At 39.7% G+C, this 144,179-nt stretch overlaps 1 long non-coding RNA gene across 1 annotated transcript; it reads left to right on the top strand.

The window, feature by feature from the left end:
* The first annotated feature begins 12,571 nt into the window (after positions 1-12,571).
* Positions 12,572-75,517, top strand: LOC117870910. The gene is made up of 4 exons (XR_004644067.1): positions 12,572-12,618; positions 12,909-12,994; positions 73,148-73,223; positions 74,618-75,517. It is a non-coding gene; the product is annotated as an uncharacterized LOC117870910 (long non-coding RNA).
* The last annotated feature ends 68,662 nt before the right edge of the window (positions 75,518-144,179 follow it).

Genomic DNA, 144,179 nt, shown 5'->3' on the forward strand with positions numbered 1-144,179 from the left:
AAGACTGGGACTATTCAGCTTGGAAAAGAGGTGACTATGGGGGAATATGATAGAGGTCTATAAAATCATGAATGGTGTGGAGAAAGTGAATAAGGAAGTGTTATGTACTCCTTCATATAACACAGGAACCAGGGTCACTCAATGAAATTAATAGGAAGCAGGTTTACCACAAACAAAAGGAATTACATCTTCAAACAATGCACAGTTAACCTGTAGAACTCATTACCATGGGATGTTGTGAAGGCCAAAACTATAACTGGATTCAAAATAGAACTAGATAAGTTTGTGGAGGATAGGTCCATCAATGGCTATTAGCCAAGTGGTCAGAAGTGCAACCCCGTGCTCTGGGTGTCTTTAAACCCCTGACTGCCAGATGGTGGGAGTGGATGATAGGGGATGGATCACTTGCTGATTGCCCTGTTCTGTTCTTTCCCTTTGAAGCATCTTACATTTGCCACTCTCAGAAGGCAGAATGCTGGGCTAGATGGACCATTTGGTCTGACCCAGTATGGCCGTTCTTATGTTCTTACTTAGTCAAGAACTCAGTAACCTTCCCTTGCTGAGAGTGATGAGGATCTAGGAACTTGATGTATCATTTTAAAATTTGAAGCCCAGCAACAAAAATGTGCTGTCAGTTCATCTTTCTGAAAGCTGCAGTGCAGCCACTCTATGATTCAAAGATAGGAAACATGAGGCAAGATTCTGTCTGTTTCTTCTATGTATAATTTACTATGCAACTTAAACTCTGGACCTATTTATTGGTCTTAACAGCAGAGTTTCTAAGCTAACAGCTAAATCAGCTGTAGTGCTCTGCATTTGCAGACAAGCCTTATGATTTACAAAATTTAATAAGCTGGCCGCTTATGACTTTTTTTCAAAGATAATAGCTGCCAAAAAGGTTGTCAGAGGCACATATACCCATTGGTATAATGAAACTTTACTTTTTTGTGTGCAAAAGCATATAAATACTCTCCAACTATTGCTAATTCATTAACAATGATTAAATTCTAGAAAGGTCTGCTGGTTGGATATGGTAATACATTAGTGACTTTTTTAGCATCATTATATGGCAGTGATATTTCCTGGGTAACAGTGCAGTGAGCTGCAGACAAAGACCAGAGGATTTACAGTATCTCATCTGTACTCTACTTCATTTAAATCAAGGTAGCAAGAAGTCAAAGTTCCTGTCTCATCCAGAAGTTACCTTTCAGTATTTAGCGCCCACTTGCATTAGTTGAGTTGAAAAGCTGTAGCCACTATAATACTTTCTGCTTAATAGATCTTTAAAAATAATGTTTTAATAAAAAGATAAATGCACATCAAACACTCAGACACATGTTGCTATGTTTAGATGTACCTGTGGGTGTACATCTATAATATCAGAGTTCGTTGGAAAAAGGAAAAAATTGCAGTGTTTGGGGGTTTTTTTGAGGCATTTCATTTCTGTTTCTCATTGAAATGTCATCAACTCTACTGATGGCAACTTCAAGATAATCACATAATATCTTTAAGGAACTGCATGAGTTTCTGGCCACAAGTCTGCAAACACAAAATATCATGTGAGAAAATTTAATTGTATGAATAGTCCTATTGACTTCAATAGGTCATAAAGTAACACACACATAAGTACTTACAGAATCAAGACCTATATTTGTAGTCCTTATCCTTACCTTCCTCCTTTCTCCACAGATGTTTTCCCTTTCAGTTGTTTTCTTGCCTAATATTTAGGGCCTGATCTCCAAACCTTTGCTATTCAGTGCCATATTTACTGCCTTGACTAGTCCCTTTGTCAACCAGAGGCCTTTTAATTATAATAATTGCTACAAGTGTTTGAAATACCAGGCCTGTATATTGGAAGCAGTTGGGAAGGGGTGGGCAAACAGAGCAACCTCCATTGGTGCCAGCTTTCAAGAGGTGCTGTACCACTGTGACACTTGGTTTTCTTTTCTTTTCTTTTCTTTTCTTTTCTTTTTGCTTGGCCTCTGGAGGGGGCGGGGGAAGGCAGGAAAGACAGGAGAAGTGGGGGTGCTGAAATGTTTTTTGCTATGTCTGGCAAAACGGCTAGGGCTACTCCTGAATGCAAGAGATTCTTCAACAAACTCACCTTGTCCAATTCATTTATTCATAAAGCAGCTAGCATATTTTGGGGCACTGAAGAAATAATACATAGAAGTAGTCATTTCTAGCTGGATTACAAACTGGAAAATATTAAGAAAAAGTAATGCCTTTCAAATGAAAATATTTTTCAAACAATATAATGAAGACATTTTTTCACTGTTTTTTTTTTTTAATTTATTGAACCTTTGTGATCAAAATTGCTTCTCTTTTGACAATAATACTTGGGATGATTCTACTTTTTCATGTATGCATCGCTCCCTTATTTTTATTTTTATACCCACCTATAACTATTACACTAGTCTGTACTTCTGGGTGTGCCAGTATATCATGTTTCCTGGAGGAATGTGAACAAAATCACTTCCTTCTGATCTCCTTTTAATATGTGGAAGGGTCTGATAGTTCCTTTGGGCTTGACAAAATACAGCATACAACATAGCACCTGCTATTAAATAAGACTTGTTTCTTCAACCATTCTGAGATTTGAAATTCCTCATGGAGATAACCCGGAGGCACTGTCTTCCTTTGTAGGATGCTGTTCCTGTTTAGACTACATTTTTTTTTTTGGGTAGCTGTCATTGTTGCTGGCTTAATCACTCTTCCTCCTTAAGATCATTTTCCTCGTATAAAAATAGCCAGTCATTCCAAATCTTTAAATTGGTTTGTTTTCTGTGTCCTGTTTCCTGTCTTCCATTGTTCTTGTCCCTTCTCTTCCCCACACCCACTGCCTTCAGCTTTCTTGATTACACGATTCACATTCATGTAAATTATTCCTATGATTTTTCTCTCAACTTAGTCCTGTGGGAATATATCCCTATTACAAATGTATATGTTTTACAGAGCTGTTTGGGAAGGTTGACTTAAATATGATGATAAATGTGGGAAAAATAGATATGTTTTGTTATCATAACCTTCCTGCTATATTTTCTTTCCACTACAGGGAGTTTCAGGGATGTATGGCAAAACAAACTGCAATCACCTGGGTGTTTTCCACTCTAGTTCTTTCATTTTAAATGATATGTGATTTTTTTTCTGATAAATATCTTTAAGTTTTTTTTCTGTGTGTACTTTGGTCAACATCCTGTAAATATTTAGTCTCTATACCAGAGGAATTCTTATTTTTTGCTTTTTAGCATTGTAATATAAAGGCTGTGTGTGGGACAGCTTTTAAGGTCAAGCAGAAAGGAAGATTTTCTCTCACAAACATCTGTCAACAACCACATGGAAGAGCAGACAGTACTAGCATAATTTAATGTGCTTCCACTGGGTGAAAAATTCTTTTTTGACACTATGTCATGACTTGTACTTTAAGTGAAGCCTTTTCAGGTGGTATATCTTACACTGCATTGCTTTTCTTTTCTTAGACTAATATTTTCCAGTCTTCTTTTTATTGGTTGATGCTACAAACATGTCAAAAAAGGCTCATAAATATTATTTATTCCTTTGGTATTCGCTATCCACTGTGATAAGAATGAACAGTTGCTAGTCTGCAGATGGTAGGAAAACTAGTTTCAAGATTCCATGAACCTGCAGGTCACCCATGGCTATGCTGCAATACAACTAGCCAGTGATTAAGCAGTAGGTTTGATAGGCATAATTGTGAAGAGACCTGTTGGTCTGACAGCTGTCCTTTACCAGCAGGGGCTGCTGCAGAGCAGTAATAATCACAGATCCGTCCTAGGGGAGTTTTGAAATGTGTTTTTTTTAAAGTAACTATATATAATAGTTTTTACATTCCATGATGCTGTTAGTTCTGTTAGGGGCAAGAATTAGTGAGAAACGTAAAAGTCACTGAAGAATATAAAAGTTGGACAGGAGAAAAATAAGTGTTCTTGAAACTTTGTATAAAATACAGAATATGCATAAGATGTATTGAAGTAACTTCCTTAGATGAGAAAGTTATGCTAATATGAGTTATATAATAGCCTAAAATCCTATTCACTACAAAACAAAATCTTTGAAAAGAAAGGAAAAGGAAAAAGATGGATTGTAAGTGAAGTTAAAACTTAATAGAAAAATCCCCTTAGTAATAGTAACCTCTGTTTTTTTAGGGTTCATTATCTTAAACACATCACTGAGAATGTGCAACTATGAACACAGGGCTCAGGCTGGGAAAATTGATATTATTCTGAAGATGGAAGAGAAAGCATAATGATGTAAGTATTTGGTGGCATAACTATTTTTTTCGCGTAAGGGATTTGTTCTCCAATAGCTATGCATCCCTTTGTTTATACTGCAGGATTTCCACAGGCCAGAATGGCTGCCCTGGCTGTGCTCTATTTATTGAAAAGACTATCTCACTATATTGCTTCATATTGCCAGGTCCCTTTTAGAAGAAGAAAATCAATATCAGTGTCAAAGAAACCGATCTACTGGTTCAGATCATGATATGGTACCATTTGCTTGGTGGTATGATAAGTTCGAACGTGAAATCATAAATATATAAGCCGGGACTGGAGTACAGAACCTTTGGATTTTGTAGGAGAATTTGCAGGTAAATCTGACCAACTCAGGGAATAGAACTTTTCTTGCATTGGTCTTAACGTGTTTCCCTAATCTTCTTCCCCTCTTTTTTAGATGGCTCCTGAATTGACTGAGGAGGCAAGTAACTGGCCAACTCTAATGTGGCAGCATAAGTTGCCTACACCTCAGCCAGCAGGAATATCACATGCACTGAGCAGATGAAAGAGTGCTCTTTGGACTCTGAAAGGACTTTGTATGTATCTGACTTTTGCTGTTTTAGCGATTGAAAGCTTTAACCTGTTCCCAAACTCAAGATACCGAGAACTGAGATTGTTTTTGTTGGGCTGTGCAATGCCATTACCTTACTACCTACCTCTACGTGATTAAAAAAAAGAAAGGAAAGAAACCAACATTTCTGATATTTTATGTTTTGGCATATGAGGATGTGTGGGGAGATTTAAAGAGCTCATCTTCCAAAAAGAACTAGATAAGTTCATGGAGGATAGGTCCATCTGGCTATTAGCCAGAATGGACAGGGATGGTGTCCCTAGCCTCAGTTTGCCAGAAGCTGGGAATGGGCGACAGGGGACAGATCACTTGGTGATTACCTGTTCTGTTCACTCCCTCTGGGGCACCTGGCATTGGCCACTGTCAGAAGACAGAATACTGGGCTAGATGGACCTTTGGTCTGACCCAGTATGGCTGTTCTTATGTTCTTATCTTCCGTTTAGGCACCAAAATTATTAGCCAGATTTTCAAAAGAGTGTGTGGTTATGGCCAATAAGTGTCACAATGGGAGCTACTTGGTACTGAATACTTGAAAATATGTTCTTCAGCTGTTTTGAAAATCTGATCTGTGGAATCTCACATCCATGTGCTGGAGTGCCTTACAATATCCATTTAAAAGCCTTGATTGAAATCCTGGTCCTACTGAAGTTGATGGGAGTTTTGCAGCTGACTGCAGTGGGTCCAGGCTTTCACCCATACTCTTTTGTTATGACTAATATCGGAATCAAGGGCATTTTCCTTGAAAGTTTGGCGACTTAGAACTTAAGAGAGTTGGGCATGGGTATCCTTATTCTAGCACTGTGCTTGCAGATCTTGAATTGAAGTATTTGGCTGGCTTTCTAGACTCTCTTATTACAATAGACACATGTACACTTAACCCATTTAGACATCATCTTCCTCAAAGGAGGTTCCTGAAAAAAAATATTGATGCAAAAGTTGCGTTAGAAAAGATCAATGACAAAATGTCACTGACAATCGAACTTGTGTAAAGATCCTTAGAGTGTTAGAATATAAAGTGAAAGCAATGCAATCACATTGCTTTTATGTCTTTGATCCCATGTTCAAGTCTAGCATAGGCCTGCAGCAGTGCTTAAACTGTAACACTATTACAAAAGCAGCTATTGACTTTGGCATTATTGAGAACCTAATACCAGTTATTGAAGTCAGGTTTTACTGATTTTTAACACTGACAAAATTTCTGTAAGGGCAGAACTGGTAAATATTTCTTTTATATTTCTTCGGAACTCCTGATTGTCAAAACTACTATATAGACAGTGTATACAGTAGTAAACTCCATAATTTATATAATACATAATCAAGGACAAAGTGCTATGAGAAATATTTTCACACATTAGGAATAACTTCTCATGATTTGAGTTGTAGAGAGAAACAGAGCCATGAATGGGTTATTATAGGTCATCCTTAATGAGTGGGACTCTTTCTAATATCATACTGCCTGCAGTCATCTGTTTGCTTTATAAAACATATTTATTTATTTTTTCTAATATGACTTTTACAAAGTTTTAGAAAGCAATTTATTGGTTCCTAAGTTTTATGGATTGAAGTTGATTGGTTGGAGGATTGAACTATATATTGTCACTCATAGTGTCAGTTTTAAGGAACACAAAAGGGATCCTTTATGCCAGACTCTCTAAATCTCCCTGGGTCTTAGTTCCTAGTTTGAGGAACACAGCCTATGCAGCACAGAGTTGGTTTAAATTACACCCTCATGAAATGAATTGCTGAGCAGACTAACCTTGAGAGGTAATTGTGGTTTGTGTTGTGTTCATTTGTTAGTGGGTGGATGGAATGAGGGGTCTGTGCAGGTGGAGTTGGGTTTCAATGTGTGAGGTGCTGCTACACCAAACCAGTCAAGTGTCACTTCTTTTGCATGGCATGCACACATTAGGCCCCTTGTCATGCATTGCTGCATTGCCACTGGATTTTTCCACAGCTAATATAGCTGCAGGAAGGCAGCAGAGCTTAGCTGCCTCCCAGAACAACCTCTCTCAGGCTTCCCCATGCAATAATATCCCTAGCAATCTTGGCTCACCCAGCAAGCTCCTAATACCCCCTCCTCCAAAAACACATAAATAAACAAAACAAAAAACTTGACTGCTCAGTGTTCCCAACAAACCTCATCATCTTTCTGATTTCTTTCTGGAGTAACTGCCCAGGCCTTCCATGGACAATTCCACGTTACCCTCCTTATCTGTCCATGCTTTTTCTCTGTATTGGCCTCTTCTCATTCTGCTGGAGTGATCACCTCACATCACCTGTTTGTAAGCAACTTCCCCAGTGAGTGAAAATTAGGCTACAAATCCCATTAATGTATATCTTGTGTTGTATATGAGCCTTTGGAAACCCATATGACCTTTCCTGTTGTGCTGAGATACTCCTGGACCCCTCATCAGGCTAAGATCATGGAATCATAGAATCATAGAAATGCAAGGCTGGAAGGGACCTTGAGAGGGCATCTAATCCATCTCTCCATGCTGAGGCAAGGCCAAGTATACCTAAATCATCCCTGCAGGTTTTTGTCTAACATGGTCTAAAAACCCTCCAGTAACAGGGATTCCACAACCACCTTTGGAAACATATCCCAGTGCTTAACTATCCTTATAGTTAGAAAGTTTTTCCTAATATCTAACTTTTAATTTCCCTTGCTGCTGATTAAGTTGATTACTTCTTGTCCTATTTTCCATAGACATGGAGAACAATTGATTACCATCCTCTTTGTAATCACCTTTTACATATTTGTTCTCAGGTCGCCATCAGTCTTTTCTCAAGACTAAACATGCACAATTTTTTAACATTTCCTCATAGGTCAGGTTTTCTAATCTTTTTGTTACATGTTTTTTTTTTTTTTTTGCTCTCCTCTCTCCAATCTGTCCACATTTTTAATGTGTGGGGCCCATGTCATGATTGCAATCTGATTGTGGTTTAGGGAGAGGAAAGTGAAGAGAACTAAGAGGAAAGCACAACAGGCCTCTAGTGCTAATAGTGGCTTCATCCTCAGGCCCTGTGACTTGCACCTGCGCTATTTGTGGCAAGGACTGTTACTCATGAATTGGACTTTTTAGCCATTTGCAATGCTGCAATGTGACACAGTCACTCTACTATTTTAGTATTTACACCATTATCTTTTGAGATGGATGGTTGACAATGGGCACCAACAGTGGACACAATACTCCAGCTAAACCCTCACAAGTGCCAAGTAGTAGGCGACAACTACCTCCTGTGTCTTACATACGACAGTCTTGTTAATACACCCCGGAGTGATATTAGCCCTTTTCACAACTGCATCGCATTGTTGGTTAATATACAATTTGTGGTCCATTATAATTCCTAGATCCTTTTCTGCAGTACTATGGCTTATCAATTATTCACCATTTTGTATTAGTACATTTGATTTTTTTATTCCTAAGTGTAGTACTTTGCACCTGTCTTTATTTCAGCGTGTTGATTTCAGACCAATTCTCCAATTTATCAATATCATTCTGAATTCTAACACTGTCCTCCAAAAGTGCTAGAAAGCCCTGCCAGCTTGGCATCATCCACGAATTTTATAAGCATACTCTCCATGCCATTATTCAAGTCTTTAATGAAAATGTTGAATAGTACTGGATCCCGGACAGATCCTTCCAAGACACCATTACATACATCTTCCCAGTTTGACAGTGAACCATTGATCACTACTATTTGAGTACAGGTTTTCAACTAGTTATGGACACACCTTATAGTAATTTAATCTATACCACATTTTCCTAGTTTGCTTGTGAGAATGTCATGTAGGACTGTGTCAAAAGCCTTACTAAAATACAGATATATCATTGCTACAGCTTATGCCCATCTACTAGGACAGTAAGCTTGTCAAAGAAGGAAATTGGGATGGTCTGGCATGTTTTGTTCTTGACAAATTCATTTTGGCTATTCCTTATAACTCTATATCCTCTAGGTGCTTGCAAACTGATTGTTTAATAATTTGTTCCAGTATCTCCCCAGGTATCAAAGTTAAGCTGACTGGTCTATAATTCCCCATGTCCTCTTTGTTCCATTTTTAAAGATAGGAACTATGTTTGCCCTTCGCTAGTCCTGTGGGATGTCACCTGTCCTCCAGGAGTTCTCAGAGATAATCACTAATGTTTCCAAGGTTGTTTGGAGGACATTGGTTGCAATCGTTTATTGCCACTGCTGTAACACAACAGCTACTGTAACAATATAACATCGAAACTCAGCTACTAGAACACAGTCTAAAACCCAGGCCCCCTAAATAATCCTTGTTGCCAACTCCTCAAGTTAATGTTGGTCCTCCCTAAACTGCAGTTGTCCCAAATACTCCAGCCCCACTGTTCCAACTCCCACTGCACCATCATATCTTCCCAATGCCAAACACTGCTCTCCCTAATTTATGGTAATCTGTACAACCAGATCCCTGGCATTCCTACTCTCCTCTTTCACTCTGAAGAGGCAGGACCAACCAGCGGAATGAACACTACTAGTGCCAGATTCGATGATGAGGGGAAGAGCAAAGGTTGGCTTCTTTACCTATCCCCTGGAGAAGAAATTCCCAAATATATATCTGTGCGCTTTTGTGTGTGTGTGTGTGTGTGTGTGTGTGTGTGTGAGAGAGAGAGAGAGAACCCTCTTGCCACAAACCTCCTTCTGGGAGTGGTGAGGGATTGGCTCCTAACTCCATCCATGCCACTTATTCCTCCTCCCACTGCTTGAGAAGAGGCCCAAGAGGAATCCCTTCTCCCTCCCAGCTTTCTGTCTATTTATATACCTGCTTGCATACCTTTGCAGGGGAAAATTAGTAACTTGCTTTTATCTGTAAGATGTGCCACACATGGAACTGCTTAAAACATGGCAGCTATGCCAGCTCCTGTGATAAATGATTCTTTTCAAAAATGTCTGTTGTTTGAGTAATTTTATGATCAAAAGTTATCATTCCTATTTATTTCTTGTAGTTCATTTTTTAAGAACATTATAAAACATAGTAACTGGGAAATGGGAGAGGAGCACCTTGATGCAAAGAGTTAAAAACTTTGGACAGGCCAGGAATATTTTAGGCATCTCCTCTTTTTGATTAAATTTAGCACACTATTATACATACTGTATATTTCAAGAACAGAATATATTTTAAAGAGCTCACAGTGGTTCAAACTCTGAAATATAACAGCAGAAGTAAAAGCATCAGGTTGTGTGTACATATGTATCTGTTATATTCTGTAGTTAATGTATGTATACTGTAGAAGGTACACTGGAAAATCACAAGTCACTTAAAATGTCACAGACTGGAGTATGTCTGAATTGTGCTGTCAGTGTGGAGAATGAATTCAAATAATAGGTGCCATTACTGTAGCATGAAACTATTAGTTAAAGTTCACAGTGCTTGGCTAGACCATTTAGACCTTTATTAGGGAAAAAATGAAATTTTGAATGTTTGAATGTTCTTATATTCTTCCTTAATTTGAGCAAAGGCTCAAAGTTTAACCAAAAGTATTTGGAAATAAGTTCCACTGCTGTACTTTTAGTCCAAGTTCCACTGAGCAGAGGACACAGCTGCTTGTGCATGGTGCTCACTAGTATCATGAGAATGTTAAGCTTGACTCAAGGTGGACTGACAAGTTGTTATTCCTCTCATTCTTACTTCTTTTTAATGATCTGCACCTGAGCTCCACTGTATTGTGTGACACTTATTAGCAATCTACAGCTCTGAGACAACTGTTGTTTATCCATATCTCACCTGTGATTACATTAACAAGAGATGATGTGCAGCAGTGTCTGGTGCCAGCTGAAGGTCAGGGGGAGAGCAAAGGATGTATCAGGCATTTGTCTGTCACTGTGGGTATTGCAGACTCAGTTTCACTGAAAGCAGCAGGCTGAGTGATCTCACACCATTAATATCAATGGGACATAAGTGCATGCTACCTGCATTAGTTCCTCGGTTCCAGGAATGGAAACATGGAGCTATTAGCGCATCTCATTCACATCCTAGATAAGAATGTTGAAATAGTTCCACATGGCAGATGAACAAAAGAAGTCATTAGGCTTATGCTTGTCCACATGTACTCAGCTGGCTGACAGAAAGTGCCCCTGCTATTTTAAATCAAGACTGAGAGACTCAAGGCTACTGATTTACTGAATTTCACTCAACTCTGAATCATTTTTTTTATTTTTCTCGTGAGGAGCTGCTTCAAAGCAACTAAATCTCATTGACTAAAACAGTTACTTTGATTGTCAGCCATGCACAGTCTAATAATATTATTGTGTGGAAGAGAATGATCATATTCTTTTTAATTAGAAATTCTCTGGGAGCCTATGATAGAATATAAGCTTTCAGATATAGTGCAATTTTAAATAAGCATCTCTCTCTCTCTCTCTCTCTCTCTATATATATATATATACACATACATACACTTGCATATATATCTGCATATTATAGATAGATAGATATGTCTGTGTGCATATTAAAGAAAGGAAATAGTTTTTTCTCACTCCTTATTGAAATTCACAGAGTGCTGTTCTGCAGGCATTGTGTGCTTGCATAAGTGGTAACTGACTTCTTCCTTTTGTTTCCTTTCTTTCCTGCATTGTATGCCTTGTTTTTTTCTAGCAACATTTTTTTCCTTTTGCAAATCATGCAGACGCTTGGGCCCCTGCTGGGCTGGCGCAGCCACCAGCAACTTCACAGCAAAACCCTCCAATCTCCTGTAAAGTGCATAAAATGACACCGTTTTGCAGACAGGAAGAGACTGAAAGGTGGTGAGCCCCTTCAACGCCTATTGACTCAATTGGGGAGTTCTGGGGGCTCAGCACTTGCAAGAAGTGCTCAGGATTGGGGGGGCGGGAGGGGGCAAATTTGCCTAAATTGTCTCTGAATGACAAACTAACTGTCCCCGGAGTGAAAACAGATCACTAGATCTCCCTGCTTCAATCTCAATTAAACAGACATTAAAGTGTGAGTGTATACCTCTCCTCTCCATCTCATTGGTATAAGGGCCTGATCCAAACCCCACTGTATGTCAACAGAAAGACACCCAGTGACTTCAGTGGCTTTTGGTTTTGGCCCTACTTTTTGGATGTTTCAGGCTTTTATAAACGATACAAATGAAGCATAATTTTAACCAGTTCTATCACAGAAAAATGCTACTTGTTTTTGTAACTTTCTCTGAGCTGTTTCCATTGAAGCTGGCTTTCTAGAGTATGACATTCTTTTTTTGGCTTGTTCCTCTTGAACCAAACATAAAATCATTATTTTGTTTTGGGGACTCATTGGTATTTAAAACCAACTCCCAACATCTCACAAGATGCAATTGTACTTGTAAGTACAATAATGGGCAACAAATAAGAAAAATTAGGAACACTATAGCCAGGTTGTAGTGAAACAACAAAAAAGGCTGCTGCATTCTTTTTAAACAAACAAAAAGCATAATTGGAAAAAATCATTTTTATGTTCTCTTACATTAGATGGGACCACTGAGTGAAACATTCACTGATGAATTACTCCCCTAATCTGCGGAGGAAAAACAGCTACTGGCAAATTAAAGAGACTTGGAACAGAGCCATGAGAACTAAATGGCTAAAAATGAAAACAGGCAAACATTTGAAGAGTATTCTACAGAACACAGATCTTCCAACACCTCCCCCTTTTCCATGGTTAATTCATTGTCATGGAAACTGAATTTATCAAAATGTTCTCGTTCACTCCTAGTGACCCAGTGAGTCGACTTACAGAGCTGGTGAAAGGTAACTCAGGCTGAAGCAATTTTTACAAATGATACGTAGCAGTTCATAAATTGGTGAATTTTGAATGGTGCCATTGTGCCTCCCAAACAGTTTTCCACAGTCTCAAAAGACTCTTTTAATCTGCAAACCAGAGGGTCTGAAACCCCTCACTAACAAGTTAGCAAGGAAAGTGTGTATAGATTTAGCTCCCCTTTTCTCCCCCTTAATTTGTTTTTCTTCTCACCCTGTTAGAATTTATGTTTTAAATCCTGTTATTTGTGTCTTTTATTTACTACATGCATTCTCCACAGCATTTTCCTTTGCTGATCTCTAGCCCAAGGATACAAAAATCCTTCAGCTCTTCATCACAATCATCTCTCCTTATCTCTTGTTAAAGGTAGGTGTTGACTATCAAGTGTGACACACAATGACTACTTTATGCTGTCACCTTAGCCAAATCTGAATTAACCGTGGAAGTCTGGGTGCCTTCATCCAGAAGGTGGGCTTGGGTGTGTTTTTTTTTCATCAAACAGAAATAATGTCATTTATTATTATTATTATTTTAAGGATTTTACAGCTTCCACGTAGCTGCCAAATTCAGTCAAGGTTGATTTTTACTTTATTTTATGTTAGCAATTAGTGACTTGTTGTCATGGAAACCACACTTCACACGATTCTGGAACTTAAACGGCTGAATGTGATCATGCAACAGCCCTTCCTTCTTTTAGCCTCAGTAGTTAGTCTTTCTTTGTGTCATCTTGATTACAGATTCACATAAAATATCTATAAACATGCAAAATAATAGCAGAAGGCTACATCAATTAAAATTGAGTATTCAATAATTTATTCTTTAATTAAAGCTCTTTCCTTTTCTTATTCCTGTAACCTTTCAAGTGTTAAAGCAGACATAAGAGTTAATCATTTGGTAAGAAATATCTTTTCTCATTAAGAGTTTGTGAGACAATAATGAAGAAAAATAAAAATTAGGATTTCAAATTATTTTTTGGCTTTTCATGTTTAATGTAAAGGGTGAAAATTAGGAGACTTTACTGATGAATCTTTTCTAGGTGAAATATTTGCAGTGAAGGTTATAATCTTTGTGTGTGTGTGTGTGTGTGTGTGTGTGTGTGTGTGTGCAGGGAGGAGGGTGAATGCTACTTATCCTTGCTTGCTGTCAGATGAGGTGAGTCAGGATATAAAAGTCAAAAGGAGGTGACACAGTATGTGAGAGTTGCGTGCATGTTTGCATATGTGGCATCCTGTAAATATGTTGGGATTAGGAATCAAAATTCACTGTGACTTCACATAAAATCTGCATTGTAAAACAGGAAAAACGTGGAAGGAGTGGTAGATTTTATTTGTTGACTTGTGAATGATCCCACAACCCGTTAGAAATACCACAGTGTAAAATATATTGTAAAGGCTTGTCTACATGGGAGATTTTTCCAAGTATACCCATATAATTATATGGGTATATTTAAACTGATATAATTATAGTGGTATAAACACTCCATGTGGACACTCTTATACTGGAATAAAAGTGTCCAGACGAGGAGTTATACTGTTATAACTCTATCTGTTTAAATTCACACCCTACTTTATACTGGTACAACTTTCCTGTGAAGACAAGCCCTTTTACATGTACATATGGGGGCTGTTTTCCTGTCTGTGAGCCTAATCCTGAAAGGTACTGAATAACTCCAAGTCAATGAGTATTCAGGGAATTTATACCTTTCAGGAGTCTCTCAGCACCTTACATGATTGTCTTTTTTATCAAGGAGGAAAAAGCAATGATAACATGGTCAATGCCCCCACATATTTCTTTTACTCATAGTGGAAAACTGATGTACCAAAAATGAATCTAATTACCAAACATGACATACTTCTTAGAGATTTTTTTTTTGTTACTATTGGTCCAATTGTCTCCTTTCCCCCATGCTTTTGTGAAATCAAAGCAGTCTTATTGAAATCAACCTGTTTAAAATCAATGTGATTGCATAGATGTACAGGTCAGAATTTGGCCCACTGTACTACATAGGGATGCACTTTGTTTTGTTGACACGTGTAAGACATGATGCCTCGTAGTAGTGACTCAGTGAATATCAATTTTTTAAAACCTCTTTTCCAACTATTACACCTGCTATCATTTCAGGTAACTGTCCCTTGATTCCAATTTCTTTGGAATAATTTTCAGAACAACATGCCGATGTGACAGCATTTTCTCATGACCTTTTGGAACAGTAGATTCTACAAGGGCAGGATGTAAATAAAGCCTTTACAAATATATTATAAATCATTATACTAGCTGTATAGTACCCACAATTTAATAGAATCTTTCTTGAACAATTCCAGTGCATTTTGGTTTATTACATGTATTTTAGAGGCTCGTATTATATTAACGCCTCTTATTCGTTGTGCTGTTCTAATTTAATTGTTTTTGTGAACTTATCAAATTTTATCTTTGAGTTCATTAAAAACCTGCTGGGTGAAGAAGATCAATTTACTAATTCAAGTTTAGAAAGGAGCAAAGCATTTGCCCTTGAATTTATATCATGGTTCTGTGCAGTAGCTTTGGAGGAAAATAAACCTTACAGTACAGCAGAGTGCTATTTTTCAATATACAAAATTCAGCAAACAAAAGTCCTTTGAAAATCAGATGGAAATGAAATTTGAAAAAAGAGGCTATTAAACCTGGTGATTTTCTTCAAAGTCAGTGGGGTTTTTTTTATTTAACTCTTGTAATCTGTTTAACATTTTTGTACTAGGAAAGACAATAGGATATGACAGGTTCTTTGACAGTTTGCTAACACAAATTAACCTCATTTATGGTAAGACTGGCTGTGTGTGAACATCTACTTTTGCTGTGCTATGTAAAACGTCTCTGAATTGCTATCTGTACTGGGAGGTTTGCTTCCTAAAGCTTAGATGTTTTGTAAAATCGTGTCACTTATGCTATGCTGTATCAAATGATTTACTTATATGAATGACCAGATAGTACCTTATGATAATGGGGAAAAATAAGAAAGAAGGAATACACCTTTTTCCAGGCTGGAGTTTTAATTTTCCACTGTTACTCTTTTACAACCCCATTGATTTCTATGGGATTGCACCAGTGTAACTAGAGAGAAGCATTTGGCCCCAGAGCAGTCTTTAATTAATAAAGAAACCAGTTAGTCCAACTTCAGTGGGAGAAATTTGACAAAACAAATTGTCTCACAAAGAAATAATAGCCCATTTAAGGAACATTGCTTTTGACCCAGGTTTATATTTGTTTCTTATATTTTTGTTCAGTTTGACAAATGAATAAATCACCGCCATCTAGAAAAAAGAAGAAGACTATAGGAGAGTACATGATACTAAAGTTATTCCTTAAGAGGTTGGTGTTAACCAGGATAACTATAAGGGACTTTTTTGTCTACATCTAAAGGTGACTATTCAGTTTTTTAAGAGGTGGTACATTGGCAGAAAGAACTGGTTGAAGACATTGAAAAAATGCATCAAATAAAATAAACATATGCCAGTGAATTTTCTGGGTTGGATATTTACAAATAGAAGGATCTTGGAGATTCTGTCTTCTCCCACCTCCTGAAAGAATGAGTTATGTTTTCCTTCGCACGTTAAGGGACACTACTGGGTACTGAGAGGATGTTGTGAAGGCTGAGAGGATGTTGAGAAGGCCAAGACTATAACAGGGTTCAAAAAAGAACTAGATAAATTCATGGAGGATAGATAGGTTCATCAATGGATATTAGCCAAAATGCGCAGGGATGGTGTCCCTAGCTTGTGTTTGCCAGAAGCTGGGAATGGGCAACAGGGGACGGATCACTTGATTATCTGTTCTGTTCATTCCCTCTGGAGCACCTGGCATTGGCCATTGTTAGAAGACAGGATACTGGGCTGGATGGACCTTTGTTCTAACCCAGTTTGGCGCTCTTATGTTCTTATTTTACTGAGATAAGCAACACATAAAAGATCAAAAGGTCAGGTAAAACATTTCACCCTAGACTGTGATAGTGCCAGATCCCATATATCAACCAAGTTTTGGCTTGGTCAGCTCTTGAAGGGGAGAGCATACTGGAAAACTGATGGTGCTACACGAAGTGGTGTTTAAGGTTTTAGTAGGGGGCACTTTCCATTTTGAATTTACTGCTGAAACAAAGCAGTGAATTTAATAGGATTTTCTTGGTGCTCAGCACTTTTCAAAATCAGGTCTGTTCTTTAGCATGGATTTTAGCACCTAGCTTTAAGCGCCTGTTTTTGAAAATCTTGGCCTTTAATGGCACTGAGTTTATGCTGATAAAGCCTTCAAGGTATAATCATATCGTCATATTTCTTGTACATGACACATATGTTACATATAAACTATTTCAGGGGTATTTTGAAGTGTCTAAAATATGTTTATGGTCTATTTCCTGTACAGTTAATGGTTAAGTTAGATGCACTGGTTTCCTTAGGTCCAACTGTGTGCAGGTCTCACATGGAGCCTTAAAAAGCTCTAAAAATAGCCTAAAAGAGTTTTTCTATACCCCAAAATGTCAAGACATTAACATCCAATATCTTCCCAATTCCCAAGCTTAGAAGGTGGGAAACTGATCCTTTCCAATGGTATAAAGCTCTCATTTCTAGACTTACAGGGATGCACGGAATTGACTTAAAAGTTATGAAAATTTTATATATAGAAAAGCTGTCCTGAATATTACTCATCCCACACTTCAGGTAGGTGTAATTTTGAGGAGGATTTCCTTATTTGGAGGGAGAAGGGACCTTTTTTCTAAATATGTTCATTTTTTAAATGCTCAGGGGTTTGAAGTAGTTCAGGGAGAGATGGAGTAGATAGAGGTCAGGTGACACAGTTAAAGGTGTATGGTAAATTAATTTATCACAGGGCTCTGCAATTTATCATATAGATATCTCCACATATGTGGAGCATGCGTATGCTTACGTAGCTCTATCTGAAAGTAAAGTTTGAACACTCAGTTTTGTACAAATTATGTACGAGCAGAGAAGGGCAATTTTAATTGCTGCTTATTAAAAAGGCAGTTCAATCAGGGGGAAAAATATAGATTTATATTATGCTGAATTCTTTTTTGACCTGGTGTTCATCAGTGGCGATTGTCTGATCTTGGCTTTTTTGATGGTGAGACTGAAATTGTAATTAATTGTAGGTTTGGGAATGAATAAAAATTCACTAGCTCAATTCACTGCAGTACAGCAGTTTAGTGAGTTGAATGATGGGTCACTATCTGAAAGTGTATGTCACAATCAAGCTACTTTTCTATTTAGGCCCTTCTGTAAAGTGGTCGAATGATGGCAGAGCAATTCATTTCCATTTGCTGGTTAACCATGGAAGAAAAGGGAAAAAAAAAATCTGTTTGTGTCTTAGGGACTTAACAGAATTCATGATGAGCAAGAAGGATATTCTTCTTACTTGCATTACCTTGTGTTAAGCCTATTTTGGAGTAGTGTGATGTGGATGGGAGACATCTCTCTGGAGCAGACATGCTAAACCTGTGAAAAAAATGCAGAAATTGCGCTTGTTTTTGGCTTAATTGGCTTGTGAGTTGCTTGTTGGCTAGTTTTTGGCTTGTAGCTTGTTGCTTGTTTGGCTTGTAGCTTGTTGCTTCTTTTTTTTTATCTGCTTCCAGCAAGCAGGGATAAGGGGGGCAAGCAGGACAAGCAGGGGGAGAGAGTCAGGGGTGCACAGCAGGACCACCACAGTCCCAGACTGCACGCCGGGGGATCTAGTCACATAGAGCTTTGGGGTTCTTAGGGATTGTCTTGTTTTGGCCTTGTTTTGAAATGGGATTAGCTTGATTTTTGGTTTATTGTGAAAGTTGGGGTGCTTATTTACTGTGTGAAAGTTGGCAACTGTGCTCCGGAGCAACATTTCATAATAAATAATCCTACCATATATAAAAATATTCAGTTATCTATTTATTTGGGCAGAAAATTACTTACACATTTCTGACCTGATTTAGAAGAACAACGTTGCTTGGTACTGGACATGTCATAAAAAAATTACAATAGTAGATGTGGAATTTTTTTAGCTTGAAATCCAAGATTTTCAAAGGTGGCAAGTGATTTAACACCTTATTTTGTGGATGCCTTGAGACACCTTAAAGGGGTCTGAATTTTAGAACAGTGGTGCTCAGTGCACTCTGAAAATCATGCCCTTTTAAGATGCCTCAAATTGGGCACCCAGGAATTGAGACAATCAAAATTGCTAGTTGTTTGAAAATCCTGGCCGAAAATATTAAGATTTTTACTGATCAGATAGCATTATGTTTGAAATCACCTTAAGTCAAATATGCTGCGTGCTCACTGGAGCTTGGTGAAAAGTGACAAAACTGGTATGTAGATTTCACCGGTTAATATTTTGTCATTTATTTCCAGGCCATGTTGTGACCCTGATATATTGTTTCTTATTATATTTATTCAAAATGGGCATTTTTTGCCTTGAAAGCACAGAAGATATTAAAATATATCCCATGCTTTTTTAGTAGATTGATTTTCATATAAAAGAAATTATGAATTATTGTTTGACATTTTGTCTTTTTTTTGTTTTAAATTTAAAACTAGGACAATTTGGGGGGTATGTCTACACTGCAGATGGAACTGTGCTTTCCAGCCTGGGTAGACAGACCCATGTTATTTCTGCTCGAGAGCTAAAAATAGCAGTGTAGCAGGGAGTAGCATGGGTGGCAACTCAGGCTAGCTGAACTGAACTGGGGTGAGGTCCTTTAGTAGTGGGTGGGCAGAGCCCACCTCCCGGATCCCAACAGACTAGCTGAACTGAGTGCAAACCTTCCCAGATGCTCTGGGTATGTACTTGTGTGGCTAGCCTGAATCGCTGCTTGTGCTACCTCCGACTACACTGCTCTTTTTAGTGTTCTAGCTTGAGCATAATTAGCATATCTGTCTACCCTTGCTGGTGGTCCCAGCTGCAGTGTAGATGAACCCTTTGAGAGAAAAATGCAAAGTTCATGTTTTGTGTGTAAAACCTAAACACATTTGAAGAACTGAAATGAGTCACAAAGCCCTTGATTTCTGGGATTGTGGAAGTTTGTTTTACATTTTTGTGGGCAGCTCTCTCACAGGGATACTATAATGGAACAATAGGTAATAATATGAGAGTTTTTATCCTGGTACTGAATATTTATTAGCTTATTAAAAAGGATTACAAAACGTTACAGATAAGTGTCATAGTTTGAGGATACTAGCCATATTACCACAGGTAGCCATAGACTTGATAGGGCCTCTTGGCAACTCAGGCAGTCTTGTGTAACTGTGCAGCATAAGTGGGAAGGAGATGATTGCAGCACCTCAGTGACTGATGGGAGAGCTCGCCATTAGGAGTGGCGTGGGGAGGGTTTCAGCAGCTGGTAGAAGGGTTGGATAGGGTACCAATCCCTGCAGAAGCATGAAGGGTTGGTTCCTCTCAAGATGGGGAGTCACAACTGGGAAGTCAGCAGAATTGTTCTATTTCCCTTTTGTACTTGTTCCCCTTTTCTTTGTTTTCCCATTTGCTGCTTCCTAATTGTGAAGCTGAGAGCGCGACTCTCTCCTGACGTTAGTGCTACTCCTCCGTGTGTCCAGTAGAATGTTTCATATCAGTTTTCCCTCCAACTTCCCCATCTGTGATGTGCTCAGGGTCTTGGAGGCTGAACCCTGTACTCATTCCCGAATGGGCACGGCAGTGTGTTGCAGCTTCTCTTTTGCTATAAATAATACGTCTTTAACAGGTGTTGACCTTCATCCATGCTGAACTTACCCCCAGAAATAGCTGTATGCAGTGATTCTGAGATAATCTGAAGGTAGGGAGTTCATTGATAATAATGATCAAGCTTACATTTCTAATATATAGCACTATTCATCATGAAGAATCCCCATTGTTCTTTTTCTAACCATCTCAGCAGCCCGGACAGGGTTGCAGCAGTACTGATGTGTGCGTGTATGTAATTGGGGCCTGGCAGCCCCTTACTGATATTTCCTGTCCCTGGAAGGTGTAGTGTATGCAGGATTGATCAAATGGACTCTTGGAAGGGTGCAGCTGCTCCAGGCTGCTCATTTAGGGTGGCCAACCAAACACAAAATAAAGGCAAATAAAATAAAACAGAGCACCCAATGGTAGCTAGAGGCAAAGAAAACTGTTGGTCCAGTCTTTTGTTATAGCTGTGCTTCAAGCATCAGTGCATGTAAGAAGTTCTGAACTGGCCCTAGGATGAAGTGGTGTAATTTGAGGCATGTAAAGCACAGATGCTGGCTTTTATTAAATATCTGCAGGACTTAGCAGGTCCACCAGCTCCTGGGGAGAGCGTGGCGACCCTTCCCAAGATCAGGGCCGGCTCCAGGCACCAGCTTCTCAAGCAGGTGCTTGGGGCGGCCGCTCCGGAGAGGGGCGGCACGGCCAGGTATTCAGCGGCAATTCGGCGGACGGTCCCTCACTCCGCCTGGGAGTGAAGGACCTCCCGCCGAATTGCCGCCGCAGATCGCGATCGCGGCTTTTTGTTTTGTTTTGTTTTGGCTGCTTGGGGCGGCCAAAACCCTGGAGCCGGCCCTGCCCAAGATAGGTTTCATGTTCCAACTGTCCTTCAGACCTAGCTGTCTAATAGGACCATGTGTTGTACACATGTGGCAGAGTGAGGCTCACTGCAATGCGCGGGTAGCTCTGTGCACATGTGCCATATTTAAACAAACATCTGATCATGGAGACACAAATACTAAATGATATCTATAAATGGATCATTTCGCGTAACAGGGCTATAGCTCACAGCGACAGTTTAGGCATATGTTCCTTCTGTACTATTTTAATTATAAGAGTTCTTGGCAGTGGTAATGATAAAAACTTTTGGCCATATTCTCAGGCCTACTCTGGGCCCTGCAGTCTCTGGTGTAGCGGCATGTTTGGTCTGGGGTCATGGTAGCCAGAGCACAGGCCACTCTTATCTCCTGTTGGTGAGAGCCATTATCAGTTGGATGAATTGAGAACGTCCCCTTAGATTGTTCTACATTCCATCAAGGCTACTGCAACAGGTTAGAAATTCAGGAGCTGCACTGTTTTTCTCCTGTCCCACTCCTGGGCAGCACCCAGTGGAAACTAAGCAGAGTAGGGCAGACCCATTTAACAGTAACAGGGCTAGTCTATTTTTTTTCTCCCGCAGACTGTTTGGATATTTCTGTTTAGGTTGCTGTTTAAGATGTAACATGTCAATATTTACTGTTTTAAAATAGCTACAAAAATAAACACAAAATGCGACATTAAAAACCATAGACTTGGTTCTTCTCTTTCACAAGATTTTCATCAGGATCACTCCAACTTCCAGAGAGATACTGCTGATTTACACTGGTGTAAGTGAGAAGAAATCAGGCCCATCTGAAGGACCTGACTTAGAGACAAATGCAGAGGATTTCAGAGATGCTATCCTCAGTTCCCCGCTGTGCCTATGTACTACACTTAAAACAGAATAGCATGGGATATAATGTTAAACTGTTTGGATACCACTGCAATATAAGATCAGCTAAGGACACTGTCTAAGTAACTTTGAATTTCCCTGCTTTCATTGGTTTGTGAGTCTGTATGTGAGATTTGAACAAACTCTGTATGTGCTAGTAAATAATGAAATCACTAGATTAAGATGACAGTTCTTTTACCTCCACCTTGTACTGCACTGTTACTATCAGCACAGTCTTTATTGAACAATAAATGATAGGTTAGCCTGGAATAGCTGCAACAAATTTTATTTAATTTTATTAGTAATATAATAATTTTATTTCCCAATGCAGTATGTTTCTCACACATTTTATATTCTGTGCTTTGTTTTATTTAGCCATTTCCCCTTCCTAATTAAAGCTCCATTAATTCACTTCACTACAGCAATAATCAGTGGCTGGGGAGGAGGAGGGAAGGAGAGAGAGAGAGCTGTTGAAGTAAATGAAGCATTACCCATGACTGCTGCACACACCAGCGTCTGTTCTTGTACTAGCACCGTATATCTGCTTCTGAGCATTACAAAGATAACTCATTTCCTGGTGCTTTCTATGCTCAAGGGCAACAGTTACCTTCACCACAGAGAGAATAAGTACTGGCTGGTGTAATTTTGGAAATATGTAGCAATTACTTGCTGCAGAAACTCAGATCCCAGCTCTCCTTAATGAAGAATGACAAAGACCTGGGTTCAAAGAGGGTGGCCCAGAGCTGCAAAGGTTCACTATTCTGTACCATTAGTTTGCAGAGCCCCCACATGGATTAACTATCATTTCCTTTTTTCCTCCCTTCTTTCCAACTTGTTTTCATGATCTGGTCAGCTTCTTAGTGTCTCATCTGTTCCTCTCTTCTTTTCCTTTGCATGGTGTGCTTACTAATGATCAGATTAGGCTCATTTGATTATTCTCTCTTTATATTACCTCCATTTTTGACTTACTGTATCTTAAAATTTAAGAATATTTATGCTTTCTTGACATGACCTCCTCACTTACTGTATTTAATCAAATCAAATGTTTCCTTATTTTCATTCTTCTTTTAACCATACAGTCTTTGTAGTTTTCCATCCTCAGGTGATACTTCCTTGGTTTCTTTTATTGTTCTATATATATGTATGCATCCAGGCAGAAATATGCTTAAAGTGCTGGCTTAAAATAACAAAAATCAAGAAGTTCAGAATTAAAGCTCATTTCAGTGTGATATGCCTAAGAATACATCACAGCTGTATATAGCTATACTCTGCTGTATCAAACAATATGTGTTTGATTCCTTCATGTATAGCAATAATTACCATCTCTTCTCTGGTCATTCTTCATTTATGATCATATCATCTGAAATGGACACAATCAGATAGGTAGAGCTGGAACACATTGCTTAATACTTGAATTCCAGGTTTTATTCAGTTTAAAACACTCTTGGCAATTTTTAAAATGGGGGTGAAGGGTTAGCTTGTTTGTTTGCTTATTTATTTGTTTTGTTTCATTTTTACAATTACTTTGTGAAGATACTTTTGGGTGAAAATAAACAAATATATCTCAAGAGAGGGTCTGAGAGATATCTGAAGAGCTGACCTCCCTGCTTTGAATTGGAAGTTGTTTGGAGCAATAGTTGTCCTTTCTGAATTTTACCTGCTGAGCGTTGGTTTTGGAACAATAGATTTTTCAAAAGCACCTAAGTGATTTAGGAGCACAAGTCCCATTTATTTTGCATGGCACCTAGGCACCTAAACCCCATTTGTGGATATAGCGCTAGGTGACTTAGGAGCCCAACTGCCACTTTAGGCACCCAAGTCAAATTTAGATTCTCAAACCCGCCCACTTAGTTGCCACCCAACTCCGTAGGTGCCTACAGTCCCGAGGCATCTAGGGCTCTGTCAACAAAGTCTGGTAAGTGACTACAAATCTGCCAGTGAACATGTGAACTGATGCCTAAGTCTCAATCTCCTGCACCTATCTCATGCATAAGACTCAGAGGGATCCTCAAACTAATCTTTCCCCTGTGCAATCTGGTGAGCATTTTCAGAGGCTAACTGATCAGTTCCCACACAAAACACACCTGCTGAAAGAGTTGGTAGTGGTGCCCCCATAATCTTTAGCCCAGAGCTCTCACCCTGGATAAGGGAGACCTGGGTTCAAACCCCCACTTGGCCTAATATAGAGCAGGGATTTGAACCTCTGTTGCCCATTTTTTAGGATAGTGCTGCAACTACTTGGCTAGGAAGCGCTCCTATTGGAACCGTTCCACTTTGTATAAATAATCATTGGAGCAGGGACTTGAATTTGGGTTCCTGAGTGCTCTAATCACTTGGCTATAGAGTAATTCTCACTCTGTCTCAAAGAGTATTTAATTATCTATACAAAGTGGAATAACTTCAAAAGGAGAGCCATCTATCCCAGGGTATGCCATAGGCTACTGGTTAGGGCACTGTTCAAGCTTTGAGGTAGGCTAGGGTAGGGCTGGTCAACTCCCTATAACATGCTGCAAATTATATAGTTGAACATTATTTCTCCAGATAATTGTCTGTCACCATATTACTTCACTGGGCTTTGAAGGAACTCAGCACCTTGCAGGAGCTGCTGACACCTTCCAGGACTGGACCTTAAATCTATACAACTGGCCAGAATAACTAAAAAATCTTATACTCCTATTGCTTGGCTAAAGTTGATTATAAAAAAGAAAAATAAAGTGTATACTGTTGGGAAACTGCTGATATCCACATGTGATGGGGAAAAAAAGTCAGAGAGAGAGAAAACAAGGTTGATCATTAACAAATACTGTTCACGGGGCTCTTGTTAGCAATGAGCTAGTTGCTTTTGCAAAGCCAGTCAAAGGAGGTTAAACCCTGGGGTAATACACTAATATTCTCAGTGGTGGTAGCTTTTGCTTTAATTTTGAGCACTTCATATCTCTTTATTCTCTAACCTTAATTGTGTTAGACTATAATAACCTTCCAAAATCATTTATAAAAATTGGGTTGATTTTGAATGCTGTTAAATAATACTAATTTGTTGCTCTCTCTTTCACTCATGCTCTGCCAGTGTTTTAATGTTTGTAGAGCAAATAAGGAATTTCTAAACAGTCCCAGAGGGGCATTGTACTAATTCATTGTGTGAGAAAAGCCTAATAATTTGAGCATGCCTTAAGCACTACTCGTTTATGATAAGGTCTTTATAAAAGTGCAATGGCTCTTTAACTGATGGCTCAGTTAAAATATTATGAATATAATTGGCTAGGAAAGGAAAATTCTCTTCTCCCATGGATTGTATATAAGTGAATGAATCTTCCTATTCTCCCCACAAATGCACTTCAAAGTGTAAGTGGGATTCCTTTACAAAGATCTTATTGTTTAGGGTCACTATGTTTTAAGGTGTGAATACTGTTGGCAATAAGAGCTTTTCCTCTTTAAAAAAAGTCCTCTCCTGAGAGGATGTATTACTTTAAAAAGAGAGAGAAAAAGAAATGCTGTGGGATGAGCAAATCTCATCTTCGCATGTCTATTGCAAATCCACACAAATTCATATACTGGGTGTTACTAATATAAAAAGGATATTTTACTAAATAACTCTTTCTATGGTGCTAAGGACCAGCAACATGAAGACAAGTGGCATCATTTCCACTTCACAAATAACTAACTATACAATCAAGATAAGAGTGATTTATGAACCTCTTGCTAGATTCTGTGACTAGTCACACAAGTGCACTGCTTTTAGAATTCAGTGAAAAGCAGGGGCATTGTCAGCTATTGCTATTATTAACATATGACATTAATGTATCACTGTATGGGAAGGTACATAGTTTAATATTCAATGGAGAACTCTAATTGTAGAAGACTGTTTGGAACATGCACATCCACTATTCACAGGTGCAAGATGTGGATTTGTATTGATTTCTTTTGATGATGCATAAAAGAGCAATTAAAACATCTTATTGTTGATCACTTCTTACACCTGTGTGAAGTAACCTGGTCAAAGCTGCAAAGAGAAGACTGTAACAGGAGATGCAGATATAGCAGTCTGTTATGCTATATCATTTTAGGTTTTCCACCACTGAAAGCCTAATGGAACAGCATTACTTTGTATTCCTGTGAATAAGGACTTACACACATTCTGCATGATAATGTGCTCTTTGGGCTAAAATGTGCGCTTCTGGGCTAAACTAACATTTTTTTCCACAGGCAGACATAGCTGCAATTTCAGTGTGCACTGTTTTTAAAAGCTTCTCTTATGATAGCATTTCTTCAGGAATCAGGGGCACGTGTGTAGAAAGAGACTAAATATGGTAGTGCGTTTTTCTTTCACCTCCAGTCACCTCTGTTTATTATATTTCAGCTTTGTTGACCTTCAGTGGGACTTGTGGACCCAAGCCTGTTAGATGCTTTTAAAAATGTCACCCTGAAGGTACTTTAACAAATATGATAGGGAAACTTAAAAGAAATCATAGCCATCTTCAACAATGTTTAGAGTCACTTAACTAGTCACATAGTTTGAATTGTCTACATATGATGCCGTTTTCCTCATATGATATTGACTAACACTACTCTTAAAAGAATGGTTATTTTGAGTCTTCTGTATGGTTTTGGACTTAGATATTGTGTTTGTAAGATTTCCATTGGCTCCTATAAATGTAAGTTGTCATTATTTCCCTGACTTCTCTGGCATCGTACCTTTGATCTTCAATTTGCATAGTGTGTGGTAGCTGACCTACTATGATGAGGTAACAGCTATAGTTGGCTTCCTGCTATTTTCAAGTACAGCTATCAGTCTGGACAACGGTTTTCTTAGCCATAGTAATAGCTTCGTTTCTTCTGTTGTTGTTCGAGTTTTATCTGTAAGTCCAGGCTACAAAGCTTAGGTCTGAGTTGCTGGGCTTGTTTTTGACTGATGTCCCATTAGTACTTGTGATAGTAATGTTAAGTCTATATTGGCAAATTCCAAAGATTCAGTTAGATTAAGCAGAGTTCTTTATTATAATATTAAAATAATACTTAACTTTTATATAATGCCTTTCATCCATAGCTGTAAAAGTGCTTTACAAAAGAAGACTAGTACCACTATTCCCATTTTACAGATACAGAAACTGAGGCACAGAAAAATAAAGTGACTTGTTGACAATCACATGGCCAGTTGGTAACATAGCAAGTCCAGCACTCTATACACGACATCATACTGTTTAAATGTCTTTCGCTGTTTAAATGATATTCGCTGAACTCTCAGCTATCTCATCTTTTGGTGAAGCTGAAGTGATTTTTCTCAAGCTCTGCTATGTTTTAGGAAATACTTGAAATCCCACACTTAAGTACTGCAGTTCACTGTCAGTGACATATTTTATGTCACCCATCATATTGTAGATTGATATGGCTAATCTCAGTACTACTGCTTCTCTTGGTCATTTTGGAAATCTCAATGAATGCAGAATAGTAATCAATTAAAAGTAAATAGGTTTCTCTGACAGTTTGAAAGGGTCCCTATGAAGATAACAGGGAAATGGAACAAGGTAATAAATAATTTATAACTGGAGAAAATTAATCAAGAACCCCCAATTCCCACTGTCCCCACACACAGGTGCTCAATTACACTACTTCTTAGAAGAGGCAAGAGACCAATAACTAGGTGTCTGTGACATAAATGAATTTTATTATTAGGGAAGAAGGTATTCAAACATATAAATACAGTAAAGTAACCGATTCAAATTACACTATGATATGTTTATTGTGTAGAGTGCTTTTTATTAAGCTATATCCCAAAACTCTTTACAAAATTAAATAATATATTTAACTGTATAGTATAAATGACAGGTGGCAGCAATAGTGTAGAGACTTTTTATGGTGAATGGATGAGATCATAAAACTATTCAGAGGAGGGAAGGAGGAAGACATTAGGAGGCATAAATGGGGGAGAAAAGATTATATTTCAAGTAAAATGTAAAGAGAGATGGAGAGCTGATGAGCTTGATCCCACATCATTAAAAGTGATGGAAGTTATTCCATTGGCTTCAATGGGAACAGGATCAAGTACTAAGAGAGTAACAAGGAGGCATAGGGAGTGAAAGAGGAAGGCTTTTGTCAACAGAGGTGAAACTGTATGAAGCGATAAGGAAATTGCAGAGATAGGTGAAAGGAGGGACCAGGAAGGAAAGTAAAGAGGGACGTGAAGTCCCTAGAGAGATTTAATAATATGTAGCATGATCCATCACACTTCATTCCATTTTGACACCAGCATAGCTCCACTGAAATTGGCTAACTGAAATCAGTGGAGCTACATCAGCATAAAAGTAGAGGAGTGTTGCTTTGGTGACTCAAGACCACGGAACAGCATTTTGAAATGTTTTCTGAGACGAATGCAGAGCTAGTGGAGTTGTTTGAGAAGGGGGAAGATGTTGTCACGTTTCTGGGTGGGTGGGTGGGTGAAAGACAGAAAGCAGAGGTGAACAAATGCTGGTGTCTAGAAGTCTAGGATTTGGGGAGGCCATAAATAAGTGAATTGCAATAGATCAGGTGAGCTGAGACGAAGGCATGGATATAGATTCTTTACATTAATGAGAACAAACTTCTCTATTCTGTTGCTAATTTTGCCATCCTTCTATATACAGGTGTGTGGTGAGCTTACTTAGAACTTTAGTTGTGGCACTTGACACCGATGGGGTTGAAACGCCTTGTGCTAATTCAATGCGATGGTCATGTGGCTCTTCCAGTGCGAGAACCTAGGGTTGCTGCTGCCATATTTTATTGGGCCATCTATTTGGGCGATTTGTATTTGGATTTTTTTTAATTAGCTGAGATGCCAGGAAACTTTGGCAGCAGTACCCTAGTATAAACAACTACATTAATAGCATTACATTCAAAAATCCCTTCCGAGCTTTCTCATGGCCTCCTGTTGGGTATTTCACGACCCTTCCCCAGCTCTGTTATGTGGGGGACTCTTCTGAATCCACATGTGACCCAGTGACCTATCATGGCTGCTATCTTTCCATTCATCACAATACAGAATACATTCCTATCCTTTTCTTACATTACTCAGCACCTAGATGGTGGCTGGCAGCTTATTAATGACTATCCCATTTTTTAACCTTGGGAAAATGTTACCCACTTAGTGCCTTCATCTCTTTCCTAACTGACCAGGATGATCTCAGATTGAGGGATAAAACTCTGTACTCTCTCTCTCTGCCACCTCATTAAACTACCATTTTCAATTTATTCAAAACGGTGTGTCTGTTTTTCTTATTGAAACCCTGATAGTTTAGTTGTACTGATCAACATATTCTGTGTTGTATAGACACCATATTCAATTCATGAATCTCACTGGTGGATTTTGTTGAGCTGTTTATAGCCCTGCTAATGGGTATCATGGTCCTTAGTTGATTGTGAAGATAAAGGGCCTGATTTTTCATTGCCTTGCACCTTGTATAGTCATTTACACTGAGGAAAAATGAGTGTACGTTGTTACCAAATCAGATTGGTTTAGAACAGCATTTCTCAAACGGGGGTCGCGGACCCCTAGGGGTCCGTTAGGGAACTCCAGGGGGTCCGCAAGCCCAGATGATCAACTCCTCCCTCTCCCTTCCTCAAATCCTCCTCCTCCCTCCCAGTGCCTCCTGCATACCAGGGAACAGCTGTTCAGCATTGTGCAGGAGGCGCTGAGAGGGAGGGAGAGGAGCGGGGATGGGGTGTGCTTGGGGAGGGGGCGGATAGAGGCAGGGAAGAGGAGGGGCGGGGTGGGAATAGGTGGGGGAGGGGGGGGGGCCTGGGGGGAGGGGGTGGAATGGGGACAGAGCCTGGGGCTGAATAGTGGGTTTGGGTGTCTGTGAACATTTTTACATCAAAATGGGGGTCCTCAGGTGGTTAAAGTTTGAGAATCACTGGTTTAGAATGATGTCATTCTGATTCAGTAGCATTTTACAGCCGTTTTGCACTTTCTTTGCACAGGAGTAAATGACTGCACAAAGTACAAGTCAGTAGAAAATCAGACCCTGTATCTTAACGGCTTTGATATCCTAAGATGGAGGCTAGGTGGTTATCAAAGGTATATCACTCCAGTTTTCACTAGCTTTGTAATCAAGGATGGCCCAGTGGCTAGGATACTAGAAGAAGAGTTGGGAGACCTAGGTTGAAGTTCTTACTCCACCACAAAACTTTCTCTGTTATGACCTTGAGCAAGCTTCTCTATGCCTCCCATCTACATCTGTAAAGTGAGAGTAATAATCCTTCACTCTCACTTTACAGATGTAAAGTAGTGTTAGGTTAACTATCTTAGAGATGGTGAAGTACTTTGAGATCTACAGATATAAAAGTCAGGTATTATTTGAACAGGGAGTCAGCTTTTTGTTTCTTTTATTTATAGATAATGTTGGAACTTAACCAATCAATTGTCTGAGCCTTCATTTCTTCCTCAGCATTTATTTGTGTGTCTGTGTATGTGTGTGTGTGTGTGTGTGTGTGTGTGTAACATTTATGAAAACACACATGGTGGCCCTTTCTGCATAAGTCATGCACCAAATCCTGCAGAAGATGCATCTACTTATACTGCATCTAGTTCAATTAACTCTTATTTTTAAACATGTGGATTGGTGGCCAGTGTTTTAACTAGGTTTATGGTATATCCAGCTTTTCAGTGCCAAGAGATGTGAAACTTTGAAATAATTTTGCAAAATTGTGCATCATCCCCATAAGTCTCCGTACATTGGCTTTGTGTTGCAGAGAGGTGTTTTAACAATCTGGATTATTCATTTGAGCAATTAAATATTTTTGCTCATTTCATTGTATGACTAATATAAAAAGCTTCTTTTAATTTTACCTTTTTAGGATTAATTTTTTAGTGCCCAATTGCATGTGCAATTTCCTATCTATATTTGCACACATAGTATGATTTCCTGTGCAATTCCCATGATTGCACATACAAACAGGTTTTAGATGCAGCCGACAAAATGGTATTCACCCACGAAAGCTTATGCTCCAGTACATCTGTTAGTCTATAAGGTGCCACAGGACTCTTTGTTGCTTTTTACAGATCCAGACTAACACGACTACCCCTCTGAAAGAGACCGAAGTGTTTCAACACCTTGAAAATCACTGGAATCCACAAAGGCACCTACAGTCTATATGCATTACATGGGGGGAGATAGGCACCTAAGAATAGTGTGCAATGCCCAGAAAAATAGGTGCTTATGGAACTTTTACAGCAAAAATACAGGCACAGGGTCAATTCAGGTTAGGTACAGCTGAGCAAGGATTTTGTGGATCACACTAGTGCAGGGGTTGGTAACGTTTGGCACGCGGTTCGCCAGGATAAGCACCCTAGCGGGCTGGGCCACTTTATTTACCTGCTGACGTGGCAGGTCCGGCCGATCGCGGCCCCCACTGGCTGTGGTTCGCCGTCCTGGGCCAATGGGGGCGGTGAGAAGCGGCGTGGGCTGAGGGATGTGCTGGCGATGGCTTCCCGCTGCCCCCATTGGCCCGGGGCGGCGAACCGTGGCCAGTGGGGGCCGCGATTGGCCAAACCTGCCGCGTCAGCAGGTAAATAAACTGGCCCAGCCTGCTAGGGTGCTTACTCTGGCGAGCCGCGTGCCGAACGTTGCCGACCCCTGCACTAGTTCCTGAAACTAGCTCTTAGGTATCTAAACCTAAGTCCCTTTGTGGATTTGGCCCTAAACCTCAGATTTTAAATATATTTAGATGTTGCTGTGCTCTGCATCACAATGCCTAATATATTTAGGATCCTAAATCTTATTTTCAAAAGGGATTTAGGGGTTCGGGAGTCTAAATCTCATTGACAATTTATGGGATTTAGGCTCCTAAGTGTCTAAGTCCTTTTTTTAAAATGAGATTTAATCTCCTAAATCAGTTAGGCTTTGCAATGGTAATGCAGCAATGCCAAAATATCTTTAAAAATCTGGGCCTAAGTGACTTGCCTTATCAGATATAGCAAGTCAGTGCCAGAGCTAGGCGTAGACCGGGGTTCCCCAACTTGGTTCGCAGTTTGTTCAGGGTAAGCCCCTGGCGAGCCACGAGATGCTTTGTGTCTGCAGGTACAACCGCTCGCAGCTCCCTGTGGCTGCGGTTCGCCGTTCCTGGCCAATGGGAGCTGGGGGAAGCGGTGCAGGAACGGCGAACCGCGGCCACTGGGAGCTGCGAGCGGCTGTACCTGCGGATGCTCAGATAAAAAAAGCATCTTGCAGCCCGCCAGGGGCTTACCCTGAACAAGCTGTGAATCAAGTTTGGGAACCCCTGGCGTAGACTGAGGTCTTCTAATTCTTAGTCTCTTACACTAATCATTCAATTATGTTGCCACATCCAAGTGTTATTCATTATAACTTCAGGACCTTGTGAATTTTGTGAAAACTTCACAATTTTGTGAAATGACTGAAGAAAACACTTCAGAAGTAGACCAAATACCACATTAGACATTAGCTTAAACTCAAAACATTTGCAAAGAAGGACTTAGTCTTTATATGTGCAAATTCCTGTGTTTGCAGGCTGAATCAGGTAATGACCCATGCAAATTCATCTTGCAGTTGGGTTCACAGTCATCTGTGAATGTAAATCTACATTTTTGTGCACATAAATGCCAGTGTTTGCTGGCATACAGGATACATATGAATTTCTCTGGGTATGCACATTGTGCCCTGCTTTGATGATTTGGTTCACAACATCCAGTTTGTGTATTAGAAGTTATTAAATTAGAGATTGACTCATCTAATTTTATTTGCTAGAATACATGTCTTTGATCTGATTAAGAGAACAGTTTTGATTCTGAGAGCTTTTCTGACGCCTCTTCAACATTTTTAATCAGCTAATATATTTAATTGCATGATTTAAATGACATGAACCAACAATACATATCCATATTTATGATTTTCCAATCACTGATCTAGAATTAATCCAATCCATAGATTGTTCCATTCTATGAATACCGTTTAGATTTCCCATATTATCAAGTTTAGTTTTTACATCTTTTTAGGGGAATAGAGATTGCTGCTTTGAGTAGATCATTTCTGTATTCATTTTGTAGTCTCCATCCAGACATCCTAATTTTACCAGCATGTCCTCTTTGCTTGCAGTAGGAAATTCTATAGCATTATCAGGTAGAGCTGGGTAAATGGAAAAAAAATCTACAAATTAGAAACTGATTTTTTATTTGCTGTGGTTGCATCACTTTTGTATTTGCATTTTGTGAATGTTTGTGGAAAATATATTTCAGTTGCACAGCTGAATCTATTTTATGACAACACAAACTTGTTTTGTGAGAAGTAGCAAGGTGGCCATACAGTTTAATTTGTGCAGGAGCATGGTATGTAGGGTTACATAAAGGGGGAGGAAGGAGGAACAAAGAGATGGGGAGGTGTTGAGGTGTGGAGGAGACAGGGCTGGGAGGACGTTCCACTCACCTGTGAGCCCACTTCACAGAAGTTCAGGTGAGTGAGTCAAGGTGCTCAGGCGAATTCTTGCCCTTCAGTGGTATGGGCTCACCTGAGACCTCTCCACACGGTGAGCAGAAGACTCTGATGGGAGAATCTGGTCTGGCTCATATATTTTAGCAGATGTGTCTAGAGAAAGGGGAATGGCAGCAGAAGAGAGAAAATGCTGCCAGGGCCATTCTAAATATATAGGATGGGACTGGCTGCTTGTTTTCTTGGAAGCCTCCAGAATGACTCCTCTGCCCGGAGATCCTGGCTGTAGATGAAGAGAGGGACCCTAGATGAAGATAGAGGTATTTGAAGGAGAAATTACCTGAGAGAGAGACAGGCCTATTTTAACTGGATGAGAGAGGTGAAGGTCATCCTCTCTCAGACGGCCACCTGAGCTCCAGGAACCTCTCTCCCTTGCTGGTGGTCTTCATCTCCTTCCTTCTGGTAGCTCCCTACCACCCTAGTCATGAGTCTCAACCTTATCCAACGTATTTTCTGGACATGGATTGTTTGAGTGATTGGAAGCGAGGCCTGATCCTCAAAACTTTCAGGAACTGCCAAAATAATAAATAGCAATAGTAAATGAAGTTATTAAAGCTCCTATTCATTCTGGTGGGAGCAGGATCAGATCCAGTGAGAATGCTGATATGTAAAGTTCCTTGTGATTTCAGTAATTTGTGATTGCCTTGTGATGTCGCATCGGTAACTCAGTTTTTGGTTGCCCAACACTGAAAAGGGGCCTGATTTTCCAAGGATGGGTGCCGAGTGGTTATACAATTCCTTGCCCTCCACAATTACCAGAGAGGACCAGGATATGTTGCAGTGGGGACCATAATAAATGTAGGAATTTCCTGGTCAGGAAGTTCTCTAGTTGCTGCTAAAAGCATGGCTCTTTGTGTTTGTCCTCACACTATAATGGGTGCTTAAGACTTCCTGCAAATCAGGCTACTTTAAGATGTTTCAATTTGGGCATCCAAAGGCAAGCAGCATCACTAGTCACTTTTTAAAGTCTTGACCATGATGACCAATATATCATACCAAACTAAGCGATATAAATTGCAGTATTCTGTGGCTGCACCTTCCTCCTTCTTTTCACTTGTACAAGTTGTTTGCCACACAAACAGCATTGCACAGATGTGCTGGTGCTGCTCAAAAATAAGTGTTCTATCAGATGAGACTTACAATTTACATAAATCTCTAGCACAGGGGTTGGCAACCTCTGGTATGCGGCTCGCCAGGGTAAGGACCTTGGTGGGCCGGGCCAGTTTGTTTACCTGCCACGTCCGCAGGTTCGTCCGATTGCGGCTCCCACTGGGGGCGGCGGGAAGCCACGACCAGCACATCCCTCAGCCCGCACCGCTTTCCGCTGCCCCCAGCCCCCATTGGCCTGGAGTGGCAAACCGCGGCCAGTGGGAGTCGCGATCGGCCGAACCTGTGGACACGTCAGGTAAACAAACTGGCCTGGCCTGCCAGGGTGCTTACCCTGGTGAGCCGCGTGCCAGAGGTTGCCGGCCCCTGCTCTAGCAGCAGCCGCTGCAGCAGTGGGATGTTATAAGTTTTCTCAGCCCTTTTTTCTCCCAGATCGCCATCCTCCTTACACAACCATAAATGTGGCCTGGAATATTCATAATCTAGACAAATATGCTACCCTTCTCACAGATTGCAGCTATTCAAGGGAATACATTTCCTACTACAGATCAAACCAGCAACTTTCTCACATGCAGCACACACAAATTGATCCTGCAATAAAAAAATACAGCATTCTTATTGAAATTTTGGAGCTGGATTAATCTTTCCCACCTTGAAATAAAATATACCTCTCCTGGGAACTCATTATTTTTTAGGGTCCTGCCCTGAAAATTAGTGTTATAATAGATCTCACCTTTCTTGCCTGTTCTACCTCTCCATCATCAGAGTGCAGTTTTGTCCCCCAATGATATGATTACAATTAATATTTTTGTAATGTTTGTTTTAAAAGAGTAAAAACAAACTCTTTGAGAAAGAACCCAGGAGCTCAGGATAATTTTTGTATCTTGGAAAATGTTAGATACTGAAATGATAGGATGTGGAATTTTAATGATTTTTTTTTTAAGTAGGGCTAGGCAAAAAGCAAAATCCTAGACCTGACCTTCCCGAATTTGTGTGGGTGTGTGAGTCAGGGGTAGGTTGCCTCACAATATGAATACTAAACTAAAGAGATCCAACTTTTGCAGGTGGCCATTAAACTCTAATGGGACTGAAACAAATCCTAGATTGTAACTTGTCTGAATTTTGGGGATATCAAAATCCAGATGTGAATTTTTATAACTGGAGCCCATCTGTAGTTTGAAATTGCATTTTTTTTAAAAAAAGGAATGTTTAGGGGCTGATAGTGAAATGCTTGACAAATGTTGCAAGCACCCTGAAAGCAAATACATTTCAAAATCCTGTGTGCTTGGGTAAAAATGTAACAGGTGGCACCCTAATGGGAGTTTGAACCTGCACAAATTTGCCACCTCTAACTTTCACCCTGTTTGCAAAAAGAAACTGACAGACTTGGCTGGCTTTTCTTGACACAGCTTTAAAGCTGCACATTGTTTCAAAGCCCATTAGCGCACACATGCAATGGCAAGACTCATTTGGTTTTGAGATTTTTTTTCCTTCTTGTCACTGATGGTGCAGAACCTGCTCCTGTTCATCATTCTTTTTTAATCTGGCCCAATGATGAAACGGACCACTGGGGCAAGCTTGGCAGTTGAAGGATCCAGATGCTAAACTCCAGGATTAATTTCTCTAGCAGTGTCACCTGGGAGTTGGCTTCTTTTTCCTGGCTTTCCTGGCAGGCTGCATTAACCCCCAGCAATCCAAAAGGCACATTTTTTGTGTGTCAAATTGGGAGTTCAACTATCCTGACAGGTAGGGACTGCCAGATTGACATTCTCAAAATGAAAGAATTTGTATTTAAACACCAGTGCCTTGATTTTTCCCAGGTTTGAGAGCTTAGTCACTGAAGACTTTTGTACTGGATAATGATGCTTTCCTTTGGCATGCACAGCAAGATGCAAGTCAAGGAGGAAGTTAACTGTAGCAAGTGAGAACAGTGAAGACTTCAAAGGAAAAGAAATTAACCAGAGATGGTGTCTCAAAATAGGGATACAAAGGACCTGATTCTGATCCTGAAGCAATATAGCTCAAGAGTAACATCACTAAAATCAAAAGAGCTGTAAAATCAGTGCAGATGAGATTAGTATCAGGCTTAGATTATCTGTATAATTTGTTCTTGTGTACAATTCACCTTTTCCTAAGTAATTTTTTTTTTGAGAAACATCTACCTTTTGTACTCGTTTGTTGAGGAAATAATTTACAGTCAGTCGAAGTACAATGAAATCTTGCATTCTTCCAGTAACATACCTCTCTGCCAAAACTCCCAAGTTTACAACTGAGTGTCTGCAAGTACTTTGGTGAAAAGGGCCCTAAATATTAAACTCCTTTCAAGTGTGACTAGACATTCAGGCATAGTAGCAGTAATGCCAATGTATTACTCACCAGAAGCCCCAAAGCAGTGTAAATACAATATGGATACCCAGTGATAATATGAAAATAACAGATATTTATTTGTATTTGTATTGCACAATAGAGACACAAGGCATACTATATAGTGGTAGAGAGACATGATATCATAGCAATAAGAATTACATAGGTTTAAGGTAAAGCAGTTAGATAATTGCATCAAAGAGTTATCATAGGAGCAACATAGTCTCCTAGAAATTTCTAACAACAATGATATGTAATATGATGAGCACTCACAATTTAAAGTTTGAAACCAGTTAGCTTTATGACAGCTTAAATAAACGGATCATGACCACCCCTGTAATATCTCATTAACTATTGGTTAAAACAAGGAAGAAAAGAGAAGAGGAAATAATATAGTAAATCTTGTGTACATCCAGCATAAAGGGGGATTGTCTGCAGGTCATTTTGAGCATCTTGGGCCCTCTTGTAAAGGGTCATTCAGGCCCACTGCACAGTTACTACGTAAGAACACCAGGTATTATAAAATTGTTCAGTGGGTTTTGTGAAAGGTGGGTAAGATGAAGGTTAAAGATAGACTTTTAACTCCAAAATTCATATTCCCACTATAGAGATAATAGATGCCCTTAAAAAGTTCCATTTGTTTTAAAGATTCTACTGGCTCTAACAGAATTCTCCGCTTTAAAGGTAGGGAATATTTCTTAAATAGAAGAATCTTTCAAATCAGTTTTTGTGATGCTGACAGACCAGCTCAGACCAGAGCCGTAGGCCAATTCACTTTTGTGTGAATATATAATACACATATATATATGTATGTTAGTATATGTTCAGGACAATTCACTTGTGTGTTAATAGAGATCAAAGGAGATGTTAATTGTATTGTTTTTGCCTATCTGTATCTTGATGCTTACTATTACTTACATTTACATTATGTATGCTCGATAAATAATCCTAGATCAAGGTGTGTGTTAATGTAAGAATGTATTCAGATGTTAGAACTTCATGAAAACTAATGGAATGTTACTTGTATTGTTTTCATGTATCTATTTCTATTATAATGTAATGGCAGGAATTTACATTATATATATCCCTGTGACTAAATAACTCATTGAATGCAAATGAAGAAAAGGGCTAAATTTAAAGCAATTGGCCATTGTGTGGGTACAGACACTTGTCAGATTGTTGTCTGTGAATAGAAGCTATAAGTACTGATTCAAGGTGAGATTCTACTGTGTTTGGATTCTAAAAGGGTAGAATAACTGAACAAGAAGACAGAGATCCCCAGTGTTATTCTGGGTAGCCCTGAAAAGACTTTGGAGAAATGGGCAGATTATTATAACTCTATCATTATGGTTTTAAAAACTTTGACTCATCTGTTAATGTATTTTACCTGCTTTAACATCTCAATAACTCTCATTTCTTTCTCTTTGTTAATAATCCTATAGTTAGTTTACTATAAAATTGGCTATCAGCATTGTCTTTGGTGTAAGATCTGGAGTACCAATTGATTTGGAGTGAGTGACTGGGTCTCTTGGCACTGGGAAAAACCTGATGTGATGTGATTTTAGGTTTATGTAACCTTTTATCTCAAAGTCCAATTTGGGTGTCAAGATAGACTGGAGTGTGTAAGGGGACTGTCTGTGACTCCATGGTGAGATGGGTATAGTGATCCAGAAGCTCACATTCGTTACTGGCTTGGTAAAATCTAATAATAGAATATAAGAGGGATCGGCAACCTTTGGCACGTGGCTTGCCAGGGTAAGCACTCTGGTGGACCGGGCCAGTTTGTTTACCTGCCGCGTCTGCAGGTTCGGCCGATTGCGGCTGCCATTGGCTGCGGTTTGCTGCTCCAGGCCAATGGGGGCGGCGGGAAGTGGCGGCCAGCACATCCCTTGGCCTGCGCCGCTTCCCGCCACCCCCATTGGCCTGGAGCAGCGAACCGCGGCCAGTGGGAGCCGCGATCGGCCAAACCTGCGGAAATGGCAGGTAAACAAACTGGTCTGGCCTGCCAGAGTGCTTACCCTGGTGGGCTGTGTGCCAAAGGTTGCCAATCCCTGGAATATAACACCAGTTTGGGGTGTCTGCCCTTGATTTCTGACAGTCTGACCTGAGATAGGCACTCACAGTTTTGAGCCACTCCAGACAGCGTGACAGCACTAAATGCAGTTGCTGTGTTGCAGAAGTAATATGTAGGTTCATAATCGGGTTCTTATTGAGAAGGGATATTGTATTCTGCACAAATAATGTTTTGTGGGAGAATTCACACTGAGAATTTACCCTTAATGGGTAGAGAAGTTGGTAGAGGTTGGTATTTAAGAGCACTTTGGTGCTTATGAAGCAATGCTCATGTATCCAGCATCTAAAAATGCCTCTGTGATCCACAGAGGGAGGCTGTTCCGTATCCACACTTCAGAAAGCGTGTACTTAAAATTGGTCAGATTTTATTTAATATATATAGAAGGAATGATATGGTCCATGTAATATACCGCACTATATCTATTTATGTGTTGCAAACCTATTCTGAAAAGTGATACCTGAGAGCCTCTTGGCAGCAGTCAGGATTTAATATGATGCCAAGATCCTGGACCTGTGGTTTACTGCTGGAAGCATAGATCCGAAAGTTGTTGGTGCGAAACACAATATATGCTCTTGATCAGAGATTTTTAGTGTCTTACCATTAGTCGAGGACCTTAACAAGTGTTATGGTCCCAAAAATGGTGGTCAGCAGGTAGAGAATGAAGAAACATATTGAAGTCTTTCTGGGGATGATTAGAATTACGCAAAAGTAGCCAGTATTTTATTTATGAAAAGCATATTAATAATCTTTGACCCAAATTCATGCCACCTCATAAAATGAGAGGTGAATCCAGGGGATTGTCCAGGGGAGAATCCTAGCAGGCCTTGAAATATAAAGGGGCAAATATACTGCAAGGAGGTGTAAAGGCACTTGGTAGCCTTTTTCCAATCCTCCCAGAAGAGTCTTTAGCAGGGAAATCCCGACCACATTGAAATCAGTGGCAACGCTCCCATTTACTTCAGTGACACCAGGTTTTCACCTTATAATCAGATTTTATTTGACTTCTTGTGGTAGATGTAAATTCTCTCCATCTATTAGGTTGGATAACAAAGTTGACTGGGAGCAAAAAGCTTCAATGCTTGTCAGGGTGAAAAAGGGAAAAAGGCATAGTGAAAAAGGGGTACCTAAAATTAGTATAGTGGGGCCAATCGCCATGAATTTTTACTTATTTGAAACTAATTTTTTTTATTCCTTACAAAACCACTACAATTCCTGTTGATTTCCATTTTAGAGCATGCTGGGAATAGTACAGGAGAATTTGTAGAGAATACAAAGTCAGAGGTAGAATGGTGATCTTGAGATCAGTTCTCTTAAGTAAAGGCAAGAGAAGGCTTTGTCACCTTTGCAGATCCATGCTTGAGTTTGTAACGAGGGGCATACATTTAAAGTGAACAGCTTGAGTTTCACAGATGACCATTTGGCTGTGAGGTCCATAGAAGAGAACATGAATGCTGATAGCCAAGTGGAATTTTGTCTGACTTATACACATTGATTTGAAAACCAGAACTTGAGGAATGTTCTCCAATCATGTCACTAATTACACTGCTCTACAGCCAAAATTCTTCTGAAATAAATGTAGTCAAACTTGACTAATTCTGGGTCACTGAGAACGAAAATGATGTTGATTGGCTCTAGTTTTCAATATATGCTATTGGGTCAGTATATACGACCCTTGACTTGGGAATGGCGAAGGATAAGTGACTTATAAAGGGATGGGATCTCAATTTAAACCAGAAATGACTAAAATACATCTTTGACTGGAACTATGAATAAATCTATGACTGGGTTTGGACAGTACTTGCTTTTTAGGCAAACAATGAATGATGCAATCTGAAGCTGGTATTGCGTCATACATGAATTGCATCATGTTATTCCTAGAAGTCATGGATGATGCAATCATAACGAAGCTTACATCACTCTGCTGAACAAATTGCCCTATATCAGCTCTAGAAATCATCCAGTGTCGTGCTCTCTTATTTGTCAGTGTTTGATTTTGCAAAGGGACACATTTCTGTTTAGCCAAAGTGACCAGAGATGCCTCGTACTTGTGTGAACAGTGCAGATAACTTCTGCTATGTTTGTGGTGAAGTGACTTTTGCATCACAAAAGCGCAGTATAACCACTATGGTTAAGAAAGCCTATCACCTTTATTTTGGCTGCAAAATTGGAGATCAGGACAAGAGGTGGGCCCCACACATATTCTGCAACACTTGTGCAACAAATCTTTGCCAGTGGTTGAACAGGAAAAGGAAATCTATGCCTTTTGCAGTGCCAATGATTTGGAGAGAGCCAACAGATCATACCAGCAATTGTTACTTCTGCATGGTGCCTCCAGTTGGGAAAGGTGTGTCAAAGAAGAAAAAGTGGACTGTGCATTATCCAAACATTCCATCAGCTATACGCCCAGTACCCCACGGAGAAGGACTGCCGGTTCCTGATGCACCAGAATCATTCTCACTTGAATCAGATGAGGAAGAGGATGAAACTTCTGGTCCTGAACCATCAATGTCACAGGACCCACATTTTGTCCCATACTTCTCCTCTGAACCACACCTCATAACACAAGGTGAACTGAATGACCTTGTCAGGGATTTGGAACTACCCAAGAGTAAGGCAGAGCTGTTGGGCTCCAGACTATAGCAGTGGAATCTTCTGGCAGGTGATGTTAGGGTTTCCATGTTCCGAGACTGTCAAAAGGATCTTGTCTCATTCTTCTTCATGGAAGGTGATCCTGTAGCCTGCAACAACATCAATGGTGTGATGGCAGCCCTCAACATCGTTCACGATCCAGATGAGTGGAGACTGTTCATTGATTCATCGAAGAAGATTCTTAAAGCTGTTTTACTGCATAATGGCAATGTTTTGCCATCAATTCCAGTTGGTCATGCAGTCCATATGAAGGAAACCTATGACAACATGAAACAACTTTTGAGGTGCGTAAACTATGACCAACATCAGTGGCAGCTTTGTGGCGATTTGAAGGTTGTTGCTCTCTTGCTTGGTCTGCAGACTGGATACACAAAGTACTGCTGTTTTCTCTGCGAATGGGATAGTCGTGCAAGAGATTCCCACTACATCAAGAAAGATTGGCCACTCCAACAGTCATTGGAGCCTGGGAGGAAAAGTGTTCAGCATCCACCAAGGATGATTTTGAATCAAGAATCAAGGAAGATTTTGTTACCACCCTTACACATCAAGCTGGGTCTGATGAAGAACTTTGTCAAGGCCTTTGACAAAACACAAGCAGCTTTCAAGTACCTCCGTAGAAAATTTCCAAGGTTAAGTGAAGCTAAGATAAAGGAAGGTGTCTTTGTTGGTCCTCAGATTCGTGAACTTCTTCAAGATGAAGCATTTGACCATGCACTGCGTGGCAAGGAAAAGACAGCATGGAAAGCCTTCCAGTTAGTGGCAATAAAGTTTCTCGGAAACAACAAGGCAGACAACTACAGGTTGTTGGTGGAAAACCTCCTCAAGGCATACAAAAGCCTTGGTTGCAACATGTCACTAAAGATACATTTTTTGCATTCTCATCTAGATTTTTTCCCACCAAACTGCGGAGCAGTGAGCGACGAGCACGGCGAGCGATTTCACCAGGACATTGCAACAATGGAGAAACGCTATCAGGGCAAATGGAGCCCATCAATGCTTGCAGACTATTGCTGGATAGTGACAAGAGATGCTCCATTTAATGAATACAAGAAACAAGCCAAGAAGTGCTGAGTAGACACTGAATAGGATTAAACTATGTACATAATAGTTTTTTGCCTTTTGTTTCATAATACATTTTATTTATATAACCATTTGCTGATTTTTAAAGTGTTACATAAACAGGACAGGTGAAATATTATCATGTAAAGCAACCATAAACACATGAAAAGACCTAGGTTTACAATTTATGATTAAAACTCTACTATCTACACAATATACATAGACATAAAATGTAAAAACTTAAATATCTTAGAAACAGTAGCCAATCAGATCTTTTAATTGTCATATTTGAATTCAGCACATCAAAATACATAATAAATAGCACATTTTATCTCTGAAGCAGACGACTTCTCAAAAATTGTCGACCAGTGTTAATCAAGTCTTTGTTTAATTTAAGTTAGAGAGAGTACATTGTCTGCAAACAATCTGATTTTATGCTTTTATTCATATACATGGATACCAGTGATATCCCTGACTTGGCACATTGCTACCGCAAGAAATTCTGTGAGTCCAGAAATTGAAAAAGCCTTTGTATGCACAGGGTCAGGGGTGGCCCGAGACTAGCTGCCAGCAACTGGCGCCGTAGGTGAACAATGCAATTGGCACCTCTACCCCCAAACCTCAAGGGCAGATCTAGGCTGAGGTTTTTGGTAAACTGGGAAACATTTTGCCCCTTTTCTCCTTTTAATGTTTAAGTGTTTTTATTTTTTAAACAGAGGTTTAATTATTCAGTTTGTCCGTCCGTCTTTCCAACCGATGTTTCTGAGATCAGATAAAATAGAGACACGAAATTTTCAGAATAGATTTGTACAGGACAGCTAGATGATATTTCAGTCTGATTTCAAATAAAAATGCATTAAATTTTAATTATAATTTTTATTATTGCAAATCCAAAAACATCCATTATGCTATCCTCCTTTAACTGCCATTACCACCACATCCAATATAGATAGAAATAAGAAAACTCTTCAATGAACTTCAACCTGTATTTACAAAACACTCAGAATAAAAAACACTCTGTGCTCTTAAAACATGACTTTTCTTGCTTTAAGTTTTGAAAGTTCAGTCACTAGTTCTTTTAGATCCAGTTTTCCAGCTATTTCATTCTCTATTGACATTGTGGCAAGTCCAACAAGTCTCTCTTGCACTATTGTTGAACGCAGATATGTTTTTATCAATTTTAACTTTGAGAGGCTACGTTCCCCACTAGCTATGGAAACTGGCAAAGTTAAAAGAATGCGTAGAACTATAAAAATGTTTGGAAAACTATCTGAGAGTTTATTTTCACAAACAAACTTCAGTACTTCTTCAGGAGTAGAATGTTTCTTAAGTTGTCTTGAAAAAGCCTGAAGCTCACTACACAAATCTGTAGCATCAATGTCTTTTGAATTTTCATGAGTCAATGCTGACTCCAGTTTTATAAAAATTCTCTTATCTGTTTTGCTGTTTTCTTTTGCAAGCTGTAGATATCATATAGAAAGCCAAATACTAACTCTAGCCGCTGCATCTGTTGAAATCTTTCATCAACCGAGTGAATAGCAGCATCGACTGCAAAGTAGAAATTCACTTTGAACCTTTGTTTTGGGTTCTGAATGGGTGTGTCTCGTCCTTCATACGAAAACTGCTGTTCCTTTTGCCGAATGCAAACTGGCTCTGGTTCAAATTCTGTCAGAAAGTCTATTTCTCCAGCAAGCTCGAGAAAATCTATCAGTGTGCTTTTGAACCCTTCATCACTTCTGAATTTCTCCAGAATATTTTTAGTTTGCTGCTGTTTTTGAATAGCAGAATGTATGTTCAAGTTCTTTTCCTTACTAGTGATGTTAATCTCGAAAAGGATATTATACCACAAAATGAGTGAAGTCACAAATTTGAACTTGGAAAGTCCATTTGCAAGAGCTTCTGCATCTGAATGTGCCGTATTGCCAGATGATCCAGTAAAGGTAGTATCGGAAATTTCAATTAGGGCATCATAAATGTTTCCAAGTTCATAGTGAAGAGGCTTCAAAGCATAGTGCCACTCTCCCATCTTGTCTGACTAAGTGGTTTCACAGTTAGAGAATTCACATGGTGAGTCAGAATCTCCCAATGGCATGTTGAGCCTGAGAAAAACACATAAACACATTGCACCAGGTCAAAGAAACTATTTGCCTCCAAACAGCATCTAGCAGCATTACTGACAACCAAATTCAGAGAATGTGCACTGCAAGGAACAAAAAAGGCCCTAGGATGGATTTCCATCATCCTTCTTGACCCTTCATATTACTCCCATTATCATAGCCTTGGCCATGTAAGTTTTCAACAGATAATGAAATTGTTTCAAGCTTTTGTAGAATAGTTTCAGTCATAAATGCTCCAGTCGTCTCCTTCGGTGGTACGAAACCCAAAAAATGTTCCTTTATTAGCACTTCAACATTATCTTAGTCTGCAGACTTTTCCCTATCCACAAAATGAATGATCATCCTAATTTGTTCAACATGACTCACATCTGGTGTACAGTATCAGAGGGGTAGCCGTGTTAGTCTGAATCTGTAAAATCTGGTGTACAGTCCAGTATTATTTAAATGTATTTTGCAGAATGGGCAGCTTCTATAATTTTCTTTTTAATGGCATTTGCTAGGATTTGAATCAGTTCATTCTGCATATTTTTTCCTAAGTAATGAACCTATGTTTCATGATCAGTTATTTTATGTAGATGCTCCTTCATGACTGGATCAAACAAAGCTAGGTAGTCAACAAATTTTAAAAAGTTTCCATTACTTGAGGTGTATAATTTTTCATTTCTACCACGGCCGCGGAATGCTAAATTTTGCCCACCGAAAACTTTCACTAAAGCAATCCGATGCTCTAATATTTGTTGCCGATATTATTCTTTTTCCTTGGTCACACATAAATTTTCTTCATCGATAGTTTTTCCTTTTTTTCAATCATAATTCAAATTCTTTCCAATTTTGAAAACATTCCAAATGTTCTGTACTTCTTTCACATGAAGAGAGAATTGAAGATATGTTTTTCCAATCCTTCGAACCATTTTCAGTAAGTGATGTACCAATTGCTTGATTTCTAAACAACTTGCAGCAAAAGCAAAACAGAGTCCTTCGACACTGAATATTGTAACCAGTTTCAATGAATTTCTTCCCCATTAATGAGTTTCCTCTTGTAATGCCGAGCAGAGAATTTTCTTTTATTTCCATCCTTAGGGAAGGGAAATTCATAAATTTGTTCGGGTCCATGTTCCACGAGAATTTGCTGCACACTGTCATCATTCTGGGCCATGAAGCTGGGCCCCCTACTGTAACTTGTTTGTAACTTCCTCATCCTTTCTTTGTTCTACTTCAATTTCTGCATGTGTCTCGGAAGGTGAATAAATTGCCTCCACTTCCATATCAGTCTGATGCTGTGAGCTGCCTTCATCTAGAAGTAAGTTTCCATCAGTTTCCAAACTGCTTTTTTGTGGATGTGAGCTACCCTCATCTTGAAGTAAAATTCCTTCATCTGGATGCTGTAAACTGCTTCCATCTTTATTTGGATTAAAGAGATGATATTTCAGGAAGAATCCCTGCTGTTTTGCTTGGTCCTTTTCATTCTCAGCCTTTTATTTATGATACTCAGCTCCTGAGGGTTTTCTTTTTCCTCTTTCTGCCATGGGGCATTTGAATATTGTTATGTACTGTGCTCCCGACTGCAAGCATTATAGTGTTAAGGATGGCTGACACACCCACCCACATGGTTGGTGATTTAAACCTCATTGCAGCCATCCCAACATATCTTTTCACTGCTTAAAGGTTCATTGATTAGTAACATACACTCACTTATTAAAACAGTTAATTACTGTGTTTACATGGAAACAAAATTACCTTTTTCATTATAACCCATCACCAGTTGTTTGGAAAATAATCCCTTTCCTCATGGTTACCCGCTTGGAGTGTGACATCATCACTTTTGTAGTCTATTAAGCGTTAACGCTGTTACTTTTCTTTTATGGACCTTATTTATTACATGTGAACCAGTTATAACAAAGAAAAGTTCATAATTATACAGTCCGATAATCACGCTAAGGTTTAATAATGCTTAAAGATACTCACATTTTGGATTTATAATGCTGAAGATGTTATTCTTTATTCTTTGGCACCAAGAATTTTCCACAGTATTTGCTCGATTCTTAACCATCTACTTGTGACATGTGTTAAAATGACTGTTTGACAGGTATCAACTCATGATATCTCCACTCTACATGAATTTCTGGCTATACGACATTGATGTATATTCAAGTTAGGTGTCACTAGCATTGCAGCTCTTGCCGCTGGCTGATGTGTTTCATTGTGGCTGAGTTATTGCTTATCAAAGTTGCAGAGTGGGTCATCTTGACCCTCTGTCACAAATTAAAAAAAAAATTCTCTACAATATTATTTATTTTTGCAGTACATAAAAGATTTGGCATATTAATAAATTCTCAGAAATGTAGAGAAATGAATTATAATTAATATTCCCTCTGTACTCGCACAGGGATTGAAATAATGACATATTTGTTATTTTATTTGTATTTTTTTCATCTTTTTCAATTTTTTTCATTTTATTTTTTTTAAATTGATTTTTCCCTCGAATTTGGCACCCCATTTAACTTGACACCCAAGTGACCGCCTAGTTCGGCTATATGGACGGGCCACCCCTGTACAGGGTGGGGGTGAAAAGAAACAGAATGCTCTTGCCTATTTTTTTACATTAAAAACAATATGTTAAGATAGAGACTGCTCCGTGGAGGAGATTTAACTTTAGAAAAAGCTTTCCAAATATGCAGGGCAACAGAAACTGTGAAAGTACAAGCCAAATAGCTGAATTCACCAGAAAGAGTTATCCAGGTACTAAGTACTAAAGAATAGAACCAGAATAGGTCAAATCAGAAAGTTGAACCACTTACGATGAAAACCACTGCTAGGGGGAAGACTGGGTATAGATGGTTATGTGGAAGGTATGGATCATAGCATGACCCCAAATAACATGTTGCCTTTGGGAAACTCTGTCATAAATGTGGGAAAAATGATCATTTTGCAAAGTGCTGCAGATCCCAAATGCAGAAAAGTCAATCTGGTTGAGGAGTTTTTCATAGACATACAGGATCTAGCAAGCCTGATGAGAGGGATTGGATACTGCCTATGACAATGAATGGAATAATTATTCCACGGAAGCTGGGCAAAGAAAGATGTCCAGTGGTTCTGGGAATGGTTAATTATCTTGCAAAATTGATACCTAATCTATCTACCGAAGGAGTAGCTTTGAGAAAACTCCTAGAGATAAAAATGAATGGTATTGGGGTGCAGAACAGGAGGAATCATGGGAAGATTGAAAACAACAACTGATACAAGGATCCAATGTTGAAGTTTTATGCACCAGGAAGGCCTGTTAAAATTTCAACACATGCTTCACAGTCTGGGTTAGGTGCAGTGATTTTACAATAGCATGAGGATTGTTAACAACTAATGGCATGTGCATTTAAATCACTGACTGAGGCAGAAGCCAGATACACACAGATTGAAAAGGAGCTTTTAGGAATACCGTTTGCCTGTGAGAGATTCAATCAATGTATTTATGAACAGAGAATGGAAGTTGAAACAGACCACAAGCCCCTGATAGTATTATTTAGCAAGCTGCTAAATGACTGTACCTAAAGAATTCAAAGAATGCTAATAATGTTGCAAAAGTATGATTTTCCTTGTGCCCTACGTGCCTGGTAAATGCATGTTCACTGAGTATGCACTTTCCATAGCCGGGGCTCCCATGAAACCAGAGGAGACTTTAGAGACAGAGAAGCAAGCCCATGTAGATATGATTGTAAGATCAATTCCCATAGCTAACAAGAAACTGCAACAAATAAAAGAGGAAATGGAGAAAGATTAATCAGTGGGAATCCTTAAAGAAGTGATAATTGAAGGATTATTAAAGGATAATTAAAGAAATAAGCAGTTGCTATCCAAGTATAAGAGACTATTGGAACTTCAGACATGAACTTGTGGTGATTTTTAAGGCCAGTAAGGTAATTCCAATGAGCCTCTGAAAAGACATGCTACAGAAGAGCCACTAGGGTTATTTAGGAATTGAGAAGTGCAAACAATGAGCATGAGAGGTACTGTATTGGCCATGGACCAATCATAACCTCACTAATGTGGCAGGAAACTGCTTTTCATGCTTGAAATAAAAGACATGCCAACAGGCAGAGCTAGTGAGACCTCATCCAGTTCCACAAAGGCCTCATGAGAAGGTTGGCATTGACTTCTTTACCTAGCAATCAAAGGATTATTTAATAGTCACAGATTATTATTCTCTGTATCTGGAAATTTTCACACTGCACAGTACTAATAGTAAGTCAGTGATAGCCAGCATGAAGGAAATCTTCTACAGACATGGATGAAGTCTTTAGCGATAATGGATCACAATTTTCCAATGCAGATTTTAGGCAGTTTGCCATAGATTGGGATTTTCATCACAAACATCAAGTCCAAATTACACCCAATCAAATGGACTTGTGGAAAGGTCTATACAGACAGTAAAGAACTTTCTGAAGAAGACTTTTGACAGTGGGTGCGATTTGTGTAAAGCGTTACTGGTTTACCAAAGTGCACCACTGGAGAATGGCTTTTTTTCCAGCTCAGCTATTAACGGGAAGAAGGCTCAGATCTAATTTACCAATTACTGATAACCTGCTGAAATCTCATAACAATGAAACCAAACAATGAAAGAAAATCGGAAGTGGAAGCAGATATCTATCTTGACAAAAGGGCCCGTGATCTCCCATCTCTTAATCCAGGTGATAGAGTGTGCCTGAGGATCACATCTCTAATATTTGGGGCCAAAGGGGTACCGTTAAAGAACAACTGCATCCAAAGTCTTATGTCATCCAGAAAGACCCGGAGGACATGTTCAACATAGTCAATGAGATCTATGAGTAATCCCAGAAAGTTCCAATACATTGACAGCTGATCTGAACCCTGGCATTTCCAATCTGACTGATCTTTTATCATCGATGCACAAAGGAGAAACTGTCAAGAAACGAGAGAACAACTCAGACTCTAATGTAAGGCTGATACTGAAGAGATCAGAGCGGGAGATTAAACATTCTGAAAGACTCATAGAGACTCCCTAACCTGCCTGGAAAAGGACTATTTGAGGAAAGTGAGTGGTAAAGATTCACTCCAGAGTGATGTGCTGATAATCTCTCCTCTCTAGGTAGTTGACACATTGGATCTATTGAAATGTACTATGTGGGTTGAGAATTTAATGCATTTGTTATTAGATAGTTGTTAACTATATATGAGTTAATTTTGTTTTCTTTAAGAGGGAAGATGTACAGATATTTTTATGAAAGATTATTATTTGGAGATGCTCCCTCATAAGGGACTGTGTTGTGAGTGGGAATTTGGAGATTTGCCCTAAAGGTGGGGGTTGGGAACACCAGATGGCTGTGTACAGCAGTTCACCAGAGATGCTCTCCGGTTTGTTTTATTAAAGTTTTATTCCTTTCTCATTCAGGGGCTTGTTATTTAATGAACATAAAGATCATTACATATCTAGTCAAATCTATTTATCAGAAGGTGTTTCTATGACTTCCATCACCATAGAGGCTGAGCTCCCTTCAATCCATTAATAACTGAGGATGGTGTTAGACAACATCGACTAGGGATAAACATTGTTAATTCAGAACGCCTGGATAATTTGTACCCGTGAGTCCCAAAAGAGTTAGCTGAGGAGGTCTTTAGTCCAGTGATGTTAATTTTTAATATGGAATACCGGGGAAATTCCATCAGACAGGAACAGTGCTAATGTTGTTCCTGTATTCAGAAAGGGCAAGCAGATGACTTGGATAACTGTAGGCTAGTTAGTTTGACATCAATCCTAGCCAAAATAATTGATAAACTGATAAAGTTGAAAAGGGTAGGAATATAATAATTCCAGACAACATGGTTGTGACGGGTTGGATCACAGAAACCCCCTGGGGGTTGCCATCTGATGTGCCAAGACTACTTCTGCCCCTGCTTTCCTGCCCCATCAGCTTAGGACTTCAGTGCCCTGCCTGGTTTGAGCCAGATCCGCTAGCCTGCTGCAAACCCAGACCCAGGTCTGAATCACGTCCCCTAACAGCTGTAGGCTTACCTGAAAGCAGCTAACAGAAATGTTCTTGTCTTTAACACTCAGATGCCCAACTCCCAATGGGGTCTAAACCCAAATAAATCCGTTTTACCCTGTATAAAGCTTATGCAGGGTAAACTGATAAATTGTTTGCCCTTTATAACACTGATAGAGAGATATGCACAGCTGTTTGCCCACCCAGGTATTAACACATACTCTGAGTTAATTAATAAATAAAAAGTGATTTTATTAAATACGGAAAGTGGGATTTAAGTGGTTCCAAGTAGTGACAGACAGCACAAAGTGAATTACCAAGTAAAATAAAATAAAACACGCCAGTCTATGTCTTATACAGTAAGAAACTGAATACAGATAAGATCCTCACCAGTTCCAGAATGCTTCCTTTTACAGACTAATCTCCTTTTAGTCTGGGTCCAGCAATCACTCACACCCCTTGCAGTCACTGTCCTTTATTCCAATTTCTTTCAGGTATCTTCGGGGATGGAGAGGCTCTCTCTTTAGCCTGCTGAAGACAAAATGGAGGGGTCTCCTACGGGCTTAAATAGACCTTCTCTTGTGGGTGGATACCCCTTCCTCTCTCCTATGCAAAGTCCAGCTCCAAGATTGAGTTCTGGAGTCACCTGGGCAAGTCACATGTCCATGCATGACTCACAGTTTTTACAGGCAGAAGCCATTGCCCACATGGTATCTTGAATGTCTCCAGGAAGACTTCTTATGTGGATTGGAGCATTCCAAGATGCATTGTTCCTTAAGTGCTTCATGATTGGTCACTTAACTTTGCGAATTCCTTTCTCCAGGAACTGACCAAATGCTCTACTAAGGTTATTTAGAAATCAAGCCAGTACACGGCCAATATTCATACTTTGAGTACAAAAATGATACATGCATACAAATAGGATTAATAGATTCAGTAGATCATAACCTTTACAGAGATATGTAGGATACAACACATTCTAGTTATGTTATACATATATATATATGTATATGTGTATGTATATATATACACATACATAAGCATATTTCCATAAAGCCTAATGGGGGGCACCAACCGTTACAATGGTTTTATGGAAAATAGGTTTTGTCAAAGAAACCTGATGTCATTCTTTGAGGAGATTACAAGTTTGGTTGATAAAGGTAACTGCATAAGTGTAACAGACTTTTGTAAAGTAATTGACTTAGTACTACACAACATTCTGATTGAAAAAAAAAGCACTTTACAATATCAATAGAGCACACATTAAATGGATGAAGAACAGGCTCCCTGGCAGATCTCCAAAAGCATCCTTTACCTTTGAAAATATTACTAGGGCATCTGCATTCAGTGATGTAACTTAGAAATATTGAGAGATAAGTGATTGTAAACATCTTTCTTACTTTGACCCTTTCTTCCCTATTTGGCCATGATTAAAATGGATCCTACCACAGGGCATACCTGTATCTTTTCTAGGGCCATTTACCAGACAGGCTGTAAATCTTTCAGCATTTGAAGCACCTGGGCCCAGTTGGTATTTGGGAGATGGAGTAGCAGGGTGGCCATCTGCCTGAACTGGGAAAGCGGGGCCTGAGAGGAGGAAGTTGTTGTTCAAGGAGGATAATATTCAAACACAAAACTCTAACTACTGTAGTATCATATCCCATTACAATGAAGCATTGAACACTAGTTTTCCGATCAGATGTTCGGGCTGTGTGTTAATTAATTTCATGCCTGTATTTCTTTAAATTTCTGACAAAAGGTACTAATCAGAAAGGAAGCGTAGCCTCATATAGTTCTTCTCAACTTTTTCCATATTGGGACGTCCTTTACCTTATCAATAACCCCCACCCCTCAAGTCAGAGTCTAGCAACAAACAACCGCCCACTCTCCCCATTTAGTAATATGGGAAGGGCAGGATGGTGTGAGCCCCAGCCTGAGCAGTCCCGTCTAGGGGTTAGAGTATCGCTCTGTGTCAGAATTCCATTCCTCGCTCTGCTACTACGTTACAATAATTATATTATGACTGCTCTTGGAAATGGAAGAGGAAACCTGCCTGAGCAGAAGCCTCTGGAGTTGACATGGCTGCACTGTGTTGGGAATAAATACACTTAGGAACCATCTCTCCCCTCTAAGTGCGAGCTGTAGCCCGATAAATGATGACACAACTGATTTGTCCCACTTACAATGTTTATTATGAATAATCAGTCACAGGTTCTTTCCCAAAATGGACTACACCCAAGTTTCTCTCAGAATTCCTCTCTTTCTCTCTGGGATTGATCTGGTGGCTACAGAGCAATTCAGATTCAATTATAACTTACAAAGAAACCAAACAATTGTACTACATATAATTACTAAACAATATAAATCTATCCAAATAAGTAGCCTGTGCACCTAATATGGCAGGGCTAATAAAAGCATTTCATACTTACATTCTAAAGGAGGAGACGATGAATACAGGGATGAAGAATCACTTAATGGAGCACTTCAGAGGGCCACAGATGCAGTTAACACCAATTCCAGAGTGCGAGAGAACCCAAGAAAAGGGAACTGGTAGTGGCATCTTATACCCCACGTTATGTAGATGTCACGGATATATATCTTTATTTGTTCTGTTAACCCAATTATCATAAGATCAATTCCTGCCCCTATCCCATCTGTGGCATTCTACACATCCATAATTAACCATAAACATTAATATTAATAACTTGCATAAATAATTTCCTAATAATTCCTGTGAGTCAATATGGTTTAACTGCCTAGATACGGCATAACAACCTATTTGCAAAAATCCCCTCACTCCCATCTGGCAGCATTTTGTGGTGTACTGTACCCTTTGTGGTCACTTGTTTACCTCCTCAGAATGTGGAGAGTTCAGAATGATGACCTAGTGTTATATCTTCAGGCCTACACTATCTTAGCTAAGTTCCAGCCTTTAGCATAACTACTCCCACAAGGCCTTACGCTAATATAACAGGCAGTGACTCTTAGCAAGTTAAATAATCCCAATTACTCATGTTTATTTATGTTCATCTACTTGCCCCTATGCATGTTGAAAATAAGCAAACCATAGCTGTCAATCAGATATTCCTGTGGTGGTGTTAAACTTACAGCAACAACAAATACTGGGAGAGCAGGAGAACAGTCATAGTCATAGCAGAGGGGCCATGATTTAGCCCTCAACTTCTCTGTGTTTCAGGGAGATAATATTTCTCTGCTTCACATGGCTGTTGTAAGGCTTAGTTCATTAATGCTTGTAAAGTGCTTTGAGATCATCTGATGCAAGGCACTCTACAGTTACACGGGATCCTTATTGTAAGTACTTTGATTTCCAAATCAATCTTCCAGATCTAGTGGGAGCTGCCCAGTGCTAATTATATATCTACCCACATGTGAGAACACTCCCTCTTAATAATGCTTACAATTGTTGACTCCCTCAGACAGGGACATGATGAAGCTGGCATGCATTATGCTATATATTTGAATTTTAAGGAGTACCACTGTGGGATTTTCTAGCCTGTGCTCACCTTCTGGACATGCACACAGTAGACCTCTTCATTCTTAGACAAATATGTAAATAACAAGTCAAGCAAAAGATCCTTCGTCAGGCTCCTGTTATTTGATACCAGGTGCATCGAAGACTCTTGTCTCCATCTGCCTATTTCATCTTAGATATGAAAACATATTAATTGTGACAATCATATTAATTACATCTAATTGTTTAGGACATGAGTTACTGAATGTATCTCGCAGTGCAGGTGACATGGTTTCCAATGCAATGAACTATAATAATCATGGCGAAAAAGACAATTTATTTATAATTTACTCTGAAAGAGTGAAATTTGGTTCTTACAGAAAATAGGTATATCTTTCAATCATTAAAGAAATTACAGTCACTTTTGTTGTAGTAATTTTTCTGTTATAATTTTGCTTAAGGAAGAAAAATGACTTGGATGTAATTGGTTTCTACTATATTTTATTCTTTTATGTGTACACCTGTCATCTCATCCACTTGTCTCTCAGATTTAAGTCTGCAGAACTGGCTCTAGCTCAGGGTGGTATTTGTGATGCACTATGGATTGTATTGAAATATTTTTGAACTCATTTAGAGTACGGCATTTTATGGAAGAATAATTAAAATGATTCGCAGTTACTTCAGCATGGGATGGAGGGTGGAGCAAATTTTAGATGTGAAGTGCACTCATCAGGTTCACTCATTGCCTGATTATTTTTGCATCTATCACATTTGCTTTGCAGTTAGTTAATGTCAACATTTTAGTTGCTAAAAATGTGGCGGATAAAAGCATTTGTGGAAAGAAGGGAAACTCCGTTCTCACTGGCAACACAAATACACTTGCAATATTCGCCTGTAACCTACAGAGGAGAACTGAACAATGGAAAATACTTCCCTATTTCAAATACTATATCAAAAGCTCTGTGTGATTCACCTCTGTGACCTGCTTGAGCTTCACTCGACAGGGAAGTAGGAAACTTGAGGTTGACTTGCTCCACCACACCATGTCTTTCACACTACAGTGCTGCTGCCCAGATACAAAGCTGGTCATAAACTGCTGGAGATGATGACAATCATTTGTTTTTCTGTACACTCAAAATTCACAGTAGGCGACATGTAATTGTTTAACTGTGTTATCTCAGATTGTTGTTTCCTCCATAAAATATCGGAATTAGGGAATGACAATCCGCTGCCTCCCCATCATCAATCATCATTGTGGCTTAAATTGCAAGAGTTTTGGGGGAATTTTGTCTGTTATGGGCAACAAGGAATTCAAAACTCATCTGATAAAACTGCCCCCTATGTCTCAATTTCAAGAAAGAAAGGTTTTCTCCACACTTAAAATTAAGTCATATAACTCAGCTAGGACTTCACATTTTCCTCAATTGATCTTTGTGCTACTTCTCTCATTTTTCAGTTGAAATTCAGTTAGGACTGGGACATGTTGTTATCACTATGTTTACATTCACACTATTTTCTGCTTTTCTTCTGTGGATCCCTGATGATATGTCTTCATCCTTTCATTTCCAGCTTATTTTGTCACATTATCAGAATTAGAATGTGTTTGCATGCATTTCAGACCCTTGAATGTGCCAATGACCTTAGGGTCTATGAAGGGCAACAAGATGTCAGAAACAGGACTCGCTGTTCTACTTTCACAGTCGTTGATTCATAGGTACAACTGTGAGAGTTTGGGAAACAAACTGCCTCATTTTTAAACTTCAAAAATGTTCTCTGAGTCTTCTGAGCTTGTGAGCCTAGGATATGTTTGTTTAAAATCATGGGAGAAAGGCAATGTAACTACAGGTCAGGTTCTGCCCTATATTGCACCCTGTGCAGCTTCAGAGGAGCAATGGGTGTAAGGCACATCAGAAATTGACCGTGAAGCCATATCCAGCCTTCCCTCTGTGTTTTTTATAACTGTTTATTTTTTCTTTAACTTATTGCAGGTGAATTTGGTTCTCTTCATAAGACTAATTTACACAAGCGCATAGCACTGTACATCACCATAGCACTGTACATCACCATAGAGCTCTATGGATGTGAATTAATCCAAATGATTCCTTGTGAATTGCGTAGGCAAGTGTCTGAGAGAGGAAACTCCCATTTCTCAGGGGAGTGCCCTAGCCACTGGGCTATAGAATCAGTCTCACTTGTTCTTTAGCGCAGTGCTGCTGCTGCTTTTTCCTTTATGTTGCTTTTCCTGGTGAAGGTTGTGGCGGCAGCATGGACAGTAGGGAGGACCAGACCTCCTTTTCCTCTGCAACAGGTTCTAGCTCCTCCTGAGGGATTCCCCAGTGTTTCCGGGCCAGCTGGGAGATATAATCCCTTCAGCATGTCCTGGGTCAGCCTCGGGGCCTCCGCTCAGCAATGTTCCTTCTGATTTTTTACATCCATGTGCAGAATGAATTTTTATTATGTGCACCTTTCTCATTCACGGGTTTGTTATTTAATGAACATGAAGATCATTATATATCTAGTCAAAGCTACTTATCAAAGGTGTTTCTATGACTTCCATCACCATAGAGTCTGAGCTGCCTCAACAATTGAGGCCCTGAACATAATCCACTCAGCATATTGAATTAGTTATATAAAGTGGAACAGCTTCAATAGGACAGTCTGAGATAGCCCCACACCAGATTTCAGAGTAGCAGCCGTGTTAGTCTGTATCCGCAAAAAGAAGAACAGGAGTACTTGTGGCACCTTAGAGACTAACAAATTTATTAGAGCATAAGCTTTCGTGGACTACAGCCCACTTCTTCGGGCTGTAGTCCACGAAAGCTTATGCTCTAATAAATTTGTTAGTCTCTAAGGTGCCACAAGTACTCCTGTTCTTCTTTTTGNATCCATTGAAACAACTCAATCAGTGTGGTGAATTCTCCATTACTTGAAGTCTTTTAGAAAGACATCTAACCTTGATTTAAAGATATGCTCTAACCTAACCATGAGTTATGGACTTGACACAGAAACCGCTTAGTGAAATTCAATAGCTTATGACAGGTTTCAGAGTAACAGCCGTGTTAGTCTGTATCCGCAAAAAGAAGAACAGGAGTACTTGTGGCACCTTAGAGACTAACAAATTTATTAGAGCATAAGCTTTCGTGGACTACAGCCCGAAGAAGTGGGCTGTAGTCCATGAAAGCTTATGCTCTAATAAATTTGTTAGTTTCTAAGGTGCCACAAGTACTCCTGTTCTTCTTTTTCCCCACACCAGAGTGTCCCATAGCCCAGTGTTTAGGATATTCACTTAGGGTTTGAACAGGAGTCTTCTACCTCTTTTCTCATCAGACAGAGAGGGTATTTAAACAGTGGTTCCAGGTGAGTTCCCTAATCACAGGGCAAAAGGTTATAAGGTAGCACCTCCCCGACCTCAGCTGTTTTTTGTAGAGTTAGGCATGTGCTGCTGCCATTTCTTACAAGAAAAGGCTGAGTTGCCAAACTTCAGGAGAAGGTTTCCAGATGTGGATCCCAAATGGAGATAGTCCAGCCTAACTCTGAGAGGGACAGGGTTTAGCATGGACCCCTCTTCTTGTCATCTCCCGTTGGCTAGCTTAGGAGGCTCCCACCTAGCATGCTGGTTTTTGTGAATCCCATTCTTAGGAGCCTATATCTCCCCATGCAATATGTATTGATCCTAGGTGCCCAACTCAGAATTTGTAGACTCAACTGGGTGCCTAAAAGTTAGGCCTTGCAACATTGACTATTGTAGTACCTAAATCCTTTTATGGATTTGGGCCTTAAGCTTAATGAGATTACCTACAATGCCATGTAGCTGATTTGCAACTGCTAGAAGCAAATATCTCCAATGGTTAATGATTGGACACTAGATGGGGAGGGCTCTGAGCTACTACAGAGAATTGTTTCCCAATTGTGTCTGGCTGCTGGATGTCGCCCACATGCTCAAGGTCTAACTGATCACCATATTTGAGGATGGGAAGGAATTTCACACTGGGTCATATTGGCCGAGACCTTGAAGGTTTTTTGCCTTTTTCTGCAGCATAGGGCATGAGTCACTTGCAGGTTTAAACTAGTGTAAATGGTGGATTCTCTGTAACTTGAAGTTTTTAAATCATTATTTGATTTTAAATCAGTCAGAGGTTAGGGGTCTATTACAAGAGTGGTCAGGCAAGGTTCTGTGGCCTGAAATGTGCAGGAGGTCAGACAAGATGATCATGATTGCCCCTTCTGGCCTTAAAGTCTATGAGTTTAGTTTTAAGAATGTGAGGCTAGGTCTACACTACCCGCCTGAATCAGCGGGTAGAAATCGACCTCTCGGGGATTGATTTATCGCGTCCCGTTGGGACGCGACAATCGATCCCCGAATCGGCGCTCTTACTCCACCAGCGGAGGTGGGAGTAAGCGCCGTCGACAGAAAGCTGCAGAAGTCGATTTTGCCGCCGTCCTCACAGCGGGGTAAGTCGGCTGCGATACGTCGAATTCAGCTACGCTATTCATGTAGCTGAATTTGCGTATCTTAAATCGACTCCCCCCTGTAGTGTAGATGTACCCTGAGTAATCCGATCCCTTTTAAGCAAAGCACTGATGTGCTGATTAACTTTAAGCACAGGTTTAACTGCTTTCCATGAATTGGGACCTTAATCTTTATTACTTCTTGGACACTTTTTTCTGGTTAGTAAGTAATTATTTTATTAGGAAAATTCAAATGGACACTGTTATTATTAAATACCTAACAGACTTTAATTACCATTCTAATGAAAGAATATGGAGTTTTCCTCCACTTGTAGCCTCCTCTCACTCGTTTTCCATGGGAAGAGACATTTTGGTTCTAATAGTTTGTGTCTGAATTATATTGTCTATTTATAGCAGCCTTTAAGTACCTTAGAGCAGACACTATGTCTCCTGTAGGTTCAGTTACAGTGCCAAGCACACCATTGGTACTCAACAAATAAATAATGAATAGTTTGTATGTCCCTGTTAATTATAATATTTTTTCTGAATAACAAAATGAAGACACTATTCCTGAAAACAAATTAGGAGATGGATTTGTGTTGTGACTCTTTACACCGGCCTTAATGGGCTGCAAATCCGCTGTAAGGCTTCCTGCAGAAAATATCCCAGTGTAGGGCCACCCTCTGGCTGGAGCACAACTGCTGTTGCAATACAGGAGGCGGTTCTGGAGAGAGAGGTGGGTGTAACTGGAGTGTCTTTGTGCCTCTGCTATTCTCTAGCTGTCACATAGCTTTGTGGGGACTGCTGTATCCAGGGAGCAAATTAGGGTAGCTAACTTGCAATGGGTTCTGTAATTAGGCCTCTGGCAGTTCCAGGATAGGAGAAGTGCATTGCTTCCCCTGAGTCCCTGTGCCAGGCTCTGCACCAGTGTAAGAATGAATTCAGTCCCCCATAGGAAAGAGGTGCTCTGATGCCACGGTTATGACCATAATATAGGAACACTGCTAGATATAGCGGGCCTGATTCCAATTTCACGAACACGAGTGTAACCCTGTTGACTTCAGATGAGCTAGTTCACATTTATACTGATGTAACTGAGACCAGAATTAGGCCTGATGAATCTAATGAATTCATGTATAAAGAAATGCAAACCTTTTCTTTATCCTGACTTCACATCCCCCTGGCACAAAAGCAAAGTGAAGAGCCCTGCTCCTTCTCAAGAAAAACAAATCACTGCCACCGTCCTTTCCCTTGCAAAGCCACAAATGAAACAGAGAGAGGAGAAAAACTGTTTGCAGAGAACATTAAATCAGCTAAGAACATACTGTTACGGAAAATGACATTCCTCTTCCAAACATCCATTGGTTTCTGATAATCAGGAATTCTCGGATGCTTGAACATTCCATTAGTAAGACGCAGCGAGTTAATTGTAATAATTATCAACAGTTTTAATTGCTTTGTTATAACGTATTTTGCAGTTTGACAGTGTGAAATCAATATGCACCTCTAGGAAAGTCCTTAGTGTGATTAAAAACAGGCTCCCCTATGCCCTCTCCTAACCTTAGATGGGAACATAGATTTTTTTTTCAGTACTTGCGCTTAGAAGGATTAAACTGAGTGGCTATTGTCCAACTTGGACCTTGTTGTTAAAGGGGAAGTGGACTCTTCCCTTAAAATTCATTTCAATCCTACCAGATTTAACTTTTGGCTGGAGGTAGAAAAGATCATCTGGTTAGTTTTCTTTAACTTGTTTGTTTCAACTACTATTCAGAACTTACTGTTTTATTTCCCTATAATGCTTTAAGCTTACAAAGAAATATTTTGTTGCATGCAATTGTGCATTCTATAGAGTCTTTATAGTTGTCATATTAACAAAAAATAGGGTGAGATATACTATAATGTATAAGTCCTGAAAATGATTTCCATTCTGGAATGTCAAAACACTTAAACTATAAATTATTTCAGCCTCACAGCATCCTTGTGAAGTAAATAAGTGCTAATAATATTCTTGTAGACATGGGTAACCAAGGCAGAGAAATGCGGAAATACATTTCCACCACTGACTTGCTGTATAACTTTGGGACACATGAGTGGAACCCAGGAGTTCTGAATCCTATTCCTTGCTCCAACTGTAAAGCCATATTAGGTCTCTTCAGTTAAGTAGTGTAATAATATCTGTGGTGGTTCAATAAATCTGATTCTCTTCTTTATTTGCAATGATTTATCTGACTATAAAAAAATTATCAACCTAGTCTCTGTGCAGCCTCCACTTGGATTCCCTCTTCAAGGGGAGTAAATCCCTGTAGCTGCCTCAGGGGCTTTAAAAGCTTTGTTATTTTTTTTCCTGTGAAAAAGCTTTATTATGTGCACACAATGCTTAAAGCGGCTTTGCCAAACACAAGCTTTTAAAGCAGCTGTGTGGGATTCCTTTTTCAGAGAAAGGAGTCATTGTGGCAAGTCCCACAAGATACTGTAGACTCCAGCAGTTTGCCCTGCAATTCTGGCACACTTGGCAGCTGATGTTATGCTACATTTCAGGCCCTATCTTACAGGCAGACTGCCAGTTGTGCCAAACGGTGAGGTAATTTTGCTATCTAGGTCAATGGGAGTCTTTCAAAGGGGTTCTTTCAATTGGGAATAATATCTACTAGGCAGTAGATGAGACTTCCAAACTGATTCTCTATTGTCTAGCCTTATGTTAGACTTGAACTGAGGTGAAAGGCCAGTGCACTTAACACACTGTGCCAAGGAGCTATGTGAAAGCGCCCACTGCTAATGTAACTCTAGTCCCAACTCTTGTTTAAAAAATCACCTTCAGAACAAGATTAGTCAGCATTTTACCTTATTCTGAATAAAAACATGTTCAATTTTACCAGCTTTTGGGGATGGTGCTAAATTTTACATATCTTGCAGGGATGTAGGCTGAGATATTAGGTCCAGATCCTCAGTTGGTGTAAATGGATGCAGTTCCATTGCTTTCAAAGGCTTTTCAGTGCATTTTATTATGTGCTTAACATGAACAGGTATGTTTCCTCTCCCATCTGCAAGAAAGAGGCTGCTAACTCATAACTTTTCTCAGCTAATACATCAGAGCAGCCCTTTGGACTAGATGTTGATTTGAATGGAGCTGAATCTGTTTATACCAGTTGAGGATTAGATCCTTAATGTTTCTTTTCAGGTCCACCATAATGCACGAGTCCCACCAGGATCCAGGATTAAAAGTCCAGCAGCTTTTTAGGGCTATCGCTCCAAAAAGCTCTGGGTGGGCAGTATGGTTTCTTGTTGCTACTCTGCTCTTATGATCTGTAAGTAAACAGAACTTTAACCTTTTGTACGTTCAGTGATACGTTATTTGCTGGAGCAGCTGATGTGTCAGACCCTAGCTGATTCACAAATGACATCTCAGGAGCAAGCAGACTGTGCTTCATGTAAAATCCAATTGTAGCACTGTCATAGTGGTTGGAGTGCTGTGTTGTCTTTTCAATAGCTGTCATTCCCCGTCAAGGGCTTCAAGTGTATTCAGAACTTATTCCTTTATTTCCTTATAATGACTAATGATGATTCACAATCTTCCTTTCTCCTTCCTTAGTTCTAATAACACATGTTTTTATCCCTTCTGTCTTAAATCCCTCTCCTCACTCTTAAGGGAAGCTTCTGAAGCAAGCAGACTCTGGCCTCATACTCTGAGTCTTTCAGAGAGTCCTCAATAGTTCCTGGGGATGTTTCCTTTTTTAATACTGTCCCTTGCTACTTCAGCTATTCCACTATTTTCAAGATTGTAATTATTGTTGTCATTATTCTAGCTAGATATCTACTTGGAGACTGCTGGGGAGTGTTCCAGAGAGACATGAGATGCACCCTACCTTCCCCTGAGCCCAAAAGGTCAGCAACACTTCCAATCCCTGCTGGTCCTAAAGGCAACAGTCTTGTGGCTATTCTTTAACCCTGACCTCTTGCACAGCAGTAGCTAAAACTGATGCCAAGTCACTGAGTTGACAGAATATATATAAACTTTTAGTTTCTAATACTCACAAATTTTCAATACCCTGGAGCAACTTTCTGATTTTTAACAGTGTTATTATTTTTTGATGGTACTTGACTTTTTTTTTTTTGAACTGCAACTATTGGTGGTTATTACAAGTGACTTAACACATTTCTTTGTATAAAGGCAACTGATTTCTCTGTCTCTCTCTCTCTTTCAGGAACTAGAGTTAGTGTTTGCTTTCAATTCAGTTGGCTTTTGCTTCAGTTATTGAAGAGCCCTTTTTATTATTTGGAGAAGTCTTTTGATTTCCTTAATTTCTATTTCAGAAGCTGGCATCCTTTAGTCTGTGGCTCTGGCTTTGATAGCTTGATATTATTTCTGAATATCTTTGCCTTTCCTCTGATGAAAAAAGTCTATGCCAAGATGCCACAGACTGTTTGGAGAAATAGGCAAAAATGCCCATGGAAGGCTGTTCAGAGTGACAAAAGCCATTTCAATAACATGTCAGTGATTGTGTTCAGAGGCTGGTTAATGCACATGTGCTCTGGCTGCTAATCAGAAACAAAAGGGAAGATTTTTGTGGAAGTAAAGGTTTTTTATTGAATGATTTTTGCTCAGTTGATTTGTAGAATACTGATTACACATCTATATTTTTTCAGAATCCAGGTCTTAGCAACAGCTCATCGTGGCACCATGCTATGTCAGAACTGCTGCAGACTTGAAAGGCTTTTCAATGCATTTTATTATGTGCTTAACATGAACAGACATGTTCCCTCTCCCATCTGCAAGAAAGAGGCCGCTACTTCAAAACCTTTCTCGGCTAATACACCAGAGCAGCCCGGTGGACTAGATGTTCTGAACTAGTGTAACTCACTGAGGAGCAAGAATCATCACCACAGGGGTATAACAGTCTCACTAGGCTGCAGTATCTCCATTTATTTTTAGACTTCTGCACCACAGCTGGAGCTGACTACTCCAGGAATCGTAATTTCTGCCTTTGGAAAGTAGAGAGAGCTGTGTTCACAACTTATCCTCAGAAAGGTATTAATAATGAAAAATAGGGCAATGTATAAAATATATTATTTAAGGATAGTTTTAAAGATGGCCTGTGTAGCAGTAGTTAACATTCAGTGGAGTAAAAACTATGACAAATTTCACTAATAAGATGTTAGGTATTCAGGAGGTCATACAAGCCATCTCTAAGCTACTACTTGTAAAGGTGGCCTAAACAAAAGCAAAACAAAGTGTAGACACACCATTTTTATTTCTTTCTACTGGATTAAGTAGCTCGATATATATAGATATATATAAAGATTGTATTCTACATGCTTTTTACATTTTAAATATTAGGTTGTCACTTCCTTGCATGTGCTGGAAGACAGGCAAACTAGCGGGACATACTGAGGGACTAAAACTTGAGCAAGTATGATTGCTTTTGTAAATAACTATTTAGCTCTAACTTCTGAAAAACATTTGAGAGAAAAGCTTTCTCTGTGCAATAAAGGGCTGAGGAACCTATCACTTATCTAGTCCTCAAAAGAGTTCTTAAATAAAAACAGGAAAGACATAACTGAGATGGGGAAAAAAGCCAAAAACAGAATTTTATTTTATGTGGGAAAGAATTTCAGGGTTTCTTTATATATCACAAAGAAGAAAAATAGGGTGCAAACATTATGGTTTTTTCCTTTGTGGTTCTTGTCATAACTATAAAGGGAAGGGTAACAGCTCTCCTATGTACAGTATTATAAAATCCCTCCTGGCCACAGACTCCAAAATCCTTTTACCTGTAAAGGGTTAAGAAGCTCAGGTAACCTGGCTGACACCTGACCCAAAGGACCAATAAGGGGACAAGATACTTTCAAATCTTGGGGGGGGGGGGGGGAAGGCTTTTGTTTGTGCTCTTTGTTTGGGAAGTTGTTCACTCTTGGGACTGAGAGGGACCAGACATCAATCCAGGTTCTCCAAATCTTTCTGAACAAGTCTCTCATATTTCAAACTTGTAAGTAAACAGCCAGGCAAGGCGTCTTAGTTTATCTTTGTTTTCTCAACTTGTAAATGTACCTTTTGCTAGAGTGTTTATCTCTGTTTGCTGTACTTTGAACCTAAGGCTAGAGGGGGATCCTCTGAGCTCTTTAAGTTTGATTACCATGTAAAGTTATTTTCCATCCTGACTTTACAGAGATGAGTTTTACCTTTTCTTTAATTAAAAGCCTTCTTTTTAAGAACCTGATTAATTTTTCCTTGTTTTAAGATCCAAGGGGTTGGATCTTGATCCACCAGGAGTTGGTGGGAGGAAGGAGGGGGGATGGTTAATTTCTCCTTGTTTTAAGATCCAAGGGGTTTGGATCTTAATCCACCAGGAGTTGGTGGGAGAAAGGAGGGGGGATGGTTAATTTCTCCTTGTTTTAAGATCCAAGGGGGTTGGATCTGTATTCACCAGGGAATTGGTGAAGGTCTCTCAAGGCTACCCAGGGAAGGGAATTAGCTTTGGGATGGTGGCAGCGGACCAGATCTAAGCTGGTAGTTAAGCTTAGAAGTTTTCATGCAGGCCCCCACATTTGTACCCTAAAGTCTAAAGTGGGGAAGCAGCCTTGACAGTTCTCATGTAAAATTTACTTTGGTTTGAAAGAGAGTGGCCAGATTTGTATCCATACAATTTTAAAAGCATGCTTCTAGTATATTATGAGACCAAGTTTGAATTCTACCACAATAAGTACTCTGAAACCCTGTTTTGACTAACACGGTACCCAAATGGGGTAGTTTCAATATGCTAACCTGGATTAAAGTATTTTCTTTTACATCACAGTGAAACATACTGAAAAACATACTCTAGCGTTATTGTGATAATATGAAAAAACATATACTCCCAAGTCTGCAGTCTATACATCCTAGACCAGATTCTCCCCTATATTTTATTAATTTTTTGGTGGTGTAAGGCCATTGATTTCAGTAGAATTATACTGGCACAAAAGTGGTGTAACAGATTAGAAAATCAGAACTACTGACTTCAGCATTTCTGGATGGTGAGAAATGAAGATTTAGTATCCTGGAGCTGTCAAAACTCACTAGGGTATAGTGGTCAAAGAGTAAAACAACAAACATAGCAGAGAAGAGACTTAAAATTTTGTTTCTTCCTCTGATAACATATGTGCACTGTTACTAAAATAATCTTAAATGCCATTAGAAAATTAGGCTTTCATTCACCGATGAATATATCTGTGAACACATATTGCAAGGAACAATCTTCCAGGATTTGTAATGCAATATTAAAGAAAATGTAAAACACTTAATATATTCCCAAATGCACATGAATCTAGTTAAAGATGGGTAATCTATTTGTTTGCTTAAAAAAACAACAACCCAAAGCTTCCACCACTGATAATTTGAAAAGGAAATTTGCCGGGGGGTGGAATATTGTCAGAAAAGAGAGAGTCTGTTAAAGCAAATGCATATGTTTAATCTCAAGATAAATATACATATAATATACAAAATATGGTTAAAGGTGGGAAATATTTTTTGTTTTCATATATTTGGAATAACCTAAAAGAATCCACAGCTGACTCTGACTTGTACTCTGTACTGAACCAAAATCATGATAAAAGATATTTCCCTTTTCAGTATGGCGTATTCTCTCTCTGATCAAAAAAGTTTCCCGCTCTGTTTTATTTAGTTTCTTATACCATGCCCATCACCATGGTGTCTGAGTATTTTTCAGAGTTAAAAATCATACAAGGTGACTTACCATCAGTAAAGTTTCCTCTTCAAACTCCCCCTGGAGTGAATAAGTTATGTTAGATTTTTTGTGAGTGTCCCAGAAATGCTAATAGATTTGGAGTTTCTGTGTGGGAAGGCAAGGTCAAAGACAGTGGGATTTACATTTGGACCTGAAGGTGATGAGGTTGGTGATTATTTTTAGTTGCTACAGGAGTGAATTCCGAAACCTCCATCAGCTTTACACAGGAGCTTCACCCTTGAGGGTAGATAGAATTTGTATGTGCACAAAAGGCAAATGAGAAAAATAATTATTCACAATACAGAGATATCTAGAAAATAAATCACGTGAAAGGAGCAAACTACTGAGATGCTCAAGTTAAACAAGACACAATGGATCAAATGTCAGCCCTAGTGAGGAGAATTTGACACAGTGATGGCTAACTTGGCCCACTTCTAGTGTTCATGAACTTACGTGTATTTGGGATATGGAATAAAATAGGGTTAGCCTGCATTCCTCCTAACACAGAATGAAAGAGGAATAGTGTGGAGAACTTATTGAGAAAAGCCTTTAGTATAGATGATTGAGTTTTGAACTGTGTTAATTTCTTAGAATCTAGGAGAGTTGTGAATATTGCGTGTAAGGCACCTCTGCCAGTTACACAACTATGGATCAAAGACTTGCTGTGCAAAGCAGGGAAATGTTTCTGTCTACTCTTTATAGTGTATCCTGTCTGTAATCCCTCATCTCTTCCCCTACAGATCTTGCTGTCTTATCCTTTTTCATTATCCACGGGTCTTGGCTTGACAAAGCATATATTTCACTCAAGTATGTGTGCAACTATACTGTTGACATAACATTATGTATCTACTGTAGAATTGGTGGTTGACTATATTATTGAAGTGGAAGGTGGAAAGAGGGAGTTCAGAATTTTATTAGAAGAAGCAAGGCTCTACTGATCATATAATTTCCTTTCCTTTCCTATCCATGTTATGGTCTGGATTCTCTCTTGCTTAGCTATGACAATTTATTTTTATTTTCATGGCCTACTGATTTACCTCGATAGGTAGAGTTTGAATTGTTATAAAAAGGGATAGGCACATACTCGCTGGGATTTTTGAACAAAGAAACAAAGGAACATTACAATTTTATAAATCTGTTTTAGAACACCTCTTCTGTTCCTTTCTCACTTATCATTCCAGATGTTTGCTAACAAAGGATTACTCTGAGTTCAATCATTTGCAAGATACAAACCTAAGTGTTAACATTCTGTAATGGGTGATTCATGTAAAATTATCTCACTAGACATTAGGGTATGAACATCCCTGTAAAATGAAAGAGTTCTTATCTAAAAAGAACCTAAAGGCTTATTTTCCCTCCTTCAAGAATCTCCTTTCATCAAACACTGAGCATGAAAATTTGAAGCGTGGAGGGGTGTTTCTACTCTTCATAGTATAAGAGCTAGGGATGAGAAGATTTTTGTGTGTGCATAAATATGTTCCGTTCATCTGACTGCAACAATACTATGAGAGGAGGGTAGAGAAACTGGGAATAAAATGTATATGCTGGCTCTAGTCTGATTATTTTTAATTACATATTCAAGATTTGCATACACATGGAACATTGGTAATAGGGAGTGGTAGGACTCATTGTCACTACTAGAGTTATAGAGTTTAAGGTCTAAAGTCTGACCTCCTGTATGTCACAGACCACTAAACACCCCCCCAGCCACCACCACACCAAACCCAACAACCACAATTAGCCCAAAGTATTACAGCCCCCAGGAGACTAATCTCAGGAGGGACTGAGGTGACCAATGCCTGAGGCCCTGCAATAGCAGGGAATTGATTACATGATCTATATCCAGATGAGCCTAGCTAGTGGCCCACTCCCCATGTCATAAAGGATTATGAAAACCCTAGGGTCCATGCCAATCTGCCTTGGGGAAAAAAAAGCCTTCCTCATCCTGAATATAATGATCAGTGATTGGCTGAGGCTGTGAGCAAGATAGCATGGTCTACTGCAGGACGCACTATTCTGTAACTCAGCAGATGGGGGTTTTCTTTTCAGCTTTGCCACTGAGCTGCTGTGTGGGCTTCAAGAAAGTCAGTTTCCCTTTTGTTTCCCTTTCCTCCATTGGGTGGTCTTGTCCAATTAGATTGTTAGCTCTTCAAGGTAGGAACTGCCTCTTACTCAAGGACAGACAAGATTTCCCACAATACACCACCAATAAATTCCTAGTCTGGCTCAAGGTAGTCAGGTTCTAAGAACCTGGGGATATACCCACATAAATCCTAGTGCTAAGCTCCGGTAACTGCAGTGTGGACATTGGTATGAGTTGCATGTGACTCTGCAGTGTGGACATTTACAGGCGGGCTTAGCAAGCCAGAGTACCTGTACCCTGGTAGCTTTTGCTGTGAAGCCATATCATATCTGTTTGTAGAACACCTGGCACAATGGGGCCCTGCTCTAGGTGTCACCGTTTTATATACATACTTTCTAAAATTGCTCAAGTCCCACTAACTCTCTGAACTTGAAAGTGAAAAAATTAGGAAAACTTTTAGGAGACAAAAACATGTAAGATGCCATCTGCAGCCTCTGAAAGGAGATTGCACTTTTTTTCACTGAGATTAGATTACTCTTTTCTTTATATTCATCTGGTTGCCAGAGAAATTGTTTCTCAGCTTTGGCTCAATTAGCATTTCAGGATCACGCTCCGCTGGTAATAATGTTAATAGTAAAGGAAACTAAAGGGTGGATGGCACTGGTCAATGGATAAACTTGAAATGTAGTGTATTGATACCACAGATAACTATATAGCTAACCATTACACCCCTGAGATTTCCTGTCCCTTTCTGTGGTGGGGACCAGCAAGTGAGAAGGGGCAGGGCTATCTCAATAGTGTCAGGAAGGAAGCAGTCTCAGGAGTTGCATGTCAAAAGTTTCTTCCAGTTTGAGAGAGATTGCTGGTGATACTTGCATCCCCCATTCAGGGCCGGCTTTAGGAAGTGCGGGGCCCGATTCGAACAGGTTCGACGGGGCCCCCACAGAGATGACTAAAAAAAAACACGTAAAAAAAAACCACATGGGGCTTGTACTCACCAGGCCATGCTCCTAGTCTTTGGCAGTGGGTCCTTCACTCGCTTTGGGTCTTCGGCGGCACTGAAGGACCCGCCGCCAAAGTGCTGCCAAAGACCCGGAGCGAGTGAAGGATCCGCCGCCAAAGACCCGGAGCGCCGCCAGGTGAGTAAAAATTAAAAAGGCGCCTCTAGCCAGGGAAGGGATACTCTGCCACTTGCCCCCCACTCTGGCCGGCCCTGCCACTGGGTGCGGGGCCCCCTTGGGCACGGGGCCCAATTCGGGGGAATTGGTGGAATTGGCCTAAAGCCGGCCCTGCCCCCATTTTAAATACAGGGAATCTTTCTCAAGAGTGTTAGAATCTTGCAAACGTGGAGAAACTTTTGAAGTGTGACTGCTTTGGTAAACCAACAACTTCTGGCATTTCAGGATCAGTTAAGCCCAAATGGAAAAATTACAGAATAGTGATTTAGTAACACTTTGAAATAAATGATCAAGACTATTGGAGAAATAAGTGTAATTGATATTACGCAATTAGAGCGCCTAAAAGATTTTGTTATGAGAAAGCCAACAAATCTGACAAACCTCTACCTTGGCTTTTTCAAGAAAATCATTTTAACTGTATTGGAATCTTGGAAACCTTGCCTGGCTGTGAAATACATTCTTTAGCAATTTTTTTTTTCAATTCTAGCACTTTGCCTGTAACCCCACCAATGAGAGCGTGAGAATCAAACTGCCAAATGAAATGGAAAACAGAGTCCTTGGTTCTGGCTACTGTTAGAGCCAGGATTCTGGACTAACTGGCTCATTGGTCTCATGTAGTATGGTTGCTCCTGTGTTCCCTGCTGTGTGTAAGGTAGTTATAGCTGCAGTATATTCTACCCCCCAACACACTATTGTTGCCGGCACAGAGTGCCCGAGGAAAGCAACAGCGGGGTTCGTTGCCCAGTGTGCTTCGCGCCAATGAACACACTAGGGTGGAGAAGCAATCAAAGTTTATTTGAGATCTCAAAGCGGTGCAAGGAGACTGGCATGACTCAGATCAAGCACACTGAGACAAGCAGTTTTCCCTTTTTATTCTTTTTGCAGCCAGGCTTTTCCCTTCACCCCTCCCTTCCACCTCCCTCCTCCTGTAATAGTTTACATTAAGCAAGTAGTAAGCAATTACATTTAAGCAGTTAAGTCATCTTGGCGGCTATAAGTCCAGCTTTTAGTAACATCTCCTTGAATTATTATCTTGTCCCTTTCCTTTGATTTGTTATCTTGCCTTTCAGCCAGAAGTATGCAGGCCTCATTATTACAGCTTGGTATCGATATGAGCGGTGCTGCACCTGATAAATTGTTACACATTCCAATTTCTACATCTGGCTTTTGAGGTCAATTAGAGTTTAAACATGGAAGGAGTTTGGTTCATTTAGGCCTAGTGCAGGAAGGCTTCATCGACACTTGTGGTCTTCCACCCTCCCGAGTTACCTAGGGTTATGCCTAATGACACCAACACTATTTTTAACACTAAGGCCTTATCTACAGTGGCGGCGGCATGCAGCTACATGTTGCAGTGGAGTAGGGTGCATCCACACTGCGGTGTGTAGCTATGCGTGGAAATGAAAGGCTCTGGCACAGGGGAGGCAGGAGAAAAGGCTCTGGAAGTGGGGGCGCTGTTAGAGCTTTTTCCCACTGCTTTCCCCTTCCAGATCTCTTTCCAGCTGCTGGAGCCTTCCCTGTGGTGGGGAAAGGCTTCTGCATTGGAGAGGCAGCAGGATGCTACACTGCTAAAAATAGCAGTATAGCCATGGGAGCTACTGCTTTTGTGTGTAGAGAGCCAGGTAGGGTACATACTCTAAGGTTCTGATGTGTCTATTCACCTAAGCAGTGCCTCACCATCTACACTGCTAGTTATAGCTGTGTTACGGGGGCATGCCGTGTATGCACTCTACACGGTGTCGTAAGTGCAGGCATAGTCTAAGTTAAACTATATTTAAATATGAGAAGCAGACATGAGGAGGCAGTTTATCTAGACAGGCAAATAAATCATCTGAGCTGTTGGCTTAAGTGTGCCGTATCCCAGTCAAATAGAATCAGAATAGTAACTGTAATGTATTTAACCTCTTCCAGGTTAAATGCAATAAATTACTGTTATGCTTCCGAGTGGCAGAAGAACTGTGATTTACTGGTGGCTGTGCTCTCAAATAATTTCTCTTTGGGATGTGTGTGTGTGTGTGTGTGTCTGTGTGAAATTAACAGATATTTAAAATAAGAAAGGTTGACCTCCCTTTAGAACCTGCCAATTACTTACAGAGTTTATTGCCACGTACACCAGGGGTAAGATTACATACAGGGCTGCCTGGAAACAAGAATTCAATTTCACAAAAACATTTGGTATGGGAGAGATCCCTGGGATAGCCAGATGGTTAGCATACACTGCTGGGATGTGGAAGACCCAGGCTCAAGTCAGTAGTTTGAATCTAGCAGACTGAACACTGGGTCTCCTACATGAGTCCCGCAACTGCTTGGCTATTCTGGGCTGGATCTCTCTCTCTCTCTCTCTCTGTTACAGGAAATTTCCTCCTGGACTTGAAAAACAATCCTGACAAAAGTTTATTCATAACCAATATGTTTCCATCAAAAGCTCTGGTTTCAACAAATTGAAAAATGTTTAGCTGAAAAGTTCCTGACCAAATTACATAGAGAATTGTACTTCCAACTTCAGACTGAGGCCCAAATCCCCTCATTCCTAAAGTTTCTGAATGAGTCTAATGATCAGAAGGTCTAGTGTGGTACTGTAAATATATTCATTATTCTGAAAATAACATCATAATCCGAGAATGTATTTGGCAACTCAACTCCCTTCTTCTTCGAGGAGCGTCCCTGTTGGGTGCTCCACTTTAGGTATCTGTACACCCTGCACCTGAAATCGGAGATTTGTGGTAGCAGTTCCTAGCTGGGTCACACATGCGCCGTCACTGTCTTGCACCACTCCAGGTGGTTATATAGCACTGCACAACCAACCATCCCTCGGTTCCTTCTCTACCACAGAGAATCTGTATGAAACTCCAAAGTAGAGGGGAGGTGGAGGGTAGTGACAACCATCTCGAAACACCTTAGTTACTGCACAAGGTGAGTAACCTTCTTCTTCTTCATGGAGTGTCTCTGTGGGTGCTCCACTTTAGGTCACTGTTGAGCAGTGCTCCTCAGTGGAAGGGAGGGGCTTCAAAGTTGTGTTGTAGATGTTGGATAATGCCGTGAGTCCAAAGCAAGCATCTGATGTTGATCGTTGTTCTATAGCATAGCGTTCTGTGAATGTGTGAGCTAATGCCCAGGTTGCTGCTCTGCAAATGTTGGGAATGGGGACATTGTTGAGAAAGGCCACAGAAGCTGCCTGTGCTCTGGTAGAGTGCGGACTCCCACTGGGGCTTGTAGGTTGCTCTTTTGGTAGCAAAGATGGATGCATCCTGATATCCATTTGGATAGTCTCTGTTTTGAAATGGTTTGTCCTATGGAGTATTCTGTTATGGAGATAGAGAGTCTCAGTGATTTTCTAAATGTTTTTGTTCTTTCAATGTAGAAAGCTAATGCTCTGCAAATGTCTGTGTGGAGTGAGGCCTCCCTTCCATCTGCATGTGGTTTTGGAAAAAACACAGGTAAGTTAATGGGTTGGTTCAAATGAAAGGGTGTATGTGACTTTGGGTAGGGCTTGGGGTATGGTCTTAAAGTAACTTTATCTTTAAAGAACGTTGTGTAAGGGGGATGTGCCATTAGGGCACCTCACTCTCCCACTCGTCTGGAGAAGGCCACTTTCATAGATAAGTGTAGTAATGAGCCAATTGTGAGGGGTTCAAATGGCTTTCCCATCAGTCCGCATAAGACGAGGTTGGGCAGCGGGTTCCATATTGTGGGGCATGTGTTCTCAGTGCCTGTAGCGGGGTGGTTACCCCGCTCCTGCCCTGAAGGGCTTAAAACAGCTGTGGCAGGGGAAAGGCTGGGCTGATTGAGAAAACAGCCACAGCTGCAGCCAGCTTAATCAGGACCCAGCTGGCCCTTATAAGAGGCCTTGGGCCAGAAGCAAAGACACTCTCTCTCTAGCCTTTTGAGAGGGAGGGACCTGGCTGCCTGGGAAACTAAGGAGGGTACTGGGGTGCAGCAGTGCTGGGGAAGGGTCAGGGAGCTGGGGAGCTCTAGCCCAGCAAAGCCCCAGGCTGCAGGCCGAAGTAAGGGACCACTAAAGGGTACTGGGGCTGCAGGGGCAGCCCAGATATAGGAAGAGGCAGCTGGTCCAAACCCCGCTTGCTGATGATGAGTGATTTATAAATATAAATAAAATAAATAAAAATAAAGATATGGAGATATACCTATCTCATAGAACTGGAAGGGACCCTGAAAGGTCATCGAGTCCAGCCCCCTGCCTTCACTCGCAGGACCAAGTACTGATTTTTGCCCCAGATCCCTAAGTGGCCCCCTCAAGGATATAGACTGCAGTCTGCCCCAGGGAGCGGGGGCTGGATGATGACTGGCATAGCCACTGAGGCAAGGTGGGAATAAGGGGTTGGGGGTTCCCCTGGGTGGGGAGACCCAGATTGTGGGTTGCTGCTAGAGGGAAGAACCCCGAAGTAAAGGGCACCGGGGTCCAGGAGGGACACGGGGGCCAGTGGCAGGTGAGACACTGGCCTGCAGAGGGCGCTCCAGAGGCTGAAAGAGCTAATTCCCGAGATGACCAGCAGGAGGTGCCACGCCAGTGAGTCGTTGCCCCGCCACAATGCCCTTAAGAAAGCAGTTAGTCATTGGGTGGGCATGTATAGTGATTCCATCCACCTTCTCTTGGAAAGCTGTGATAGCCACCAAGTGTACCTCCGTGGAGCTAGTGGAGAGTCCCAATTTTTTAAGTTCTAACATGTAGTCCCTTGTTAGAAGGGAAGATGTTGGTAAGATCTGTTTATGTTGGCACCAAGTGCTGAATTGTTTCCACTTATGGATATATGTCTTTCTCGTATTCTTTCTATGACTGTTCAGTAATATGTCTTTTACTTTCTCCAAACAGGCCGTCTCGACAACCATCTCGAAGAACCTGCACAAGGTAAGTAACCTCTTCCTCACTCAAGTTGGGGAAGACAAACCCTTATACCAAAACCCAAATTCTATTAACATTTTGATTACATTGGAGACGTTAATAACTCAAAGCATGTTATTAGGTATCAGGATTTTGAATTGTGGGCATGGGCCAATTTAGTGTTATCTTTGTCACCGGGGAGATTTTCAAAGGCCCAAATGGCAATTAGGAACCCAACTTCCACTAAAAGTCAATAGAATTAGATGCTTCAACTGCCCTTTGTGTCTTTGAAAATCTTCCCCTAAATTTGTAAGTATGGTCACAATAGTCCCTTCTGGGTTTATAATGTATGAAGCTGAAACCTTCCCACCATGGGAGTTAAGCTCATTTTAGGCTCATAGATTGGTTATGCTGAGATCCACTTCATTTACTTACTGATGGGATTTATTTTCCTTGTTTCATGCTGAAAGAAAAGTTAAAACATGCTGTGCTAGTTCATGGGTAACTGTTGTTGGTTTGACTTGCTTGGTTTTTTGGGGTTTGCTTTTTGTGTATATTAGTTATGACAAGTCACATAGTTTGAGAAGTCAAATTGTTGTAATATTATTTTAAAAGCAAAGACAGCATCTTTGCTTTTAAAGGACTTTGAAGAGAAAGCTCGGTCCGATTTTTTCCTGTAGAGTGTCACATCCATGTGGAACACTGTGAGAGGCCATTATGGATCAGTATGCAATCTGTATATCCCAGAAGGGTTGCAGAATGACCTTTTTCCTACACTGTTCAACCTCCTCATGAAACAACAAGCAGAGACAAAGATGGGAGTGCATAGTGCTTCCAGAGTACTGCAAATGACTCCAAAATCTCTTTCTTGATGGGTAACAGTTAATTTAGATCCCATTATTTTGTATGTATAGTTGGGATTATGTTCTGCCATGTGCATTACTTTACACTTCACATTGAATTTCATCTGCCATTTTGTTGCCAAGTCACCCAGTTTTGTGAGATCCCTTTGTAACTCTTCACAGTCAGTTTTGGACTTAACTATCTTGAGTAATTTTGTATCATCTGTAAATTTTGCCACCTCACTGTTTTACCCCTTTTCCCAGATCATTTATGAATATGTTTGGTACATTGCACCCCATAATGCTTTCTGGAAATATGCTTATGAATGTATATATGACATAACTGGAATATATTTTATGCTACATATGCCATGTAACATATCTCTGCAAAAATTATGATCTACTGAATATATCCATCCTATTTGTAGGCATGTATCATTTTTGTATTCAAAGTTATGAATATTGGCTGTGTACTTGTTTGATTTTTAAGTAGCCTTAATGAGGCATTTGGTCAGCTTCTGAAAAAAAGGAATTTGCAAGTTAAGTGCCCAATCAAGAAACACTTAACAGACAAAGGAACCTTGGAAGACTCCAATCAACATAAGAAGTCTATCTGGGGACATTCAAGGTAACATGTGAGCAATGACTGCCACTTGTAAGGAACTGAGTCATGCATGGACATGTGACTTGCCCATGTGACTCCAAAACTCCATCTTGGATCTGGATTCTGCATAAGGGAGAGAAGGGGGTCTCCACCCACAAAATAAAGTCTATTTAAGCCCCTGGGAGACCCCTCGATTTTGTCTTCAGCTGGCTCAAGAAATAGCCTCTCTTCCCCCAAAGGATACCTGAAAGAAATTGGAACAAAGGACAGTAACCACAGGGCTGTGAGTGATTGCTGGACCCAGACTAGAAGGAGGCTAGTTTGTAAAAGAAGCTTACTGGAACATCTCTGAGGGTGAGATTTCATCTGTAATCACTTGCTTACTGTATTAGGTTTAGACTTGCGTGCTTTATTTTATTTTGCTGGGTAATTCACTTTGTTCTGTCTGTTATTACTTGGAACCACTTAAATCCTACTTTTTGTATTTAATAAAATCACTTTACTTATTAATTAACCCATATGTGCATATCTCTCTACTAGTGTTATAGAGTCTGAGTTTATCCTGTACAAGCTTTATACAGGATAAAACAGATTTATTTGGGGTTTGGACTCCATAGGGAGCTGGGTACCTGTGTTGGAGACAGGAACACTTCTTAAGCTGTTTTCAGTTAAGTCTGCAGCTTTTAGGGGATGTGTTCAGACCTGGGTCTGTGTTTGCAGCAGGAAAGCATGTCTGGCTCAAACAAGGCAAGGTTCTGGAGTCCCAAGCTGGCAGGGAAAATGGGCTCAGAGGTAGTCTCAGCACATCAGATGGCAGTTCCAAGGGGGTCTCTGTGATCCAACCTATCACAATGTTGAACAGCAGTGGTCCCAGTACAGACCGCTGGAGGACACCACTATTTATCTCCCTCCATTCTGAAAACTGACCATTTATTCCTACCCTTTGTTTCTTATCTTTTAACTGGAGTGCCTGGCAATGCTTTCAGGATCATCTAACGATCCTTAATTTAATTTAATGACAAGCCTTTTGTTATCTTAATCACCCTGCCTGTGTTTATAAACAAACTGCCTGCCCCAAGGGCAGAAGCTGTTAGCAGCACAGAATTTATCATATTCCACACTCAAACTCTATCTGGGGCTAGGGCAGGCCTGATGATCAGACTTCAGTAACAAAACTCAGGGGGGCCAGGAACCACTATCGTTCATGTGTACTGAGCACCACCTATTTTTTCTGTGGGTGGTTGAGCCCTGGAGCATCCACGGAGTCAGTGACTATGTGCATAAATGACCTATTTATTCATAGTGGATTTTGATTGTAAACTCCTTAGGGCAGAGACTGTCTTTTTGTTACCTGTTTGTACAATGCCTAGCACAATGGGGCCCTGGCCAAACACTTGTGCAATACAAGTGATAAATAATAAGACAACCAGAACCTAGCATGCTGTGGTGTCTCTATTAAAGCTCAGTTCTCTTAATGAGTTAAATATTCTGGCCAGACTGAATATTTAGAAGTTTGAAATATTTCCAGACCACACCTTTCAGGAAGGAATTCTTTACAGTGATGAATAAGCATCAATTCTGGAGGGTGGTACATGATAGCCCAGGAAAGCTCTGGTACCTTCTCCTAAAAGAAGAGAGAAAAAAAGAAGGATCAGGGATGCAAAATATCATACCACTGTCTCTGTTATGGAAAATTGCTGTAGTATTTAGAATGAATGGTGACCTCTCTATAAAAAGTTGAATCCCACCTGTACAAATCAATAGAAGGGATATAATTCTCCAATAAAAAATCTACCAGCAGTACAAAATTCCATAGAAAGGCTATAACTTTCTATTAAATTATGGTTTTAGAATACTTTCTATTGTTTCATCCCTGTTGAAATCCATGGGGCTATTCCATAAGAATCCTATAACTTTTCAGAAAAGGAAGGAGAAAAAATCTGATTATTCATGCAAATTATAACCTGCAATGCTAATTGAAAAGTTTCTAGAAAATAAATAACTAGAGTGAAAGATGACTTTTGATGTTACATGAATGCATTTATAGTCAGATCAGATCTTCAAATTTGTTTGGAAAAACTGGATACTGGCAGAATCTCGGAGAAATCAAGAAATAGAACCACAATGACTTTGTTGTGATGGACCAAATGGGGAAAGATTGTGGCAACATCAGGAGTAACTGATGGAAATGAAGGACTAATCTCTCTGTTCATTCTGTATAGAGATTCTATAACAGTTGACTTTGCAATTCTAGCTGAAGGCATTTGTACATGTGATAGACTGACTGTTCTATTGAAATCAACTGTGTTGCCTTATGATAGAAAACAAAAAAGACTGGAGTTTTCTTACTGTTTTATATTAATGAAAAGTTAAGTTTCAGGTCAGTTCTAGAAGGAAGTAGATGAAGCAGCGTTAATTAGGAGAAAATAGTAAGATAAAATGAGCGCACTCAGAGCCCGGTAAATACAATTTAAAAACATGTAGTTGCTATGTCAGAGTCAGAGAAGGTGGATTAGGTAAGCCCAGGCACTGTTGCAAGTAGGTTGATCAAACCCATTCCTATATACAGAGAAAAAAAATCCATTTAGAACCAAAATTGAGTGCAGCTAGGCTCTCCTCTTTCATATTCTGCCTCAAGGCCTGCCTTTGCCACAATCCTGGTAAGCTAACTAAAGAGGGCTAGGGTGAGAGACAGGATACTAAATAACTTAAAATATTTACTTATTACAAAGTGCACTCCACAACTGAATGCAGTAGGTCTTTGTCTGGGCAGCAAGAAGAAAGGGATTGTGGACCCCATAAGGGTTCCTGCTTCCTTGAGTTATGAGGGAAAGGCAAAAGGGGTAAGTAGAGTAATAGGGAGCCAGAAGCCCAGCTCAGGGGTGGGCACTGACCTGTCAGGCATGCAGTCGGGGCAGGATATCTATACCCTCCAGATGTAATCCTCTTTGATCATGTGGGTAAAGTCAATGGCAAAACTTCCACTAACTTCCATGGGGCCAGGGTTTCATACCATGTCTTAATTTATGTTTGTGCAGCATTTAACACAACATCCCAACTGGGGCCTTTGAGTGCTTCTGCAATATGAGCCTCATCCAACTGCCAAGGAAGTCATTAGAAGTCATTCCATTGACTTTAATGGGAGCTGGATCAGGGCCCATACATATTTAATAAGAAGAAAATAACTTTCTTATTATTAAATAACCAGGGCCTAACCTTGTGATAATATAGAAAAAACACATTTTCTGGGGTTTATTAAAACTCTTGCATAGTCTCCCGAGGGATGTGCAGTAAACACAATTAGCTTGATTTTTTTTTTTAAATAAACTGAACCAAGTACTATAGTGAACAATCTGTACTGGCTATGGATTGCCTGGATCACATAGATGTTTTCTACTTTTTTGATTTTTAGAGTTGTTGTGGCAACCGTGGGGTTGTTGTTGTTTTTTAAATCTAGTCATGATTTAAACAGGCATGTCTTTTTGACCATATAAAAACTAATCACAGTCACAGCTTGAATTATTTATAAAAGCTTCTTAATTAGAGATACAATGAAGAGTGATTGTCCTGAATGTTTTGTCTTTCTGAACTGGACAAGTTTTGTACTCTGACTGTTCATGGGAAAAGAAAATTACATTAGTATGTCACAATTAATTTGTCTGCAACATAACAGGAACTTCAGAATGGTCATCACTGGTACAAAGTGACATCAGTTAAAATCTGTGCTAACATGCTTCAAGAGTGTTCTAGCCTTAAGGCTAAGATTTGTCATCATTTCTCATGGAATTAATGATTCCCAGTTACTAAAAACTGGTATGATACTAATGTAAATTCCAATCCTTTGGAAGGAAAGATTGCACCAATCCTGTTTGCTGCATTCTCAAAGCAAAATCAGACAAGTGGCAGACAAGAGTTGCCTATTAAAAATGTGTATACTATAGACTAATAAAAATAGCATGCTGATCTGGGAATTATTTTTGGCATAGTATTCTGTATTTTCAGGAGAGAATATAAAAAGAGAAACACCAGAAATAATCTGCCAACTTCCTTCTCAGAGAAGCCGACTCATTGTGGAAAACATTTCAGGAAAATAACTCAAGAAATGGTGGATGAATTTTGTAAATATTGATACAGATTGCACTACTATGAATAGAAGTTGGACAGAGGAAAAAATTCTAAGAAATATTGTTTCCAAAGTATATCAGGATCTTATTATGAATCATGTTAGTTTGTTATTTTTTAAATAAATAAATGAAACTTTGACATTATTATTAGTATTCTTCCCATCTGAACTGTGAACAGAAATAGCAACTTATTAAGCAACACTTTAGCCTTCTCCTATGGTCACTCTACTTCTTTCGTTTGTTTCAAACCCATATTTAACTGTGAAATTAACTTTTTCAAATTTTAAAGAAAGTTAGTACAGGCTTTAAAAATTATATTAAATATGCCCAGTATTTAGAGATGAAAAGTACCTGTTAGATACTTGAATTCATCCCTCTGATTGGCAGAATACATTCCTTCATGTAGCAATCCCACAAGGAATGATCATGTATTAAATTGATACTACCCTGGCTAGTAGCTTAACAGGCAGTACATATAACACATCCTTAAATAATGATGGAATAACTAATAAAAACTGGGCGCAAATGCTAAGCGACCATTAGAAGTTATTCTGGAGATTGGAGGAGTCAATTATTGTAACCAGTTGAGTCTCATCAGTAGCAGAAACAACATGCTAATATGGTATGTGCCCTCTAGATTTTCTTGACTACATTATGTCCTATCTGAAGAAGCTCAATACCTGTCATAACTCGAAAGCTTTTCAATTAATCCTCTCCAATTTGCTTGCCTTTATTCAGTCTGTCATGTCTTTGCTGGACCATGGTATCACTTGTATCCTCATGTGCTTGAAGTTGCCATCATATTGGCTACTTGGGCCTCCAGGCAGAATTAAATGTTTCAGAATTAATGTGTGATACTTCAGTCATCCAGCCAAAGCAAAGTGTAAACATTATCAGCATTTGTGAGCTGGTGTGGATGTGACAGGGATCACAGGGCAGGTTATTGAAGAGGGGAGGGATAGCTCAGTGGTTTGAGCATTGGCCTTGCAAAATCCACGGTTGTAAATTCAATCCTTGAGGGGGCCATTTAGGGATCTGGGGTAAAAATCTGTCTGGGGATTAGTCCTGCTGTGAGCAGGGGGTTGGACTAGATGAGGTCCCTTCTAGCCCTGATATTCTATGAAAGAAGTCAGAATGGAAAGAAAACTTTTACAATATTTTTTGTATGATAGCTCTGAACAGCATTAGCAATGACAGCAGTTGGGGAATGTAAGTAACTCATGAGTATGGGTTATAGTGACCCCTCTCTTTGTCAAAATCCACATATAAGATATGAGCTGTTATACTCCTTAGCTGCAGTGCGTTGACTCTTTAGCTTCAGCTGTAGCAGCTCATATTTGCTGCTCCGGATACTCCCAGTTCAATCTCCAATGTGTCAACCAAGAGGACAGCTATCATGGTGGCACCTGGAAGTATATACATGCCTAGCTTATAAGAACCATATCATTTGGCTCTTCCTGTTTCCTATTTGGTTATTGATTGATGAGACCATGAAGTGGGTTGGCAAACTACAGCTTATTTGAATGTTTAAGATGTTTGGGAATCAGGAGAATTGACTTACAGTCCTGACTGCCAGTTTGTCACTTTGAGCAAATTTCTCTTAGCTCAGTGTCCTTATTTGTTAAATGGAGCTAATGATATTTTCCCACCTTTGTACAGTGTTTATAGATCCTTGAGACAAGATTATTAATATTTATGCAATTTATTTTATCATTGTTAAAACCTGACAAAATGTTAGGTTACACTTTCACACCAGATGGCAATATTGTTCATTACTCTCTTTTCCTGAACACGTTTCGCCTGTCATTGTTAGAAACATTTCTGCTAGCGCAGTGGGCAGGTCACTCCCAATGCTGTTATACACTGTTTGTTTAATCAGTGATTTCCCTATGCAGTTAGGAACATGGTGCATGTGTAGATGCTGTCATTTGTGTCAGGAACAGAGAAGAAGCTATATCTGACTGCTTTAGTATAGGTTTATGTTAGCACTTTATCCAGACAGAGTTATGCACGCTATATAGATTTCATACTTCCAGTATATTAGAAAACTTGTTTGTCAACTGTAGTAAGTTTCATGGTGATGGAGGAGTAACAAGACAAAGTGCCAAACCATATGAAAATCAAATTGCCATACCTTTCACAGCGGGCCTGTAAGCCATGAGTGCTCAAGGTCCTTTCATGAACTTAATCCAACTGTCCTCAAACTGTGGAATTTGAATGCCAGAGGCTCTATTCAGGATGAATGAACATGTCTGTGCTTTATTTCCATTAACACACGGAACTCCTTTTAAGTAACAGTAAGGTTGTGACAAACGTTTCCACACTTTTTTTTAAAAAAGACAACTGTCAAGGTATTTCTCATAATTCTTAAAGCATTTTTTTTTATTTCTTTGTTGCTTATAAAAGCCCGTGGGGTATTTGAAATTCTTTTTCTTTGGAAAAGAAAACTGCAGTATAATAAAAGTGATTCTAACTCCTGCAAACGATTCGTATATATTTAAATATAATAAAGAATAATTAACCACCAGACATGAAGATGTTGTCTGGACAATCTGATGACCTAGTTTTAGACAAGTTAATGCAACTCAGCATTTGACTACAAGTGAACAGCAGAAACTTTCTAAACTGTTGCAAGGTGAATTCTGTTATCTTTGTCAACTTGGAGTGTTATATAATGTTTTAACAAGTCTGTATCTGTTGTATTTGTCAGCATGCTGGGGCCATGGCTGTTCAGATCTTCACATTGACAGCAGGACTCTACATTTCTAGACCCTGTGATTTTGGATCTATCCCTGAATTAATCATGAGATCAGAGTGGTTGTTGTGTGCGGTATTGCAACAACCATCTTGTCCTAGGCAAACATTTGCTACAATATTATCTTATATATTCCCTTTGGGATATAAAATAGTATTTTTTTCAAAATCATGTACAGTAAAAACCATTTACCCACCGCCCTCAGTGTGGTCTAGGGGAATTCTTTGGTAGCTATGATGTCAGTATATGATAGGGGTCAGTATATGATCATACAGTCATAGGGATTGCGTGGTCATACAGAGTCTATCAAGACTGTTAGTCTGGATTTCAAGGGACATGTACTGAATACAAGCAAGGTAAGTTAAATAATTTATGTGCAGAGTGTTCACATTACCCTTGCTATTTGGCACATTCAGTTCATAAAGCCACATTTAGTTGTTTAAAAATAAAGTGCAGGTCACCTTTGTTTCACTTGTAAGAAATGAGATGCTTTTTTTTTCATTTTGACATGGTTAGTATTGAGAAACAAAGACAGATATCTATATGGTTTACTCATAGCCCCTAGAACAGACAGAATAATAATATAACATATGTCATATAAAATGAATGTGGGGCTTCTAATTGCAGCTCTATATCAAAAGGACAAAAATATGATGACTTGTTCTCCTTGGAATAGTGTCTCTAAGTACTTGTTGTGCTCTCTACATCTGTTACATGACAGGTTGTTAATGATGTGTGTGTTCATTAGAGGTAAAGTGCCTCCTGTGTGTTGTACTTCTCAAATGTGCCTTCTGAAATCCCTACTGATATATTAGTGGTATATTTCCCCAGACTGGGTCCACTTCAAGGTCCAAATACTGATTAGTTGCTGTGTTTCTCTGAATCATCTTTCTGCCATTGGAGACCATTATCCATTTCTCCGGGAGTCATGTAAGAATGTTCTTTCAACTATTTGATCCTTTGTGTTATCTAAGCCAGTGATGGTCAAACCAAGTCATTTCTGGAATAGGTTATTAAATGTTGCCAAATACCACTTTTCTTAGTTAAGGATATCAGTCTACTAGAGTTGCCCTGACAAAATGGTCCTTACGCATGTGAAATATTTAAGTGGTACATTTGTATTTGTAGCTCAGCTCAATCTCTGTCCATTTTTATAGGATCCTGATTCAACTGCAATGGGATGAATTTGCATCTTCTTTGGAAATTAATTGGATGTAAAATCTTAGTGTGCTATCTACACTTGTGCTTCAACTCTGACATTCTTTACAATCTAGCTTCAGCCCTTTCTACTTCATTGAAATAGCCCTCTCCAAAGCCATAGATGATCTATTCTTAGCTAAATCAAGGGAGCACTTCAATTATTTAATTCTTTTTGATTTGCCTGCTGCCTTTGATCATCATGATCACGATTATTTCTACCTTGTGCCTGGACTCTACTAGTTTTCCTCACGATTTGCTGGCCATTTCTTCAAAGTCTGCCGTGGCAGCTGCTTATTATTTCCTCTCTCACTATCCTGCAACTACTCAGTGATTCTGCGATTATTGTCTCATAAGTTTAACTTCTGTCCCTAATAAAACAGTGGAACAAATATTGAGAGGAAAAAATTAGCTAAACATCTCTAGGATAGTGAGTAATAAACAACACTGGTTTGCAAAGAATGTGTTTTGCTAGAAAATGAAGGATTTTGACAATTACAAAATTAATGGAGAAATAATTCATATAATTGAATTTGACTAAAACATAGAACAAAAGATATCATGAAATCATACTCGAAACATTAATTCAGATCAATAGGAACACTCAAGCTGAAAACTGGCTGAAGGATTGTAAACTAATAGTAATAATGTTAAACAGCAATGTATCAAGATGGGGAAAGGTATCTTGGGATCTGTGTTGTTTCAGTCATAGTTAAAATCTTCATCAAGAGTTCACAGAAGAACTACAGGGATTGATTTTATGATGCAAGAGCAAGAGTTTACAAGAGCAAGATAAATTTGCTTGACTAAGCAAAAAGAAAGGGGTATATAATAACTGTAATTGTCTGCTGCTTGTAAAGACCAATGGTGAAATCCTGAAGTTTTGTCATAGATTTCATTTGGGCCGGGATTTCATCCAAGGAGAGAGAAGAGGTTTTTGTGTTAGTATAGGGGATTTAACTAAGCCTAATTAAAGAGAAAATGTAGGCTAAATATTAAGGAAAGTTCCAGTTGGGTTATGCAATAGCCTCCCTAGGGAAATAGTCATAAACCTGTCACCTGAAACATTAAAATGTAGTCTGGACAGAATACTAGAAAAATGTATGTTTTGGGATGGTCCTGCACTGGGAGATCAGGAGGCTGATTAGAGATCTAATAGGTCTAGTCCTTCTCTATCAGTGTTTCAATAGGATCTTGGTGTCAAAATACCAGGCTTTTGGTTTGTCACAGGCCCTTGAAAATCCAGCCACTCCAGCATGTTTATTATTGTATTACAAGTTGTACCATGTATGGTATACACCAAGAAACAAATGATACATTTCTACTTGCTTAAGTAAAAAGACAAATACACTTTTCACTCTCATAAGAAATTAATGACTACCACTAGGGTTGCTTAAAAGGAATCGCTGAAGTGTGGTTGTCCCTGTTGTGGCACTGTCACTGTTCATGCAATGTCACAGATTAAAATAGACATTGAGCAAGGCTTATCCTATAGTTGGCTACAAACTGTTATTTGGCCTGCTGAACTGGAAGCCCAGGTTTCCCTGATAATCCTGCTGGCTCTCTTGCCTCCATTATGTCTCTCAATAAAGAGTAATGCAGAGGAGCAAGTTACATGCTTTGGCTGCCTGCTGGTCCTTAGGAGGCGGTTACAGGGGGCAATCAATCTAAGCTGAGCAAACTGGAGAGACAGGTAGGAGACTGGATCTTTGGATGGGAGAAGACAAGTGGAAATTGGTCGTGGTGGAGGAGACAGGAAGGACCAGGTGGTGGACAACAAGACAGACAATGGAAATGGAAAAAGCTAGATGGGAGAGAGAGCAGGACTGAGAAGGGAGAAAAGAAAACAATGTAGGTTAAAATAAGGGAAGAATGGCCTTGTTTGCTCAGGAGTTAGGAGACCTGCATTCTGTTCTCAGCTGACAGATTTGCTATGTGACTTTAGGCAAATCACATAATCTTTTTCTGCACCGATTTCCATATCTGAAAATAGGGATTTTAAATTTTCCCTGTCTCACATGTAAGTGAATGTCCCTTAAGTACTTTGGGTAGAAGGTGTTTGTGATGCTTCGTGGGGCACCTAGGGCTGTGAGTCACCTTGTTACTACCTGCCTCTAGCATGAGGGAGACTTGCATGTGCTTAACTGGGTATTAGCTTGCGAACACAACTAGCCTGTCATACACTCAAGCACTCTTCTTTGGGGCTGTTTTTGCTGTGCAGATTGACAATAGTGGCACCTCTGCCCATGAGTTTTTTTTTTTTTAAAGAATCCCCCATGTGGTATCCAGCCCCTGATCACTGGCTCCTAGAGAAATTCCAGATCCTCTATTCTCAAAGGAACAGAGCATCACAGTTCATCAGCTCTACCTTAGACCACCGCTCCTCTGTTACCTGAGTTCAATTACAGCACTTGAGTTCAATTACAAACAAGAGGAAATGTATTTAAGAAAGAATAAAAATATTCAAATAAAAAGCAGTGTAAGAGATGGGAACAAATAGTTACATCTAAAACAAAATCATAACATGCATTCTAGAGCCTAAACTTAAATAACATATAATCTTCCTGCCTAAAGAAGTTTATCGCACCCAACATTCTTTCCAGCATTTTCAACCAAGCCTGGCTGAAATTCCTTTTTCATGAAGCAAATGTGCTATCAGTTTACTTCCTACGTGAAGGCAGAAGGTGTACTTCTGTACCCCTTAGTTATACCCCAAAAATGTCATTGTCCTTACATGTAAACAGGGCACGTCCCTGCTGAGTCACTTCTTCCTGTAAATTTTTTCTCTTGAAGATTTCACAATCCTTTTTTAACATTTGGCTCAGACTGTATATGGATGCCCATTGTGAACCATACAATACATAATTTACATATAAACAGACAAATGGATAATTATTTCTTGCATGAAAGAAAACCTGCTTTTCACTTTTCTGATGACCAGTCTGTGGTCACAGACCTTAAGAACATATTTTTCAATGTATACATGTAACTCCTTACACAATGTCTGTACATACATTTTGAAATAATTATGATGACCAGTGTGACACAGCCTTTCATTAGAGACCTTACATGACGTCCTTTGGGTGAACCCAGGGGATCCCCATACCCTTCACCCTCTGCTAATTGGCATCCAGAGGATCCTTGGTGTCAGTGTTATGTAACTCAAAAGTATTATAACTAACTAATTAGTTATTATTAGATAGGGGGAGAAATACTGAACCAGAGGGTGCTTGCTCTCTTGATTCAATCCTGCACAAAATATCACTTAAGAAGCTGCAAAAGTATCTAGTTAAATAGATATATAACATGCTCAGATGCCAAGTTCTAGGTAAGTCCTACACCACGGAAGTCAATGAGAGTATTGCAGGATTGGACCCCGCATCTTCAGAGATCTGCTTTAGGAAGAAAGACAATATATTTTAAATTAGTCCAATGGACTGTTCTGTAGGCTAAGAAAAGGGTTGAAAAGGGTTTCCACATAAAAATCAAATACTTCTGTAAAATGAGTAGCAAGAAAATAAAAGTTAAAGTGAGGCAAAGCAAAACCTCCTTTTTCTTTTCTTCGCTGAAGCCAAATAATACCAGCTTGTGAATAACTATTATTCCATGCAAATTTTTGTCAGAATTTAAAAAAAGGAAAGTGGTATCATTATAGGCAAAACCTCTAATAAATAATTGAATCTTGCTAGAACATTCATTTCAATAACATTTGTTCTGTCTCCCCATGAAAGGCATAGTGATTTCCAATGAGCTAATTCTTCTGAAACTTTCTTCAGAAGTGGACTATAATTCAAAGAGAATAAGTCTGCATGGTTCTTTGATATTTTAACCCTTATGTAACTAACTGTATTAGAAGTCTGTTTGAAATCAAAGCTAACTTTAAGAGAACTCCAGGGAGAGCATAGGGAACAGTGTTTCTGCTTTTTCAAACTTGGTTTTGAACCCAGAAATTCCTTACACATTTTGAAAATATTATTGGATTAGAAACAACTAATACATATTGTCATCATATTGTGCAATCATATACAACATGCAACCAATTCTTAAACTTATGACAGCCGTAGTCGCTCTACTAAATTGTGTTAAAGGTTCCAGTCATATACTATATTGCTCAGTGCTAAAGGGCAACTCCTTTACCTAAAAAAAAAAAAAAAAAAAAAAAATAGATTCCAGGATGTTAAACTAATTTTAGCTTTGGGATATAAATATACCTCACTTAATTATGGCCAAAGACCATTCTTTAAGCATGGACAAACAAAAATAACCACTCCACTCCTTCAGATGCTTTTTCTTCATTAAGGAACCAAACAACTAAGGAGGACTCGTTTAACCCAGCAGGATGGATAATATTAACATACTTGAGTAAATTATCAGCCATTACATTTTTTTTCTTAAAAAGATTTATTTAGACTATACAATTAAATTTTTGCTTGATACCAAGTATATAAGCAAGTGTACATGGATTTAGGAGAACCCACAAAGTTCCTCATATATATTTTTCTTGAGAATAAGCAAGATTGTCTCATTCATATATCAGGTGATTTCCAATTGACTAATTAAAGATTTTAGTCAAGAAGAGGGCTTTAACTGAGGTAAAAATTTTATAGTATTATGTTACTTATGGAGATTGTTTTGATTTTCCAGGATCAGAGAATGATAAAACAGGAGAGAGTTGCAGAATTTTTTTAATATTCATGTCACTTAAGGAACTTTGAAATACATAACTCCGATAAAAAGAGGAGTGAAGCAGTAGACATGATTAAGGGTACAATTTAGTCACAGAGGTCATGGAAGTCATGGAATCTGTGACTTCAGCTTGTGGTGATTGGGAGCTGCAGGGTCCCCCGCCGCCTGCAGGGGCAGGGAGCTGCCAGGTACTCTGGCCTCTGATGGCCCCTGGAGCTCCAAGCTGCCATGGGTGGTGGGGCACCTTGCAGCTCCCAGGTGGCAGGGTACCCCTGAGCTCCTGGCTGCCGTGGGCAGTGGGGAGCCCCATAGCTGCCAGTGGGGGGCGGGGGAATCCCCGCAGCTCCCGGCTGCCGCAGGTGGGGGGGAACCCCTAAGCTTGCAGGTGGTGGCGGCAGGCACCCCCAGGCTCCCAGCCACTGCAGGCCCCCGAAGCTGTGGGTGGCAGGGGTATCCCACAACTCCTGGTCCCTGCAGGCCTTGGGGAAACCTCCGAGCTCCTGGCTGCCATGGGCCCCTGAAGCTGCAGGTGGTGGGGGTACCCACATCCCCCAGCAACTATAGGTGGTTCCTAGCAGCCGCCCAGCTTCCCCGCTTTAGGTAGTGTGGGGACCTGCATCTGCAGGTCCCCACTTTGTCATGGATAGTTTTAGTAAAAGTCAGGGACAAGTCATGGCTTCTGTGAATTTTTCTTTTTTGCCCGTTACCTGTCTGTGACTTTTACGAGAAATATCCATGACAAAGTTTAACCTTAGTCATGATTTATCTTTGTTTTAGCAAAGCTTTTGACTCAGTCCCATTTGACACTCTCATAAGCAAACTAACAAAATGTGCTCCAGATGAAATTATTATAAAATAGATGTACAACTGGTTGAAAAACCATACTCAAAAAGTAGTTACCAATGGTTTATTGTCAAACTGGGATGAAGTATTTAGTGGTGGTTCTTCAGGGGTCTATCCTGAGTCCATTACTATTCAATATTTTCATTATCAACTTGGATAATGGAGTGGAGAGTATGATTATATACTTTGCAGATGATGCTAAACTGGGATGGTAAGGATTAGAATTTAGAATGACCTTGACAAATTGGCAAATAGGTCTGAAATCAACAAGATGAAATTCAATAAATACATATGCAAAGTACTACACTTAGGAAGGAAAAATCAAATTCAGAACTACAAAATGGGTATAACTGACTAGGGACAAGTACTGCAGAAAAGGATCTGGGATTATAGTGGATCACAAACTGAATGTGATGCAGTTGTAGAAAAGGCTAATATCATTCTGACTTGTATAAACTGGAGTGTTGTATGCAAGACATAGGAAGTAATTGTCCCATTCTTCTTGGCACTAGTAATGCTTCAAATGTGTCCAAAGTCAGGCACCACTCTTTAAGAAAGATGTGGACAAACTGGAGAGAATACAGAGGACAGCAAAAAAAATGATGAAAGATTTAGAAAATCTGACCTATAAGGAAAGATTTTAAACAGAGTATGTTTAGTCTTGAGAAAAGAAGACTGAGGGGGGAACCTGATACTAGTTTTAAAATATGTTAAGGGCTGTTACAAAGAAGATGGTGCTCAGTTGTTCTCCATGTTCTTTGAAGGTAGGACAAGAAGTAATCAGCTTAATCTACAGCAAGAGAAATTTAGGTTAGATATTAAGAAAAACTTTCTAACTATAAGTATAGTTAAGTACTGGAATAGCCTACCAAGGATCTATGAAAACTGATTCTATGAAAACTGTTCTATTGACTTTATTCTCTTGGGCTTGCTTTACATTCTGACAAACAAGGAGCTCGTCAATCTTTTTTTTCTTTACATAGCATCTTTCTTTAATTCAGTTTACCCTCTCCTTTCAGCCCCCACCCAGTTTGATCACCATAGGAAGATCATTACATTTTCTTCTGGCCATTGCTAACTTTTTGAATAAGCAGTTAGATGCAATCCTTTTTGTGAATATTTTTTCCAATGTGTTTGTTTAAATATAAGATTTTGTTCTTTGCAATTCACATCTTTTCAACATAGCTGTCCATTTAATTTCATATAGATTTCTAGTGTGTCATCTCATGCCAAGTAGTATTCAGTTTCTTTTGCAATATTATCGGATTGTAGGACTGTTGTACTACATTTAGTGTTATATTTTCATCTTGTTTGTTGAAACAAGCCAGAAAAAGATCATCATTACAGTATTAGATTGTATAACTTAAGTTGGAAGAGATTTTTATCTCAGCAAAAAAAAAAATTTTTTTGGAGGGGGGCTGCATAATAAAATAATCACTGGCATTACCAGATAAATCTCTCCATACAGCCACTAAAACAAGATCTCCCATTACTTTGTTTGCATTAAAGTAATTAATTAAATTTTATGGCACTATAATGCTGCTTAGCACCACCAAAAATCAGACCACTGATTGAGGTGCCCAAGTATGGTACTTAAGGCATTCCCTTTGAAAATGTTGGCCATGTTGCTTTTGGCAGAATTTAAAGAAAAACAACAACAACAACAAAACTCCCCCTGTACAAAACAGCAAATCCAGCAGCACATATTCACCAGCATTAACCAGCCAAAAGAATAAATTTAACAAAGAAATAATCCCCCCTCCCCAATAATACCAACCCTTATCCATCTCCTCCCTGTGCTGATTTGGAGAATTTGTCTCTGTATGATTTAGGAATTCTGTTTGATATTGGGGGCTCTTGATGTGTATTTACGTCAGACTGCAGACTCCACTCTGAATGTGGGGTTTGCTGTCTTCTCTGTTGTTCCCTTACTTCCATGCTGCTCTGCAATTCTGAGGGGTAGTGGCATAGGACTAACAATAGTGGGTGATTAAATCTGGATGGTCTTCTATTGAAAGAGAAATACCCTGTACAAAAGGCTTGCTTTTCCCAGGGGAGAGGTTGCCTGGCAATTAAGTCACATTGGTCTGCTCATCCTTTTGAGGCTGATCAGGAGGTCATATGACAGGAGAATGGAAGGTTATAATTTAAGGGCAGGAAATGCTCTCCTCGGAGTCCTCAGTTCAAGCCAATGGGAGTGCTGCAGGAGCCTGATCTTGGGGGAACCCTGCCTACTTGAACACAGACAGACCTTAAGAATTCCCAAGGGAAAGGTCAGCTACATTCTGGATTATTTGTTGTTTTCTAACTATCTGTGCTTGCCTTATCTCCTACGTACAGAGTAATAATGTTAGAAACTTTTTGCTAAGCCTGTGTGCTACCATGTGTCTCTGAAGAGGTAAACTGTAAACCAAAAGGCCCACCCCTTCAATGGGATACTGGGGAATGTGCAACAGCTGATGGGGAGGTTTACACTAATTTCAGGGCCTAGGGAATTGGACCATGGTGTTCATATTTCCAAAAGGGGTATGAGACACATTGTCAGCATCTGGAGTGCATGCCTATAGACCCAAAGACCTATAGACCTAAAATCTGCCCAGCCCCCATAAGCTAAGGGCACGTGGGATTCATTGTTTGGTTTACCCCAAAGCAGTCTGGTAAGTGTCCAGCATGGGGAACTTGGCTTCCTCAAATTCTGAGCAAAGAGAGCATTATTAATACAACCTGAATACCAGAAGATTAAGGTTATTTAGAACCAAGGTTGAGAATGATTTCCAAAGTTTAGGGGATCTCATAGAAAACACACTGTCAGGAGTTCCCTTCCTTTTACACCAAAGACATGACAGCTCAAGCTCCTTTTTTGATTTCAGCTATGGCAGAATTATGCAGGGAGAAAGGTGCAATTCTTGTAGGCCGGACCTCAGCCATTTAGGATGGCATTTTTAAAAAATGCCTACATGACATAAGAGCACAAATCCCACTGGCTTTCAATTTAACTTATGATTCTAAGTCACTTCTGAAAATCCCACCTGATCAAAATTGTCACATTAAATTCCATTCAGAATCAAAGGGTAGCTAATGCAGATCATGAAGTGCAGGTGTGATCATAGAATCATAAAATATCAGGGTTGGAAAGGACCTCAGGAGGTCATCTAGTCCAACCCCAAGAGTCTGGGACTACTGTGGAGGCAGATGCTGGTACAGAAGTCTTCCCCAATAAAACAAGTATAAAAGCAGGTGAATCTAACGTTAGCAGTGGGTGTGTAGGCATAACTGAGGGCAGAATTTGACAATAATCTTATTCATTCTGTTATAAATGTTCATTTCTTCTAAATAAAATGTTTACAGTCATGCTGTTTCCGCTTCAAACTGGAAGAGGAAAATTCTTATCTCAAGGTTCTTTTTTATTCATCTACTTTGCCTGTTTCTCCAAACTCCTCTTCAGAGCATCTATTTTCTTTCTTCAAAAAATCTTACTGAAGATTCTACTTTTCAGATAATTTCTTCAACCAGATGGCTCAGTCTTTTTTTTGCCTCCATCTGGGACGTTTTAACCCTTCTTTTATATGTTTGCACAATTCAAAGAGAAATTTGTCAGTTAACAAAATAGTTCAATCATTATTAGAAGATCTTATTTCTTGTGGGTTGAAAAATAATCTCTTCTATATTTGCCATGCTGAGCTAACATGCCTGGACTTACATGTATGCATGCCAATTGATTTCAGTGGAATTAAACCAGGAATGAATTAGAGCTATTATATCCAATATTCTCAGGGCTATTTTGGTTTAAACTATAGGTAAGTGAACTGTTTCACTTGAATAAAGTTTTTTTTTTTTTTTTTAAATGAAACTTTTATTCAATCTGCAGCCAGGGTTTACGGGCCCTGTGACATGCCATATAAATTTTTGAAGCACCTAGCACATGTTGGATGCTATAAAATAAATAATTATAAATATAACATGTCCTTGTCGGATGCGAAGATCTCATGCAACATCCAAACAGACTTATGTGTAGCACTAGGAAGGAAAGGGAAGGTAGAAGTGCATAGGAGGAAAGGGAAGGTAGGAGAAAAATCCTAGAGGCCAAATTTAGGCAGCTATGTAAGGGACTAAAGGCCAGGATCTCTATGATAGCATTCTCTGAAATGTTTCTAGTTTTTTTTGTGCAGGGCCAGAAATATAGGCAGAACTGCAGGGTCTCAATGCATGGATGAGATGATGGTGGAGGGATGAGGGTTTTAGATTGATTAGGAACTGGGGAACCTTTTGAGAAAGGAGGAGCCTACATGAAGGATGGGCTCCATCTAAACTAAAATGGAACCAGACTGCAGGCATGTACAATTGAAAGGGTGGAGGATTTTTTAAACTAAGGGTTGGGGGAAAACAGACATGTGGGGGGGGGAGCACATGGTTCAGGAGGAGACATCAATTTATTAAAGGAGGAATTTTGTATCCTAGTAAAGAGGATAGAAAAGAAGTTGGTAAAGTAAAGGTAGAAGCTAGTGAGGAACAGTCAAACATAAAAGAGTCCCATTTAAATATAATATATGAAGGTAAGCAACTAAATATTGACAAAATATACAAATGCTAGAAGTCAAAATACTAAGATGAGTGAATTTGAGTGCCTAGAGAATATTAATATAATATATATGTTGCAGAAACTTGGTGGAATGAGGCTAATCAATGGGACACAGTAATACCAGGATACAAAATATATACGAATGACAGAGTAAGTTGTGCTGGTGGGGGAGTGGTACTATGTGTGAAAGAAAGCATGGAATCAAATAAAGTAAAAATCTGAAATGAATCAAACTGTACCATGAAACCTCTATGGATAGAAATGCCATGCTTTAACAGTAACAGTATACCAGTCGGAATATACTGCTGACCACCTGACCAGGGTGATGACAGTGATTGGGAAATGCTTGGGAAGATTAGAGAGGCTAGAAAGGCAGCAAATGCTATGATGGGGGATTTAAACTATCCTTATATTGACTGGATATATGACACCTGAGAAAGGAATGCAAAGATGAAATTTCTAGATGTCATAAATGACTGCTTCATAGATCAGCTAGTCCTGGAACAACAGGAGAGAAGCAGTTCTTGATTTAGTCTAAGTGGAGCAGAGGATCTGTTCCCAGAGATGAGTATAGCTGAACTGTTCAGTAATAGTGACCATAATGTAATTAAATGTAACATCCTTGATGGGGTAAAATGCCAAAGAAATCTACCACAGTAGCATTTAACTTCAAAAGAGGACTACAGAAAAATGAGAAAGCTGAAATAGAAATTAAAAGGAACAGTCACAAGAGTGAAACGCCTACAAAGTGCATGGCGACTATTTAAAAACACCATAATAGAGGCTCAAACTAAATGTATACCCCAAATTAAAAAAAAATTAAGAGTAACAAAAAAATGCCACCATGGGAAACAGCAAAGTTGTGGGTTCCAGGAAAAGCTGCTTCAAGAAGCAGTCATTTGTAATGTCTTGACATTTTATCTCTGCATCCCTACCTGAGGTGACATATACCCAGTCTATATCAGGATAGTTGAAATCCCCCATTATTATTGTATTTTCTGCCTTTGTAGCCTCTCTAATCTCCTTGAGCATTTCACATTCACAGTTACCATCCTGGTCAGATGACTGGTAGCATATTCCTACTACTGTACTCTTATTGTTCATGTATGGAAATTCCATTCATAGAGATTCTGTGGTACAGTTTGAGTCTGTGTCCGGAGTCCTAGGTGGGACCATCCTGAACTTGTTCAATTAGGGCAAACTGCAAAGGATGGGGCAGACAATAACTGGTGATTATTCTAATACTTAGATTCACCAAGCCAGCAACAAAACAGCTTTTACAATACCTTACTGGTTACCCAGAAACCAGAAATACAGTTCCCTTAAAGCAACCAAGCCTTGAGCTTCCACCCAGACAGCCAAGTTAAATATGACGAGGATTACTAAAAATCTTGTTTATCATATAAAAACTTCTACCAATCCCAAAGGATCGGACACATTACCAACCAGCTTAATGAATATTTTAGATCTTACCCAAATACACGCTTACTGGCAATTCTTATTAACTAAACTAAAATGTATTTAAAAAATAAAAGGGAGAGAGTATTGGTTAAAAGATCATTATACATAGAGATATGAATAAAGTTCTTAGTTTCATAGTAGAGATGATGAACTTTAGAGTTGCAAAGAGTCCTTTCCAGAATCAGTTCATTATAGTCCAGTGTCCAATGTCAGGGTGATCCACAATGGAACTGGAGACCTCAGTCTTGCGATTCAAACTTCCCCTGATGAAGCTTAAGCAAATATGAGATGAAAGTATCAGGGCCCTAGAGTTCTTTTCATAGTTGTTTAGGAGCTTCTTGACAGTGTGCAGTCCTTGGGTGAACAATAGGCAATTATATTAGCTTTTTGAAGTAGAACTCCTATGTCCCAAGCATCACTGGTAATTAGCTACATGGATTAACATAAAGCAACTGCCCATCTTCAGCTATTTACAGATAGTTTACTGCAAACTTCAAAGAGAAATAAGAACAATGATATTACTACATTCACAGTTCATCTAAATGTTAAAATCTCCTTTTGATTTCTGAATTAACAGAATACAGAGATAAACAGGAACCATTTGGCTATATTGTCAACCTCTAACAATATATACACCTCTACTCCAATATAACACGATCTGATATAACATGAATTCGGATATAATGCGGTAAAGCAGTGCTCCAGAGGGGTGGGGCTGCGCACTCCGGCGGATCAAAGCAAGTTCGATATAACGTGATTTCACCTATAATGCGGTAAGATTTTTTGGCTCCTGAGGACAGCGTTATATCAGGGTAGAGGTGTATGTAAACCCACAAAACCCACAATCATTATCTTCTATTATGTCTCTAAAGGTTGAATCTGAGTCAGTTAGTCTGCTAGTTGTGTAACCCTTTCTGGCCCTGTGTCACAGAGTGATTTAACATATTTACTTTATTTGAATCCATTCTGATGATAACTCTCTTTCCATTCCACTGGTATCTTTGGAGGATGTTAAACAGAAGCTACTAAAGTTTGACATATTAAACTTAGAATATCCAAATAACTTGCACCCAAGAATTTTAAAAGAAGTGGCTGAGGAGCCAACTGGACCATTAATGTTGAATTTCAATAAATCTTGGAGCACGGGGAAAGTTCCAGAAGACTGGAAGAAAGTTATTGTTCTCACGATTTTCAAAAAGGATAAAGGGGGTTACCTGGGCCTGCCAGCCTACATCAATATGGGCAAGATAATGGAGTGGCTTATACAGGCCTTGATTAATGAAGAATTAAAGGAGCCTAATGTAATTAATGCAAATCAAGATGGATTTATGGAAAATGGGTCCTGTCAAACTAAGCCGATATCTTTTTGTGATGAGATTACAAGTTTGTTTGATAAATGTAATAGACTTGAACTTCTGTAAGGTGTTTGACTTGGTGCTGCACCACAGTTTGATTACAAAATTAGAATTATATAAAATGAACATAGCACACATTAAATGGATTAAAAACTGGCTAACTGATAGGTCTCACTATGTAACTGTAAATGGGGAATTGTCATTGAGCAGGTGTGTTCTAATGGGGTCTCGCGGGAATTGGTTCTTTAATGTTTTAATCAATGACCTAGAAGAAAATATAAAATCATCACTGATAAATTTTGCAGATAACACAAAAATCGGGGAAGTGGTAAATAATGAAGAGGACAGGTCACTGATTCAGAGTGATCTGGATTGCTTGCTAAACTGGGTGTAAGCAAACAATACACATTTTAATGTGGCTAAATGTAAATATATACATCTGGGAACAAAGAATGTAGGCCATACTAACAGGATGGAGGACTCTACCTGGGAAGCAGTGACTCTGAAAAAGATTTGGGGACTGTGGTAGATAATCAGTTGAACATGAGCTCCCATGACCTGTGGCCAGTAGAGCTAATGTGATCCTGGCATGCATAAATGGGGGTCTCCAGTAGGAGTGGTGAGGTTCTTTTACCTTTGTTTGGCACTGATGCATTTGCTACTGGAATACTGTGTTCAGTTCTGGTGGCCACAATTCAAGAAGGATGTTGAAAATTGGAGAGGGTTCATCGAAGAGAATGATCAAAGGATTAGAAAATGTGCCTTGTAATGATAGACTCAAGGAGCTCAATCAATTTAGCATAACAAAGAGAAGATTAACAGGTGACTTTATTACAATGTATAAGTATCTACATAGGGCACAAAAATGTAATAATGGGCTCTTTAACCTAGCAGAGAAACATGATCCAATGGCAGAAGCTGAACCTAGACAAATTTAGACTGGAAATGAGGCATACATTTTTAATAGTGAGAGTAATTAACAATTTAGCATGGGTGATGGTGGATTCTTTATCACTGAGAATTTTGAAATCAAGATTGGATGTTTTTCTAAAAGATATACTCTAGGAATTATTTTGGTGAAGTTCTGTGGTATGTGTTATACAGGAGCTGAGACTAGAATCATCACAGTGTTCCCTTCCGACCTTGGAATCTATGAATGTGCCCAAGTGATTTAGGAGCATACGTCCTATTGCCTTTCAATGGGCTTTACACTCCAAAGTCACTTTGTCACTTTTGAAACTTCCAGCCATTTTAAAAACAGGATCTGGGGTATGGATACATTGATTTAGTTGGCTCTTCTGAAGTGCTAACAGCCTATTTTTCAGTTTGCCTCTGTCCTAATTGAAATGCAGGTCACTGTGGGCACAGTGGAAAAGAAATCTGTTACGTATTGGGAAAAAGACACACGTACACACACATTGCATGTGCTCATTTTTTGATCTCTTCTTCAAAACCCTTTTAGACGCATGTGAATGTGTTTATAGCTGAATAGCCCTGAAATGTTATGTCGCTGATGCAGATTGACCTCCATAAACAGCATGTCTTCTATACCAAGATCCATTTTTTCCACTTGTTTACTGCTCCTTTGAGATGATTTTTACTGTGGTTCCCAACTCTGGGGATTTCTGTTGAGAGCCTGTTTGTAGAATGCATACCACATTTTATCTTTCAAGACTTTCTGGCTCTGATTACCAATATTACTTTTAAAGATGATTTACTGAAGGTTACAGCTGTGCTAACTGGTTTGACAAAAAATGCCAAGAAGCCTCTGAATAGGGGTTACCCAACTGCTGAATTGTGAGTCAGTGCCTCTTTGGTTTACAATGGTTAATGTTAAATACATATCAGCTAAAGAGAAATGTTATTTGCTGCAATAAAACAGAGAGAAAGCACATTTTCTGACAGAAAAGTAATTCATGAATCACTGCTGTACATTTTGTTACAAGATGTTCACTTGGATACACCTTAGCTCTACTAGGTCTAAGTAAAAATACACAATCACCTTTCCCACAATATTTTAATTTCAGATCCCTCCTCAGTGGTCATGACTGCTGTCTTCTCCCCCAGGAATAACACCTCTTTCAAATGCAGAGTCTCGGGTGTCAAAGGCCTGACCTGAAATATTTGGACGCTTTCAAGCTCCTTTAATATTTTTAAAGGCAGATTAAATCATATATTTAAAAACTAGTTTGGAAAAGATAATTAGTTTAAAAAACACCTATTGTAATGGCACAGGCATGATTCAGTCCCACTGACACTGCATTCCTGTGATGTAGCAAAGTAGCAAAAATAAGGGATTGGTGTTACATCTTTCCTTGGATTGTTCTCTGCCCAATAGCAGGTCTCTTAATGTTTCCATTACAGACCCCTATTTTTAGAAGTTAATAGCTCGGCTATCACAATTTGCTTCAGGCTGAAGCTGGCATACAAAGTCTCAGTCGGGGAGCACATTTAGAGGAATAGAAGATTACCCATTTCAGATCCTTTTTTGGCTGTCATAAAGTCTACAAATATTCTCTATTTCAAAAATTACATTTGCCACCTGATTGATCTATATAACATGATCTATTCTCTTGTTACTGCACTTGACCAATAAAAAGCCCTGTAAAAGAGCACAAATATTTTTCAGTCATGTAAAATAATTTTGTTTATGGTCATGTGTGTGCATGTGCATATGAATAATTGTACATATCTGTTTTAGGATTTATGCCAGACTCTACGTAGCAAGGATTAGATGGAGATCTTCATTGGTCAAAATATACCACAGTATTGCCAACCCCAAATGTTCAAAAATCATGTGATTAGCTTTAAAATCATGAGGTTATGTAAAAATTATAGATTGGGTGTTCTTTTTATTTGTCTTCTGCGTATTGAGCCTTTAGGGTGCCCTGGGTCACATTTTGAAGCTTTCTCCACAGCCACAAGGGCTAGAAACCTACTTTTTAAAAGAAAATGAAGGCTGAAATCATCACATATCAACTGGAGTCCAGGAGCTAGGGATTTAAGGAAAACAATAATTATCATGAGACCCATGACAAAATCATGAGCATTGGCAACACTGACATCTGCCTACTCTCAGCTCTTGTCCCTTCCTTAAGCATCTAGTGCTGTCCACTGTTGGAGACTGAACTAGAGGGTGTAACGCTTTCTCAAGGTGCCCAGGACTGGGCATCATCTTGCTATCCCCCCATCTCCAGCGAGAGGAAGACTTACTTGTGCTTAACTGGGTATCAGTTCCCTGAGCTCACCAGTCTGTTAGCCACCCAAACAAACTCTCAGAGCTCTGCCAGCCCTTATTTTGCCTTGCAGGTTAACAATAGATGCACCTTACCACTGGAACCCCCTTGAAGTGTTCCCCTGCAGTGTCTAACCCTTAACCACTGAGCACTCATAGAAATTCCCAAGTTTCTTATCCACAAGGGCACAGTATATACACAGGTTGGCTAGTACAACTCAGGGTCAGGACCTTTATAACATTACAGCACTGAAAAATAGTTATAGTGAAAACAATCATAAATTTATTATCAAATGATTTAAAAGATTGAGTAAGAATAATGAAAAGAAATGGTTACATATAAAACAAACAGTATAACACACTTCTTAAAATCAAAACTTAACTTTAACAGGCTAACATCCTCATCTCAAGTAGAATCTCACCTAAACCAATCCCCCAGCATTACCAACCAACAGGGGTCGGATCCACGTTTCATGAATGCAAAAAGTGCTGTCCTTTTTGCTCCCTCAGTGATGGGTAACAAAATGTCATTTTGTGTCTCCTTAGATTTACCAAAACTCATTGTTTTGCCCCAAGAGTCAGGATGATCCCAGTGGTTCCTTTGCTAGTGTGCTTCAGGTTGTCTTCACATACTCATGTTGACTCTTTTCAGAGTAGCAGCCGTGTTAGTCTGTATCCGCAAAAAGAACAGGAGTACTTGTGGCACCTTAGAGACTATCAAATGTATTAGAGCATAAGCTTTCGTGGGCTAGAGCCCACTTCTTCGGATGCATAGAATGGAACATGATGATGATCCCTCACTCTCACAGATCTTGGGAGACAGACCTGTCTTCGCTTACAGACAACGCCCCAACCTTAAGCAAATACTCACCAGCAACCACACTGAACAAAAACACTGCCCCAGGAACCTATCCTTGCAACAAAGCCCGATGCCAACTCTGTCCACATATCTATTCAAGTGACATCATCATAGACCTAATCACATCAGCCATACCATCAGGGGCTCATTCACCTGCACATCTACCAATGTGATATATGCCATCATGTGCCAGCAATGCCCCTCTGCCATGTACATTGGCCAAACCAGACAGTCTCTACGCAAAAGAATTAATGGACACAAATCTGACATCAGGAATCATAATACTGAAAAACCAGTGGGAGAACACTTTAACCTGTCTGGTCATTCAATGACAGACATGCGGGTGGCTATTTTACAACAGAAAAGCTTCAAAAACAGATTCCAACGAGAGACTGCTGAGCTGGAATTGATATGCAAACTAGATACAATCAATTTAGGCTTGAATAAGGACTGGGAATGGCTGAGCCATTACAAACATTGAATCTATCTCCCCTTGTAAGTATTCTCACACTTCTTATCAAACTGTCTGAACTGGGCTATCTTGATTATCACTTCAAAAGTTTTTTTCTCTTACTTAATTGTCCTCTCAGAGTTGGTAAGACAACTCCCACCTGTTCATGCTCTCTGTATGTGTGTATATATATCTCCTCAATATATGTTCCATTCTATGCATCTGCAGAAGCGGGCTGTAGCCCACGAAAGCTTATGCTCTAATAAATTTGTTAGTCTCTAAGGTGCCACAAGTACTCCTGTTCTTCATGTTGATTCTGTATGCAGAACAGGCTTCCATTGTGTTGATTTACAATGCATAATCTATTTGTGAACCTAGGCAGCCAGGTGAGTATATACCCCTTTGCTTGGCAAAACTTGTTTGTCAACCCTGCCTGGGACTAGGGTGACCAGACAGCAAATGTGAAAAATCGGGACAAGGGGTGGGGGGTAATAGGAGCCTATATAAGAAAAAGACCCAAAAATCGGGACTGTCCCTATAAAATCGGGACATCTGGTTACCCTACCTGGGACATGGACTCTAAAATGTATTTTCAGTATACACAACTCCTTAAATATCATCTGTACATATATCTTGCAATGATTATGATGATCAGCGTGACACAAGCTTTTATTAGACATTTCACGCAAGCCTTTTTGGATAAATACTATGACTGCAATGTCATAGGAGTAGTGAATTTGTCACTCCTGATAGAAGTTGTTGTTACAGAACAGTAAACCCTTTGTCAGTTGGCACAGAGAGGTTCTTAGGGTCACAGAGGGACCATGGGTCTGATCCACTCTGGTGGTTGCTATGTTTCATAGGGCTTAATCCTGCAGTACTTACTCATGCAATGGCCAGTTAATGGGTGTTTTACAAGAGTGAGGGGAGAAGGATTGCACCACTGTGGCCCCTGTTAGTCTCATCTCAATCTATTTGGATTTACTGGAATTTTATTAAATATGCAGGAATAGAGGGAGGAGGCTGGTGGATGAGAGAGAGAGAGAGGAGGCAGCCAGAGAAGGACAACACAGCATTTGAGAAGAGCAGAGGAGGGTAAAACTAATGGAAAGGCTGAGGAGAAAAGAATGGGGTCTTCTAGAGAAAATGTGAAATTCAACATTTATTAGTTACAGGAACCAGATATTTTTGATTTCTTTAAAACGACCTAAAATATTGTAAAAATCAGTAGAAATTCTATATTTGACTAACAAATATTCCTTTTTATGGAGGTATGTTAATACTATAATTAATGTTGTTGGGGGTTCAGTAAACAGCAAAAGTCTTGACCCATGGTGTTGTGATGTTTTCTAATCCTTAGTGATCATGTTTTAAATATCACTTTTATATTAAATCTATATTTAGTTCCTCTTTCACTCATTTGATTTCATTTTACCTGGATGTGCTTTAGAGTTTTACATTTTTCATTAAGATTGACACATAATGCAGCAGTATAATGAAATATACCCAATTTAAAAACAGAGAGAAAAAGGAAAAGAAAAATCACTATTCATATTGAGGCTTTGTCCTGTCGAGATCTGCACAGTCAGCCCCTTGCTCCCTGGCATGCTGTTTAGTGGGACTCTGCCCTGACATGATGGACTATCGCTGTGAATCAGATTGCAGGATAATGTTCCTGCTGAGTATTGTAAAATAACCTACTTTAAAAAAAAATCGTATGCAGCAGTTGTTACTGTTGATCAAATAAATTCTCCATTTCCCAGAAATTCTCCTTCAGAAATTATACATTTCCCCATGATATAATGAGCCCTACCAGTATTATTCTTTCTATCAACTCATTCGCTTTTGACAGAGGTTTTATTTTTGCATATTACCCCCCCTCGCCCACCCGTTTGCTTAGAAGATGGTGGGATAACCCATCAGAAGAAACAAACGTTGTAGGAAGCTAGGTTTATTTCTCAAGGGATAATGTCTACAACAAGAAGCCAAAATAATTTTACATAATTAGAAATTAACCAGGTTGTGGTTCAGTCCAGTTCTGACAACCCACTCCCCCAGATGTGGAACGTTGACCTACCCAACTGGATTCTCCTTCCTCTCTCCCAAACAGACACTCTTGTGGGCTCTTAGGGCTGGTCCACACTAACCCCCCACTTCGAACTAAGATACGCAACTTCAGCTACGTTATTCACGTAGCTGAAGTCGAACTATCTTAGTTCGAGCTTACCATGGGTCCACACACGGCAGGCAGGCTCCCCCGTCGACTCCGCATACTCCTCTCGTGGAGCAGGAGTACCGGTGTCGATGGCGAGCACTTCCAGGATCGATCCCAGAAGATCGATTGCTTACCGCAGGACCCAGAGGTAAGTATAGATGTACCCTAGGTCAGCAAAGCACTTCAGCAGCTATTTAAGTCCCCTTTAGGCCAAAGGAATTGAAGCATGTGCAAGTGCTTTGTTGAAAAGGGGCTATAGTTGTTCCCCTGATCACCTGCACAAGATAAGTCAGTGTTAACCCTTTGCTCACCAGGGCCCAGGAAGTGCCCATTCTCTTTGTCACAGAGTTTTATTTCCATATGTACAGTGCTGTCTAATACATTCGGTATCCGCTGAACACCGCAGGGCTCTCCTGGGAATTGAAGTGGTGAAAAGAGCAGAATGTGGGGCCGGTGGGCAGCCCCACGCAAGCAGCTCCTCCGGCGCCATTGTACCATCCCCAGCCCTGACCTCTGGTGGGGCTGTATAGACCCCAGACAGGAGATGCAACTGCGTGGAAGGACTGGGGGCGGTACAGCTGTGCTGGAGAAGCTCTACTTTTTGCCGCTGTGGTTCCTGGAAGAGCCCTGCAGTTCAGCAGATACCGATTTCTATCTGTAGAGATCTGCATCCGCGGGTATAAATTTGTATCTGCACAGAGCACTAGCCATGGAACATGAAGGCGATTGGTGGGAGGGGCACAAAAGGGTCAAGTAACCCCCTCCCCAGGCTTAAGTGCCCCTGCCGGCACAGGTGGGGAGAGGAAGGGGCAGGGCCAGAACCGGAAGGCCAGAGCCTCTCCTTTTCCAGCCACACACATGGGATGGGGAGGGGACGGGGAGAGGATGGGGGCTCTGGGCTGGGGGGGGACTCACGTGGGAGGTCATGTGGGGCGGTGACGTGCTGCCCCCTTATCTGATGCTTCCCTTTGTGTCGCTCCCATGAGTTGCCGTACCTGTAGGAGTTAAAATCCACTTGCACTACTGCATGAGATAGGAGGCCCTTTTTGCCACTCAAGCCCTGTGGTAGGGCCACTTTTGTGTCTCAGGAAGGGAGAACATGGAGGAAGCCCCAGGCAAAGTGGCTTTTCACAGCATGCAGAGAAGATGAGGCAACCGCTTTGTGCTCAATGAGATTCAGTGACTGGGACCATATTCAGTGTATCCTGGGACCCTAGAGAGTGCATCAGTCCTGATGCTGGTGCAGCAGCTGTAGTGGAATAGCAATCCACATCTTATGTGTGGGATGGGGGTGGAGGATTCCATTCTCCTAACCCCTACTTAGTTCCCCATATAAAGCCTTTTAATAGGGCTTCATGAGAGGTGATTTCATTCTGTATAAACAAGAGATTGACCTATCATACAGCACAATGTGGCCTTCATTCAAGGTTTGTTTTTTTAATTTCCTGCATTATTATTAATTATTTTTTCAGTATTACTGATGTATAGAGAGGCCCAAATTGAGAGCACACCGTGCCGTTGTGCTGGGTGCTCTGCAAGCACACCGCAAGGGCCAGTCCTTCCCCTAATCTCCTTTGAGACAAGACACAAGAAGTAGGGCAGGGTTGTTTTTTTGTTCTTTTGTTTTTTGGTTCAATGGCAATTTTGAAAAATTAAAAAAAACAAAAACATTTTGGTGCGTTGAAAAGTAAAAAAAATATGGCTCAGGTTTCCTTTTTGTTTTGAGCATTTTTTAACGTGTAAAAGTTTTAAAAAACAAAATTAAAGGAAATTTTGAAACTAAATGTAATTTCAGATTAAAAAAAACCAAAATGTTTTGATCATTCTGACATCTACAGTTTATAGAGTATTGATTCCAGCGGTAGTCAGGAGGGTTAGTATTTTTTACGTGCAGTCAAACATTTTGTTTCTATTTTTTCAGGGTTTTTTCAATGGAAAGAAATCAGCAAAATTGACACAAATTCGCTAACTGTTTCCATGTCGCTGAATCTGCATTTTTCCCAAAAAAATTAGTAGAAAAATTGTGCCCAGTACTAGCAAGAAGTGGGTGCAACAAACAATAGGCAGGAGAAGGAAGGGTGGATAAGGGAATTAAAAATAAGAACCCATATATATGTAGGCCAACAATATGCATAGATAGATGATTTCAAGTTTATATATATATATAACACACACACACACAAAAGATACAAATAACAAATGAATCAGATAAATACCAGAAGTCCTGTTGCTCATTACAAATAATGTATTGGCTTAAGTCTAGTTCTTTTCAAAGCAGTCTTGGGATTGTCTATTTCAGGCTGCAATAGCAAGCATATTGTGGATACTTTAAAAAAACATTATTGGGTTTACCTGTATTTGTGGTATTCCCTATACATAGGAAATTTAATATTGCAAATCATTAGTTAGATCAGGAAATGGCAAAATTTCAAGTCTTGATCGAGGTGAGTCAGGTTATTTTTCTTCCATCTAGTATGGTCTCAGGAGAGAAGACAGGGCAAAGCCTAGCATGTTGGATGTCAGTAGAACAGAGAAGTTTTGACACTGGTTCCTTTTTTATGTTTTTTGAATAGTTAATATGTTTGACCCATAGCTAAGACTGGATTAGAATTTTGATTGTTCTGACATCCCCCTTATAAAGGGTATTGATTTCCATAGTGTAGTCTGAAGGGTTGATTTTTTTTTTTTATGTGCATCTAAGAGCTGTGTTTGGTATCTGATATCCACCGTTGATTCAAAGAACTGCAGATCCAGGTCCTTGATTTCCTTTTTTGGTTCTCTGCCTCCTCTACACTTATCCTTTGAATTTGTGAGTCATTACATATCATACATAGTTTAAAATAACCTTCACTTTAAATTCCCTGGCTTTTGTTGGTTTAAGTCAGCCATTCAATGGTATTATTACAGAGTTTTCTTTGTATGAACATTGTCAGTCATGCTTACCACAAGCTCTAGCACTTACAATAAATTTTGCAGTCATTCTTGTGGCAAATGTCACCTATTAGGCCTTTGCAAAATACTCACAACTGATCCGAAATTCCAGTGCATGGAAAAATTTGCTATTGTCAAGCAAAGCTTTAATTAAAACTCTACTTTGTTTTCAATCCAATTTAGGAACAAATAAAAAAAAAAGCAAGATGTAAATTTTACAATGCCTGGCAATGTATCCAATTCTGAGCTGAACAAAGAAGCTTATATGCTGAAAATCTTGTAGGAATAAAGCGTATAAGATAAATAAAAAGCTTCCAGTGCTTAATTCCAATCGTCTCCACAACAACTGGAGCTCCTGATAAGACACTTCCTCAGAGTAATGATGCATAATGTGAAGAAGCAATAACCCAGACTGCATAAGTATGAAGGGATGCCATTCTTTTTAAAGAAAAGTGTGGCAAATGTGAAGCTCTGTTAATGTTGTGAGCCATTTTCAAAGGCATTTTCATGAGCATGGCAAAATGCCAGGGCTTGGCTTTTCCAAACATGATAGGGAGAGCAAGAAATGTAACTATTATAAGGGCATGAAGCATTTGTCCATGTAGTATCATGTAAATATTTATGTACTATCAATTCATTATTAGTGGCGGTTTTAATATGAATATAAATATTATAAAGTGTGTTTATGACAGATAAATCATAGGGCTGCTAAAGTAATTTGCAACAGTAAAGCTCATTTTGGATAATTACAGAGCCCCAGAAGATTGTGTTTATGTATTACAAAGAAAAGGGTTGTTAAGAAGAAAACTGTTTTGTGCTGCTGACACTTTGCAGAGACAGAGGCTGATCCTGCTTGGGACCAGCTTAGGGACATGTGCAAACATTAATGAAAGATGTTGTGAATAGAACAGGGAGGAAAAGCAGTGTGGTTTCATTTGCAGGGCTAACCTTATTCAGTCAACTTTCATGCAGATGAATTACTGTAACTATAGAAATAATATAAGAAATGATTAGTTAAGATTATGCTGGCAATAAAGATACTAATGTTTTATTACATACTGAGTCCTATTTTGCATTTTATGTAGGGGTAAATTAGACCATAACGTTATTTATTCTTGTTTTATGAAGGCTGTTTTCAGATCCTTATTAAAGCTTTCCCTCTTCGCTCTCCACACCCACATTTTATCTGGTCAAAGTGGATGCTCAGCTTTTCCTGTTTCCTTCAATCTGTTGAATAACCATTAAATACTGTTGAAGTTTAAAAAAAACAAAAACAAACAAAGGGCCAGGCAACAGAGTGATAGACTTTGGGAGGTCATATTATAATGAGATTAAAACGTAGTTCTCTCAGCTAACGTTCAGCTGCAAATAAATGTGGTGCAATTCTTTTTCATGAATGTTTTACCGATTAGATTAATTTCAAGTGAAACAGACATTATTTCTATGACAAGCGAGTCAGTGTCTACCCAGTGGATGACTGTTCAACTAAAATGCAGTGAGAAGAAACAAAATTATTTTCTGAAGTGCAGTAAACTAGTCTAAAATTAGATCTCTCTCTCTCACTTACACAAACACACATGCACCGTTTTTAGCCATTAGAGAAGACTAGAAGCTGAATACGAAGGGTTTTCCATTTACATGGAATGGAGTATCAAAACTCAGTTGTCAGTTTGGAGGGCAAAGCTTATCTGAGAGAACTGGTGTAAGAAATATCATCCCTGTTTCTTTTATTCATGGCAGCTCCTGACATTCAAGGGTTGGTTTTCCTTCATTTTGCTCAAGCTCAGCCAAGGTAAATATCAAAGTGGGCAATTAATTTCCTGATGCAGACAATCAGGGTCAGGACTTGCTTCAATGGGAACTATGGTGCTTTCCTCTGCTCCATCACTCTGACCACCATGTCCCACTGCAATCACATGTCTACAATGGCATCTGTCTGAGAAGCTGGTGGTTGGTACTTTAGAGCAATGTAGAAGAGCTGTCTAGCTTAGATGCAGGCCAGGATGCTGTGCTATAGGTCCAGGCCATGGTGGATATGCTTCCCCAACTCCTTCAGACACTCAACCAGCCTCCTCCCACTGCTGATTTTCCCCAACTGGCCTATTTACCTTTCAGACCCATGGCCTGGCTGGGTGCATTTAAAAGATTAAAATTATGCCCAGCCAACCAAAACTACATTTCTGAACAGACTGGCATGCCTACAGTACCTAATGGCTGCCCCTGATGATGTGTCACTCCTCGTCTTCAAGAATTTTATAATATTATCTGCGTGCTCTCCCCTCCTTGCGAATCTCAATATGTATCTTTACCCTCAAACCTGGTCTCCCACATGGCAGCCTGACTCATCAAAGATCAAGCTGCGGGGTAGACCCAGAGAGAGAACTTCAAATACTTTGAAACAGAAAATAATACAGTTAAATTGTTAACCAGCTCCAGGAACATTACAAGTGCTTTCTATTTCTAGTACTAAGCAACAGAGGGTCCTGTGGCACCTTTAAGACTAACAGAAGTATTGGAAGCATAAGCTTTCATGGGTAAGAACCTCACTTCTTCAGATGCAAGGTGCCACAGGACCCTCTGTTGCTTTTTACAGATTCAGACTAACACGGCTACCCCTCTGATACTATTTCTAGTAGTGTATCTTCTGTATGGTTCAACTAGTTAATTTAGACAGCTTTTAACCAGATGGAACTTGATATTTTCAGAACATGTAGCTGGCCTTAATTGATTCTTACATTGTTATATCCACGTAACCGTAGTATCACTCTCTCTCTCCTGATCTGTCATCTCTGTTTTGGAGTCTGTCTTCCCTTTATTGTTTTCTTTAGACTATTCCATCATCCTCATATCACAAATTAACCCTTGCTGCCTCCCCTTGCTGATGTGATGTTGTAATGCATTCTCACCTTTGTACCTTGTAATCCTTATATATTGAAATTTTTGTGAGCTCAGCGCCTAAATATTTATTAACATTTAATTAAAGAGAATGTACTGAATCGATTTCCAAAAAGGGTGGTGGAACAACCTCATCCTTACACCATTTTCACTGTATTGGTCACTGTTAAACACTTAATCTTGTTACACAAAGGTTCTATGCTTTTAAGCTGATTACATTATTACGAGTTTGATTATTCATTATGCTGTATTTTGCCAATTGGTACAAAAGTTTTAAAAAAATGTTTTCTCCTTTTTAACAGACAGGCTTTGTGCTGGTTTCTTCTGCACTTTCATGATATGATGTTGCAAGAAAGAAGCAAGAGGATGCCGTGCTGAAACATGAGCGTGTAGCAGTAGCAGATAGATCTTCTTCCTTTGCAATGACTCCCCCCACTCAGAGGCTAGCACAGTCCTGCTGCACTCCAGAGACTATAGTTTGATTGCTGTCACTACCAGTTAGATCATTAATCATAATTGTGGTAGTGACAGCAAGTTTCTTGACCGCATCATGAAAGGCAAGGAGGTCATTCCTGGGAGCGATTCATCCTTCAGGCGAGGGAAAACTACAGGGAGGATTTATTTTTATCTACAGTATTCTCTTTTGTCCCCTAATTTTCCCTATAATCAGCAGAAATGTGAGGGCTTTGGGGCAGCAGGGTCTGGCATTTCTTCTACTCTTAGGGGAAACCCTTTTGTTTTAGATCACTGAAATACTTGCTCCTGCCCTCAACACACCCCAACTTGGGGTTGAATGTCAGAAATGCAAGTAAGTATCTGCAGTACTGTAATGACAACTGCATGTATTCATTTGTGTCTGTGTTTATATGCATGCTGATTGCAGGGAAAATTACTAACCAGCCTTCTTGTGGATGCATATTCTGCTCAAATAGTGGTCACTTGGCAGTGTTCTCCTGAAAGGAAGCCTGTGATGTTATTACAGCCTGTCACCCCCAATGGCCTTCATGCTGAGTACCTTGGAGGAACTTCTCTAAAAAAGAAGACTGAAGATGAAAAGGTAGAAAATGCTAAGCACAAGGGAAAAATATTAGTACAGAAGTAGCTTTTTTGGCCAGCATGTAGTTTACTTTTGGGGTTCTATTCATTTTGTCTGTGGTGTATATACAGGGTTGTTCCCCTTACTACAATCCACATAACACGCAGTACGTTTCCGGGCTTATAATATTAGTGCCATTCTGCTGAAAGCATCTGTTCCTGTTACTTGGTATGCTTTTTCTCTTCCTCATTGTAGAACTCCTTCATCTTCCAAGCTCTTTGAATACAGCCAATGTTCATCTTCAAAGAGATGATCTCAGGAAAACCCTCATGATTAAAGCCAATGTAATCTGTCCTTTTCTTTTAAGAGTATTTCCAAAAACTGTTTCCTTTGTCAGCACAAAGTCATAAAAGTGCACTTTCAGGTCTTGCACAGTATCAACAAGGTCAGGTTGTAAGGAATTTGTATTTTGCGATTTGGAAAATGATTGGAAATGATAATATCTTTAGCAAAATCTTCAAAGAGGTACATTATCAACTGCAGTAATATAGCGCTACAAATTCATATGAAAGACTTCAAAGTAGATATGCAAATAAATACTTGAATGAGAGGATAATTAACGAGGGTGTGTCATAGGCATTCCTTAATACCTATGTCATTGTTTTATTAATGATTACCCAGCAAGACAAAGTAGGTGATGCAATATTATTGGATTACTAAATAGAACCATGCATTTTCAAAGACCACAAAGAACATTTCATCAGATAGAATGTTTTCTGTGGTTTTGTAATTTATATACTGTACTGTAATTGATATGCTGCACCTATCACTTAAATCAGCTTCTGTACCGGATGACTGGAGGATAGCTAATGTGACACCCAATTTTTAAAAAGTGTCCAGAGGTGATCCTGGCAATTTCAGGATGGTATGCCTAACTTCAGTACCAGGTAAATTGATTGAAACTATAGTAAATAACAGAATTATCAGACACATAGATGAACATGATTTGTTGTGGAAGAGTCAACATAGCTTTTGTAAAGGAAAACCATAGTTTACCAATCTATTAGAATTCTTTGAGGAAGTCAGCAAATGGGGACAAGGGTAAGCTGGTGGATATAGTGTACTTGGACCTTCGTAAAGCTTTTGAAAAGATCTATCACCAAATGCTCTAAAAGTAAGGAGTCATGGCATAAGAGGGAAAGTCTCTCATGGATCAGTAACTGGTTAAAAGACAAGAAACAAAAGATAGGAATAAATGGTCAGTTTTCAGAATGGAATGAGATAATAGTGGTGTTCCCCAGGGATCTGTACCAGGACCAGTGCAGTTCAACATATTCATAAATATGGAAAAGGGGGTAAACAGTGAGGTGGCAAAATTTGCAGACAATGCAAAATTATGCAAGATAGTTAGGTCCAAAGCTGATTGTGAAGCGTTACAAAGGAATCTGACAAAACAGAGTGACTGGGCAACAAAATGGCAGATGAAATTCAGTGTTGAAAAATGCAAAGTAATGGACATTGGAAAGCATGATCCCAAATATACTTACAAAATCATGCGGTCCAAGTTAGCTGTTACCACTCAAGAAAGAGATCTTGGAGTCATTGTGAATAGTTCTTTGAAAACACCTGTTCAATGTGCAGCGGCAGTCAAAAAAGTGAACAGAATGTAGGAACCATTAGAAAAGGGACAGATGATAAGACAGTAAATATCATAATGCCACTATATAAATCCATGGTAAGCCTACATCTTGAATAGTGCATGCAGTTCAGGTCACCCCATCTCAAAAAAGATATATTAGAAATGGAAAAGGTAGAGAGAAGTGCAACAAAATGATTAACTATATGGAACAGCTACCATATGAGGAGAGATTAAAAAGACTGGGATTTTCAGCTTAGAAACGAGATGACTAAGGGGGATATGATAGAGGTCTATAAAATCATAAATAGTATGGAGAAGGTGAATAAGGAAGTGTTATTTATTCCTTCACATAACACAAGAACCAGGGGTCACCCAATGAAATTAATATGCAGCAGGTTTAAAACAAACAAAAGGAAGTACTTCTTCACACAAGGCACAGTCAACCTATGGAATTCATTGCCATTGGATGTTGTGAAGGCCAAAACTATAACTGGATTAAAATAAGAATTAGATAAATTCATGGGGGATAGGTCCATCAATGGCTATTAGCCAAGATGGTCAGGGATGCGATCCCGTGCTCTGGATGTCTCTAGCTTCTTATTGCTGGAATCTGGGAATGAACAGTGGGATGGATCACTTGATGATTGCCTGTTCTGTTCATTCCCTCTGAAGTACCTGGCATTGCCCACTGTCAGAAGACAGGATATTATGCTAGATGGACCATTGATTTGACCTAGTATGGCTGTTCTTATGTATTGCTTCTTAATAAGTATTTACATTGTTTTAAAAGCAGTTTACAAAAAACTTATAGCAGATAGCCATAATAAAATACTAACAATGAAATCGGTGATGGCTCACAGAAGTATGCCTCATTTTGGTGGTAGTGTGTGGAGTGGGAGGCAGCACTGATTTACTTCACACTGTGTAGTCTTATACTGTCCTTGAATCAGCACTTGATTCCCATTTATAGTATAAGGACTTGTGCATGTTGATTAAAGGGAGCATATGCAGTAATATTGCCCAGCATATTTAACTTAGTATTTGCACAGTAGGTACAAGGTTAGGACATGGTCGTTAATTACAGGCTTTTCTATTATTCCAAACAAATGTGTTATGGTAAGATGTTGATAAATATTCCTGAAATTGCCTGGAAAGTTTTTTTTAAAAAAAATCACTAGTGGCCCAGTCCTGTGAGTGCATACTTAACTCCTGTTGCCTTGAAAGAGAACTGAGGGCATTTATCACTTTGCAGGATTGGACCCTCAATTCCTTTTCAGGCACATGTACTTCACGTGTGGATTTGAAATGTCCATAAGTTGCTAGATCATAGATCACTGGGTGCCAGTAATGACATCTCAACTTTAATGTATTTACATTGCCCCACAAATTAAATATAAACTTGGTAATTCCTAGTGCACCAAGAAATGTAGAGCTATAGAACTATGGGTAACACTGTAACTCACAGATCATAATAAATCATAGGAAATAAGTATAGAGACATAATTTCACTTTCACAAATTTTGTAATTCATGCTCAGGCAATAAATTGCTCAAAGACCCTTGGATGCAGTTCCTTCTGGGAGGCTGCAGCTGGATCCTTGCTTGAGGTACAAATCCTTCCTTTTTAGTAGAGTTGCTTAGTCATAAACTCCTTAAATCCTGGGGTTACTCACTGGCTACTTTATCAACTTGGACTCCTAATGGTTCAAGCTTTGAAATGCCAGTGTCTCTCTCCCAGTACTCTAAGGAATGAAAAGGCCCTTTCTCCTTGCTTCTGCTCAGTGTTATTGGTCTTGGTGAATGTAAATGGAGATTCAACTTTGCCAGCTAGTCCTTTATTCATCCTTTTTCTTCATTACACTTTCTCTTTCTCAATTCATTTTTTTGTTTTGTTTTTAAACAAGACAGTCCACACCATTGTCACATGTTCAGAGTTATTTGTATCCAATAATGTAACATGATACCAAATTGGTAAAATTCAGTTATCATGTGAATAAGTTACTAATAAGTGCTATTTATTGCCAAGCTTTAGGTAGTGTTCAAGCTTTTCACACAACTTGCTAACATCCCTCCGTCTTAACCCGAACCACACCTGCTAACCTAGCACTGGCCCTGTGGTGCATAGAGACTGCCAGTTGTGCAGAACTGAGATACATTTATGTATTTGCCTTTTCTCTGAAATGGACAGTCATGTGCAAGGGACAATGAAGGTATCACTGAATGCATTTCAGTGGTTATTTAAGTGGAATTTCAACCAGAGCTAAATGAAACTTTTCTAACAAAAATCCAAACCAGGTAAGTTATAAATCTAAAACCAGGAGGTAGGTTTCTTAAACATAAGATTTGCTTAAATTTATAAACCTATCAGCCCGTGTGGGCCAATGTTTTGTGACGTGTATATGGGTAGATTTGGCATTTCAGGAGAAAATCAATTAAAGCTTGGTAGTGTTGCCAGTTTTGCCTTGAGATTTTGGGTTAATTTGACCCCTAAGCCCCAAATGAAGCTTGGGCATGACCCCATAATATAATGAAACTAAAAACAAGGATTCATATCAAGGTAAAGCTCTGAGTTTATACAAATCTGATTTATTCCTAATCTATAGAAAAGGCCAGTGAATCAATATAATGCATACTGCAAAGATTCTGAAACTACTGTAGCCCAGTGCGTAGCTTGCCTTAATTATATTCACTGCTTTGCATTACATTCTGCTTTGCATTATATTCAGCAGTAATGCAAGAAACATACAGGCCTGTATCCTGTAAGTCATTAGCTTCAGCAAGTTAGCATAAGGCTTGAGGCCTATGAACTTTGAACAGATAAACTTTGCACCACCTTGTGGAAAACCCCAAGTATTTGGGGAGCTGAAAATAGAGTTTAAGGGGAAGTTCTGACCACAGGCACATGATTCAACCACAGAAGTGTCCTGGAAATGAACTGACATACATAACAGGTACATGAGGTACATCTAAGGCTAGCCTGCTTGCTAGCCTATATATCTTTTTTTATATGTTTCTTATTTACTTATGGGTTTGATTATTTGTTTTATTATAATAGGCTTATAGGTTTATATTAGAGTATATTTTGGCTGTAAGAGCTGCAAGAGACCTACAGGCCACATCCTGTATGTTGAGCTAAGGCAAAGTTAGCGAACATATGTTTGAGACCTTTCACCTAGATAGATGGTGATGAGCTAAAACATAAAGTCCATATATGGCTGCAACCTTTAACATAAAGGATCCGTTGAAGTTGGTTGTCATAGGGGGTTTCCTAAGTTCATACCCTTTTAAACTTAACAGGTACACCACAACTCAGAACTTGGAAAGAACCGAAATAACCGGTTAGGACAGAAATAACAAATGAGTCCTGGTAACAAATTGACATACATGATAATAAGATGAGATCATTAATATACTAACCCAGTGGTTCCCAAACTTGTTTCGCCGCTTGTGCAGGGAAAGCCCCTGGTGAGCCGGGCTGGTTTGTTTACCTGCCACGTCTGCAGGTTCGGATGATTGCGGCTCCCAGTGGCCATGGTTCGCTGCTCCAGGCCAATGGGAGCTGCGATCGGCTGAACCTGTGGATGCGGCAGGTAAACAAACCAGCCCGGCCTGCCAGGGGCTTTCCCTGCACAAGCAGTGGAACAAGTTTGGGAACCACTGTACTAACCTATAGAAAAAAGACACTCCAACATTAGTAAGGGGAGGAAATACAAATAAGCAAAAGGGGAAAAATCCCTACTGAACATGCATCGAACATAACGGCGTCAGTGTAACATAAAAGTGGTATCCCAGCCTAGGGGCAGTAGGAGAGAGAGATGTAGTCCTTGGGAGGTGCCATAATGATGGCCACTGGTGATGACTGGGAAGGTGATGGTGAGGAGGAAGACGATGGCTAACATTTCAGGTTGTTCTACAAGGGATGATGTGAGTATATGGATGTGCAGATGTACGTTCTGTAGTATCTCTAGCTACCTTACTGAGTTGGAGTGTTTGTGACTGTGCTAAATGTGTTAATAAACTATATTTGTAAATACAAGAGAGTTCCTATAGTGTGAGTGTTGCAGCTGTGCACATTGCGGTGCCCAACTATAATTTGAATAATACTGGGCCTGATCTTGGGCCAAGAACCTGTCCACCCTCAAAGTGATAAGTGGGATTCTTAAGTAATCAATTGGGTAACATTATAGGTGTGGAAATCTTTCTATTTTCCTAATAAAGCTCAGAGTGACAAGCTGAAAGCAGTTCAAATATGTCTGTTTTTATGTCTGGTTACAGTGTGTGTGCAGATGTGTGTAAGTAATAAGGCTGGGGAGGAGGAAGATGGGGGTGTTTCTGAAGGGGAAAAAAGAGAAGGAGGAAGTGAAAAGGAGAATCATAATTAGAGAAAACAGGGAAATTGAACTCTGACCTTGAGGTACTAGGACAGAAATAAGCTGTTATGCATGCAACATGTTTCTGATTATGCTCTGGATTTCCTGCTACGTGCTCAAGTGGGCAAACAGAACAATCATGTTCCATAAAGTATGGCTTTGTTTTCCCTTTAAAAATAATTTTGTGCATTCTGAAATCACTTCAGAAGTGTGCCTTTCCTCTGAGATTATATCCCCCAAAGAATTTGGGAATAGATAACTAGGATGACATTTTGTTTAATTATCATCATAAAAAAACCAAGCTCATGGTACATTATTGTAATAAATTTTAGCAATAAATGAAATAATACACTAGATTTGACAAAGAAAAAGTGGGTTTTTTTGGTGGAAACATTAGAAACATTAAAAATCCTTTGTCATTTGGGTCTGTAATAATAGCGGCCATATAAACTATATGAGTATCATCTTTTTTTTGTGGTACAAAGGTGCCTAAGTCCAATATTTAGGTGTCATTGACAGTCTCAAAACTACTGTTCAGCTGCCTAACCCTGTAGGTACCTAAGTTTTCACTGGTTAGCATTTGCAAAGCTATCTAAGACCTGATGCTGCTTGGAGCCCTAGCATAAGCAAAAGCTCTGGAAGGGTCCTCAAACTAGGCATTCCCCCTATCTCACCGTTGAGCTTGATCCTGTAGGCACACTCAGAGGATACAAGGGATCGGGCCTACATGACGGGGGTCTCATGCCAAAGAGGGTGTCTAATAGCCCAGTGGTTAGGGCCCCACTTGGGATGTGAGAGACTCAAGTTTGAATCCCTACTCTGTCTGATTTGGAGCAAGGACTTGAACCAGACTGCCCCAGGCTATAAAGTCAATCACACTCTGTCTTGCTCAAGGAGAAATACTTAATGTTTTATACGAAGTAGAACAGCTCCAACAGGACAGATTGAAAGATGTCTCCCAGAATAGCCAAAAGCCCAGTGGCTGTGGTGCTGATGTGGGAGACTTGCATTCAAGCCCCTGCTCCACATCAGGCAGAGAAAGGAGTTGAATCTGTTTCCTAGATGAGAGTGTCCAAACTTCTGGGATTTCTGTTCTGGAGTCTCTCAGGGTGTGTGTCTCTACACTGCAATAAAACACTCGTGTCTGGCCTGTGGCAGCTGACTTGGGCTCGCCAGGCTATAAAATTGGAGTGTGGATGTTCAGGCCTGGGCTCTGGGGACCTGCGAGGAGGAAGGGTTCCAGTGGCCGAATCCAGATGTCTACACTGAAATTTTATAGCCCGAGCCCATAAGCCCGAGTCAGCTGTGGGTGTTTTATTGCAGTGCAGACATACCCTCAGTCTCTGTTTTTTTGTGAGAAAGGGCTGTTCTCGTGTTGGTGTCTAACTCCAGGAGAGGGTTTACAGTTGAGAATCCTGAGCAGAGGGAGACGCCTCCCACCAGCCTGCCTGTCAGGAACCCATGGCCCAGATCAATGGGAGCTAGGTGCCTAAGTATCTTTGGGCACATTTACACTGCAGCTGGGAGGTGTGATTCCCAGCACTGGTAGATAGACTCAAGCTAGCATACTAAAAATAGCAGTCTGGAGATTGTAGCATGGTCAGCAGCTTGGGCTAGCTGCCCGATCTTGGACCCCCAGAGGGTTAGGTGGGCTTGGGTTTGGGTAGCTAGCCTGAGATGTTTTCCATGCCTCAACATCCACACTGCTATTTTTAGCACATTAGCTCGAGCAGGGCTAGCATGAATCTGTCTACCCACGCTGGAAATCACACTAGCCTTTGCTGAATAGCCATGTAATTGTAGATGTTATCCCCACCCTTCCACCCCTAATCTTTCCTTTCCTGCTTTGTTACATTGGGGGAGATTTTCAAAGGCACAAATGGGAGTTAGTCAATGAAAATTGGCAACTAACTCCCACTTGTGCGTTTGTTTCTGGAACAACAGTGTATGCTTTTCAGAAGAGGGACCACCTTTTTATTTGTTATTTTACTGTGAGCAACCTGACCCACTTTTGGGAACCATACAAGAATAAATAATTAATACTAATATCAGGTTCAATGATCAGGGGCCCTGCATATCTAAAAGATCACCTTCATCGAGGGGAAGACCATGGTTGACAAATTTGCTCCTCTGGCACAATGGAACTTTCTCCCATAAGGGTAAAGCTCATCTGTGCAGGAGACAAAGCTTTCTCAGGTGCTGGTCCAAGACTGTGGAATGAACTCATCACTTTCTCTGTAAGTGCCTGACCTACTTCTTCGACTTTCCCTTCTCTAATATAAGCACATAGCAGTGCGCATGTTTAAAAAAAGAAAAAGAAAAACCCTAGCAAGCCAAACCCTACCAAAACAAAACTCATCACTGCACACACAGTTCTCCCCATGGGGAAAGGATGAGAGAAAGAATTATCCACATGTGACAGATGTTAGTTATGTTGCTTAAGGCATTACTGGAAGGCACTCAGATACAAACGGTGAGGAAGGCAGTATAAAAATAGAATGTGTAATATGTAATATGTAATAGAATCCCATCAATGATGTCAGTGCAGCTTCATGGACAGGGTTTGCGTGTTATCTCATGTTCCCTTTTTATAAACCAAACACATTTTAGAGTGTAAAACTGTTTTAGTATTCTTTATGCAGGATTTTAAGGATAATTTGAAAAACTACAGCCATTTTGATGTCCCCTCCATCAGCTTTCAATTTGTGTTAGTGCCTGTTTGTGTGAGCAAACATTTATGGGTCAGGTCCTGAAGTCAGACAGAGCTGCACAAGAGCATATGAGAGCAGGTGGTGTCTGGCCTGTTATGTCTGGATTCTTCTTTTATATTGCTGGTAGAAACTCACAGTAATTTGGCAACAGCTTTGTTTAAAAAAACAACACCACGGTGTACCAAATCCTGAAGTCCTTACTCAGATTTTACAAAGTCCTCTATTGGCTGTTAATATTAGTCCCATTTTCCAGAGAACACACTGAGTAAGAATTTCAGGATTTGAACCTGTAATAATTAGGAAACAAAGGAAATCAGAAATCTGGTTTTGTTTTTTTCTTCCTCCCAGCAGAGAATCAATGCCCAAAATATGAAAGTATGTTCCCATAGACTGCACAAGCTGAAGTGTACCCAACAGAAAAATCAGAGGAGTACACATCTTGGTATCTTTGGTCTTTTTTTTATTGGTTGTGGGTTTATTTTGTTTGTTGTTTTGCTTTTAATTTACTTATTTGGAATTTTATTGTAATTTGAGGGAGCAAGGAAATTAAAATGTCATTAAAGTAATTAAATCTGTATACCTCTCCCACCCCATTTCTGTAATGTTTAACTTTTAAAAAGAGGCCTCTGGGAATTGACTATGTCACTATGGAATCTATTTTGCACAATTTATATTGGGCTATATGACACTTAGGGAAAGTAGGCAGACAAAGACACAGAAAAAGATGGGAAAATTACATTTTATATTTCATTGTGCTATGCAGTGAACAGTGAGTTTCTTTTATATCCTGCAGTCATAATCTCATAATATATATATATGTATATTTTTATATAAATATATAACATTTTATAAATATATATATATTTTTAATCCCTTCTTTTTGTTTGCAGTTTCTCCAGGAAGTAGCAGCCTATCTAAGAGAAATAAATGATAACTCTGAAAGTTCTTTGTTACAGTACAGATACCGATTAATTCTGATGTATTTTTAGTCATGTTTCATTAAATATGTAAAATGATGAGTCGCTAGTATCGGTGAGAGGGGGAAATGGAACTTAATTAATAGATGAAAGAATGCCCCCTTCAAAATATAGCTGCTATAAGTATACTTGGCTGATCATGAAATTTCTAATTCCAGCCTTCATATCTATATTTTAGATTGACTCTACCCTCGGGCCTCAGGAGTGAGCTTCATTACTGAAAAGTCATGGGAAGTCATGTTTATTGTCTCAGCAGGTAGCTGCACTTTAAGTGTAATACTGAAAGACATGAGAAAGCAGAGGCCAGTTTGTGTTATTAGAGACACACTACAGCTTCCCGACAGATGTGCACAGCAGAAAAAAAATTAGAGCAGTACATGCTTCAGATTCTATCAAGCTTTAAATATTTCTGCTTTAAAGATGTCAACTTAAGTTCTTTACTTTTCCCAAATACATGATAATGATGTAAGCAATCTCTTCTGTGGAAGAAAATGTGACCAATCTAACTATATAAGAAACACTGTCTATAATCCTTTGTGTAGGTTGTGAGTATTTCAACCTTCTCCCTGAGATGCATATCAGCTCTTTAACTGTGCCCATGGAAGGATTTGTGTATTAAAAGTGACTACAGTAATGAAATATTTGTTTATTCAATTTCAGAAAGGATATTTATCTCTCTGTGGCTGCAAAGCAAAACGTTATGCTAACATATTTCAGATATGTAGTCAGCAACAAGGCGACCCTAGACAATCTTGCTCTTTCTTTGTCACATAATATCCTTAGCGTCTAATAACATTCTCATAAAGGGACTATGTTATATCTGCAGCCATGTCTATTGCCATATGGTGGTTTCCAAATTACAATGCATTGCGATGAGTAGAGATTGACGAAAGTGGTCTGACTAGCTCCCAGCACATGAGTAGCTGCTGACAGGGCTAGTGCACGCTAATAGCAGTATTATCATTTGATAATGCGGCACCATCGATCATGTTTTCACTGAGTTAATTTTATTGCTGGCTATTATTTTCTATAGAAGAAATGCTAGTGGTGTTTATTATTATTATAACTGTTACTAATTTATCATTCGGCCATAGTACCTATACTCTCAATAGTAATACTTAGCACATCTATAGTGTTTTACTAACAGCAACAAATGAATCCATGGTTTAATAGATACATATTGGCAGAAATCACTCAAGATATCCATATAACTCAACCATATACTTGTAGCTTCTTTAGTATCTGCCAATAACTGGAGTATTAGAGAGTATTAGCTTGCTGTCTCACCAACAGAAGGTGGTCCAATAAAAGATGTTATCTCACCCACCTTGTCTCTATAATATCCTGGGACCAATACGGCTACAATTACACTGCATATAATAATTGGTGTTGTTCATACTACTTTCTGAACCTGACACTCACCAAGTGTGTATTAAAACAAATGGGTAGAAGTGAAGAAATTTGCTAAACTCTTGACAAATTCCCCAAATCATTGATATACTACTTAATATGCACAACATTTGTACCCATAGTGAGAAACACACCTCAGAATGTTTTCCATGCCACCTCATAGACACTTCATAACCTGTCTTCTTTTATGGCTTGTCTCTCTACCTATTCTGTCTGTCATTATCTAAACAAATCCAATTTGGTTCTTACGTAATTATGTATTTTTATGTAATCTAACATAACCTATGTAGTCTAGTCTATGTTATGGCAAATGCATACTCTCATAAAGGCATACTTAAGCATATAAGAAGTGTATTTGCATTTTGGAATTATTGCATTATGGATTCAGAACCATAATTACATCTTTTATAATTATATTGCCACCTGTTATCCCACAGTGGATTAGCACTAAGATATTTAGCAAAGTAGTTCTAGAACTGAAACACATTGGAAAATTCACAGGGCTTATAACAATTCTCAAATTCACTTGGGAATCTGGTACAGTAGTCTGCTCTTTACACCCAGGGTTTCATAAATTTTTGTTTAACCCTAAAACCGTGCAAAATTAACCTAGTTTCAGATCACAATGTGGTTAAAGTTTGCAGAATCAGGCTATTATTTAATAATGTTTATGATGTCCTTTCGAGAACTTAATTTGAAAAGTGCTATAATAATGCTAAGTAGTACACATGTACGGTCAAACATTGCTAATTATTGCACATCCCTCGGGCTTATGTGCATAATTTAGTCCTTGGGCCTAGATACTCTTTTATCTAGTAACTGGCTAGGAATGAAGAGACCAGTAGGAGCGGCAGTGGAGACTCCGTCGCACACACTCAAACTCCAGAGTGGATTCTTCATTTTCAGCGGGCCATAGCTGAACGTACTGGGGGAGAGGAGCAGGGACAGCACAGCTGCCTCAACAGTGACTAACTCCCATCCAAGGAGTTCCACTACTGTTATGCCACATACTCTTCATGTCCTTTAGTTGCCTGACAGGTTCCCAAGCAGTATCAGCCCTGATTGCCTGATGCTCGACATAAGAAACAATGTGCTTCTCCTCCCCTTACAGAATGTATCCTTGATTGGCCAATCATACTGACTCTATCATTCACTCCCTCGGTCAGGCTGATCTTCCCCTATTGGCCCTTTTTGGGATGCTCTTCCCCACTGCCATTGCCATGCCCAGACCCATCTCCCTGCCTAGGATCCTATCTAAGATCTCCTAGGGCTGATGCATTACCCATGCTGCATGTGTGTGTGTGAAAATATCCCATCTCAGGTGTTTCTATGAGTATGCATATTTCATTAGCATATATTAATGAGTGATTTCAGTGAGATGCTGGTGCTTAAAAATGCACAGGACTACATGTTGGGGTCACACGCATATTCTCTGTTGAAAAAGTGGGCAGCAGACATCTTCTACCTTGTGCTAGAGTGAGGCTAGAGTAAGATAGCTTTGAAAATCCCACAGTAAATCAGAGGGGGCACATCTAGTTTCTTTGCCTTTGAAAAGCCCTCCCCCCCGAGCCAAATTCAACTCCCAATTAAATCAATTGAAAGGCTCCCCTTTGACTGTAGTAGCAGGAATTGGCTCAAACCCTAAATCCATTACAACAGGAAGTGAAGAGTGTCATGTATCCTTAGGGTGACCAGATGTCCCAATTTTATAGGGACAGTTCCGATTTTGGGGGCTTTTTCTTATATAGGCTCCTATTACCCCCCACCCCCTGTCCTGATTTTTTACAGTTGCTATCTGGTCACCCTATGTATCCTCTTCACTGGGCAGCACTCCATTTCACGTGTCTGAGACTTAAAAGAACCCCATGCAATTTAGTGGCCCGTGCTGCTTTGAAACTTTCTCCTCACACTAAAGTACATAAGTCTGTCACTAGCAAAGGCACTGTAGGGCATAAAGTCTAATGAACTGTGGCCTACACATGGCTGATTTCTAAATATAACATTTATTTGAGGGGGGAGCTGTGTGGATTTAGGAGCTAACTGAAAGGAGATTCTCCAAAATCTCCCTTCTCCAAAAAGAAACAAATAAGCTATTTATTATGTTTGCTGCCAGTATTTCAATTTTCCTCAGTAATACATTTCTGTGAGGAGTACAGCCTTTAGGTTCTTTACCATAACTGTCTCTCCCTCATGCAGAGGATGTCTCAATCAGCATGTCAGGGAGGGTCATTTGACTACATCAAATCACTTGTCTTTTTATCTTGCACTGTCTTCATTGCTCTGTGCCTAGGCAATTTTGTAGTTCCTTTTGTTTATATGGTTGATAAAGGTAATAGTGTCAATGTAATATACTTAGATGTTTGACTTGGTACCACACAACATTTTGATGAAAAAACTAGAGCAGTATAGAATTAACATGGCACACATTAAATGGATTAAAAGCTGGATAATTGATTGGTCTCAAAATGTAACTGTAAATGGGGAATCGTCATTGAGCAGGTGTGTTTCCAGTGGGGTCCCACAGGGACTGGTTTTTGGTTCTATGCTATTTAGCATTTTTATCAATGACCTGGAAGGAAACAAAATCATCACTGATACAATTTGCAGATGGCACAAAAATTGGGGGAATGGTAAATTATGAAGAGAACAGATTACTGATTCAGAGTGATCTAGATCACTTGGTAAACTTGGCACATGCAAACAATATGCTTTTTAATATGGGAAAATGGAAATGTATACATCTACAAAGAATGGGGGCTTATAGGGAACTCAATCCTGGGAAGTTGTGACTTGAAAAAAGATTTGGGGGTTGTGGTGGATAATCAGCTGAACAGGGGCTCCCACTGTGACTCTGTGGCCAAAAAGAGCTAATGTGATCCTGGGATGCATAAATAGGGGACTCACAGATAGGAATAGAAAACTTATTTTATCTCTGGTGTGACTGCTGCTGGACTACTGTGTGCAGTTCTGAGGCCCAAAATTGAAGAAGAACATTGATATATGCAAGAGGGCTCAGAGAAGAGCCATGAGAATGATTAAAGGATTAGAAAACATGTTTTATAGTGACAGATTCAAGAAGCTCAATCTATTTAGCTTATCAAGAGAAGGTTAAGGGGTGATTTGATCACAGTCTATAAGTACTTACAAGGGGAACAAATATTTAATAATGGGCTCTTCAATCTACCAGAGAAAGGTATAGCACAATCCAATGGCTGAAGCAGAACCTAGACAAACTCAGACTGAGAAATAAGGCATATATTTTTAACAGTGAGAATAATTAACCATTGGAACAATTTACCAAGATAGATTCTCTGTTACTAACACTTTTTAAATAAAGATTAGATGCTTTTCTAAAGATCTGGTCTGGGATTTATTCTGGGCCAGTTCTCTGGCCTTTGTTATACAGGAGGCAGACTATATGATCACAATGGTCCCTTCTGGCCTTGGAATCTATGAATCTATGATTTGTGCTGTGCAAGGTACAGCATGGTTGGTTTGCTATTGTATTTTTACTCTTCTAAGAAAAGGCTCACTTCCCTTGTAGTAATTGCAACAGCAGACTGAGCATCAAAATGGGGCTTCTCAGCACTAATAGAAATGTGTGTGTGTATTATATATAAATAAAAGGAAATAAAAAACTGCCTAGGTACAGAGCAATGAATGCAGTGCAAGGTAACAAGATAAGTGCTTTGATGTAGTCAAATGACCCTCTCTGACATGCTGATTCAGATGTCCTTTGAGGGAGGGAGCGACAGTTATGGTAAAGAACCTAAAGGCTGTATTTCTCACAGAGAAAGGAGAACTGAAATACTGGTAGAAAACTACCCGGCATAATGAAAACATCACTTGATTATCATTCATTCAGGAATATTATTTTCATTAAGGAAATGGAGATTTCAAGAGCTTTCATGCCTCAGTCTCTTAGAAAAATTCAGTCAAAGTATGACCCCTAGCTTGAAAGTCAGTTAATAAAAGCTTTCCAAATTGGAGGTAGGCAGTAGTGCCCACCAAGGTGATGTTTGTCACTGTTTGAATTGACCTTTCTATGAAGTCTGAAAACCAATTCAGATGTGATCGTAAAAGCAGCCATTTGGTAATATCCTATTTTATTGACAAAAAGGGATGGAGTCAACTCATTTTCATAACAATATGCTTGAAGAACTCCTAAAGCACTCTATCATTTACATTTGTTTTCCAGTATAGCCTGTGAAAACGTTATTGGGCTTGGGTGGGGACATTTCTTTGTTTTTTAAGAAGAAAAGTCTAAAGTTAGTGAGCGAGAATGAAGAAACACTTAACAAACATGGATTTTTCTCTGTCCATTAGCCTAGTCTAGCCTTGCAGGAGTCCTCCCTTTAAAAATAAGTAGTTCTTATTGAGAATATTTTTACTTAAATGGAAAGAGACAGAAAAGGAATAAAAATACAAAGCAAAACAAGCAACAAAATGAAAAAAGTGCTGGCACATCCACTACTATGTCAGAATGTGTAGGGGCCTGGGAGACAGAAAGGGCTGATTGAGAGGATACAGGAATAGGTATAAGGAAACCTGGGTTCTCTTCCTGCCTCTACCACTTATATTCTGCAGCCATGATGAATAGTTTATTCAATGAATTAATTCCCTTTTTCTGATTGTGAATTATCCTTGTTCAAGAAGTGATTTTCACTGATTAGTTCATTATGCATAATTGTTGGGTGAATAATTTGTATGAACAAATTGCAGCCTATCAGTTGTTCATGAACAATTCACCGTAAGTATTCATGATTTGGTATTTGAGTTGCAGGACTGGTTCCCCATATCACATAGAAACATTTCTGGTCCTTGGTTAGATAAACTAAGCTTTCTAAACAGAAGTGCCTGAAGAAATAACTGAAGTTTTGATTCTGTTGGGGATTGGATGAAGTGGTGAAGACCCTCATTCTAGGAAACAAAATATAGCAAGTGATAAACAGTCAAAGGGAATGATAGGAGATTAAAATGTTTTGATGTCCCCCTTTGCACAAAACAGGACATTATTTTTAGCTACATATATGGACTCCTGATTTGAAAACAATGGGGTTCCTTCTTGACTGATGAAAAATGTAAAGATTTATTGGTTGTCTAGCAAGACTTTCCATTCAATTTTCTCTTCATGCCAAGTAATTGTATGGTCCTAATGAAGCCAGATCTTTGTTTTGATCATCTAGTTGTTTCTGTGCTAGAACTGAAAGGGTGGTCAGGGGTCTTCAAGATACTGCTGTGTAATTTGTTCATCCCATAAACAATAACACACTTTTATATGTCTGCCAAGGAAAAGCATGGATAGAATGCACTGGTCTCCATTTAACAGCACATATGTGCAAAGTGTTGTTTGACTTGCATTAAGCATGTTAGTGCCAGGTCTCTTGCTTGGGCTTTTTGAGTGTGCTGTCTTATTGCTCTGTGAAGTGTCCCAAACCAAGTTGTACTAGAGGTTGTCTACTCTAGTCATTCCCCTTCTTCAGTACTTGGCTGTATTTCACTCACTCAGCTGAATTACCTGGCGTGTCCTGAAGTACTGCGAAAATGTCTCTGTCACTCGTAGTGGCCTCCGCCACTCCCCCACTTCATCTATCCCCTGCTGTAGTTGCTCATTGTTTACTTTGACCTCCGACATCTACAAAAAAACTTTTGCCCTTCCCCCTCTGTCACCTAACCTACCAAAAGCACAAAGTGTCTGCATGTATATCCTCTTGAATATTTATTCACACTAGTCTGCACAACACTTCTGCTTTCATAAACATTCTTATGAATAAAACGGTGCTCTCCTGACTGGTTGCTAATAAAAGGAGTTGCAAGTACAAGCCAAGTCACTTGGCAAGTGCTGTTATTTGCAAGAACATTTGCCATTTCCCCCCTGTATTTCTCCAGTTCAATATGACTCCTTCAATAAACTGGCCATAAGGACTTTGGGGAAAATTCTCAGCATGTGTAAAATGGCATAGCTCCATAATTAAATACTGGTTTACACCAACTGAGGATCTACCCATCTATTTTTAATCACGAGTTTTGTGATGATCCCTTCAATAATATTTCTTTCCAAAGAGACTGATTTCATTAACACAATGTTTGCCAATTCAGCCTCTTTAAAAAACAACAATTCCCCTCACCCCCAAAAGTTTTGTTTTAATTAATTATAAGGGGCAAAATCAGGAAAACAAGCAAATACTAATAAAAGAATGCAGTTTTGCAAAGGGCAAGAGGGAGATTAACACATGTATGTGCTCCTCTATAGAGAGCAGCACTTTAAATAGAGCTGTGTGCAGAGGCAGGCACAATGGAATATCTATTCTTGCAAATTGTTTTCAGTAAATCTATCTAATCTATTTATTTATCCCCCGATCGTGTGCATTTAGATCAGAGTTCTGCCAGCTGAATTCATAATTCTTATCTGAAAGTAATTAGGTTGGTCCATAAGTTTTCACCACTGTGTTGTTCCACATCATATCAAACTGTGTGATGTCTCATCACATTAGCATAAAATGCTTTGTGGTGTAGCACAGCATGGTGTGGTGGAAAACTTGAAATGATGCAGCATTCCCAACTGGAGTGAACTGGTAAGTGTCAGTGGTATTAGGTATTTGGGAACATCACAGTTTGATTACTCTCTGAAGAATTTGGTTTTTTATCTCCCCTTTACATTTAAAGCATTTGAATGTAGATGTTAACTTTTATGACCCAGATTAGAACAGGAGAAGCACTGTAAGTACCCCAAAAAACATTCAAACCTACCTTTTAGTGACAAAAATGTGCCAGTTCTGAATTTATTGACCATCTGTCTGCCTTCAGTCATTACTAGCTAGCTGTCATTGCTTGTTATTTGATGCACTTCTATAATGACTCACTGCAGGGAGCTACCAGTATCTCCATCACAATGATTAATGAGGTCACTGGCTATTCACAAGCATCTCAGCCCATAATTATTTCCAGTCACTATAGCTAGTATGTCAGTTCACCATTAAGGCAATGTATTTATACACAGCATCTGTCCCTTTCTTTATTCCTAAGATTTCTGTTGCTTCCTGATTATTAACATTTTTATAGATAAGATATCTATTCAGCTAGCCCCATTCAAAATAATCTTCTCAGGATATAACAGCAAAGACAACAGTTAAAATAACGGATCACAAGAATTTAAGACAAAGTCCTCTTCTTTTTCATTGTATTTGTAGATCTCTATTGCATTCCCTATGGCATATTTTGTAATTGGAATTTTCATTGATATCCATGGGCATTCTGCAAACAGAGAGTCTTATTATTAATATTATTTATTATTTTATTATGGTGGTTCCCAAGTATCTCACTGAGGATTGGGGCTCCATTGTGTAGTGTCTTACAAGTATATAAGAAGACAAAATCCCTGTCCTGAGGAGTTTATAATCTAAAAAGGCAAGACATACTGTATTAAGGAGGTGAGGGAAAGCGATAAAAATATGTGAGCAAAGTTAGAGAAGAAGGATTGCTTTGTAGTTAAGGTACTATGTTAGTACTTGGGAATCCGGCTTCAATTCCTGGCCTTTACTACAGTTTTCTCTGTTACCTTAGGCTAATTGCTTAGTCTCGCTCTGCCTCTGTTCCCCAGTTGTAAAATAGGGATACTTCCTTACCTCACTAAACCTTTTGTGGGAATAAATTAATTAATGTTTGTGATGTATTCGGATACTATAGTGATGGGGATCATGTAAGTCACAGAAGGCCAGATTTTCCATTGCCGTGCACAATGTGTAGTGTTGTGACTGACACCAGTGCAAAGTGATTATAACACACTACTAAATCAGAATGGCAGAGTTTTGCATTCACTCACTTTACACTGGTGGGGGAAGCCAAGGGGATTAAGTTAATGTTGGGCTTATCTTGTGAGTTTCTTTTTAAAGGAACTATTCCCAGCTGCCCATCAACAAAATGTGTTTTCTTTTCAGTTTTAATTGTTATCCTTTGCCTAATTCTTATTGTTTTTAGCACAATCTATTGCCACAACAAGTACTCCTTTGCTCATTAACTTTTTTTAAGGATAAAAATACAAAATTTCTCTCAACCAATCAACATTTTGAAATCCCACCCACTTGTTATCAAGATGGCAACCCCTCCTCTCACGTTAAAGACTCTCAGCACACTCTTCTGTCACAAGAAATGAGCTGAAACATTGAAGTCACAAAAGAGGAGACTCCTTGGTGTACTTCGGGCCTCTCAGCAAGTTTGGCCTCACTTTCCTTCAGCAAGTATGGGGGCTTCTCCCCATTCACTGCTACCATGGGTGCAGCAAGAGTCGGTATGTGTACACAGCCCACAGGAGCCTCCAGCCTGAAACAATGGACTCTGGCTAGCCGGGCTCATGACACTCTAAAAATAGCTTAGGCAGCATCTTCAAAGCACTCTCTACACTGGTATTTTTAGAGTGCTAGTGTGAGCTCCACTCACCTGATTCTGTTTATCTGGGCTGGGAGGCTCACTTCCATGTGCTGCATAGACATATCCAGTGTGTCTCTTAAGGGAGGTTTGCACTTGCTGAATTTCCCTCTTACCCATTTGGTTCATTGACAGAACTTTACTTTGGACTTACACATATACACACAAGCGCACACACACATACACTGATTAACAATAGGAATTTCCAGCATGTAGGGAAATTCTGATATTTCAAAATTTGTTTTGGTCCTAGATTGGGATGAAAGAAAAGTTCCAACAAATTTCAGTTCAGAAATGTCAAAATGTTTCATCTCCACATTTTCAATCAAAATGCAACGTGGACATTTCCAACTTGAAAAGTTTCATTTTAGGTCCTTTCAGCATTAATCTATGTCCTACTGAGTTGCACCAGTCCATCATAGGAGTTGTAATTCAGCTGCCTTATGTCCTGATTCTCCTCCAGCTGGTAGGCTATCTGGCTAGACTGTGTCACCCATTATGCACCGTGGTCATGTGACCCACCTGATACATGGCAGTTCATTATGGGAGATGTAGTCCAGCCAGGAAGCCCAGCTCACAGAAGAAAATGGGGGCACGGGGCATCTGAAGTGCAACTCCCATGAAGCACCACAGCAGTTCAAGCAGACACAGATTAATGTTGAAATGACCTGAAACAGAACAGTTTGTCAAACCAGAATGTTTCAGTTCACATGACCTGATCTGAAACACAAGATTTAGTTTAGATTTTCCCAGTGAGGGAAGTTCTGTGACATTAGGAGTACATGTGTGTACCTGGAAAAAATGTGGCTATTTCTGAATCTGAGCAAGAACAGAGGGATCTGCATAGACAGGAGTCATTATATTTGTCCATTTATCCTATTAAATATCTGACAAAAGAGCTGAAGTGTTTGGCTTCAATCCTTGAGAGGGCCATTTAAGGATCTGGGGCGCAAAAAAAAGAAAAACTGTCAGGGACAGTACTTGGTCCTGCTAGTGAAGGCAGGGGACTGGACTTGATGACCTTTCAAGGTCCCTTCCAGCTCTATGAGATAGGTGGACCCTCCACCTGCATGTGATGCAGGGGGCTGAGAGCAGCCCCCAGCCCGTGTCCCCACTCCCAGCTTCCCGCCTATCCCAAGGCAGTTGGAGGTGGAGGGTCCGTGACTCCATGCTGGCTCACTACAGTGCCCACGTGGCTCTCCCCGACTTGGCTCCGGCCGGGGGGGGGGGGGGGGCCTTCGGAGACACAGCCCGTCATGTAAGAGCTGCACAGGCAGCTGTGGGAAGTTCCGCTTGCCCTTGGTGGGGGGACGATATGGGCTGGGGGCGTTTCTCAGGGCCCCCCCCACCACAGGCAGGTGGAGGATCCGCACAGATCTCACAATTGCCTGGGCTCCCCATCTGGGGGGTGGGGCTTGAGGGAAAGAGGAGGGGAAGGGGTGGTGCCCCCAGATTTCCCCCCACACTTTTGGGAAGTCTCCGATGCCCTTGATCAAGCACCAAGTGATACCTCTTGCTATAGGGGCCAGAATCGTCCTATTCCACACATTTTGTAGAGTTAGCAACGATGTTAATGCCACATGCACTGTGGGTGGGCAAGGTAGTTCAACAATAAAGGAACAGAAAAAACAATATAATCTTAAAAAAAAACTCTCATGATTTGAGGGCCAATCTCAAACTAAAAATATACAAACAAATTAAATAAATACATTCCAGCCTGAAGAACAACTGCTCTCTTTATTTTACAGCCTATTTACTAGTTGAAGGAGTTTGCTCATTCTCACAATATTACAGAAATGGCACATTTACTTGTAAAGGATAAAGCAGTTTTCACAATTTCCTTCTGAGCTTTACAGTGAAGATAAGAACTGATGCTTTTCTTAGCATCACTAAAGTGCAATAAAAAAGATACTAGTATATGTTATTGAAAAAAAAATACAACCCCTTCCCTGACATTAGCAATGTTATTATTATTCTTTCAGTTCTGTATTGTTTTCTACTCTGCAGCTTTGTGTTATACAGATTGTCAAATTTGTCAAGATTCCTTGTTCTTTGTTTGAAATTTTTTAGGCAGCAATATTATTTTTCCACTAGCAGTTCTAAAAATATGTCCCCAGCAGACACCATTTGGTTGATGGTAACCCAGATTGCAAGAGGACACACAATTGAATAATAGGAAAAAAATAAATCTAATATTTCCTTCATGTGAATAAATCAGCTGAGGTTTTTTTACATCGACTGTTGGGTTTGAGTGGATGTTGCATCTATTGTGAAAGGTAGCAATTAGTCAGCATTCTGATTAAACTCACTTAGGAACCATGTACATTTTGGAACATAGAAAATGTTTAGATAAAAGGAAACCTTAGGACCTTGGACACCAACCAGCCTGCCTGCCCATCTGGAGGATTGCAGCTGTAATAGCGCAGCCTCCAGTGTTAGCATTAGCATTAGCACTGGGTTTCAGGCCAAGTACCAGTGTGGGACTGCAATACAAATCCTTGCCCCTCTTGATCCCCACCTTCCCCGCTCATTGGTCTGTTCCAGCCATGTGTTATGTTTTGTCATAAATCTAGACTAAGATTTTGGTACAGGAACTGTCTTTTTACTATATGTTTGTACAGTGTCTAGCAAAATGGTGTCCTGATCCTTGAATTAGAGAGCCTAGGCACTACTGTAATACAAAACTGTATTGTATTTTATCTCAGGGGCAGTAGTGCTACAAATTGCACCCTGCTATCTTCCCACTGCAGAAATCAATAAAAAAGGTAAACCCTTGGTAATTTCCTTCTGTTCCCTTCCCAAAAATAAATACAATATTATATTAACCCTTCTCCGGGATACAGCTTCATCTTTTGTGTCATCAGAATATGTTTCAGTCTGCATAATCTTGTTTCAAAATTTGGAAATGGATTCCATCTAGCCTTAGAGATTTCAATTTGCAGAACTTCTAATTACTTGGCTGTTTCTTTCGCACATGGGAAATATTTTGTTATGACAAATTAAATATATGTCAGGACATTATGAACTGTCGAGATACAAGCACTTAATATGAAATTTTCCTCAAAGAAAATCCATGCATTAGCCACACCCAGATAGTCATTAAGGGGATTGTGTGGGTTAAAGCACTCTTCTTTGTCTGAAGGTATATTTTAACCTTTCTCAATTTCTTTGTGTTGGAGAGCAACACTGTAACTATGCAATCCTGGTTGAACAGCTTTGGAGTAGCAGTTTACCAGACAAAAAGCTCAGAGGCTTAGACAAGAAAAGTGAACAGAATGTTTAAGCAGGCAGAGTCCAAGGGTATGTCTACACGGCATCCCAGAAGTACTTGCAGTAAGACAACAGCAAAGGAAAGCAGATGGCCAAAGTTCCATAAAATAGTGAGATGCACTTACCATAGGAACCAGCATGAGTAGGTAAAGTAGAAGTGCCCCACGCTAGGACAGCATTGAAAGTTGAAAGATTTTAGCAGTATGTACAAGCATAGAGGAAGATCTCAAGGATTCACTCAGATTTGTACAAGAGGAGGAAGACACATGAGATAGCAGTGATGACATCATGACTCTCTCCTTGAGTCTAAGAGCTTATGAGGTTCAGGTTATTAGGACAGCACCAAGGGACCAATCTCTGTGCATGCAGCAATGTTGATAAGGAAATGCCCCGTTGGATTTCAGCTGGATAGAGGAGCCTCCTATAACATGATTCCGCAGGGTGAAGTGGACCCATTACAAAGAGCATGCAACATTGCTGCATTCACAGAGATTGGTATTGCCCCTTGGTGCTGTCCTAATGTACAGTGACAGCACAATGCAACCCATAGGGAAATGTGACCTCATACTAACTAACCCGGAAACTGACAATACAAACTAAAGTTTGTTGTGGTGGATGGTAAGCATTACAGACCCCTGTTGGGGATTACAACCATATGAGCCATGGATCTAATCATAATTTTACAGCTGAAGGTACAAGAAGCAAAAAGGGGAGTTCCATGGACAATGGAGACAATCTTAAAAGCATATGGGAATGTTTTCAAAGGGGATGGGAGCTTTGCAGGAAAGCTGTGACCGGAAGTAGACCCTGCAGTTCAACCTGTGTGTTTACCAGGAAAGAAAATTACAGTGGGACTATGTAATGTAGTATACAAGGACCTCAAAGGTCGGCAGAGCAGGGGTTTCATAGCACCTGTAGAGGCCACTATAACCTAGGTAAGTAGCATGCTGGTGGTAGAGAACATATCAGGCAAATTATGCATCTGAACCAGGCATTGAAAAGAAGTCACTATCCACTATCCACAACTGATGACATATTGACAGAACTTTTTAAAGCCAGAGTCTTTACAGTCTGTGATGTGAGGAATGGGTTTTGGCACGTAAGAATGGATAGAGTCCTGTATGCTGATCACCTTTGCAACACCATTTGGTTACTACTGATGGCTGTGCATGCCGATGCGCATGAACTCAGCTCCAGAGATGTTCCAAAGAAGACTCACTCAAGCATTGGAAGCACTGCTTGGGGTGAAAATAATTGTAAATGATATCCTCTTTGTAGATGAAGGGAGCAATGATACAGAAGCTAAATGAGACCCTGACTGAAAACTACAAGCTTTTCCATAGCGGTGCAGAACCAAGAACTTGAAGATCAACCCAGAAAAAATGTGACTCAAACAATGTGAGGTGGCATACATTGGATATCTGCTCACAGCAGAGGGTCTGAAAAGAGATCTCAGTGAGATCAAGACAATCAGAGAGACATGGAGTTGGTATGAAAGAGGTACAATGCTTCATAAGAATGATACATTTTCTGTCCAAGTTCTGTCCATACCTGGCGACAGCTGCTGCAAGGGTGCCCCCATAAATCTTTCACATGGTGAACACCATCAGTCTCTGTGGAGCCATCCCTGCTGCAGCTGCTGGCCTCAGTGTCTCGCCTGCTGAAACCACACTGCACTCTTCCCCTGCCTTCTTGCCCAGACTGCCTGGGTAAAGTGTTGCTCCCCAACCCTGAGAGAAGACACAGGCTGCTGGAAGCCTTAGGGTTACAGAAGCACTCTGGACTACGTCAAGTGTATGTAGCATAGTGTATACTATGTTAAGTGTATCTCTCTATACCTATATAAAAGTTATGTGTGTAGGTCTGTAGTTCTCATCTGATGTGCTTTGGTCATTGGGTAAAATTTTCAAAAGCAACTAAGTTATTTAAGAGCCTGACTACCATTAAAAATCACTTGTCTTTTCCTATGCACTGTTCTCTGTTCCCCTGGTTGGTCAGGGTGTCTTTCATAGCAACTTTGTGATAAAAACTTTAAGCTTCTGTTATCTGCCTGAGCCTCTTCTATAACTGAGAAACTGCTTTACAGTTTCTGCTACCTATTTTACACTATCTCTTATGGTATTATTCCTTCCTTTTTTTCTCCTTCTGAATTCATTGAGGGAATTCTGATTCCAGTATTACTCTGCCTTATAACATATGCTCTAAGAGCCTGATCCAGCATCCACTGAAGTTAATGTGACCCTTTCCATTGACTTCAGTGGACACCGGATCAGGGCCTGAGTGCCAAATTCTGTCTTGGGATAGGTGTACATACACAATTCCCATTGATTTTAATACAGAGCTGCAGATTTCTTTTCTCACATCTTAGGACAAGATTTGGATGTGTAGCTCCGCTTGTTCTTGCTGGAGTCACCACTTTAGGGGACACCTATTGCCCTTAGATATGTGTGGGACTCCACTGAAGTGATTGGGAACTTCACACATGCATCTCAGGGCAGAATTTGGTTCTAAATACTCCATCTATGAAATGTTCTTTCTTCTGAATGTTTTTTCTTGTGCGAATTTGACTCTCCAGATCCACATCCTCATTCTCTGGGTGATCAATAAACACACCCCATTGGCCACATCCATGCTCACCTTGGTGGCACAGGTAGTCCTATTAAAGTTATAGTGACCACTTATGTGAATGAGGTGAACAAGATATGGCCTCATGTGTGCATCTGCCTGCCTCTAAATATTTTCATTTGAGAAGCATGAGAGCTTGCAGACTTTTAGATCACTGATTTCCCAGATGCATGGTCCTTTACAAGCTATGCAAAACAAGAAACTGGAAAGGAAGAAAGAAGACGACAACTCAACACAATGCAAGGACAGATAATCAGTCAGCACGCTCAAAATCAGCAGCAGCTGTAGCCCAATTAAACTCAACAGTTCACAGGTGTTCACAGGAATGACTTTAACATAAAAGCACACTTCTCTTTAGTGCTCCTTTAAAAATATTTTAGAGCTCTTTAAATTTTATATACTTCACCCAACTAAACTAGAAAAAAATAGCTAGATAATTGGAGATTATTTGAAAATAATTGACTTCAAATTCAACATGTTAATTGTTTGATTTTGAAACCATAGTGAGTGACACATACTAAAGGGGAGATTGCACCATGCCCAGTCATGTAATTAGTTTCTGAGTTCCTGGCAAAAGGTATGCACAATTAAAATTGATATGTGCATGGTCTGAAAGGTATTGGAAAGGTCTGGAACACTAGTCCAGCCTGGTTTCAATGGTGTATAATTATTTCTCAGCAGTATGTGGTGGAATCTGTCATTGTCTTAAAACCTGGACATTGTGCTATCAGCCAGAAACACAGCACAAGTGTCATTCATTTTTTTGCAAGCTCGTGCTTGCCTGACTGGTGTTTGAGGAGTTTATTGAGGGGAATGGGCTGACAGATAATGCAAACGTTTTTCATGAGTATCCATTGTTACAGTATTAATATTAATTCTTTGCCTTCACCTCACATTGGGATGGCTTTCTCCTGCCCAGGTGCTGGAAGATAGAATTCCATCTAGTTGTCATATTCTATATTATATTAGGATGTTTCTACATTGGAAATCAGCTAACACAGATTTTGCTTTAGTACAATTTCTAAAATGACTGATGATTTTTTACAATAGGCCTTAATAGGTTTCTTGGTTGCATACATTATTTGCATTCAGGAGGAGATGCACTGACAAGTTCAAAGAATGTGCTGGAAAATATGCATGACATTGCCAGCATGAATTGCCTTTACAGGGCAAACCTTACATTATCTGACTTTATTTAACCTGCTCTTCAGTGTTACTTTTTCTCATGCCCCTTTATAGTCTATTTGTTAAGCAAATGAGCTCTACATAGCTTAATTTGCCCAAACCCTTAAGATCAGGGCTGGTAGCCTATAGCTCAGGTGTCGGCAATCGCTGGCATGCGGCTCACCAGGGTAAGCACCCTGGCAGGCTGGGACAGTTTGTTTACCTGTCGCGTCGGCATGTTCAGCTGATCGCGGCTCCCACTGGCCGCGGTTCACCATCTCAGGCCAATGGGGCGGCGGGAAGCCGCAGCCAGTACATCCCTCGCCCGTGCCGCTTCCTGGCACTGGAGGACTATAAGCACTCAAGTGATTTAGCCTATGGGCTGAAAGCATCACTAACTTGGGTGAGAGGTTTTTGTGTGTGGATAGGAGGGGAGTTAGGAGCAACACTCGGATAAGGGCTCAGGCTAACTCTGCAGTGAAGATGTACCCTTAGAAGTTATACGCCCCCCTTTTATCTTAAATAATTCCAAGATAATGCATGTAATTTAAATAACAGATGATTGAAGCTGTTATGATACGATGATATGGTAATAATACAATTTACTGGGCTGGTGAGCCATGTTTTCTGCTGCAGTTATTATAACAGTACTGAGACCCTTCATGAGATTTTTGCAAAGGGCTTGTAAAATTCCATCCTGTCAGACCAGTGGTTACATTAGATCAAAACAAGAGGGAGAGCTCACCAGTTTGGATGGTCATTTTGATGATTGGTTTCACTGTCACATGCAGCTGTGTAATTATATTATTTGTGGGAGTAGATTGGAGCATGGGGAATAGAAAGGAGACAAGAAAATTTATCTGAAAGGAATTAATGTTCCCAAGCAGGCCTATGGCCAGTCAAACAAACGTTTCCCTCTCCTCATGTTCCCCTACAGAGAGTGAATATATGTGTGGACAGGTTGGGGAGTGGGTGGGATAGACCCACTGGCCAGCCCCCATTCTCATTTCTCATGAATCGCACACCCTAATGTACTTTCCCCCTCCTTATATGGAGTGTGAAGGGCAGCAGGTGTATCCATTTACAGTGACAATCAAATTCAGCTCTGCTCTAATCCCCTGCAAAGACTGGAAAAAAACCTGCTGGTGCTTTTCCTCCCTGTTCACCCCCAGGTCAGGATTTCTCTTGCTTCCTGCCAGATGACCATAAGTAGTCATGTCACATCACCAGGCAGAGCAGTAGTGAAGGGATGGGGAGCTTTCCTTAAGTCTAACAAAGATGGGAGAGCACAATTTCTGTTTCATTGGAAGAGATGTATTCCATTGCATTCCCCCTACTTTAACCTCCATGCCCCCATTAGTTAGCACTGCCTACTAGTGGACTGAATAAGGAGCTCCGAGTTCTAATCCCAGCTGTCCGTCCATGAGTCTGTATTTGTCACTTAACTTCTGGAGTAACTGGAGGAGTTACTGCAGCCCTAGCATTGATGTAACCCCTTTACTTGGTTCGTATGAGGACATCAGGCCTTGTGTGCTCTGATACCATTGTTATAAGCACAGACGGCTGGGAATTTCAAAGGTACCTCAGGGAAATGGCTACTCAACTCCTGCTGAATTTCAATAGGATTGGGTGCCTAACTCCTTTAGGTTCTTTTGAACAATTCCAGCCTCAATAACTAGATAGCTACATAGGTCTAGACACACAAGACTCAATGCTTCAACACCTCACTTTTAGGTGGTGCCCACTCACAGCCCTGAGTTAGGTGCCCAGCATCCCTATATGATGCCTGGGGAGAATTAGGTGCCTAAAAATGGGGTTCACAAAAGCCAGCATGCCGAACAGGGAGCTGCTTGAGCTAGTCAATGGGGGATGCTGGGTGGGATGTGGCTTAAGACCCCACAAGGGACGTACGCGCCTCAGTATGGGCTGGAAGGAGGCAACCCACTCTGTCGGGATTCATAGCCATGGACCTGCTCCTAGGTTAGGGGCCTATGCACTATTTCACAAATTGTAGTGGTGGTTGCACTCAGTAACCTATAGGCCAGTGGTTAGAGCACTCCATTCATCTGGATGTGGGAGATCCAGCTTGAAATCCCCACTGTGCCTGGTAAAGGGCAAGGATTTGAATCCAGGCCTCCCACCTGAGTGCCTTAACCATTGGTGCTATGGGGTAGTTTCTCTCAGTCTTGCCTGCCAAAGCTATTTCAGTTTGTACAAATACTCACTGGAGTAGGAACTTGCATATGGGTGTCTCTCGTTCCAAGGGGGGCCCCTAACTCCTGAGCTGTAGAGTCATTCTTGCTTTTTCTCTGGCCTAGTGACTATTTTAGTATTTCATACAAAATGGCAAATAAGTGGCTTGGAATTGGCCTTTCCATTCCTCCTAACATGTGGCAACCTCAACTTATTGCCATTCTGTTGTTCACTACCACTCTTTCAGAGGTAGGACAGGTGATACTGCGTGGTCCAGTGGTTAGGACACTAGTCAAGGATTTCGGAAACCTGGGTTTAATACCCTGCTGTGCCACAGACTTCCTGTGTAACCGTGGGCAAGTCACTTAGCCTCTCTGCCTCAGTTTCCCATCTGTAAAATTGGGGTAATAGTACGGTCCTATCTCATGAGGGTGTTGTGAAGATAAATATATTAAAGACTGTGAGGTGCTCAGATAATACTGTGATGGGAGCTATATAAGTACCTAAGATAGGGGATTTAAATGGTAATTCTATTAATGTTATTTCTAGAACCAGTAAAAAAAAAATCAGTGGAACAGTTTTTCAATAGGAACATATCTATTTTACCCACAGACTTTGCAGGAAATCATCAAATCGTTTTGTTGTAATGGTCAAAGTGTTTTGATAAGGTCTGAATATTTCATTTTGACTTTATTGCTTTGACTTTTATGACTTTTATGGTAATATAATTTATAATAAAATGAAAAGAATAAAATGGAAACAAAATTTTCAATCTTATCTAAATACAATTTTTCAATAATGTTGAACTGAAATATTTACAAAATATGTCATTTAAAAAAAACCCAGAGATTTTGTTTCATCCCAATGGAAGATGAAACCAATTTTCAAAATTGTGGCATTTCTTGCAGGAAGGAAATTCTGGTTTTTGACTAGTTCAAGTTATGTCCCATATGGGTTGCCTAATATGCTGCGTCTTGCCAGTGCACCTGCACCCTGGCATCTTCCAAATCAGCAGTCAGTGTTACCAACTCTCAGTATTTTATCTTAATTCTTGCACTATTTAGGGTTTTTTAAAGCCCTGGCTCTTGGAATCAAGTAATTATATCTCAGGTTTCATTTTAAAAAGTTTCTTGTCCCCTTGGTTATAGCGAAAAGTTTGAAAATGTGACCCCTGAAAGCAAAACAAAAAGCAAGCAAACAAACAAAAATAAATACACAAACAACCCACACAACAAATAATAATAAGAAGAATAGTTTTAAATTTCATGATTTGGGGGCCTAACTCGTGGTCTTTGATCACATGGGGTTAGTAATAATGAACTCCAACTATGGCTATCTTTATACGATGAGCTAGGGCTGTGACCCCCCTGCTTGTGTACACATACTTGCGCTAGCTAGAGTATATATAGTAGTAAAGCATGGGTAGCAGCGGCAGGGACATGGCTAAACCGTGCCAAGTATATACCTGCTGGTTTCAGGCAGGTTTGGACTTGGCATGACTCAGCCAGGCCTCTGCTACCATGTGTGTGTGTGTGAGTATGTGTGTGTGAGCAGAAGACTTACACGCCTAACTCATAGTATATATATAACCTATGTGCTGTTTCCGTTGAGGAGCCTTCTAGAGTTCCTGTGTTGGGGATGGCAGGGGTGTGTGACAGAAGGGCTACGCCCCATTCTGTGAGATTCAGGATCTTTCTCTCCCATTTTGCATTTATTTGATGCCTTTTGACTTGCATAGGGAAGGAAACACTGAGGCCTAAATCCTTACAACAGAAAATGTATAAAATCCCTGCCATTATTCAACAGCAATGGTCCAGACCAACACAGTACAGGGTACAATAGTGTTATTGCAGTGCTTTGTCTATTGCTGTACAAGGTTGTATAGTACTTTTTATATAAGGAAACTGTTATATACAGTATGGTCTTGTTTCCTGAACACTGTGCTTTTAAATTGGTAGGAGCCTGCTGTCTGTAGATAGCATTTTGTGAGCTAGCATATATGCAGCAGCTACAGGGGAGATGTACACATGTTGCCATTTCATGGAGACTTTACTTTTGTTCTTTTTCCTTTTAATCTAAAATAATTTATTTAGTTTATGGTCCCTCTTTGTGTATGGGAAAACAACAGACACAGAGCCATGGTTTCTATACTTTTTTACTGGGAAGGATTGAGAATTCTCATTACACTATGGAGGAGCCTTCAAATAGTTCAAATGAGACTTTAGTGTGATCACAACATGGTGTGTGTTGACAATATTAATATTGAGTTCCGGGCAAGAGAGAAAAAAAAGAAGAAAAACAGGAAGAAAAACAGAGAGAAATGGCAAGAATGAGCAAAGGGAGAGTTGAAATAATCTTCACTTTCGTTGACTAACTGACATTATTTTCTCTTTTCTTATTGCTTCTATATACCTCAAAAGAAAACTGAGCTGTAACATCTAAAACCAAAGTAAATGGAGCAAAGGGATTGACAAGAATTTGCTGTCTTCCAGCCAATCAGTGTAGCACTGAACATAATGCTTCTTAGTCTCATCCTTTAAGTGCTTGCTGATGAGGTGAGATAAGCAGGTTAGTGTCAGGCATGCGAGGGAAAATCTGGAGAGAATGGAAATCTCTCACAGTTTAAAGAGCATCTCTAAGTAAAGTCGTGTAAGTGAGTTTCTTTCCAGGTTAATAAACTACATTAAATATGTGTTACTGGCAAATTTTACTTTGTGTAGAAAATAGAAAATCCTTGCATAACATGGCATAATATATACCAAGATTTTAAGTACGCAATCATTTTGCCACTGGCTTGGACAGCTGATGTCATCGCACATGGTTAGGAAAGATCATCGATTCTATAATTTGCTAGTATTTCTTCATCTTTAAACTGAAACTTTGTCCCTGTCCCAAAGCTTTCACACAGCATGTAGAAAGTTGCAGAAGTGAGGCTAAGTGGTGCCTCTAGAAAGAGGCATAGCTGCTGTACCAACTGCTGCCTGCACCTTTGCCAGGCAATGTAAAGAGTGAGCAAGCTGTGCTGTTCACTGCCATGTTCAGACTCGCAATGCCTAGTGCCCCAAGCCTGCTTAGACCAACTGAGTCTTACCTAGGTGTAAAAAACCGAGGAGTCCTTGTGGCACCTTAGACACTAACAAATTTATTTGGGCATAAGCTTTCATGGGCTAGAACCCAAAGCGAAAAAAAATGAGGAGTCCTTGTGGCACCTTGTGGCACCTTAGACACTAACAAATTTATTTGGGCATAAGCTTTTGTGGGCTAGCCCAAATAAATTTGTTAATATCTAAGGTGCCACAAGGACTCCTCGTTTTTTTCGCTGATACAGACTAACATGGCTACCACTGAAACCTGTTACTTAGGTATGCCACTTGTTAAGAATATCTTTTGAGTGGGTGGAGAATCTTCCTATCTTCTGTTGCCTCCCCTCTGCTCCCACCACTAAGGGTTGGGTCAACTCCCTGCCTTACTTGCAACTGCAGCCTGGATACTGTTTCTTCACTGGCTGTAATCTGTGCAATGGTCAACTGAGCCCCTGCTCCCTGATATTGTCCAGACCTCTTGCCTGGAGCCTATTCTCCCCCCCCGCCCTCCCTCCCCCGCTTTGATTGCTGCATCATTTCTCTGTTTCTGCATCATCCACACCCAGCCTGTACATCACTTCTTCCCTCCCAGGCTGCCTCTGCACCATTCCTATTTCCCCTCCACCCAGCCTGCCTGTGAACCAAAGAGAAGGCTGTTTATCTTTGCAAATATTGATGGCCAAACTGTATCCTCATCCTGCATGTGGAACTCCCACTGACATCAGTGAACAAAGATCAGCAGTGAAATATGGGGCTTGGATTGTGATTTTTCAATACTATCTCTTCCACACTCTTCTTTTGTAGAGGGTGGCTAATAATGAATGATTATAAAGAACAGGTTTTCTCACATCATGAGCTGGCTTCTGTGCAGAAGCTCCAGTCTTATCCAGAGATGGCTCAAGCAACCTCAGGGAAAATGAAAGAGAAATATTGTCTCCTTTATTGAATAATCCTTTTAACTTAGGACTCAGGAAAAGAAGAACCTTCTATTGTATACTGAAGATATATAGTGTTAGAAATAATTGTACTCCAGTGTTATTCATATTATATACAAAAATGCAAATTTTCTTTGGACCAGTGCTTCAATATGTCCAGAGAAAAGAAAAAAGCACTATTAAACATGACCAAACTGAGAGTGGATACATGACAACTAATGCAGCACCATCCTAATGCTGTTTAGATTTTTTTCCAATAAAGGAAATTGGAGAAATGACTTATGTTGACTTTGCAAAGTGCTATGGGACATTTAAACATCATTACAGGAACTGCCCACTGGTTCAAATATTTTAGACTTTATCATTAAAATAAGTAGTATGATTCTGGGTTTTCCTGTATTCGCTTATATGCCTACCTGTTTATTAGGCTGGTGTGAATGATGAATGACTGGATGAAAAGGCTTTTTTGTTATTAATAAGAGTCAATCATCCCATTCCTTCTACTTAGCAAAGTTTTTAAGTAACATGTTTGTTGCTGGTACTTCCCTATTGTAATCTGATACATGGGTGTCATTAAAAAGTTACCACTGTCCATATTAGATTTAAAATAGTTTTTCACTATTCTTTGAAATAATAAACTGCAGTGACTATGTGGAGAGACGTGTTCGAATGGATGGAGTAATGG

This window comes from Trachemys scripta, chromosome 1 (assembly GCF_013100865.1).
Source record: "Trachemys scripta elegans isolate TJP31775 chromosome 1, CAS_Tse_1.0, whole genome shotgun sequence".
Lineage (NCBI taxonomy): Eukaryota > Metazoa > Chordata > Testudines > Emydidae > Trachemys > Trachemys scripta.